This window comes from Podarcis vaucheri, assembly GCF_965113315.1.
Source record: "Podarcis vaucheri genome assembly, chromosome: 13".
Taxonomy (NCBI): Eukaryota; Metazoa; Chordata; class Lepidosauria; order Squamata; family Lacertidae; genus Podarcis; species Podarcis vaucheri.
This window is the reverse complement of record NC_138751.1, coordinates 15157749-15301634: the sequence shown is the minus strand read 5'-3', so window position 1 is coordinate 15301634 and position 143886 is coordinate 15157749. Positions and strand designations below refer to the sequence as shown.

Here is a 143886-nt window from a genome sequence, read left to right as displayed (position 1 = left end):
ACCGTGAATTACCATTTTACATTAGGGTGGGCTTTTTCTTGCAAGAGTTTTGAACGTTGCCTAACATGGGGCTTGAACCCACAACTCTGAGATTAGCAGTCTCAGGGCTATCTCTGAGGAATGAATCTTGTGAGTAACTGAGCTTCTCCACCACTGTTTAGAACCATGAACCATGGCCTTTGCTCTCATACTCTTCCTACTGTTTGTTGTTCTTATTCCTTTGCCTTATAAGAACACCTGGACTAGCCACTGAGTTTGTATCTTTAGAATGCTATAATAAAAGTTCATTTCTTTACTAACAAGTAAATACCCCTGTGGTTTGGTCTTGGGCAGGAGCCAGAAAAATGATCCAGAATGCCTTGCGAGTCAAACCTTTTGGCTCCCGAACAATCGAAAACTGGGAGTGAGTGTACCAGTTTGCGAATGTTCTTTGGAACCTGAATGTCCAACATGGCTTCTGCAGCTTCCTGCAGCCAATCAGAAGCCGTGCCTTGGTTTCCAAACATTTTGGAAGTCGAACGGACTTCCGGAATGGATTCCGTTCAACTTCTGAGGTACCACTGCATTAATGAGGAGAAAAGAGTTGCACTTCAATGGCACAAGAGAACAAATTTCAGGGAAGCCACACCCTGAATTTCCCAGCATGTGCCTCGATTCATGTCCTTTCATTTTCCGATCTAGCTTCACTCCTTCCTAAAACACATCCGTTTTAACAACAATGCTGGGGAAGAAATATTTTTTGATGCAAATGGAGAATTGGCAACTGGATATGATGTCATTAACACCATCACATTCCCCAATGAGTCCATCCATAAAGTCCGTGTGGGAAGGCTGAACCCACAGGCTACTGAAGCAAAACAATTTACCATCAATGGAAGTGCTGTTGTGTGGCATCACAAGTTTAAGCAGGTGGGAATAGCAATTACCTTCCTCAGTATAGGTTTAGGGATGGGCTGAAGACCAAATTCTTTCTGGTTCAGGTTTCACATATGTGTAAAACAAAACATGCCCTGTTCTGATACCATTCAAATATTTTAGGGGAAATCTGCCTGGGTCCTAATGAATGCACAAAATTTTGTTAAGAGGTATTTTTTAAAAATATATACAAAAAATGAAACAAATATGAGGTAGTCTGAGGGCCTTCTATTATTTGATTTTGAAAAGATGCTTATAAGTTACCAGGTAGCACACTGGGCTTCTGCTGCCATGGACTGTGAAAGCAAAGCAAGAAGCTCTCATAAACTAAAAGTATCTAAAGAGCAGAGCTCAAATGACCTTTTTAAATACGCGGTATGGTTTTATTTATTATACAATTATTGAGGCACATGCTCACTCATCAGTATACGCAAATGTCTGGCTCTTTTAAGACTATACAGAATCATTATTCTAAATAGTGATGGAATTCACAGGTGAAGAATAAAAAAAATAAATCTTATTTCTAAAGGGAATCTTTGTATGAGTGAGTACTTTATAATCCCTTTTCATCTTTGTACTTCTGTCCTTCCAGGCTGTAACGCTTTTGGTTATTTTTGATTTATTTTTGTTTTCTTTCTTTTAGTTGACTTTGCATTTTAACAAATCAATAAAATAAGATAGAAACTGGAATGTTATTGAGTGTACTTGAAGATTCTAGGAAATGAGTCAAGGACTAGTGATTATGGATGGAATTCATTATAGAAACTAAGTGGTCTGTGTTAGAATTCCTGATCCATGATTGCAGTCATGGGATTTTTGTCTATCACATGACGGTATATGTTTTAACTCCACAGAGTAGGAAGTGACGGAGACAGGATGTTTGTATTACTGTGTTCTGTGAAGTGGGACTATTGTCCTTTGTTCCTTTTCTCTTTGCTGTCTGATACTAGAGAAAGGGGGAGCCATGTTGCAGTGCTCCGTGTGTGTTTATATGTAAATAGATTAGCCAAAATGCTGAGTTGCTGAGGTCTGTCACGCAAGTTGCACAAACTCTCCGGATCCCTAAGTGTGCCGGTGTCGGTTGGCATAGGTCGCTGTGATGTTTGGGCTGAAGAAAGCTTATGAAGCTCCTGAACGATTGACCAGGAGGGAGGGAACATGCCAGTCGGGCATGTGTCTCTGCCAGAGTCCTACTCAAGTATAGGCTGAACTCCTGACAGTCTGCACCAAAGGGGGGGCAACAGGAGCAAGCTCATGGGCCAGTCTCCTTTCGTTTGCAGGCCACTCTGTGCAGTTGGCCAGGTTGCCCACCTGTCAATCACTGATACCGCGATGACAACAGGTGAACCATTTTTCCTTTGCAGCACTTCTTAAACTGAAGCCATGCTGCAAGCAAAGAACCAAAAAGATTGAAGCCCCATGTGAACTAACTACTGTCTGCAGTTCCTGATACTCCAGAGTTTAGCAAGATCAGTTGGGCTTGAAATCAAAGCCCATCAGCTGATCATCAGTGATTTCAAGCCCCCATTTCAGCAGGGATCAGCTCCTTGGAGCTTCTGTGTGGAACCAAACATTCACTGGGCACCAAATTTATCAGGTACTAAATGCATGCCCTGTACAGAGATGAGGGAGAAATTCAATTCAGCTCACGTTTATAGGTGACCTATTTTGTAGCAGTACAGGCAGCAAAATATATATTTTGTATTTTTTCTCTCTGTGTCTGTCTCCACTGTGTCGGTAAGGGATGTTTCCAGTTGTCAGGGGTCTTTAACACTCTGGTCCATGTATGGAGAATTTTGACCACTCGGTGGCCCACTGGGAACAATTTCCTCAGCACTGTGCTGACAAACTCACTCAGATCCATTCTGACTTGGACACTTTAGTTGACACAGCTTCAGTGGATGTAGCTGGCCTCTGCTTGTCCAGTGTTAAGTTGTCCAAGTTTTCAACTTGGAAATGTGAGAGCCACCACATTCTTGCCCTTCCTGGCTCATCAAAAAGGCTAGCGGGGGACTGGCTGGGTGGCCAATACCTCCTTACAACAAGGCAGGGTTCCCATATCCTTAAAAGAAGCAGTTACAAGACCTCTACTGAAAAAGCTCTCCTTGAATCTCACTGTATTGGGTAATATCAACCCGTTTCAAATATCTCATTATGGAGCATGTGGTATCATCTCAGATTCTGGTGGAGACAGATTATCTAGATCCATTTCAATCTGGTTTCAGGCCTGGTTATGGGACAGAGATGGCTTTGGTTACCTTGGTGGGTGACTTATCCTGGGATTTGGACAGGGGGAGTGTGTCCCTGTTGGTTTGGTAGGACCTCTCGGTGGCTTTCCATACCACCAGCCTTGGTATCCTTCATGGTCATCTTCCTGGGATGGGACTTGGAGTTTTACGTCTATCAATGTTTATTTGCTTTTTAATGGTTTTCCTATGTTTTTAGCTGTTCTTTTTATAGGTAAGCCATCTCAAGTCTCATCAGGGGAAAGATAGGGTGTAAATATATGATGATAATGATACTGTGAAAATTAGGCCCACAGGCCAGAAGTTCCCAACTAGTGGTCGTTGCTCTAAATTCTTTGTTTCTTAGATCCAACCCCAATCCAGATGTGTTGAAAGTTGCCGTCTTGGACACAGCAAGATCGTGAGACAGGGAGAACAGATTTGTTGTTATGATTGTGCTCAGTGCTCAGAAGGAATGGTTTCAAACCTGGAGGGTAAGTAAAGATTTCAGAATTGCATGCAGATGAAAGTCCAGATGTTGGTAAAATAAATTTGCTCAAAATGCTGGTTTGCATGTGCATGTTCATCACTTAATATGCGAACATAATTTTAAGACTCTGTAAATGGACCGTTTAAGATATAAGAACTAATGATGATGATGAAATAATAATAATGATGATGTGCTTTTGTATCTCTTCACTTGTAACTCTTCACAGCTTTTTTCCACACATTAAGCTATTTATATTTTACTATTTCATGAGGTAACTTCTCATGAAACCTCCTGAATTTAACAGAAAAAATATTTGCAATAAAGGCATGCAACTGGTTTTTTTTTGGGGGGGATCAAAGAGTTATAAGTTAAGTCAGAATGATCGAAATTGGGAATTTTTAAAATGTTTTATGGTTCTTTTTCCTTTTAAGAATCAAGAATTGAATTAACCAATATAAAATCTTAGTTAAGAAAGTACATGTACTTCTTTTTACTATTAAACCTTAAAACTTTCAGATGCAGACCACTGCAACAAGTGCCCTGAGGATCAACATCCAAACAAGAACCACGACCACTGCATTCCTAAGCATATTGTCTATTTAGCTTATGGAGAATCCTTGGGAATAATTCTGGCTTCATTTGCTCTGTTCCTTTCTCTGATCACACTAGTGGTGATGTGGATCTTCATTCAAAACCAGGAGACTCCCATCGTCAAGGCCAACAACTGGAACATCACCTGCACCCTCCTCATTTCCCTCTTGCTTTGCTTTCTCTGCTCCTTCCTATTCATTGGGCAGCCTGGGAAGGTGACCTGCCTTCTCCGTCAAACAGTGTTTGGGATTGTCTTCTCCCTGGCAGTTTCTTGTGTGCTGGCAAAAACCATCACTGTGGTTCTTGCCTTCATGGCCACCAAGCCAGGAAACAGGATGAGGAAATGGGTGGGGAAGAGGCTGGCAGTGTCAGTCATCATCCTTTGCACTCTTATTCAAACTGGCATCTGTGCACTGTGGTTGGCAACCTCTCCTCCCTTCCCAGAGTTTGACATGCATTCACAGACTACCCAAATCATTGTGCAGTGCAATGAAGGATCAGCCGCCATGTTTTATACTGTCCTGGGCTACATGGGTCTTCTGGCCATCATCAGCTTCACTGTGGCTTTCTTGGCCAGGAAGCTGCCTGATACTTTCAATGAAGCCAAGCTCATCACCTTCAGCATGCTGGTCTTCTGCAGTGTTTGGCTGTCCTTTGTCCCCACCTACTTGAGCACCAAAGGAAAATATATGGTGGCTGTGGAGATCTTCTCTATCTTGACTTCTAGCTCTGGGTTGCTGGGTTGCATCTTCCTCCCCAAATTCTATATTATTATTCTGAGGCCTGAGCTGAACACCAGGGATCAGTTTGTGAGGAAACAATATTATGCTACCTGACTGATAATTCCAGTTTTCTTCATTTTCATGTGATGGTTATTTTTATATTAAGAATGTTAACTTATAGACCAGGTTGTGTCTCCTTTTTTGTTTTTGAAGCACTTTGTGAAGTGTTAAATTTCCCCCTTCCCCCCTTTACTTTGTTGCCTCATCTGCTTCCACTTAGCATCTAAAGTGTATGTGGGGATGGGGAAGACAAATTCGATCATGCTGTTTGAGTACTACTGTTTCTAATCCATAAGAAGCACACCTTTGCCTTTCTTATACATCCTAGGACATCCATATTAATAATCTGCAAACTTTCCTGAGCTTGATTAACAATTGGATTCAGCTAATTGAACCTGTCAATGAATAAAAGAAAGCAAAAGAACTTGTTTCTTTCATAGACCAAATCACATAGAAGATATATTCCATGTTTCACAATACTAGACCAATAGTTTTTTTAAGTTATAGAAATTTTATGCTTCTTATTACAGAATCTGGGTTTTATTACTCTACTTAGCTATAGGAGCATTCCTACCCTACTAAAAACCTAGCCTGCCCTCAGTTTCAGCACTGAACATTTCATTAGCAGACATGAATATGAGGAAGTGAAAGATGTTTTTCTTAACTTTGCTGAGAGGTGAGAATCTTGGAAAAGGTACTTACCTACCCTATAATTATCATAATCACAGTCCTCATGTAATTGTAGTGTGAGCCCAAAACAATCAGAAAGAGAACAATAGATGTATCCACCTTAAATATTGGTGGAATGCTACTCCACATCTATAAAGGCGAGTCTAAAAACAACTTTTCACCCTCAGCTCTTTGAAGCATTCTGTCAAATATGTTTGAAAATTAACTCTGATGAGGCTTTGAAGCATTCTTCTCCCTTGCCGCCCACCAAATACTCATGTTCTGTTTTTCTGTCACAATGAATATGACCAGCTGGGGGCAAGATTTTCTGGTAGCCAGATGGACATCATTCCTGCTGCTCATTTTGCTGATGCACCTGCCTCAGGTTGTCAACAAGAATGTGCACAATGCAATGGGGCAGCAGCCAAAGGTTCGAAATGGGTTCAACATCCCAGAGAATATTGTCATTGGTGAATTTGCTTCATTTCTAATTCATAGCTTTGAGGAGATTCCATTTAATACGACTCCAGATGAGAAAGTACATTCCACGTAAGTAAGACATCCAACTAAATAGCATAGTGTGAATATGGAATCAGAAGAGGATTGATGAAAAGAATTCCTTATTGTGAAAGAACTATTGCTCTCCACCAGTAAAAATGATTCTAAATGTTCTTGTAGAAATCCCAACCCTTAATACAATTCTTTATCCAGAAAGGATGTGTGATAGATAGATTGATAGATGATAGATAGATACAAACTCTATAGAAAGGACAGTGAAGGACCTACTAGAGATATTGTCACACTGTGTAAAAGAGGACAAAGCACAACAATCTAGAAGTCCCAAAAGGGGCAGACTCCTTCACAGGATTTTTGGGAATAGTGATATTGGACCACAACTGTAATTTAATACAATGAACATGCTATCACCCCTTTTTCCTTTACATTTACATGCATAATCTACTTATTCTATACATGTTCATATCCTCTGTATAATAGTTGACTTCCCCCTACCTCTTAACAGCTTCTCTCTTTATTTCATTTTCTTTTGTACTGTGTTCTAGTATACTTTTGACCTTCTATTTATATAGGATATCTTCTCTAATTGTCTTTTATTTTGTGAAATTTACTCTGGACACATCCAAGTTTTGATTTGGGAACCATGTTTACACATATAATTTTATAAACAATCCTATTCATTTTTAACCCTCAAGTTTGAGTGATTTCTTATTGCTTCTGTCATTTTGGCTAGCTCAACATATTCACACAATTTCATTTGCCACTCTTCCTTAGTTGGTATCAAATCCCCTTTCCAGCATTTGGCAATTAATACTCTAGCCGCAGTTGTTGCGTATAGAAATACTCTTTTGCTTCTCTTGGGGTGTTTATTGTCATAATGCCCAGTAAAAAGGTCTCTGAGCTCTTAGAGAATGTTTGTCTGAGCATTTTCTTTAATTCTTCATAGACAGTGTCCCAGAATTTTTAAATTTGGGGACAGGCCACCACATATGAAATAGGATTCCTTTCCCCTGCTTACACGTCCAACATGTATTCTTGTTGTTTTTATATATTTTAGCCAATTTACTAGGAGTCATGTACCACCTATAAATCATTTTCATAAAATTTTCTTTTATCAGATAACACGCAGTAAATTTTAAATCTATTTTTCATAATTTTCGCCAGTTTCATTAAAACAGGATATCGCTTCTCGGCCTTTTGGCTAAGATCAAGTGTAGAAAATAAAAGTCTTGTCCAAATGAGAATGAACAAGAGCACAATTTTTGACAAAAGAAATGCAATAATTCAATAAAGGATTCTTCAAAAGAATTTGAAGAGCGCATTTTATTAAATACATTATTTGGTAGAGACTGGCTAGAGTGGGTGAATGATTCATTGGATAATAAGTTAGTCAATGGTATGCAAAAGCAGCATAAGGAGCTGAATGAATTATTTGCATCTTTCTTCCCAGTAGAATATATATATATATTTTTATAAATATTTTTATTGTTTTTTTCCAGATAAAAAATTATTCATCAGTTTATACAGAAAAGTATCAGTTACAGAAAGAGGATAAACAAAGAGAAAAGACAAATTGGTCATTTCATGCTTGTTCCAGTCTTATCGGACTTCCCCACATCTCCCTCACAATGCATTCTTAACAATAAACATTTCAGCAAATTATAACCTTGTTTCATGTGTTTCTTTTATACCTTCAAAACTTACGTTTTAGTTTAAATTACTTATTGCCAAATTACTTTAAACATCCAATATAATAACATTTCAAACATTTAAACGTTAATCCTTTCATTAATTTATTATTTGATTTCAATGTCCTCTACCCTCTTTGCTGGAGCTAATCTTTCCAATTCGTGCGAATTCTTATAGTTCATATAATTTATAAAACTTTTGCAAATAGTCTTTAAATTTTTTCCAGTCCTCCTCCATTGCTTCTTCACCCAAGTCACGGATCCTGGCAGTCATCTCGGCCAGTTCCATATAGTCCATCAGCTGCGTTTGCCATTCTTCCAGTGTGGGCAAATCTTGAGTCTTCCAATATTTTGCGATGAGAATCCTTGCTGCTGTAGTTGCATACATAAAAAACGTTCTATCCTTCTTTGACACCTTTTGGCCGACGATGCCCAAGAGGAAGGCCTCTGGTTTCTTAGGAAAGGTGTATTTAAACACCTTTTTAAACTCATTATATATCATTTCCCAGAAGGCCTTCACTTTAGGGCACGTCCACCATAGGTGAAAGAATGTCCCTTCAGCCTCTTTACACTTCCAACATCTATTGTCGGTCAAATGATATATCTTTGCTAGCTTGACTGGGGTCATGTACCACCTGTATATCATTTTCATAATGTTTTCTTTCAAGGCATTACATGCCGTAAATTTCATACCGGTGGTCCATAACCTTTCCCAGTCTTCAAACATGATGTTGTGCCCAATGTCTTGAGCCCACTTTATCATGGCCGATTTAACTGTCTCATCCTGAGTATTCCATTTAAGCAGCAAGTTATACATTCTTGATAATAGCTTAGTCCTTGGTTCTAACAATTCTGTCTCTAGTTTCGATTTTTCCACCTGGAAGCCTGTTTTCTTTTTGTCCATCTTAAACACCTCCTGAATTTGGGCATAATGAAACCAATCTTGCACCTTATCCTTTAGTTTTTCATAACTCTGTAACTTCCAGTTGTCTCCAATTTTTTCTATTATTTCCCCATATGTCGGCCAACCGGCCTCCATATTGGGTCTTTTCCGAGCCTTGGCCTCCACTGGTGATAACCACCTCGGGGTCTTACCTTCCCAGTAGAATATATAGGGCACAAGGGGCACCGGCTCCTAGGGACTGAGCCCTTTTGCGTCCCCCTATATTTTGGGGGTAAGGGCTGAGGCCCTGCTATGCCCCAAAAGCATGGTGTGCCAAACATTGGTGCCAAGCACGGCGTGCCTCCAGCAGCCAGCTCCTTCTCTTTCCCCTCCTACTACAGAAGTGAGGAGTGACTGAAGCAGCCTCCCACCAGTGGCCCCACTCAGAGGAGAAATGAGCCACACGGCCACCACATTGGGGTCTGTCCCTGGATCCTCCCGTTGTCCTCACACCACAAACATGGCATTGGCCCTGCCTCAATTGCCTTCGCAAACTGGTGCCTCTGATAGGGCAGATGTTGATTCCTGAACTAACTTTTGCAGGGAGTCTGGGAAGCCAAGGCAAGTGAAAGATGGTATTCTAGGCCTTGCTGACAAAATTTGTGGAGAATAAGATTATTGATGGCTACTAGATATGACGCCTACATTCTACCTCTGTTGTAGGGCAAATGTGCTGTCTCACTAGTGCCATTAACTACTTGTGAGCTGGTTTGAAGAAAGAGTCCAAAAATTATTTACTACAGTAAATAGTTTCAGCACTGTCACTTCCACAAAGGCTGAACAGTGTGTGTGTGTGTGTGTGTGTGTGTGTGTGTGTGTGTGTTACCCCCCTGAACCTTTTATAGGGTTTACAGGCAAATAATTCATATAAAATCCAATCAAAACGCTGCAGACATTTGCAGAGGGTAGCTGGCAGAACACTCATTGGATACAACTCTCTGAGGGGTCCAGTCTGCACCTTGACGTGGCAGCTCTTTGAGGGCCCCTCGCTTTGCTGCTGCTTCTTACTAAAGTTCTGAAGCCTACATACTAAAAGGGAGAATTGTAGTCTATGCTTACATAGGTAACGAGCCTAGGGACGCAGGTGGCGCTGTGGGTTAAACCACAGAGCCTAGGACTTGCTGATCAGAAGTTCGGCGGTTCAAATCCCCACAGCGGTGTGAGCTTCCGTTGCTCGGTCCCTTCTCCTGTCAACCTAACAGTTTGAAAGCACAAAGTACAAGTAGATAAATAGGTACCGCTCTGGCGGGAAGGTAAACAGCGTTTCCATGCACTGCTCTGGTTCACCAGAGGCAACTTAGTCATGCTGGCCACATGACCACGCCAGCTCCCTTGGCCAGTAAAGTGAGATGAGCACCGCAACCCCAGAGTCATCCACGACTGGACCTAATGGTCAGGTGTCCCTTTACCTTTAGGGCTGCCATACATCTGGGGCACAACAACTTTTGTGTCTGGATTTTCACTCTTTGAAATATGGCAACCCTAACTTATAGAGATAATTTCCACAGAACCACCCTGTGCCTGGTACAGTGGTACCTCAGGTTACATACGCTTCAGGTTACAGACTCCGCTAACCCAGAAATAGTACCTCAGGTTAAGAATTTTGCTTCAGGATGAGAACAGAAATCGTGCTCCGGCGGCGTGGTAGCAGCAGGAGGCCCCATTAGCTAAAGTGGTATCTCAGGTTAAGAACAGTTTCAGGTTAAGAACGGACCTCCGGAACGAATTAAGTACTTAACCTGAGGTACCACTGTAGTTCAGGAACAGCTTCCGATGGTCAATAAGTCCACTCTGTACATTAAATCATTGGATATGCAACAGCCCTAAGTCTATATTGAAATATCATTGCAGTATAATACACAATTACTACCATCAAGTCCTTGCCTTCATTTTGGCCATGAATGAGATCAACAATAACGACCACCTCTTGCCTAACACAACATTATCATCCATCATCACTCATACTGTTCTCAATGAAGTGGGATCCTGTTCTGGGACCATGGAACTCCTTTTCCAAAATCAGGGGAACCCCATTAACTACATCTGTGACAAGACATACAAACTAATGGCCATCATTGGAGGGCTCACCTCTCGTAACTCCAAGCAGATGCCCCACATCTTAAATATCTATAAGATGCCGCAGGTGTGTACTGTATACATAGGTGCAACCAGTAGGAGTATTTAGTGGAACAAGCACATTTGTGCACCCATGACCTTCCTTGTGTTTAACACAGGGACTAACTTGACCCTATGGGAAAATGCATGCAATAGAAGCTGGGTTCCAGAAGGCCTCACTATCAACCCACGTGAATGAACAGGAGGAAATGTACACTGTGACATCAGAAGCCATTTTGAGTGGTTTGGCCAGCGCCATCTCATTAAAGGCCAGAACAACCCTGGATTTAATCAGTCCAGTTAATCTGCCCTCATTTTCTTCCTTCTCCATTCCCCCTCCAGTTTAACATTTTCTCCCTAAGTTATAATAATGAATAGTAAGTTGTAATAAGAAATATTCTGAATTTTTATATAAAAGAAGTCAGGTTCACAATGCTCTTCTCACATATGGGGCAAGACAGCTTGAGCATATAACACCAATTCTAGCCCAACTGCACTGGCTGCAAATTAGTCTCCAGGCCGAACTCAAAGTGCTGGTTTTGACCTATAAAGCCTTAAATGGCTCAGAACCGCAATACCTCAAGGACTGCCTCTCTGAACCGACACAAACCCTGAGCTCATCATCTGAGGGCCTTTGTAATGTGCCTCCCCAGGATACGTTTGACAGGTGGCAACACGAGAATGGGCCTTTTCTGTGGTGGCTCCCTTCTTGTGAAATGTTCTCCCCAAGGAGTCTTGCCTGATGCCTTCATTACATATCTTTAGGCACCAGGCGAAAACATTCCTCTTCTCCCAGGCATTTAGCTAATTAAACAACCTACAGCCTTTAAAACGGGGGTGGGTATTGTTTTTGTTTGTCGTCATGGTACATATTTTGGTGTTTTTATCTTGTAAACCACCCTGTCCTTTTTGGATGGAGTGTAGTATAAAAAATTAATAAATAACAAGGAATAGAACTGGAAGCCTTTTGTTAACTTTTCTTTTTAAAATATGCCCGGTGTAAAAGTGTCGGCATGTATATATGCTCTCCCTCTCTCCCTCTCCCCCCGGCCCACCTAATTTATGTGTTTTTCATCTTTAATCAGCTCAGTAATCATGTGTAGTTTGTGGTATTGGAGAGTTTATAGTCTCTGCAGTATTTGTATCAAATATAAAATGACCTCAACGTTCTTGCCTGCCAGATCACCAAAGGAAAAATCTAAATTTTTGGTTAGGTCTAAGAAAAATGTGTTGCTCCTGTTTTTTAGCTCAGCTATAAATCCTTTGACCCTGCACTGAGCGATAAAACACAGTTCCCTTTTGTCTATCGGATGATGCCAAATGAACGTCCTCAGTATGTTGGGATTGTTCAGCTGCTTCAGCATTTTGGATGGACTTGGATTGGCCTTATTATTTCAGATGACGACATTGGAGAAATACTGTTGAGGACTCTCATGCCTTGGCTGCACCAGAGCAATATTTGTGTGGCTTTTAAGGAAATTATTCCAACACCGAAGGAGGTCTTTGATAAAGCACTGCTGACAAATAAGAACTTGGCCAGAATAAGCAGAGTTCTCTTTTCGGCTGTGACCAATGTGATTCTCGTTCACGGCGAGTCACGGACTATGGAGAGCTTACGAATGGTTCTATATGTGCATGAATTTCTTGAAAGGAAGCCAGAAGAGAGGGTTTGGATCATAACAGCTCAGTGGGATTTCACAACTGTGCCGGTTACGTACGCATTCACACCAAAAACCTTCAATGGCACCTTGTCCTTCACACGCCACACAAATTACATGGCAAAATATGAAGAGTTCCTTGAGACTGTACATCCTAATCAATCTACACTTTATTACATCCATCATTTCTGGTCTGTCTCATTTATGTGTGCATTTCCCTCACTGGGCATTGTTGCAGAAGACATAAAAAACTGTACTGGAAAAGAAACCTTGAAGAGCCTCTCTGGATTGGTTTTTGAAATGGGAATGCCTGGTCAGAGCTACAGTATTTACAATGCAGTTTATGCTGTTGCACATGCTCTCCATGCCATGTTTTCATCAAGATCTAGGCAGAAGGCAACACTCAATGGTGCCACAAGAAATGGCTCAAATGTTTACCCATGGCAGGTAGGAAATTCATGCCCACCTCTACTTAATAAATGACCATGAATGCTGGATTCAGGTTTATTACTTAGCAGTTGACTGAATTTGATTCAGCAACAACACACATACATATACAAATACTGAGCTTGCCCTGATGAACCATGATGATTTAAGATGCTGTGTTTCTTCACAGAATTTTGAAATGTTCTCTGCTAGCTTTCCCCAACCTGGTATTCCCCAAATGTTGTTGACTACAGTTTCCTTTTTGCACCAGCCAAAATGACCAACGGTCAGGAATGATGTGACCCGAAGTCCAAGGCATCTGGAACTGACAAAGTTGAGGGAGCTTATAAAGGTTATGAACGAAGCATATTCAACATGGGTCTCATATCTTGTTATGGCAACCATGAAAATTGAGAAAATATTTTATTCCATTGACTCTATATCCCCCCCACAATAGTAAGATGGAGCTAGCTGAGTATGATATTAGAGTGACAAAGTGATTTCCCACACTTCTTCTTGACCCGCTGCTGTTCTGCTGCTTTCCCCGGGGGAAAACCCTTCCTTTGCACTCAACTGGAGCACAAGAGGAGAATGGCTCAGATCTGTGCCTAGGAAGTGTAAGGTAAAGGTAAAGGACCCCAGGATGGTTAAGTCCGGTCAAAAGCGACTATGGGTCCACAGCGCTCATCTCGCTTTCAGGCCAAGGGAGCCGGTGTTTGTCCACAGGCAGCTTTCCAGGCCATGTGGCTAGCATGACTAAACTGCTTCTGGTGCAAAGGAATACCATGACAAAAACCAGAGCGCATGGAAACACCATTTACCTTCCTGCCAGAGCGGTACCTATTTATCTACTTGAACTGGTGTGTTTTCGAACTGCTAGGTTGGTAGGAGCTGGGACAGAGTGACAGGAGCTCACCCCATCACTCAGATTCAAACTGCCGACCTTCTGATCAGCAAGCCCAAGAGGCTCCATGGTTTAGACCACAGCACCACCCACGTCCCTTGCCTAGGAAGTGTAGGTCAAGTGGAAACACACAGACCCACACTTTCAAGGAATGGGACAAGTGGAAGTGTCTACAAGCCCCAAACAAGAAAGTAAATTTCAGGTAAATCACAGTAACTGTTACTGCAATTGGCTTCTGTTCATGTCCTTTTCTTCTCCAATCTACGTAGCTTCACTCCTTCCTGAAACACATCCATTTCAACAACAGTGCTGGAGAAGAGGTTTTTTTGGATGAAAATGGAGACTGGGCAACAGGATATGATATCGTCAATACTGTCACATTCCCCAACTTGTCCATACACAGAGTTCGCGTTGGAAGACTTGATCCAAAGGCTCCTGAAGGAAAGAAGTTCACCATCAATGGAAGTGCTGTTGTGTGGAATCACAAGTTTAACCAGGTGGGAAACACAGATATTCTCCAGAACAATAGATTCTGAACAAATCCTGCCTGCCCCTCGTTTCACACAGAATAGTGTAAAGTCCAACCTGTTCTGGTTCCATGCAGGTATTTCAGGAGGAATCTGCAGAAATCCAGGAGAGAGGATGAGGAGGTGTAAGGACTGGGTAATCTTTATACATTCATGTTGGGCCTTCAGTAGCCCTGTGGGCTGGCAGTTCAATACCAATTGTTTATACTTTAAATTCTTTCTTTCTGGACTTCCGGTCGGCGCCAGCGCTAATGGCGGTCCTTTCTCCGAGCTCCGGAGAAGGACGGCTCTGCGAGTTCGGGTCTGCCCTGCTACGGCAAGCGGGGGACCCCTAAAATCGCGGGTGCGGAAGCCCGTGAACAAGGAGATTCGGTGGGCACCTGAAGCGCCCCTCTTTACCGCAGAAAGAGCCTTTTTAAAGGCTCCGGAACGACAACGGGGGAGCGCGGTGCTGAGAATCGCTACCCAGCCCGCAGGGTGAAGCCGCGTCGCCATTAGTGGAGAGCGCCGATTCCTTCCTGTAAATTTTGGACTGAGAAAACCCGTGAGTAAAATTGAACCTCTATTTGAAACAAAGATACCTGCAATTTGATTGAAAACGGGGAAGGAGCAAATTAAGGAAGTCTGCCTTCCCCCGACTGCATGATAACTAAAGCAACGACGTTTAAAAACTGCATCCGCAAGAGACACTGTTCTTTGAATGCTTAAATCTGACATTTGGACTTTGGATACCCCCCCTAGCTTGCAGGGCAGAGGGGAGTAAAAAAGGGACTTTATGAACTGCATGACCAATTTAAAAGGAAAATGATAATCTCCTGCAGCTTCTAACCTGAAACGGACTGCCTATAAGACAATAGGACACTGAACTGACTTTAAACTCCTGTGAAAGTTACATAGTGGAAGTTTTACTTGTTACAAAGTTTTTGGACTTTGCTGTTACAATATATTAGAGAAGGCTGAGACACTATCTGTTGGAAAAGTGTTGCAATATACATTTAGAAGCCTCTTGATATATTTGTTTTTTAAATCTACTTTGTCTTCGTACATGGACATATTGATTTGCTCCCTCTAGAGGGTAAAGTAAAAGTCGCCGCAGTCTGGGACGGTGGAATTTTCCTTTAGGAGACGGCTCCCGTGAGAAACGACCTTGGGATATGAGTGGCCCAGCAGAGGAGATAAGCACAAGAGCCAAGACAAGACAACAACAACAACAGCAACAGCAACAAAAGAAAAGAGGCTCGATTTCAGGTACAACTCTTACAGGAATAACAGGACAAGAAAAAGGGTCAGCCGCCTCCATGGATGCAGTGTCACAAGCCTTGCTTAAGATAAACCAATCTCTGGAAAACTTAACAAAGCAGACTGCAGAAAATTCTAAGAAATTGACAGAAAATTCACAGAAACTGACAGAACTAACAACAAGATTGGACTTGAATACAGAATCTATAAATAGGCTTGCGCAAGAAAATTTTGCAACTCGTAAAATCGCAGAAGAAGCTAGAACCATCGCCGGAGAGACTCAAGGAAAATTAGAACCGATCGCCAAAAAGGTGTATGACCACGATGCAACTCTGGCTTTGTGGGAACTACAAAGAAAAGAGAGGAATTTGAAACTACGATCAATTCCAGAGAACGAAGGAGACAATCTTGTGGACTTTTTAACGCAAGAGTTTGCTGACTGCTGGGAAGATTTAGAGGAGGACGAATTTAAGATTACAACAGCGTTCAGACTGGGTAAAAGACAGAATAGAAAGACACCGAGGGACTGTCTGATTACCCTTAGATCGAAGGAAGAAAGAGATAAAATATTAAGACTACACTTTGAAAAGGCCTTGCAAATTGAGAATTCATCTATACAGATCTTTAAAGATATTCCTAAACATATTTTGGACTTGAGAGCTTTCTACAAGGATCTGGTTTATCTGTTGAAGAAGAACACCATCCTCTTCAGGTGGGAATTCCCACAGGGACTGTCTTTTGACTACAAGGGAAAGAAGGTGAAAATAAAGACGATACAGGACAAAGAGAGGTTCCTGGAAAGAAATCGAGAGGACTTACAGAAGGGAACTGTGGATCCAATTGCAGAACAGAGGAGAGCATTAGACATTCTGAACCTATCGTTTGGACAGAACCTACCACCAACAGAGGAAGAACAACAATTGGGAGCTGTTGGAGGAATATCTGAAAAATAACAAGATGGCCCTGCAATTCCTGAGTTGGAATTGTAATGGGCTGAACATGCCTTTGAAGAGACGACAAGTCTTCCATATTTTGAAAAAAGAACAACTGGATTTGATATGCTTACAAGAAACTCATATAACTAGAGCCCACAGGAGATTACTTACAAATAAAAGATTGGGACAAGAATTTATCTCGTCGGACAAAGTCAAAAAAAGAGGAGTCGTGATTTATGTAAAAGAGAAGTGGGCCCCAAAAATGATGTTTAAAGACGAACAAGGAAGATATTTGGCAGTTGAGATACAAGCACAAGGAGAAAAATTTTTGATAGTTGGGATTTATGCACCAAATGAAGGCAAAGCAGAATTCTTCAAGAAACTCCACGAAACTTTGATGGACTACTTGGATTATAACATGATAATTATGGGAGACATGAATGGTGTGGTCTCTACAAACATGGACAAGACACAAAGACTGACAGTTACCAAGGAAGGGAGATTGCCGAAGACCTTCTTTGAAATGACGGAAAACATGGATCTAATAGACATATGGAGAACAAGGAACCCTCTTGAGAGAGAGGGAACCTTTTTCTCCCAAGCAAAGATGACCTGGACCAGAATTGACCAAATTTGGGTTACTAGTGGAATGGCTCCAAAGATTAAGAAGGTAGAAATCTGCCCAAAAACTTGCTCCGACCATAACGCCGTGAAGATGGAAATGAAACTTACAGTAACTGGTCAGTTTAGATGGAGGATGAATGACACCCTGTTTCGAGACAAGGAGATCCACATGAAGGCCCAAAAAACCTTAAAGGACTATTTTGAAATAAATCTAAAGGGCGATGTGGAAAAGAGAGTGATCTGGGACGCAAGTAAAGCTGTGATGTGAGGTTTTTTGATTCAACAAAATTCAATAAGGAAGAGAAAGCAGAATGAGAAAAAGGAAAAGATTTTGGAAAAGATAAAGGAAGGAGAGAAAAAATTAAGATCAAAACCAAAGTCCCAGGAGATATTGAGAGAGATTAAGTTATATCAAACACAATACATGGAATTGATGAACCAAGAGATAGAATGGAAGATAAAGCAAATGAAACAAAAGACATTTGAATCGGCAGATAAATGTGGCAAACTTTTGGCATGGCAACTGAAGAAAAGGCAGAAATTAAATACAGTTACAAGCCTAGAAGTGGACGGAAAGAGCATATCTAAACCTAATGAGATTAGAAATTGCTTTTTGAGCTATTTTAAAAAACTTTATTCTCAAGGACTACAAAATGAAGAAGATATAGACAAATTCCTTAACAAATATGGATTACAAAAGATCTCTCATCAAAGTAAGGTGGACCTGAACCAGAGAATAACAGAACAAGAGATAGAGGGTGCCATTCAGAACATGCAATTGGGCAAATCTCCAGGACCAGATGGACTGACTTCCAGATATTATAAATCCTTGAAGGAGTGGTTGATTCAACCGTTAAAGGAAGTCTGTAATGAGATTTTAGAGGGGGAAAAGGCACCTGAATCGTGGAAAGAAGCGTATATTTCACTCATACCAAAGACAGAGACTGGAAAGACTCAACTGAAGAACTACCGCCCAATATCATTACTTAATGTGGATTATAAATTTTTTGCAGACATTTTGGCAAAAAGATTTAAAAAAGTGTTGATGGAGAAGATTCATGGGGACCAAGCAGGCTTTCTCCCAAAAAGACACCTATCAGACAATGTTAGGAATATAATAGACATTTTGGAAAAGTTAGAGGTGAACATAAATACCAAAGCAGTTTTGATATTTGTGGACGCGGAGAAAGCCTTTGACAATATTTCTTGGAGTTTTATGAAAAAGAATCTTCATGGGATGGGGGTAGGACAAGGATTTGAGAATGGTATAGGTGCAATATACTCTGAACAAAAAGCTAAGTTGATTGTAAATAATGTAATAACTGAGGAACTTAAGATAGAAAAAGGAACACGACAGGGGTGCCCAATTTCCCCACTGCTTTTTATTTCAGTTCTGGAGGTGTTGCTGAACATGATTAGAGAGGACCAGCAGGTTAAAGGTGTACAGGTCGGAGTTAAACAACATAAGTTAAGAGCATTTCCAGATGACCTTGTATTGACTTTGCAAGAGCCAAACACTAGTACGAAAAGGGTGTTAGAAATAATTCAACATTTTGGACAGGTAGCTGGATTTAAATTGAATAAACAAAAAACCAAAGTCTTAGGGAAAAACTTAACAGACATGGAGAAGGACAAGTTTCAAGAAGAGACAGGTTTGATGGTGGTTAAGAAGGTGAAATACCTAGGGGTATATTTGACATCTAAAAATCTGAACTTGTATAAAGATAACTATGAAAAATGCTGGTCAGAAATTAAAAAAGATTTAGAAATATGGTCAAATTTGAAATTGTCAATGTTAGGCCGAATTGCAGTTATTAAGATGAATGTATTGCCTAGAATGTTATTTATGTTTCAGACCTTGCAGATTATTGATAAGATGGACTGTTTCAAGAGGTGGCAGAAAGATATTGCGAAATTTGTCTGGCAGGGCAAAAAGCCCAGAATAAAATTTAAAATACTTACAGATGCAAAAGAAAGAGGGGGATTTGCCCTGCCGGACTTAAAACTGTACTATGAAGCAGCAGCGTTTTGCTGGCTGAAAGAGTGGATGCTCCTCGAGAATACGGATGTCTTGGATCTGGAAGGTTTCAATAATGCATTTGGTTGGCATGCGTATTTATGGTATGACAAAATCAAAGTGCATAGTGCCTTCAAAAATCATATTGTCAGAAAAGCGTTGTTTAATGTCTGGATAAGATATAAGGATTTGTTGGAGAACAAAACCCCTAGATGGGTATCACCCTTGGAGGCTAAGGCATTTAAGAAAGTCAATATGGAGGCCGGATGGCCAAAGTATTGTGAGATTCTAGAACAGGATGGAGACAAACTGAAATTACAGAGTCATGAAAAACTGAAACCTAAAGTACAAGATTGGCTCCATTATTACCAAATAATGGAGGTTTATAAACAAGACAGGAAAATTGGCTTCCAGGTGGAAAAATCAAAATTAGAGACTGAATTGTTAGAACCCAATACTAAGAATTTATTAAGAATGCATAACTTGCTGTTGAAATGGAATACACAAGATGAAACAGTTAAGTCAGCTATGATCAAGTGGGCACAGGATATTGGTCATAACATTATGTTTGCTGACTGGGAAAGGTTGTGGAACACCGGGATTAAATTCACGGCATGTAATGCCTTGAGAGAAAACATTATGAAAATGATTTATAGGTGGTACATGACCCCAGTCAAGCTTGCAAAAATTTACCACTTGCCTGACAATAAATGTTGGAAATGCAAAGAAACTGAAGGTACTTTCTACCACCTTTGGTGGACGTGCCCGAAGATTAAGGCTTTCTGGGAAATGATATATAATGAAATGAAAAAGGTACTTAAGTGTACTTTTCTTAAGAAACCAGAGGCCTTTCTCTTGGGCATTGTCGGCCAATTGGTGTCAAAAAAAGATAGAACTTTCTTTATGTACGCAACAACAGCAGCAAGAATACTTATCGCAAAGTATTGGAAGACACAAGATCTACCCACCTTGGAAGAATGGCAGATGAAAGTGATGGACTATATGACACTGGCTGAGATGATGGGCAGAATCCGTGATCAGGAAAGGGAGACTGCAGAAGAAGATTGGAAGAAATTTAAAATCTATCTAAAGGACTATTACAAACTTGATGAGTGTTAAAATGTCAAGATTTTTAGAAAGAAAGGGTTACAGTGATATAAGATTAGAGTAAGGAGAAGATTAAGATGACAGAGGTTTGAAAGAAATATTTATAAGTTGCTAAAAAAACCTTGGACATTGGGATGCAGAAAGGGGAGGTATGGGGGAGTCCGAGAAAAGAGGTTTTTGGAGAAAATGTTTATGAAATACTATATGTGTTTGTATGTCTTTTTATGTGTTTGTTTGTTATAAAAATTCTGTAAAACCAATAATTTTTTTTTTAAAAAAAAAAATTCTTTCTTTCTGGATATTCTTAGATCACACCACAATCCACATGTGTTGAGAGTTGCCACCCTGGACAAAGCAAGATGGCACGGCAGGGGGAACAGATTTGTTGTTATGATTGTCCTCAGTGCTCTGAAGGCATGATTTCAGCCTTGACAGGTAAGTAGAGATTGCAAAGTTACATGGGGAATGCTAATCCAGGTGTCTGTAAAATAAATGTTCTCAAAGGCCCATGACTCTGATGTGTGAATGGGCCATTGCAGATAGAAGTCCTTAGAAAGGGGATTACTTAGAAAGGGGATTCCTTTGTTTTATCACATTATCATCAAAAAAGGGGAAGGGATTCTGTTCTTCTTGTCCAAGAGAAATGTTGCCGAGGCCATATTTCATGCCACACCATGAAACAGTTGTTGCTGAAGAAGATCCATGCACATTTTCAACGATTAAGATTTATAATCTTAAGCCCTTCACGGCCTAGGACCCTCGTACCTACGGGACCGCCTCTCCTGGTATGCCTCACGGAGAGCCTCAAGGTCCATAAATAGCAAAACCCTAGTGGTCCCAGGCCCTAAGTAAGTCAGATTAATCTCAACCAGAGCCAGGGCCTTTTCAACACTGGCTCCGGCCTGGTGGAACGCTCTGCCTCATGAAACCAGGGCCCTGCAGGATCTGATTTCTTTCCGCAGGGCCTGTAAGGCAGAGTTGTTCCACCTGGCCTTTGGCTTGGAGCCAATTTGATTCCCTCCCCTCCCCTTCCCCCTCTTTCTTTTTCCTTTTTCCTTTCTCCTCCTGTGATGAGGCTGCATTTTAATATTTTAATGTTTCAATATTTTAATGTTGTATTTTAATCTTGTTTTTAAGTTGTATTCATTCAACTTGTTTTTATTATTGCTTGTTAGCCGCCCTGAGCCCGGCCTTGGCTGGGAAGGGCAGGGTATAAATAAAAATTATTATTATTATTATTATTATTATTATTATTATTATTATTATTATTATAACTTTCAGATGCAGACCACTGTAACACGTGCCCTGAGGATCAACATCCAAATAGAAATCAGGATGGCTGTATCGCTAAAACTATAAGTTTTCTATCATATGGAGAGACCTTGGGAATAATTCTGGCTTCATTTGCACTTTCCCTTTTTCTAATCACACTTGTGATAATATGGATCTTCATTCAACACCAGGAGACTCCCATTGTCAAGGCCAACAACTGGAACATCACCTGCACCCTCCTCATTTCCCTCTTGCTTTGCTTTCTCTGCTCCCTCTTATTCATTGGGGAGCCTGCAAAGGTGACCTGCCTTCTCCGTCAAACCATGTTTGGAATCATCTTCTCCCTGGCTGTTTCTTGTGTGTTGGCGAAAACCTTCACTGTAGTTCTGGCCTTCATGGCCACCAAGCCAGGAAACAGGATGAGGAAATGGATGGGGAAGAGGCTGGCAGTGTCAGTCATCATCCTTTGCACTCTTATTCAAACTGGCATCTGTGCACTGTGGTTGGCAACCTCTCCTCCCTTCCCAGAGTTTGACATGCATTCACAGACTACCCAAATCATTGTGCAGTGCAATGAAGGATCAGGCCCCATGTTTTATACTGTCCTGGGCTACATGGGGCTTCTGGCCATCATCAGCTTCACTGTGGCTTTTTTGGCCAGGAAGCTACCTGATACTTTCAATGAAGCCAAGCTCATCACCTTCAGCATGCTGGTCTTCTGCAGTGTTTGGCTGTCCTTTGTCCCCACCTACCTGAGCACCAAAGGGAAATATATGGTGGCTGTGGAGATCTTCTCTATCTTGACTTCTAGCTCTGGGTTGCTGGGTTGCATCTTCCTCCCCAAATTCTATATTATTGTTCTGAGGCCTGAGCTGAACACCAGGGATCAGCTTGTGCGAAAAAAGAACTGTGAAATCTGATAGGTTTCCTCCTTGCTTTTTGTAGCTTCTTTTCCACTCACTTTTCTGGTTGTTTTGTCTTTTTAAAACAACCTTAACCGAAATACATGCAATGTAGTTTGTTTATAAGCCACTTTTTTGAAAATGTGCTTATTTATTTATTAAAGTATTTATATTTCCCTGTATCATAAATAAATATCAAAGTTACTTACAACAATGCAATAAAACTACCGGTATGTAGAAATTTAAGATCTCAGATGATAAACTAATCATTATGGAAATATAATTTCTTAATTGCATGCAAGAGCCTAGTGGCATAAAAAGTTTTCAGCAGGCATATAAAGGATGAAACAGAAGGTGCCTGCTGAATCTGTATCACCAGAGCTTTCCACAAGTTTGGGATGATAACACTAAAGACTCTGTCACATGTACCCATAATAATAGTAAAGGTAAAGGGACCCCTAACCATTAGGTCCAGTTGTGGCTGACTCTGGGGTTGCGGTGCTCATCTCGCTTTATTGGCCGAGGGAGCCGGTGTACAGCTTCCGGGTCATGTGGCCAGCATGAATAAGCCGCTTCTGGCGAATCAGAGCAGTGCAGGGAAATGCTGTTTACCTTCCCGCCGGAGCGGTACCTATTTATCTACTTGCACTTTGACGTGCTTTTGAACTGCTAGGTTGGCAGGAGCAGGGACCGAGCGACGGGAGCTCACCCCGTCGCGGGGATTCGAACCACCGACAGTCTGATTGGCAAGTCCTAGACTCTGTGGTTTAACCCACAGCACCACCCGCGTCCCATAATAATACTAATATACCCATAATAATACTAATGCCTAATATCAGCACATAATTAGCTATCAGCCAGCCAGACCCCAGTACAAAAAGCCCCCACTTATAACGGCAGTTTATATTAGCCATTACAAGCCGGAGAGGGGTGCTTTTGAAATTGTTAAGTTCTGCCTAATTGACATGAGAAATGGAGCCTTTTCAGTCTCAGAAGGAATTGAGTTCTATAGCTGCAAAGCCACAATTTAGAAGACCCTGTTATGAATGCCCACCAGCCTGATTGTTTCTACTGGTAGGCACCTATGCAGGATGTGTGATGTAAATCTTACAAGGCTAATAAGGGCTGCCTTCAGATGTAATCTAAAGTTTATATAGCTACTCATCTCCTTGACAGCTGGCGGGAGGGCGTTCCACAGGGCAGGTGCCACTACCAAGAAGACCCTTCCTGGTTCCCTGTAGCTTCACTTCTCACAGTGAGGGAACCGCCAGAAGGCTCTCAGTGCTGGGTCTCAAGTGACTGGGATGAATGATGGGGGTGGAGATGCTCCTTCAGGTATACAGAAGTTTTAGTCTTAAGCCATTTATTTTCTTGATTAAGCTGTATTGATAAGCTCCTTCTTTTTCTTCATTGTCATCATTATTGCTATTACTACCCACGCTTAACTAAAGACTCTCCTCCCTGCAAGGGAGGGGAGGGGTTGTGGTTGGAGCCCGAGCCCCGGCTAGCAGGGGGCGTGGCCCCCTGCTGCCCACTCACCTGGCTGGCGCTCACGCCCCCTCGGTGGCCTTCCAACCAGGGGCCACGGAGGGGGCGTGTTCAGCAGCATTTTGCTGCAGCCCCAGCCTTCCCCGGCCTCATTCTTCCTTCTTTCGCCCCTCGCGAGTCACCCACCCTCCACTCGCTTTAGTTAGGGCTCAGGTTTTTTGGCCTTGCTATGGACCTTAGGTTGGTCGCCCTGGTTGGCTGGGGGGCCTGGTAGGAGTTTTTCCAATTGGCACTAGGCTTTTTGGTTTTTTCGCCTACCTCGTAACAATCGTCACAACTTTTGCGGTATTGGTGGGTAGGTTAGGCATTGGAATAATGTGTTGCGCTGTGTGGAAGTGCTAGGTGTGGCCATCGCCTATGCCTTCAATTTTTAGGGGTATTCCGTTAAAGGAATCTGGGGGTCGTGTATTCCGTCCGATGCCTGCTTGGCGGGAGGCCTTGGCACGACCCTCGGTGACAGCAGGGGTGAGCCTATAGTTGGATTAGCATCAACAGGCTCCACCTACTGGTGAAGAACCCACTTGTTTCGATCCAATGCCTAAGCCAATACCTTTTCAATTGCTGTAACCAATAAAGTTGTGGCCTTTTCTAGCCCATTAACCTTATATCACGTGTCCATGTGTCTTCATTTCACTTCACCGGGGTCGGGCCCTCGAACCACAACACGTCACTGGGCAGGTGACAGCAAGTTAATGCAAATCAAGGCAAACACTAGCCTGCGCTCTGCAGACTTACTTATGTATACACATGGAGCTAAACACTCACCACCCTCTCATGCAATCTTTGAGTATGTGAAAGTGGGGCATCCAAACTTCCTACAGTAGAAGTAGGTTGGGATCCCACTGGTAGCTCTATTAATGGTTGGCTGTAGATCATGGATGTCCAACAGATCCCCACACGGTTTTGGTAGATCGCGGGTCGACCTCTGGCTCCTTTTCCTCAATGTCATTGAAACGGACTCCTGCCCCACCCCCTCGGCCCACCCTGCACTGTTGTGTGATCAGTGGAAGAAAACGCAGAGCTTTCTCTCTGTGGCTGTTTTCATTCAAAGTGATATTATTGTGAGAGACTTTCTCCCTTAGACCCTTGGCTTTAACCCCCCGCCCCCCAAAAAAAACCAGAACTTCCCTCCTAATAAAGTATTTGCATGTCCTCCTCCCTAAAAAAAGCTCATTGCCAGATTTTAATTCTGAAAGCATATTGCAGTCTCTCGGGAATTGGCCGCCCCTGCTGTAGATCAATAGGTTTCTTGCCTCACAACTGTTTAAAAAGTTCACTCAGCAGAATGAACAAGAGAGCCCCCAATCACTGCAGGGCTGGATTAAGACATTTTGAAGTGGAATTGTATCACTGGGAGAGACCTCAAAGGCCTAGTCCATCCCCCTGCTCATTCAAATAATGCACATGGCAGTCTTAAGAAGGGTGCCCCTGGTAGATCATTAAGGCCAAAGTATACAGTTGCTGAGCTACATAGCTGACTGACTTGAGCAACTAGAAGACCGTCTGTCTGTTGCTTTTGCCTCACCCCCACCCTCAGCTGCACAGGGCCTGGATCTATCCCGCATATAGCCCACTACCCAGTTAAGGACGTTATCTACTTTAGAGTGGTGTAGTGATTTGAAGGAAGGAAGGAATAGACACTAGTTTCCTTCTGGGTTTTGTCTCCACCTTTCTTACACACACACACACACACACACACACACACACACACACACAGGGATACCCTGTCTGTCATGAGACATGGAGAGGGTAGTTGGGTGCTGAGGAGGAATGGGTGAAGAGTTGAGTGATCCCATAGAAGCTCCTAGCAAGCTGGAACAGTTGAAATCAGGACAACAAGAGGAGTCTGATCCAGAAGAGGGATGCAGCGGGCTGGAAGATGGAGATCTGGATTCTGTGGAAGGGCCTGGCCAGAGCTGGCCCAGGACATTTTGCCACTCCAGTCAAAATTGAAAATGGCCACACACACATCGCCTCCTCTACACCTGCTGCCTGGAGGCTGCACGGGGAGCAAAAGGAGGCTGGAGAGGAGCAGACGGTAGGGGATGGGGGTGTGTGCAGCGGTGGCAGTACCCCTCCCAGCTGACTGCCTTACTGAGCCTCATAGGCAGGTGGGGTAGGGGGCTGTTGGGCTGTTAGAAAAGCACCCTGCCCCCAAAACATTGACTATCCCAAGTTTAAAGCCTTTAAAGCCAAGTTTAAATTCCCTGCTGGGAATAAGTTGGATGCCAAGCAGACTCTTGAGTCCACCCCCATCTCAAAGGATGCGGTGCTGTCAGCAGCAGCAAAAGCATGCCTGGCATAATCATTTGGATGAGGGCTCATTTGAAAGTCAAGTTCCAAGATTTGGGACAACTGCCACACCAATAGCACCTTCAAAAGTAGAGCACAGAGGGCATGTCACTTGTGCTTAGCCATTATTTCTAACCTCTTATGCACCCACTGGTTTCTATGACTCGAAAACTGACCTACATAACATTCTGATCTAAACATTTAAGCCTTTGGTAGAAACTAAGATGGAAGTTTGAGTTCTTCATCTAGCAGTGAGAGCCAGGACACCATCAAACACACACACACACACACACCACATGGGATACTCCCTCCCTCACACACACTCTTCCTCACACATGTAGGAACATCCTTTGCACACATACCTTCCCCAAAGACAGGCAAAAGGGTAACACAACACAACACAACAACACTGAGTGTATATTTCCATCCACATCCACAAAACATATATCTAGCAGTGAGAACCAAGACACCATCACACACACACACACACACACCTCACATGGGATACTTCCCCTTCTCTCCCTCTCTCTCTCTCTCTCTCTCTCACACACACACACACACACACATCTTCCTCACACATGTAGGAACATCCTTCGCACACATACATTCCCCGAAGACAGACAAAAGGGTAACAAAACAAAACAACACAACTCAGTATATATTTCCATCCACATACACAAAACCCAACAGCCTGTTTTAAAATGTCCCATTTACCCCTTAGCCAATATCCTACTTGTTCCGGAGTTCCTTGCAGGTAGACCCTACATACTGTACATTTAGTCTTTCACGGCGATTGAAAGAAGAGATGCCATTGCTTGTGTTAAGTCTCCTGGCTGCATTAATTATCATTGCCACTAGGATATTGTGCTGATGATTGTGGGTTTCCAATAGTTCATGGAGCAAAGCTAAAAATGATGTATTTGTCGCTAAAGCTCCATTGCTTCACATATCTTGCATTTTCATCCATGTGGGTTGCTGGTTATTTCCCTTCACTTAGTACATATGTGTATATATAGCACCACCCGAGGTGAGGGCCCTCATGGCTGATAAGAGGAGGTTCTGGAAAGAGAGGAGTCTATGAGTGCCGTTGTGATGGGCTTTCATGGAGAACATAGAAGAGCCATTCTTTCATGCCCAAATGGCAATGATGGCCATGATGGAGAAGCCCAGTCCAATGAAGAAGAACTTGGTCAGGGGGCTTTCGTGCGAGCGCAGCTCGTAGGGGAGGATCTCCAGGAAGGTGACGTAGAGAAAGGTCCCTGCAGCCACCCCTTCCAACAAAGCCTGAGCCAGGCTGGTCCCGTCACTGTTAGAAAGGGAGACACCAATGCCCACACCGATGCCAGCGGGAGACATCAGAGCAAACACCACCAAGTACAGCAACCTCCACCGGGCTGGCGTGCCGCTCTGCACCAACTTCAAAGCCAGGCTGAAGACCACAATGGCCTTGTGGATCAGCACCGCCAGGCAAAGCTGAATGGCGGCCGTCTCCTGCTTTTGGACGCCGATGGCGAGGCCCTCAAAGACCGAGTGGAAGGAGAGCGACAGGAAGAGCACGAACGCCCGGAAAGAGCTGTGGGATTCCGGCGGGTCCTTGTGATCCTCTTCGGTGTTGTGGTCGCCGTGGGAATGCACAGCCCTGGGGCAACAATGGAGCACCACACTCTCAATGAGGAACACCAGGAAGAAGCCAGCTGAGATGACGAGCTCCCCAAATGGGTACATCTGCCATGGGAGGAGAGAAAGAGTTGGACATGAGTTAAGGCCCCATCTGCAGTGTCCATTTCAAGCAGTATCATACCCCTTTAAATAATCATGGCTTCCCTCAAATAATCCTAGGAAGTGTAGTTTATTATGGGTGCTGAGAGTTGTTAGGAGACCCCTATTCCCCGCTGCCACAGAGCTATAGCTGTCAACGTTTCCCCTTTTTAAAGGGAAATTCCCTTATTCCGAATTGTATTCCTTGCAAGAAAAGGGAAAAGTTGACAGCTATGCACAGAGCTACAGTAAACGGCTCAGTGCTGCAATACCTTAAGGACCGCCTCTTTCCATATGAACGTACTTGGACCCTGAGATCGTCTTCTGAGGCCTTTCTTCATGTGCCTCCTCCTTGAGAGGTCTGGAGGGTGGCAACACGAGAACGGGCCTTTTCTGAAGTGGCTCCCCGTCTGTGGAATGCTCTCCCCAGGGAAGTTTGCCTGACGCCTTCATTATACACCTTTAGGCGCCAGGCAAAAACATTCCTTTTTAACCAGGCCTTTGGTTGATCTGATTTACATCCTAAGCCCTTTAAAAATGTGTTTGTGTTTTTGTGGCGGCGAGGGGGAGGGAAGGGCTATTGGGTTGTTCTTTTTATTTTCATTATGTATTTTGTGGTTTTATATCTTGATTTTATTCTGTGAACTGCTGCGAGACCCCTGGGTATAGGGCGGTATAGAAATAAAATAAAATAAAATAAAATAAAATAAAATAATAAATAAAAATACTATGTGAATACTTTTTTTTGTCTATTCTGAATCTTCCAACATTCAGCTTCACTGGATGTACCAGATGAGGGTGTAAAAACCTCTCCCCATCTTCATTATACACCTTTAGGCACCAGGCAAATACGTTCCTTTTTAACCAGGCCATTGGTTGATCTGATTGACCGCCTATACCATTTTAAAATGTTTTTGGGGGGCGCTATTTATGGTGCAGTTTCTGCACATGTGTGATTCATAAAACCAGGTGTTGTTTATTGCTCTTCTATTCATTTACCCAGGGACTTTATCTAAACCTAAGAGGTGCTCAAGTCTTCAAAGAGCTTTCCATGGTTCCTGGTTTTTTTTTTTTTTATTAAAGTTGCACCACCAGGTGGCAATCAAGGGCCACCGTAGGATTTCTCAACTGGAACAAGGTTGTCTTGGCAGGGTTCTTAGTCTTCGATTGCAACAGCACCTCCCTGAAGGGAGGAAAAAAAGGTGCTCACAATACTTGAGTTTGGAAAGAGAGGTGTGAAAAATAGAAGCAGGGTGGTGCAGGCTGCACCTGGGACCTGGGAGACCAGGGTTCAAATCCACACCTGGGCAAAAAGTCTAGAGATAGTCTTTCAGCCTAATCAACCTCACAGAGTTCTTGCAATGATAAAATGGAGAGCTGGGGGGGGGGAGGGAATAAAAACGTACACCACTCTAGGCTCTTTGGAAGAAAAATTGGATATAAATGCAAATAAATAACAAAGTAAAATACAATACAATAAAATGTGTTTCAGCTCACCGTTTGGTAATGTATCAGAACTGGCTGTGTTCCCACAATCAGGTACACGACGACACCCCCCTTTTAAATTTGTTTTTCATATTTGTATCCATTCCTTCCCTCAAAGAGTTCAAGGTGGCATACTCTCCTCCCTTTCCATATTACCCTAATAATATGTTGCATACCACCTTGTGATCTTTGGATGAATGAAGGGCAGTATACAAATGACAGATGATAGATAGATAGATAGATAGATAGATAGATAGATAGATAGATAGATGATAGATAGATAGATGATAGATAGATAGATGATAGATAGATAGATAGATGATAGATAGATAGATAGATAGATAGATAGATAGATAGATGATAGATAGATAGATATAGCAACAACCCTGTGAGCCAGGCTGAACTGAGAGCTAGTGACTTGCCTAGTAAGCTGGCAGGTCAAAAAATAAAAAGAAAGGGTAAAAAGGTAAAGGACCCCTGGACGGTTAAGTCCAGGCAAAGGTGACGATGGGGTGTGGCGCTCATCTTACTTTCAGGCCAAGGGAACAGTTTCAGGTTAAGAACGTTAAGAACAAGGACTCGATGGCCCTTGTGGTCTCTTCCAACTCTATGATTCTATGAACAGTTTCAGGTTAATAACAGACCTCCAGAATGAATTAAGTTCGTAACTAGAGGTACCACTGTATCTGCAAGATGGGAACTATTTTATTCCATTGACTCTATATCCAACCCCCATTAATAAGAAGGAGCTAGTTGAGTATGACATTGGAGTGACAAAGTGATTTTCCACACTTCTTCTTGTCCCGCTGCTGCTCTGCTGCTTTCCTTTGCATTCAGCTGGAGCAAAACAAATAGTGGGTTTTCCCTAGGAAAAAAGTGAGGCAAGAGGAGAATGGCTCAGATCTGTGCCTAGGAAGTGTAAGGTAAAGGTAAAGGACCCCAGGATGGTTAAGTTTGGTCACAAGCAACTATGGGCCTATGGCGCTCATCTTGCTTTCAGGCCGAGGGAGTTGGCGTTTGTCCACAGACAGCTTTCCAGGCCACGTGGCTAGCATGACTAAACTGCTCTCCAAATCGCCCCGGTTCCCAGGGGGGGTTGCCTTTTCCTCTCACCCTCTTCTCCTCCAGCACAATTCTTGTAGTTTCCCATCGTGGAGTTAATAGTTTTGTCATCAATAAACTTCTGGATCGATCTTGGTTTCCCAGTCCTTGTTTTAGCATGTTTACAATCGGGGGGGGGGGGGACTGACTTCCTTTTTAGATTTCCCCCCCGCTCGTGCCGAATCCGAAAAAAATTCCTTTTTTTTCTCCTTTTGTACCCGGTTACCCAATTACTCACGGGTTGTCGCCAATTGTCCAAATTTACAAAGGAAGAAGCCAGCGCTCTCCGTCGAATGGCATGCGGCTGCGCTCGGCAGGGGAAGCAGAGGACTCACAGCACCACGCCGCTCCCCGGCACCCGATCCGTAGCCTTTAAAAAGGCTCCTTCACAAGTCGGGAGGGCGCTAACGGTGCCAGCCGAGTCACCATGTCCACGGGCTCCGTGCCCGTGGTTTTTAAGGGTCCCCGCGTCGCCGGCGCGGTAGGACCCAGCCCCTGCCGAGCCGACTCCCTCCGGAGCTCGGAGGGAGTCCGCCATTAGGCGATGGCGCTAACCCGGAAGTCCCCAAGGGAACAGTTTCAGGTTAAGAACGTTAAGAACAAGGACTCAATGGCCCTTGTGGTCTCTTTCCAGGCCACGTGGCTAGCATGACTAAACTGCTTCTGGTGCAAAGAAATACCATGACAAAACCCAGAGCGCATGGAAATGCCATTTACCTTCCCACCGGAGCGGTACCTATTTATCTACTTGCACTGGCTTGCTTTCAAACTGCTAGGTTGGCAGGAGCTGGGACAGAGCAACAGGAGCTCACCCCATTGCATGGATTTGAACTGGCGACCTTCTGATCAGCAAGTCCAAGAGGCTCCATGGTTTAGACCACAGCGCCACCTGCATCCCCATTCTATTTTCTTCATAGATGGTTAGACAGACAGACAGACAGATATGCCTTTGTATCTTGCTCTCCAGATTTAATAATAATAATAATAATAATAATAATAATAATAATAATAATAATAATAATTTATTTATACCCTGCCCATCTGGCTGAGTTTCCCCAGCCACTCTGGGCGGCTTCCAATCAAGTGTTAGAAACAATACAGCATTAAATATTAAAAACTTTTCTAAACAGGGCTGCCTTCAGGTGTCTCCTCACAGAAACTCCTCACAGCAGGAAGAAACTCCTCACCGCAGGAGGCAAATAATGCAAACACAACTACAACCATAACAAAATTTTACAAGAGAGTGTACCAGTCAAGGTAGATGTTTTAAAAGGTTTGTTATGGTTCTGTTCACAGATCCTTAAATAAGTAACCAAAACCAAGACCTGAGCCAAGCAAGATTAGAACAGTCATTAAAAGATTGTGAAATATGCAGAGGCCAAGCCTGAGATCTTAATCAACCATCTCACCCCCATACACTCTTGCAAAATTTGAGAGCCTTTTGCAGCTGACTAGAAAACAAAATCCTTGACTGTGTGGATCCTGCACACAGCCCCATTCCCTGGAGGAGAGTCAGAAGATGGATAAAAAGCTTTTTCAACTCCCCTGCCAATACCCAAGGTACCAAAATAAATAATCCATAATTGATCACAATGGCAGCTCGTGCCTATCCAAAGCTAACCTGATCAGCAATCTCAAAGGTGGGGGAACAACAGTGTTCAAACAAGGGGAAACATACCTCAGAATCCTCATCACCTTCAGAGGTGCCGTTCTGCTTATGCATAGAAGCTCCCTGGGGGAAAAGAAACAAACAAACAGCTGAGTTGGAAACATTCTAAGGACAAGAATGGTTCACAGTCATTGGCTATCATGGTGGTGGAATCAAGTTTCCTCCCTATTCAAGCAGTGGGAGCTCAGATATTGAAGATCTGTCAAATTTTGGAACCATGAACTTCTTTTGCATGCCACAAACTTTATCTATCTATCATCTATCTATCTATCTATCTATCTATCTATCTATCTATCTATCTATCTATCTATCTATCATCTATCTCTATCTATCATCTATCTATCTATTATTCATTCATTCATTCATTCATTCATTCATTCATTCATTCTAAGGCCTCTTGTTGCTGCTTTCCCAATCCCAGTGCAACAGTACCCCTAATTATTAGAACAATTTCCAAAGGGGTGGCTGTGTTAATCTCTTGTAGCAAAATGAGTGAGTCTTAAATTTATCATGGCATAAGCTTGTGGTTCCCAAACTTCCCCCTCCTTGGACCACTTGAAAATTGCTGGTGGTCTTGATGGACCACTTAATGATTTTTCTGCCTGTTGTAGCAGTTATGCTGTGCTGTGATTTCTGATTGTATTTATACATACACACCACGGAGCACCTGAATGAAGCTCGTGGACCATGGGTGGTCCTTGGATCACAGTTTAGGAACCCCTGGCATAAGCGTTTATGGACAGTAGTTCACTTCATAGTGTGCAGGCACTTTTAGAAGAAGGGACTCTATTCATGACCTTATGATAAAAGGAGGTACATCTAGGAAGATGTGATCTTTTAGGTCTTAAGCCAGCTTTATAGGTTAGAAAAAAACCCAGTATTTTGAATTGGACAAGTCAGATGAAGCAGTGAAAGCAAACAAACAAACAAACCAAACCCCCCCCCCCACACAACCCAAACAAAACTTGTGCAATATGTTTATAATGGCCAGTTCCATTCAGATTTTTGGTACCATGTTCTGTGTCGACATTTCCATGCCATCTTCAAAGGCTGCACCATGTACAGTGGGTTACATTGGTCCAAACAGTTATTTACTAAAACATGGAACACTGAAGTCCAGTTGTACAATTCAGCCAAGGTCAGAGCCGGGACACTGGTTTAAGCTTGTCCAGTACTGTCTCCCCCAACAACGTATAGGGACTCAAGGTTGAAGAACACCGGTCTGCTCTGACTGGCAGTGACCCTCCAGGGTCTCAGACAGTGGTATCTCCCATGATCTTGTTTTAACTGAAGCTGCTATGGACTGAAGCTCAGACTTTCTGCATATAAAGCAGACGTTGTTCCACCAAGCTGTGGCCCATCCAAATTCAATGCAGTGGAATTCAGATTTAAGAGACTGCTGCGATGGCACTCACCTGCTGCCGTCTCTTTTTGAGTTCCTCCTGGATGTCTCCCAGTGCGTCGGCCACCATGTGCATAATGCAGGCCCCAAGGAACACTCCAGCAGCAAAACAGCCTATGAAACTGAGGATGCGCCGATGCTTCCCTAGAAGAGATGCAGGGCGGAATAGGAAGGATTATGTCAGATGTAGAGTTTGTCAAACAGAGACGAGGCTGCCAATCCATGTCTTTAAAATATATATCTTAATGTAAGCCACCTTGCATAGAGGCAGGATACTAATCAATACTTTTTTTAAAAAAGATATTTATTGAGAAATTGTTTTGAATATAATAAAAAATAAAAAATAAACATACAAAATAATAAGAAGTTAAAAACACACATTAATTTTCAATAACATAACTTCCATACCCTTATTTCCTCCGACCTCCTCATACTTCCCTTCTTTGTATTCCAGTTCAGTTTGTTAGTTCAGCAAATCCTTACCATTAAACTTTTACCCATTTATAATCCTTTTTTCATATCTCCTAAAGCATTACAGCTGGAAACCGCTTAGTTTCTATCCAACATCTTTCTAACATTCATTAATTTTACAATATTTCTTTAAGTAGTCTTTAAATTTCTTCCAGTCTTCTTTCACCGACTCTTCTCCCTGGTCTCGGATTCTGCCAGAGGATACTAATCAATACTAATACTACTAATAAAGGAGAGTAACACCTGCATGCTCAGAATTCAGTGCATGCTCAAGAGTTCAAGGCCCACCAGCATCAAAAAATTAATCTGGAGGTGTAAAGCACCCTTTCAGTTCCAGCACCATGGAGAGAGCTTTTTTGCCCAATGAAATGTAGTGTTTTTTAACAGAGCCAATTTGCTTGTTCAGCTTGCTTAAGCCCTGTTTACTTATTCTGGGTGTGGAAGTAGAAGGAACGCTAATCTGTAAAAGGAACATGTGAGCATTGATTCACCAGAAAGATCAAGAGTGGTAAAGAGGGACCCACCTCAATATATGGCCACCTAGAGAGTTAACAACAAAGCTGAGGTCTCAAGACTTCCTGGTGTTGCACAGCACAGTATTTGGACTCCTGCACAAGTTCTAATAGTCACATTGCATCAAGCCCCTCTGAAGATCAGGCCATACCCACTCCAATCCCTTCCACCAACGGCTCACCTCTGGCCATGTTGCTCTGGAACCATCTAACCTGCGCCGGGATGAGGCCACAAATGAGTGTGACCACCAGCAGACCTGCCAGGCAGCCGATCTTGACCTCCAACAATTGATCCATCTCTGCAGCGTAGGGTAGGGAAAATCACACCGGGAGGAGAGGCAAAGGCTTATCCGTCGTATCTCTGGACACTTTTCGGGCCAGTCTGATTCCAAAACGTCTTATGAGCGTTAGTAACTAGACCCAAACAGAGATGTCCACCTCTCTTCACACTCTTCTGGTGCAGTAAAGCTCTCCCCTTTGGAAGTATGAGTGGGGGAAAGAGTAGGAAGAGAGCCTCACACTATGGAGTCTTCATGAACTGAGCATCCATATATAGCAAGATCAAAAGCAACTAGATGTTCCAGCAGCAGTCGGGTGTATGGTGCTGCCTTCAGCCTCTGCCTTCTAGATATATTTCATGGAGCCTTCTACTCCCCACTTTGTTCTCTTGTTCCTTACCTTCTGCTATTTCCCTCATTGATCTAGCTTGCTGGTCTCTTGTCCTGCAGATGTTCTCTCTTGCATTCCACCTTCCTTCCTTCTCTTTTCTACCTCCCTCATCAGGTTCCTGCTTCCATCCAACCTCGGTCTAATCCTAGCCGCCTTCTAGGGAGTGAGTAATCACCCCGATACTCCAGAAAGCCGCCCGCCCACTTTGGTGTTGTCCCATCCCATCCCCTCCCCTTCATTATGCAAACGCGTAATTTCATTTACAATAAACAATCTACAAGCGATCGTTTCGTCATTAATTTTAAGGTCACTGGGCCATAGCAGCCACAGTCGAGGGCTCCACCTCGAATTCTCGATAAGAAATGCTCATTAAAAAACGGGAGTCTATTGATCTAGCTGAAGATTGTTTTCCAGCTGGCAGGTCAAGGCTAACAAGTGCGTGGGTCTCAATAGCTGCACCTTTCACGTTTTGCTTCAGATGTGGATAAGGGGGAAGAGAGGGGAAAACAAGCACAAAACATTGCAAAAAACCTCAAGGCACAATCTTATGAGCCTTGGCAGGGTAGCCCAGGGGCCACAGGATACAGCAGATCTCCCTCTCTGCTAAGCAAGACACTTGACCATCTGCCTCTGCCAATGAATTCATGTAGGTTGTTCATTTTTATTTTATTTATTATTTTATTTTGACCAAGTCATAATCATAAATCAATAAGAATAAAAATGTGCACCTCACCACTGAAACCACTCCATTGTTAACTATCCACTCTCCCAAAATTTCAACACCTCTTGCGATGGTTTGGCTCCTTTCTGTTTTAACAGTACAAATTCTACAAACACCCTCCATATCTCCTCAAAATCATTTCTCCTGTGTATTCCCTGTCTTACCTTAATGGCACATGTTAATTTATCATTAATAGCTTTTTCCCACACACCTTTAAATCATTCTTCCATTTTGTATTATGCTTACCCCTTCCACTTCCTAACTATAATACTTCGTGCAGCTGTCAATAAATTTGTGAGCAAGTCCTTCATAGCCTGTGAACCTTCCACCCCATCATAAATTGATAATAATGCTACCTCTGGACTTTCGGTCAGCTTTACTCATGTAGATTGTGCTGGACAGATGCTCTTGGGCCCTTCTGAATACTGATCAGTTGGGGGGGGTGAATTCTGGGCTTTTGGTTTTATTATTCCCCGCTGCTGCTGGGCAGCTGTCTCCTATGGTGTTGAGCACCTGCACTGGGGGCAGGGGGTAGAAAGAAACAGGGGCCCACTTCTGCCCACTCAAGGAGACCCACCCTCAGAGGCCCCCTTATTCTGGCTCCAAGACCATCCCTTCTCCTCCCCCACTGCTCTGATGGCACAAAGGAGAGGCAGAAAGGGGCACACCTTGGAACAGATTGAGGGAGGCTTACAAAACTCCCTCCCTGAGAAGAAACCAGAGACTAACCACACCTGTCCTGGAGCTGATATAGGAAATGTTCCTCCCCTAAAAACCCACAGGACAGAAATGGACAGTGTATCCCTCTTCTGCAAGAATGGTGTTAAGACTGGCAGGACTGTGAATTTGGTATCTGGCCCATCTTGGATTCCCCCCCCCTCTACTCTGCCTTTTGGTGGCTCTGTAAATTTGGAGCAGCAAGATTTCATGCAGGTTGAGGCTGCTGGGAGCTGGGAGTCAAGCAATAGTTGGGCTACAGAACCCCCACCCTTGTACTAAATCAGTAAGATCTATTCTGTCGAGGTTATGCAATAATTAACCAAATGAGGCAACTTTAGTCAAGGAGCCTGAGCTATTCAAGATACTGACACAGTTCAAGATAAAGACCCTTCATGCTGATTTTGACTGGAGCTAACTAGGCTATCCCACCTGCCTTTATTTTGCCTGCCAGCTCCAAGACTGGTTTGGCAGGCTGGCTGGAGCCGCACCCAAGAGCCTTCGCTTTTCAAACTTGGTTTCATTGAGAGCAAACCAACAAGTTTGGATTGCTACATTAACATTACTCCACCACAGCTAAGAAAAACGCAGGACTTTTCCTCCACTGTCTGAAGCCAAGGAAACAAATCTGCAAAAGGACTCTCAAGTGGAGACCAGAGGCTCACGTTTTTTGCACCCAAGTCCTTTGGCTCACAACAGCACCAGCAGGTGAGATTAAGGCTGGAATGAGACATGCTTGAGAGTAGGAGAGAAAAATGGGGTTCTCCCAGCACTGCTCTATTTTTCTTCGGGCAGGAACTGTGAATGTCAGAACGGACTGCAGGCATGCACACTGACCTAGCACTAAAGAAAACAGCCACGAGCCATTTGCTTGAATATTGCCCCTCCAAAAGCCTTATAGCAGAAAAGCAATTGTATCTGGAATGAAGATTTATTTATATTATTGTTTTTTGAAATACACAATCATCGGTTTCAGGACATGAAATAGGGGGGCACCCTTTGCCGATTTTAACATTGCACATGAAAAGTAGTGATTTCCTTTGACATTTGGTGTGTGTGTGCGTGTGTGTGTGTGAGAGAGAGAGAGAGAGAGAGAGAGACTGGGCTTCTTGATGTTATTGGGCTACCAACTCCCATCAGTTCCAGCCACCACAGCAAAAGGTCAGGGATGATGGGAGTTGTTGTGCAACATCTGGAGGACTGGAGGTTTCCTCCCCCCTTGTATTAAGTCACCATTCTGTCCTCCCTGCCCCCGGGATTTTCAGTTTTTCAAAAGTTCTTCCTATTCCGCAAACTGCACAACAAGGAGTAGCATAACAATGCATGGGTTTTTTTGGAAACGATTTTCCCTGCTATTGCACAACTTTGCAATAGATGGAAAAGACATTCTAAAAACAAGGGAGTGAACTGAAGTGGTAATGAAAGAAAAAACATGTAAGGGTTTCTTTGTGACGGAAATTGCTACTTCTGGGCGTCATTCTAAATTCCACAAAACCACATTTCAAATATATAGACTCAGTAAACCTGTTTGGTAAAGTTGGAAGGTCAACATCCAGGGAAGAAATTATACCCTCCTAGCATCACTGGCCCCTGGTATGCTAGGATGGAGGGAGGCCTCTCCTTTCCCCAACTACTCTGGGCGGCTCCCGACAGAGTATTATTACTACTAATAATAATATTAATAATAAAGTGATATAACATTAAAACTTCCCTAAACAGGGCTGCCTTCAGATGTCTTCTAAAAGTCAGATAGTTGTTTATTTCCTTGACATCTGATGGGAGGGTGTTCCACAGGGCGGGCGCCACTACCGAGAAGGCCCTCTGCCTAGTGCCCTGCAACCTCACTTCTTGCAGGGAGGGAACCTCAGAGCTGAACCTCAGTGTCTGGGCTGAACGATGGAGGTGGAGATGCTTATTCAGGTGTACTGGGCCAAGGCTGTTTAGGGCTTTAAAGGTCATCACTACCACAGCACTTTGAATTGTGCTCAGAGATGTACTGGGAGCCAATGCAGGTCTTTCAGGACAGGTGTAATATGGTCTTGACAGCTGCTCCTAGTCACCAGTCTAGCTGCCACATTCTGGATTACCTGTAGTTTCTGGGCCACTTTCAAAGGTAGCTCCACGTAGAGTGCATTGCCGTAGTCCATGGGTAGGCAAACTAAGGCCTGGGGGGCGGATCCGGCCCAATCCCCTTCTAAATCTGGCCCGTGGGCGGTCCGGGAATCAGCGTGTTTTTACATGAGTAGAATGTGTCCTTTTATTTAAAATGCATCTCTGGGTTATTTGTGGGGCACAGAAATTTGTTCATATATTTTTTTCCAAAATATAGTCTGGCCCCCCCACAAGGTCTGAGGGACAGTGGACCAGTCCCCTGATGAAAAAGTTTGCTGACCCCTGCAGTAGTCCAAGCGGGAAATAACTATAGTCAAATACTGAGCTAGATTGATTTTTCCCCCTTCCCTTGGCTTAGTATGAGGAATCTACCTGTGTTCCAGAGTGGGGAATGGCAGTGGGTGGTGGAATTTTTCCCATGCTCAAATCATGAGCTGAACCAGGGATGTCTGGATGGGAGGGGGTTCTGGAACTCTGTTCACATTATTGAATTTGCAAGCAGAGGTATTCTGAGTTGTCCCTCCTTTTGTAACACATCTGTGGTCTACATGATGCAGAATACAGGATGCAAACGTCTCAGTGATGCGAGTAGGTTTGAGACTAGTTGGTGCCCAGAGAACAGACCAGCAAGAAATCCTTTGTGTGGCAACTCCATATAAGAAAGATGGGATATAAAATGTAATGATTTTGGGTTGACTTCAGTGGTTGGCATGGGCTCTGCAGGGTTTTTGAAATGGTGCATTCCTAGCTCTAAACGCAGGTGCAGACTATTAGAGCTACATTCGCTCACTCTGACCTAGAGCCAGTCACAAGATCCAGAGGCCTCCCTTCATCCTGACACACAAGGGACCAGTGATACTGGGAGGGTGTCATTTTCCCACAATGCAATTCCAGGCTGCCTTAGCAGCTGGGATCCGAACACCTGGCAAGGCCCAGTACAGGTATTACAAACTGTTCTGCACTCTTCCCAACGACCAGCTGAATGAAGCTCTCTGGTCCATGCACCTTTTTCTCAGATCACTCACTCTGCAATGAGAATGAAGCCTGCCCTTATTTTAATGGGCCTTAAAAGATGAGCCTGGCCTTGTAGCCAAGCTCTTCTGATAGAATTCAGAAGCAGGATCATAGACTTCCCCCTGGTGGCGCATTAAAGCATAGCTGCCTCTTCCATCTGCTTGGCTCAGAAGTTTGGAACTCTGCAGTATGCCCTAGTGATGAGAGTTAGCGGGTTTCATAAAGGATGCCCAGGAATGCAACCTGAGTCAGTGGGGCACTTGCACATTCCAGAGTCTCGGGATCCTTCCTAAAGAAACTCCGGCACATGGGCTGTGAATCTCGAGCAAAGAACCAAGATCATCTGCTTCACCCAAGGCAGGAAGTGCTGAAAAGCTGGACTTGGCAAGCAGGAGTGAAATGTTACTTTAATACTCTGTTATAGCTCATTTTCCCCATCATGAAACCCAAAGCAGTCGTCAGCCACCCAGGCACTGACCAGACCTCCTTAGATTCAGCAGGGCAGTAGTAATCTAAGAAGCCCTGTATGGTTTGGAACCAGCTACCTGAAGGACCACCCACATTCATCTGTACCTGCCTGAACCTTAACCCTGGTGCTCTTCTCTGGTCTACTGCTGAGACCTTTAATGACAGTAAGTACCATGGACAGGGACTTCATTGTATTCACTCATACACACACACCCTCCAGCTGTGGGAGATAAGCATGAAACCTTGACGTTTACAAGAGCCTTAAAAACTGAGTTCAATTCCAGTTTGGTTTGTAATAATTTTACGATACTGTGCCTGTATCCTTTTAATTTTATCACACTACATCTGCTGCTCTTACTTTATTTTTTTAATAAAATTTATTTGGTTCTTCAAATTAAAATCTTACAGAAATGTATCATAAAAACAAGATTCCAAGGACTTCCATCCTCCTCTTTATGGACCCTGTTATTAATCCTTTCCTCCCACTTCTTTTATGATAATCCAAATACCTCTTCCATTATGTCCAGAATTCAACCTTAAACTCCAAGTGATAATTTCAATCCTACTAACAAGTTTAACTGTTTACAATGGTCCTTAAGCTAAGTTATAAATTTCCCCCATTCCTTGTTAAAGTTTTGGTCTTCCTGATTTCTGACACTTCCAGTCATTTTAGCCATTTCAGCATAGTCCATTAACTTTATCTGCCACTCTGGTGGGAACTTTGTCTTCTTTCCATATCTGGGCCAGTAACATCTGTGCAGCCTGCTGCTCTTACTTCAATGTTCTTGCTCTATATAAACTTTGTTATATTTTATTATCTGTTGCTAAGCCACTTTGGGAGCATGAACACCATAGCAGACAGGATTTATTTATTTATTAAATCACCTAATAATACATTAATTCCAGCACTCATCCTAGAGTTGTTTGCACACCTCAGGAATCCCAGCTCCCACACACTTGGCTCTTCTCCACTCTCTGCCCCGATTCCAAACCAAGGAACTGAATCCAGGATCCCTCCTAGCCCTATTTTAAACCTCTAATTCCAGAGCTGAGAATGAAACCAAGAGTCAAGATCACACCCTTCAGCCCTGGACCAAAACTAGAGATCTACCAGCTCCTCGTTTTAGGCTCCCCCCCACGAATTCCATGTAGAACCACATTCTTCCGCCCATGAGCCTGCCTTGAAAGAAAGGGAAAGGATCTCTGCTGCTTTGACATTCTTTATCCAACCTGACTGTCCACGTTCTAAAGGAGAAATTCATCTGCACTAAGCCCCAGAGGCAGCTCCTCCCAGCCTAAAGGTGGCTTGTCTAGGGCACCCCCCATCATCCCTGACCATGGGAGGCCGATGGAAGTCTAATCTCCAGAGACCCACAGGTTCCCCATGCATAGGCAAGGCTTCCCATGCAGTCCAGCTGCATTAAGCCTCCTACTAGGTTCCTATGAGAGTAACTGCACCAACAGGTTTACTCAGTCCCTTCAAACAGGGACTTTACCTAAGAACTAGGACAAACAAGCAGAAGCACTTTGCAATACTTTTCTGGAAGTTTTCTCCCGTAACATTCCCCCTACGAATACAATACCAGGGAGAAGGTTTGGAGCTATCCTGTCCCACAATAAAGGGGTCTTGAACAGATAGATTTTAGAGAAGTGAGAAGAGGGGAGGGATTTAAAGGTTCAACCCTGTACACCCTACCACCTGAAAAGGGGTAGCAGCAGAAACAGACACACCAGAGAGCTTGATGTTTTGTTTTCAGCCTGCAATCTGCACATCTCGGACAGAGACTATGGACTAGCCAAGCACCCCTGGTTAAGTAGAAAATGACTCTTTGGAGTTTATGAATAAATATGCAGCCAGGTAAGACCACAGCAAAAACAGATCTACATTAAATACATGTGCAGTGTGTCTCCAAGGAGCAGAAACAACTTCCGTATGTTTAACACTGATATAAAACTGCCTGACGCTTACTGAAACCTTCTGCTCTCTAAGATCCCACAGTTCCCCCACCAGGCCAGGAAGGCCTGGAAATGTGACTTGTGGCACCAGTTTATCCAACCAGCTCATGGATTCTGGAAAGCCATCTGGCATTTGTAAGCCAATCTGATGCAAGATGTCTCTTAGAGGATGTGGTACAGTATATGCTGGGATGAGGAGGGTGGCTGTACAGAGCTCCCATCAACTGTGATCTTCATTCGTGTCGCCTCTCTCTTCTCCCGAGTCTGGCTCGCTATCCAGGTTCAAAACAGGGAGGCGGTCGCCACATTCACAGTTCCGGGCACATCTGTAAATATCCCTGTAGGAGAGAATGATGGGTGAAGATGATCCCTACACGAGAGAGGGTGTAAAAACCTTTCCCTGTTTACATAACTCCACACCACACACAATATTACAAACCTCTATTGTGTTACACACAAACAGACACTTTACCGGCTATTTTTCTAAGCTAAAAGCCTCAAATGATATAATCTTTCTCAAAGGGAAGTTACTCCGGTGCCTTGATCATTCTTGCAGTTACTTTGTCCAGAGAATCAAAGTAGAATAGGATTATAACTGCTGAGTGACAAAGTATAACTTTGAATTTGAAATAAAATAAAAATATTAGAAGTAGGGGGAAAGTCTACACCCAATGCGCCACCAGAGAATGAATGAGAGTCTAGAAGCAAGGCCCCTCCCACCTTCGGGAGAAGAGATCCTGTACCTGCTGTGTTTCTTTGAAGTAATCACTGCGTGCTGAAGGCTGCCATCGGGACAGCACAGGTGGACGTGGACATGGCGGGTACGACAAAGGACAGGCTTTGTGATCCGAGGCCAGGGCTGCTCCAGTTCCCCCGATCCTCTGCATAGGATCAGGTATGAGAATTTCTCCTCCTTCTTTGGTGGGTTCTGGAGGAAGACACAGAAGGTTGGGAAGGGGAAAATGGATCTCTGAAGAATACAGCTTCCCGCCCTCACTAACTAATTTGCTTCCCAGCCTTTGCTTAAATATGAAGTTGGCTTCATATTTAATCAGGTGTGGATTAACTGAGCTGCCCAACTCCCTATCCGGTTCAGCGTGCCAGCATTTCCCAGCCCTGATCCTCCAGGATGTGAGAGGTGAAGGGAGAAGGACAGGGTATTTGACAGATGCTGTTAATGGAGCCTAATAACATGCCTCTTTGCCCCATATCGTTCATTCACGGGAAAAGCTTCTATGTAACAAAAACAATATGAAACACATCACCATGGACAAGTGAGCAGGTTTTTATTGGCACCCTGAGTGAGGAAACAATTTGGCCCCCTCCCCCCTCTTGCTTTCTGCTCTGTGCATGTTCTCAAGTGTGCTATGTCATAGTTTTGTGCCCCCGCTGTGCAGGGGAACTGCCTGCATGAATGGTGACAACTAATAAAAGGGCTCAGCATGCTTTTCTGCAGTCTATAGGGTAGGAAAACGTAGTTAAATTATATTGGAAATGAGGGAAGCTGAGCCAACCAGCCTATTGCTTGTAACTACACAAGCAACCCAAGCTAATTGAACACAACAGGAGGTTGATCAACATACAACGTGGAAAAGCATTGCACGTGGAATAAGCAGAAACTCACCCAACTGAAAGGCAGTGGGAAATACGTCTGGGTGAAGTTACATGGCAGGATACGGTCAGGCGACAAACGAGGGCATGGCAAATGGTGCGGACACTGAGCATAAGAGAGAAAGGGTAGAAAGTATCTGTTAGTCTCAGGTTATGGTAGGGTTATTTATCTCTCTGGGAATAGAAGACAACCAAAGTCTAATTTGCCCACAGGCCCCCCCAAATTAACAAGCCTTCGCATCCTATCTACTCCACATTGCTCGAAGTGGAAGAATTTATTAGACATGGTCCAGATGAAACAATCTCAGTCCAATAAGCGAAATGCACAGCCTGTTTCCTGCATCTCATTTCAAAACCTCTCGCGTTTCTTACACGCTTGGTACAATTTAGAAGCTGTGGTTTATGTTCCACCCACTAAAACAGACTGCAAACCACAGTATTTTTTCCAAGGTTGCAAGCGAGGCTTCAGTTAGGATGAAACAGGAAATTGTGGTTTAACAAGCCCCCCCAAATACTGAATTCAAACACACAAGAGATGGGTAGAGGGAACTTGCAGAAACAGCACTCGTTCTCAGTCTAAGAGACCTTGCTTTACCTTAGGGGTTGGTGCCCTCCAGATATTGTTGGGACTCCCAAAACACATCAGCCCAGCCAACATGGCAAATGGGCTAGGATGATGGGAGCTGTAGTTCAGCAACATCTGGGGGGGATCAAGTTGTTCATTCTTGGTTTATCATACTGAGATGGTTATAGCTGAACTACATATTAGCTTCCCACTACTCGCACGTATCTGTTTGACAGTTTTGGTACTGTTATTTATATTGCACATTTAAAACATTTCTAGACTGGCTTTCATTCAAAATAACAGGGCAGGTGTACAGCAACACCGTTAAAAATCACAGCAATAAAAAACATATACAATATAAAACAAGGAACAATTATATATTCAAACCAAAACAGATAGGTTCCAGTTGCCAGAAGATGGGGTAGAAGGTTTTCACAATGTGCCAAAGGGACATTAACCAGCTCCCTCCTTGGAGGTGGTGTCACAACAGAAAATGCCCTAACCCAATTACTGCAATGCAAAACTTGATCAACAGTACGTCACTATCTGATCTCTGTGACAGAGCAGCTCAATGTGGGAGAAAACGGTTCCTCAAGTAGTCCGGTCTAAAGTCGCTCAGGGCCCTCTATGTCAATACAAGAAGCTTACACCTGGCTCTGTTGTATACTGGCAGCCAGTGCAATTCTCAAGAGAAGCATTAGCTATGCTGCACCACATTCAGCAACCTAGCTGCAGCTTGCCAACCAGCCTCAAGGGCAGGCCCACATACAGTTCATTACAGTAGTCCAGACTTGAGGTTAACAACAGGAACGACTGTATGTGGAAAATCAGATGAAGATGGCAAAAGGTGCTCCTAAGCACTTCAGCCATGAAGACTGATTGTGGATCACTCCCAAATGAGGCACCTGTTCCTTTCGGGGGAGGGAAATACAATTCTGTCCAGAACAGGTAAATCACCTAATTCCTGGCCCTAGGAACCATCTACAAGACCTCCTTCTTCTCAGGATTCAGCAGCAGCAGCAGCAGCTCCTTTTCACTCAATCTAGCTTCAGGAAGATTTAAAACTCACCGGGGCAAAAACGGAAGGCTCTGTGGGATCACGAACCACTTCATCTGTGCCCTACAGAAGATGATGGATGGGTGTAGATAAACATAATTCATTTAAACAGTCACACATGTCATTCTCACAGTCCTTCCTCGATCGTGGGCAAGGAAGCTAAATATTGAGGAAAATACAGGGGCCAGAGGTCGAGCAGGTGCAGCCACCACAGGAACAGGCCCATCAACTTGTTTAGAAGTTCAGGCCCATTTGAAATGGAGACAAACCTAAATGCCTGCTACAATTATGGGGTGGGTGGGAATGAACTTTCCTTCTTTAATTAAAATGGGATTTTTAAGTATCTGTGCAAATAAGAGTGGCAATCTGGAGCAGTTTTGTTAATTAGCAGAGTTTGGGGTTAAAGGTCTTCAAAGGGGAAATTATGAATCTTAAACTCATTCATTACAGTCTACACCACAGAGAAAAACTTTGGGGAAGACATAAAGCAATCATCAGTCTAAGAGAAAGAGACTGACGTGCTTCCTGGCACGATATCCTTTTTTAAACAATCGTTTTATTTCAGGGGTCACCAACACAACACCCATGGGTGTAACGGCACCCTTGATGTCGTCTTCTGGTTCCCACACTCACAGCCCCCCTTGGTTATGAGGCCATCACCTTTTGTCCCATGGAGAGTACGCAGAACTGGAAGAGGAAGGTGGAAGAATGACTCTCATTCCCACTTGCTCACTCAGCACTTTTAAAGGCTGTGTGTATGCGCACGCATTTTCTATCTCTGGGGAGCAGGAAGAAGTCAGGGGTTGTACCCCCAACATTTGCTCACAGGTCTAAAAAGGCCTTCAACTCCTATTTTATAGCCTGCATGCATTTCTTTAAAGGCCACAAACACAGAGAAGTGCCTCACCTTTAATATAAGATCCCGGGCTTCCATGAGCATCTGATGACCTTCTTTGGTCCCGTTCTCTACCAGAACCTGGAAAAATGAAGGCAAGGGAGAGGCTATACACTGGGTGGTGCTGAGCAACAGGCCCCCCCCCCCCCACATTCCCAAACAAGAGCAGGCTTCTGCAGTGCATGGAATGCAAGGGAAAGTTAGCACCACCAGTGGGCAAGGCACTTTGCCAAGTACATGAGAAGAAATCCCTGTCCTGGGGAGCTTACAATGTTAAGATTTTATATAGGGGAAGCATGTGCCTCCACTTTCTGCTGCTCTCTCAGTGCCTTGACTTGGTTATCCAGGAACAGCAGTACACAGAGTTTCCTCTGAATTGCCCTAAGAATCAGGAGACCCTTTTTCATTCAACGTACAGAGGAATCCAGGTCACAGTTAAGAGAAATAAAGAGAATTGCAGATACAATAGAAATTGCATAAGTAAAGGTAAAGGGACCCCTGACCATTAGGTCCAGTCGTGACCGACTCTGGGGTTGCGGCACTTATCTCGCTTTATTGGCCGAGAGAGCCACCGTACAGCTTCCGGGTCATGTGGCCAGCATGACTAAGCCGCTTCTGGCAAACCAGAGAAGTGCATAGAAATGCTGTTTACCTTCCCGCCGGAGCGGTACCTATTTATCTACTTGCACTTTGACGTGCTTTCGAACTGCTAGGTTGGCAGGAGCAGGGACTGAGCAACGGGCGCTCACCCCGTCGCGGGCATTTGAACTGCCGACCTTCTGATCGGCAAGCCCTAGGCTCTGTGGTTTAACTCACAGCGCCACCTGTGTCCCATAGAAACTGCATATCCCCCTCCATTTACTGGAGCCAATAGGAGCTCCACACACCCTCATCTCTAATTATGGTGAGCGTGAAATATGTGTGCAGGGTCCAAAGATGTAGCTTTCTCCAAGCCTGACTACAATACAGGGAGTGAGGGCAGAGAGGAGGCAAGGATATGCTGCAGGATGGGTAGGGAGGCCGCATGGGCCACACCCAGTTATTCCCCATCCCTGGAACAGAAGAATGGAAGGCAAGGTTAACAGGGAAGGTATATGTGGTTGCTTCAGTTGCACGTACTTATGGGGAGAAACACAGTATCAGATGGGTAAGCCTGTTTGTCCACTTACCAAAAAGCCACCTGTCTTTCTCCAGAGTGTCTGCACGGTCTCCACTCTCTGAGCATAACTTTGGAGTTCGTTGAGTGAGAAAGCAGAAACCACAAGGTCAAATTTCACCTGCATGTGGAGCAACGGGAGAGAAAAAGATGGGGCTGGAATATGTAGGAACAGTGTATTCAATTACAAATCTTAGGGTCTTTTAAAAAAGAAAGGGAAAAGGCCGAAAGTTTAATTTAGAGCCGGTGTGGACAACTTCTGCAGTGTAACAGTCAAGCTCTTGGACTTAAGACCGGGAAGATCAGTCCATTCTCTGCTCTGCCATGAAGTTTCCTGGGTGACTGTGACAAAGGTACACTCTCAGCTTAACCTACTTCACAGGGCAATGATCCAACAGGTGGTGGCTGGCAGCAGTTGGGGAGGGCAGAAGAGGCCTCTGTATAATGGATATTTTTAAGGGCCCTCTGTAACAGATACGTTGTGGATTTGGTGGAAGTAGCAGAAGACGCGAAAAATTCCTCCCATGAACTTCCTTATGGCTCAAGCCATTGGTATTATTTGAGAAAATCTCTGATCATTCTTAAGTGTGGCAAAAGTTGGCCACTTGCAGGGTTTTTTAAATGGAAAATTTACACAGCATAAGAAGTATTTAAAAACAACTCAGGTGAAGACCAGTTAAATCATTAAGCCTGGGGAATGGGAGGAGGAACCTGCTTAGATGTGGCAGTTAACCAGTTCAAGTGGGAAATCCTTGTGGGATTCTGGAAAACACACAATGGTACCCAGTCAACAGAACAACAGGGGACTGTAGGCACCTGAATGCGGATTTAACGAGATCCCCTGGGACTCATCCTGCTCTGAGTGCAGCTCCCATTGGGAGGAAAATAAGATGATGAGTTATTATTACCTTTGGTGAGACGGGGAGGAACTGCCGAAAGTAGACTCCTGGGATACAGAGATTCTTCTCCTCAGAAATGCCTGGGTAGTTATTTACAAAAAAACAAACCAAAAACAAAGGTAGAAACATGGAGAGGTTTGTGGGAGCTCAAATACAACAGGTGAAGTGCTATAACTCAGTGAGTAGAATGTACGTTTTGCATGCAAAAGGTGCTAAGCTCAATCCCTGATATTCCCAGGTAGGGCTGGGAGAGACTCCTGCTGAAATCCTGGAGAGCGACTGCCAGCCAGTGTCTACAGTACTGAGAAAGCTGGACCAATGGCCTGACCCTGTATAATAATAATAATAATAATAATAATAATAATCTATTACTTATACCCCACCCATCTGGCTGGGCCTCCCCAGCCACTCTGAGTGGCTTCCAACAGGATATTAAAAACACAATAAGAAGATCAAACATGAAAAACTTCCCTAAACAGGGCTGCCTTAAGATGTCTTCTAAAAGTCAGATAGTTGTTTATTTCTTTGACATCTGGTGGGAGGACGTTCCACTACCAAAAAGGCCCTCTGCCTAGTTCCCTATAACCTCACTTCTCGCAGCGAGGGACCTGCCAGAAAGTCCTTGGAGCTGGACCTCAGTGTCCGGGCTGAACGATGGGGGTGGAGACGCTCCTTCAGGTATAAGGGGCTGAGGCCGTTTAGGGCTTTAAAGGTCAGCACCAACACCTTGAATTATGCTCGGAAACATACTGGGAGCCAATGCAGGTCTTTCAGGACCGGTGTTATGTGGTCTCAGCAGCTGCTCCCAGTCACCAGTCTAGCTGCCGCATTCTGGATTAGTTGTAGTTTCCGGGTCACTTTCAAAGGTAGCCCCACGTAGAGCACATTGCAATAGTCCAAGCGGGAGATAATCAGAGCATGCACCACTCTGGCGAGACAGCCTGCGGGTAGGTAGGGTCTCAGTCTGTGTACCAGATGGAGCAGTTTCCTATGCTCCCATGATTCTAGTGGCAATGCGTGGAAACTGCAGTACAGAAAGGGTCTGAAGCCATACGGCCGAGGCGCAGGTTTTATGCTTAAAGAGTAGGGTTACATTGAACTGCCCTGTGCAAATCACAACAGAAGGGCAAAGGGGCAGAGCTTCCCTTCATTTCAATGGTCCCTGCATATAATTTCCCCATTCATTGGGCATCTGGTGTCCTACCTATTAATCCAGGACGGGGTGGGGGGTGTATTTCACTGGCATGATAGGGCTCCTGGACAGATGTTAGGCAAAGGAGAACCCCACTCCAGCCCACATGAAGTTCTCCACATAGCACCACTCACAACTCTCACCTTTCATCAGCCTCTCAGCTAAGGCTAACATTGAAGCCGAACTGTCGATGTTCATGTACTCGTTGATACTCTTGCCCCAGATGCTGTGTGCTGCCCTAAAGTGAAGGGGAAGGAGAGGAAAGAAAGGAGCAGGGTGGCACGTCTATGAATGGTCTCTTCTAAAAAATCCGAGCTGCTGGGATGGGAAGACTCCTGGACCAGGGATAAAGAACCCGTGGCCCTCCAGATACTGGAATACAGTTACTATTATTTTGACCACTAACCTGCTGGCTGATGGGAGTTAAGAGTCCAGTAGCAGAAGGGCCACAGGTTCCCCACCCCTATTTACATCAATATTTCCCTCCCTCCCTCCCTCCCTCCCTCCCTCCCTCCATGCTGCTCAGGAATTGACATGGTTTCTCACCAGGTGACTGCGCCCGTTCCTGAGCCGAAATCCAACAGGGTGCGTGGCTCAAAGTCCGAGACTCTCTTCTGGATCTGAAGGAGGCAAAAAAGAGTAATTGCTTCATAAACCAAGGACTGCTGTCAATTGAGCATACATACGAACCTTTCCCCCCAAAACCAGGGTCCTTTTTGTTGGGGATAATTCAGAGGAAAATTCCCAAGTGTTAAAAAAGACTATTTATGTATGCTACTACTGCGGCCCGTGTTAGTCCAAAAATGGAAAATGAGAGTGGTCCCAACTAAAGAAGAATGGCAACTTAAAACAGATGGAATACGCACAGCTTGTGGATTTAATTTATAGAATAAGAGAATAAGAAGAATGCATGTTTAAAGAAGACTGGAAAACGTTTACTGAATATATGGGTGAAAATTGTGTTCATTTAAAAACACTGGTAGCATTAAGATAAATTCAACAGTGTAAGTTTTGATGAATGTAACAATAGATTACTGAATGGTTTAGTTCATGTAAAATATGCAGGGATGTATGGTGTGCAAAATGAACCACGGAAAGGGAAGAAGGGTAGCCATTGATTTAAGGTTGTTTAAATGAGTATTTTGAAATGCAATTTAGAAAATTTAATAAAAATAATGTACAAAAAAATAAAAAACATATGACCCCGTTCTCCATTTGAAAGTAGGGTACGGTATTTACAAATGAACCCTGCAGTGCGATAACAATCACTTTAAAAGCAACACCAAAGTAATTAACTATACAAAAACAAAACAGGATGGCATTCAACCAAGTTTTACTCAAGAGCAGGCCTACTAAAATTAATGGACCTAATGTATATCAATTTCTAGGGGTCTACTCTGAGGAAAGCTTAGTGGAATACCACAGACGCAGCCCAGAAAGCTTTCAAATACCCGCTAGAAATTCAAACCTTACAGGAAACACCTGCTTTGCACTGCCACAGCAGGGAGAGTGTACAAAGCAACTTTGCTCACCTAGCTGCAGCTTGTGCATGGGCTAATAGAGCGAGCAAAAGCCAGCCAGGTATAAGAGTCTCAGATTATGAATTATACTAAATAATGCTGACCTACCTTATAGGGCTGTTGTTAACCATTACAGAAACAATGCAGGTGAAGCAGCTTGGTCATTTAATGGGCGGTGTATAAATCAAGGATGGGGAATGTCAATCCTGGGGCCTCTCTCCATTTGCTCCCCAGGACTCTCACACCACATCACAAATGATACCCTCCTTGATTATTCTTAACCTGGCTGGAATGTGCCCTTGAACTCCAATAATGACTCCTGCTCACCAGGGTGGAGGACAGAGGTGTGTGCATGTGGATACGTATAGACACTAGCCTATTGAACAAAGGGAAACTTTTTGTTTCCTGATTTGCATACTTTTGCCTCTCACCCTATCCACTGTTATTTGGCCCCCAGGAGGTCACCAAGAATGAAATACTGACCACAGGCTCAGAAAGCATTTATACGAGGGGAAGGGAACCCAAGCCATATCTATTTTATTTATTTCCTGTATTTTTAATCCTGTTTGCCGTGGCAAATTACTGTTTGCTAAATTCGCTCATACCAATTGGTGGGGTGGAGCGTTTGCAAACAGCCTTACAAACCCAAAAATAAAAAGGCAAGACGTATGAGGAAGAGGTGCTGAGGGAAAATGTAGAGAGGGACGATCTGTTATTCAAGGCCAGGACAAAGTGGTGACCCATAGCAAGGCACTTATCTGCAGCTCAGGTCAGGCTGATCTTCTCTTGAAACTATTCACGGTTCCTGTTCCTTTCAGCCAATGGATGGAGACAGAATCCCTCTGGTTTTTTTTTGTTTTGCTTACATAAAGGTAGGGCTTGCCAGAAGACCGCAACAAAGCAAATCCTTTGCTCAAAGGGGATGAGAACCTGGGGTTCTCATATCTAAATAATGCTGCACTAGTCAGAAGCCTGGGACGCAGGTGGCGCTGTGGGTTAAACCACAGAGCCTAGGACTTGCTGATCAGAAGATCGGCGGTTTGAATCCCTGTGACGGGGTGAGCTCCCGTTGCTCTGTCCCAGCTCCTGCCAACCTAGCAGTTCAAAAGCATGTCAAAGTGCAAGTAGATAAATAGGAACCGCTCCGGCGGGAAGGTAAATGGCGTTTCCATGTGTTGCTCTGGTTCACCAGAAGCAGCTTAGTCATGCTGGCCACATGACCCAGAAGCTGTCTGCGGACAAACGCTGGCTCCCTCGGCCCATAGAGCGAGATGAGCGCTGCAACCCCAGAGTCGGTCATGACTGGACCTAATGGTCAGGGGTCCCTTTACCTTTTTTAGTCAGAAGCCTGAATAATCCAGAGTTTTACCAAATGAATGTTTGGTGATGTTTTAACTACTAGTAAATTAATAGCCACCAAGTTATTTTGAACATGTAGTACACAGCCATCTTCTCACCTTGCTCCACCCACTAAAAACTTGAAACGTCAACTCACTTCATGGAAAGCTCGGGTCACAGCTGCAAAAACCCCGTCCATCCGGGCTGCCATGTATATAAAGCTGAGCTCTTCAGTGTACCTAGGAAAAGACAAACCACATAACCAAGTCAGCAAGGAGCACAATTCTCACAGCCTGTGCCACTGAGAGAAAAGGGAAAGCACCGCACCACAAAAAAGGGCTGAGCGAGAGCTCCCTGCTGGTCTAAATTGTGTAATGAGTCGTATCTGCTCTACTACCGGTTGTTGCTATCGACTTATCCCTGTTACAATGAAGAGCCGGGTGTCTTCTGCAGGCTGGCCAAATTTAATTCAACCTTCTGAGAATAGACCATGGCCCATGGTCCAGCCTTCTGCTCCCATAATGGCTAACTAGATTATTGTGCAAAGCCCACAAGCAGGAAATGAGGGTGATAGCCCTATTCTGCTTGCAGCTGATATTCAGACCCACTTTATTCTCTGGCACTAGAAGAAGTAAACATCCATTTGCATAGTAGCCACCAACAGACAGTGCTACTCTCCATGAATTTATCTAAAGCCATGTAAGAATGCATGTCCAGGACCATGTAAGTTTGCTGTAGATTACTGTTTGGAATAAGTCACCATATTGATTCTCTGTATTTAGAACGGGAAACAAAAGGCTCTGCAATAAAAGAAGGACTGCCAGTCTGCATTCAGTAATATGAGACAGCATGCTATGTTCACACCAAATCTTCCCAAGAGAATCAGGTCCTTGGTTTCTGGCAAGGTCCCCAGGACACTCACTTCAGCTCCTCCCAGTGGTAAGTCGATTTTCGAAGTGCATCCAAGACCTTTTTCTGCAGCTTCGCCTCGGCTTCCTCATCCAGAGGGCCCGTGGCATCTGAGACAGAAGAAGTCGAATTATTTTATTTAACTCCACTCTTCTCCCACACTAGTATCAATCATTATTCAACCCCCTTTCTCCCACCCACCCCCATGCAACAACATGTAAGGTAAGTTAGGCTAAAAGAGTGTGACTAGCTCAAGATTGCCCAGCAGGTTACATGGCTAAGTTGGGAACAGCATCATAGCCTCACTCTCTGGGAACAGGTAGTGTCTCCTCCACAACCACCCCACAAATCTGCACTCACTTTTCTTCTCCCGAAATTTCTGCTCCAATTCATGAGCCTTCCTGCGCAGATCTGCAGCCTCCAGGGGGCGTTTGCGGCTCCACAGGTAGTTGGTGAGGGCCTTGGTTTGTTGCTCCAGATTCCGCATGGAGGATTCTGGGGGAAACGAAAAGCTAGTAAGGGTAGGGGCACCTACAGCAGCTCTCACTTGAAGACCCAAAGCACTTTCTCAGATTGTTATGATGCTATCAACATGCAGGGAACTTTCTTATCAGGGGAAGAGCAACAGGTAGTTAAGTACATCCCCCCCAAAATCTGCAGCAGATAAACAAGGGGTTTTGAATTCTAAGTATTTAATAGAAGCAGAAACAAAACAGAAGTCTTTTGCTCCCCAATCCAGTCTGTATGAATCCTTGATCTGTCACCAACTCAAAATGTAGATGTGCACAGTCATACCTCGTGTTGCGTTCCGCTCTTGTTACGGACTTTCAGCTTATGAACATGGCAAACCCAAAAGGGTTTACTTCCAGGTTTCCCACCCGTGCAAGCGCAAAAGCGATCTGTGCGCTTCACGCATGCGCAGAAGTGCTCGATTGCGCTGCACACATGTGCAGAAGTGGCACTCTAGTTGCAGACTTTTTGGGGTGCAAATGGCACCCCGAAACAGTTTAAGTCCGTAACTAGAGGTTCAACTGTACTTGCACAACAAGGGAGGGGAAGCACTTAGTTATTTATTGATTTAAGGAATGTATACCTTGCTTTTCCCAATGTGGGTCTCCAGGAAGCTTACAGTTATAAAATATACCATGTACAAAATTAAAAACATAAATGAAGGCTTCAAATTTTTAAAACGTCAATAATTTAAAATCTAAAAGGAAAAGGAAAACATCTGAGAAGCATTCATGGTGCAAAGGCCTCCTGAAACAGAAGAGTTTTGACTAAGCAACTGAAACTCAGTACGGATGGTGCCTGTCTAACTTTTTGCAAGAGGGAGTTGCACAGAGTTAGGCCCACAACACTTGAAGGCTTAACTCCTCATTGATACAAGCCCAAATCCCCACACCTCCTTGAGGAATAAGCTACAAAATATTATCTTTATCATTGTTGTTGTTTATTAATGCAGATGATTTATATCCTGCATTTCCGATACATTTGCACTGCTCAGAGGAGCAATACAATAAAAAGCAATCACTGCACATGTGTGTATATGTGTATACTCTCTCTCTCTCTCTCTAACACCAAAATAAGAAAACGAAGTCCCAAGGACTATTCCCTCTTCAAAGCTAGGAGACCTGTAGTCCTCCAGAGTTTACAGGTCTACAACTCTCATTTTTGACTATTGTCTGTGTTGATTGGGAGTTGTAGTCCAACACACCCTGAAGGGTCATGTATACTCCAGCCCCGATATACAAAATCAAGGGACCAAGAAAACAACAATAGTTTATTACAAAATCATTCTTTAACTCCGCACCTCTGGAGTTGGGAAGAGTGAATCCAGCCCACCCAACAAATCTATGAAGTGCATATGAGTCCACTACCCTTCATCCCGCCCCACATATCACAGAGTGTCATTGTTAATGGGTTTTACTTACCAGTTACTAGAAAGTGAGCTACTTCTACCAGTTCAGGAGGAAGCCTAACATTTTTGAGATGGAGGATGCCCGGGTGCTGGCGATGTGGAATTTTGCCCAAGAAATCGGAAGAATTATCTACTTGGGAGACCTTGGGTATGACAGTAGCCAGGCCCTGAGGGTAGACAAACAGGAAAAAGGGCTAGTTATGAGACCCAAAGACATGTTCACAGCCAGGCAGAACTACAGCGGTGCTACAAACTGAGATATGAAAGCCAGGAGCTAAATGGCACCTTAAAACTAGGTTATGGGCACAACAATGGAATGTCTAGGAACTTTTTAAAAACAAGAATACAAAGCTGAAAATGAATGAACGGTCTAGTCCTCACCCTGCCCACCCCCACTAATATTCCCCAGAATAGCTGGAAGTGGGAGACAGAAAAAGGTCCTCCTTTCCTTCCACTCTGCAATTTAAATCTGAAATCTCAGGCTCAGTACTAAACTCAGAAATGGCTCATGCTAATGAAATTCCCTGTCGCAAAATGCGCCTAGAACAATGGTAGTTTTGAACACTGAACTATAGGGAGTAATGCAGGTTTATGCAGCCAAGGAAAGTAGTAGGACAACATTGCTAAGCTAGAGAGGCCCAATCCAGCATGTGTTTGCCAAACAGTGACCATCCACATCCCTAAGCAGCTCAGAGAAACAAACTTGCTAGTCTTCAAAACGATTTTTAATTGTTTGCTTTTATGCATTTCACAATGTTTTCTTTTATTCATAGAAATGTATCTATGTCACCATATCATAAAGTATCAGGGCAACAATAAAAAACACTGGGGGGGGGCAGAAATACTAAAAATCATCAGAATGTCTGTCTAATTAGAGTTGCAAAGCTATGTTGGCATAAAACAATTTTGCTGCTGTCGTGAGCTGCTTTGATAATAATAGTCATAATAATTTATCTATACCCTGCCCATATCTTTGAGTGGAAAAGATACATACATTACATACACAGAGAGAAAGAGAAGATAAATGTAAACAAATAAGACTAGCATGGCATAAATAACCACCAGGTGGAAGTATGAACTTCATCATTTCCAAGTGTGGGGAGAGTGGTGGGCTAACAAACAAGTCACAGAGTCAAAGATTGGGGGTTGAACATTTGTGTCTTATCCATTTGCAAGCCGCTTTGAGATTGTATGAATTTTACATACATTTCACGAAACAAACGAACAAAACCAAACCAAGCAGAATCCAGAGCAAGTCAAACAGTGCCCCAAAAGAATAAAAATAACCACAGTTATTGATGGATTCACATTTTAGCTAAGGCTGGTCTTCATTGTCACCACTATTATTATTACAATTATTAAGGCTGCATGCAATTTCATAACATCTGCATGCTGCTGGGTTGCTTTAACCCCCCCCCCCAAATAATCACCCTCAAAGCGGCTTTTCAAAAAGAGAATGAAGAAATAAAATTATTAGTGGAACCAATTAAAAGCACGCCCCCCCCGAAAACCAGAAATAAACTAAAAAAATACACCAGCATTTTAGGTTTGTCTGGGTCGACACTGACGCGGGTTTACAACCTGAGAGCATCACATTCTCCTATAAGCCACAGTTCAGGAAACCCGCAAATTAATGGCACGGGCTACCTAATAAGCTCAAGCCTAAAGAAAGCCTGGAAATGCAAAGCTTACAGCGCCCCCAGCCCTCTCGCGGATAAACGGGGGCGAAGGGGGGGAACTCACCCTAAATGCCATAGGATAATTCCACGTTTTCCTCAAGCACCTCGCAGCCGCCATCTTCGGAGGGGAATTGGTGCTTGTCGCGCCGTCGCATCAACGCTCCTCTCCTCGGCCGAGTCGCATCGCAGCCGCCATCTTGGGAAGGGCACTGACCGAAGCTGCATCGTACAAGCGCAGGCGCGTAACTCTCCACTCCGTTCCTACAAGCTGCTCGCGGGAACGCAGAGGCGAAGGCAAGCCAGAGAGGCAGGCGCCCGTGTCCACGCCCCCTAAGCTGTTGATTGGCCCCAGAGTCACCAATTATTAGCAGCTGCTTCCCTTCAGTTATTGTATTTTTGGTCACTTTTTTAAAAAAAAGAAAAAGAAGAGCGGTGTATTTGCATACTGCTCGCTGATTCGCTCGTTTGGCGTTCTAAGGCAGGGATGTGCCCGCCCGCCTCGTTTAGCTTTCCAGGAATACGGTAGTTTGTTCTCTTTGAGGAATTCTGAGCCTGGCTGCTCGTGTGAAGCTGGCTGCGTGAGCGCGCACATTATTATTATTTTTTTTTCGCAAGTTTCGCAAGAGAGTAAAAAATAATAATGCATTTTTGGGTCTCTGAAGCTTGAACTGTTATGGAGACCCATTCGCAAGTAGCAAGCTGCTCTGGATAACCACTGTTATCTTCTTCAGTGAAGTTGTTCCACATCAGTTCACCACATTATTATTTTTAATTAGCTACTACATCTCAGATTGTGGGCAAAAGCCTCAGCGCCTAGGGCTTGCCGATCGAAAGGTCGGTGGTTTGAATCCCCGCGGCGGGGTGAGCTCCCGTCGTTCGGTCCCAGCGCAAGTAGATAAATAGGGACCGCTTACTGGCGGGAAGGTAAACGGCGTTTCCATGTGCTGCGCTGGCTCGCCAGATGCAGCTTTGTCATGCTGGCCACGTGACCCAGAAGTGTCTCCGGACAGCGCTGGCCCCCAGCCTCTTAAGTGAGATGGGCGCACAACCCTAGAGTCTGTCAAGACTGGCCCATACGGGCAGGGGTACCTTTACCTTTTTACATCTTAGATGTATGTGATGTATGGAAGTGAAAGTTGGACCATAAAGAAGGCTGATCGCCGAAGAATTGATGCTTTTGAATTATGGTGCTGGAGGAGACTCTTGAGAGTCCCATGGACTGCAAGAAGATCAAACCTATCCATTCTTAACGAAATCAGCCCTGAGTGCTCACTGGAAGGACAGATTGTGAAGCTGAGGCTTCAATACTTTGGCCACCTCATGAGAAGAGAAGACTCCCTGGAAAAGACCCTGATGCTGGGAAAGATGGAGGGCACAAGGAGAAGGAGATGACAGAGGACGAGATGGTTGGACAGTGTTCTCGAAGCTACAAACATGAGTTTGACCAAACTGCGGGAGGCAGTGGAAGACAGGAGTGCCTGGCGTGCTCTGGTCCATGGGGTCAAAAAGAGTCGGACACGACTAAACGACTAAACAACAACATCTCAGACTTTGATTAAAATGACTGTACTGGATTATTTCACATTTCAGAGTCACTGATGTGAATAAAAATTTCCTGTGCCGTACAGTTTTCAAGCAATTTTACGGGGAGGATGAAAATTAAGGAATATTAGATACATGAACCATGTATCGTAGAATGGTGAAGTAAAACAAAGAAAAGACCCCAGTCAATATAATCTTTTATTTTAGACACCTCTGGGAATAAATACTACATTAAGCATAGATGTATATAACAAATCTCTATAGCAGAAATCTCTCCCAGAAAGCTGAGATCCTCCCTCCAGAGCTCAGTTTCTTTTGCACCTTTGAAATTATAAGTACTGAATGCACACTGGCCAATAGATTATGCAGCCTGTGGAAAAAAACAGGGTGGAACAGCAATGGGCTAACTACATTGGGAAAGGACCAAACGTAGGTGGTCACATAAACCATGAAATCCCACACATTACGCCCATGGTCATTTATGTGAATAAAGATCAGCTTGTGCGTAAGTTGTATATTTGTATATTTGTGCATATATCACATTATGTATTTTATTTTATTTTTAAACATAATTCCTGGACTTTTTTTGAAAAAAACACAACTATATTAGAGTAACAGAAACAAGTGAGCACTTGGGTGTACATGGTGTTCTGACACAGGACAAAGCTTGAGTGCATCCGTATCCACAATTCTGTATTGAACCTGTATTCCTTGAGCATCCCTCTCTCAAATGTTGAACGAGGCTGAGATTATCATCATACACAATATGTTCTATTATCATCCAAGGGGGAAAAAATCACAGGAAAACATATTGAAATGCAAATGTTCAAAAATGTTGCCAACTTTCAAATGCAGGGTTACATTTCATTTTCACTCTAACCAGAAACCCTTGAATCCAAAATGAGAACAGTTTAATAGTTTCCTCAGCTGTTGGGCAGGTAGCCTAATGCAGAGGCTGTCCACCTTTTGGGCCTCAAGGTCACGTTTGCAAATGTGTGTGTTGTGGGCACCACAAATGAACTGCAACCAAGCAAAAGCTGTAGCCTATTGTACTGACTACAAAAGAATGTTTCTTTCTAGCCTCATTTCAGTAGGTGGAGTGGGGGAACTTAATAATAATAATAATAATAATATCTTTATTGTCATTGCCCCCTCTCGGGGACAACGAAATTACTTGAAGGCATCTGGAAAGACATCTGTGGTGACCCTGACCTGATGCCACTAACCCTATGATTTTCTAACATAGAAACGGTGTGTGTTTGTAAAGCAGTGGGAAATGCAGCTTTAATTTTTGTAATGATGGGGGTCAGGGAGGGAAAGATGTATGTAGAACAGGACAAGTTTTTTCTTATACAGTGGAACCTTGCTTCTCGAATGGCTTAGTTGACGAACAAATCGGCTCCCGAACGCTGAAAACCCAGAAGTGTTCCGGTTTTCAAACGTTTTTCAGAAGCCGAACGTCTGATGTGGCTGTCAGCTATTGTTTCTGGAGCGCCTGCACCAATCGGAAGCTGCGCCTTGGTTTTCCAAAGTTTTGGGAGTTGAACGGATTTCCGGAACGGATTAAGTTCGAGAACCAAGGTTCCACTGTGCTAATGGCTGGAGAAAGAGGAGGAATATCAGTGGGCCAGATTAGATCGATACCTATCTCCAATATGTCCCACATGTGTGGAGGAGAGACGGCTCTGGAAAGAATCAGGTAATCAACCATGCAGATTGACCCTATGTGTCTTGGATCTTGTAGGTTTACAGCATATGCAAATGAACCTCAGCATGGACACCTGACAGTAGTATCAGAGACAGGGCAGGGAAACAGCTGCTCTCTTTTGACCATTCATGTATATCAGTTGAATTTGGGAAACACATTGTTTGATGTGGTATGAAATCTCTGGATGATTCAGTCCCGCAGTTTTGGATCTGATAATGGAGTCCAGCAATATTTGGGGGGCCACATGTTCCCCACCCTTGTATTATGTGGCCTGACAGGTATCTGACAACACCTTAATCTGAATTTTAATGTCCCAGGCAAGTGGCCAAATAGAACTTCTGGCTTAATGGGTTATATAGTGAGCAACCCTGCATTAATCCAAGGCAAGGGCAATGTTATGTTTTGTTAAACTGATGAGCCCCTGTAAAGAAATAATAGATAGGTGTTATGTACTGAAGTTCTCACCCTGGGCCAGCAGGGGGATATTGTAGATAGTTATGCAAATGAAGGATCAAAAGTGACGTTCAGTGATTGGATAGTTTGTATGCAAATGAAGGATCGAAAGTGACATTCAGTGATTGGATAGTTTTAGAAAGTTGCAATAGTTACATTGTTCTGAAGCTCTATATAAGCAGGCTGACTGAGCTCCTCAGTTCAGTTCTGTTCCAGCTTACAAATAAAGAGCTGCTTTGGAAGAATCGCTGTGTCATCTGATATGTTCGCCCACAACTTAACAATAAATTCTTTTTTTTTTTTGTATATAATTATTATTAAATTTTCTGTTTTACAGTTGAAAATACTCATTTTTACATCCTTATAATATCAATGACTTTCCTTCTTCTCTTTCCATGGTTCATTTTACATATCATAAATCCCTGCATATTTTACAAAACCTAAACCATTCAGCATTCCATTATTACATCTATCCAGTGCTTTTTTTCTAAAAAAAATGTTTAGGGCTGCTCTCATTTTCCTATTCATATTGAAATACTGCCTCTCAATGAGGCCAAACTTAGATTCACAAAATGTTTAGGGGTATGCGTACCCCAGAAAAAAGCACTGCATCCATCAAAACTTATTTACACTGTTAAATTCATCTTAATGCTGTCAACGTTTTCAGCTGTACACAATTATTTCCCAAGAAATAATAGGCGAATTCTTACGACATTATACATACGTTAACTGAGAACTTTGGGTAAGTGAGATTCAAGTGACAATTCTGTTGTGAGTGAGCTCCGTAGAATGCCTGCTTTCAAAGATTTTTACAGCTGTTTAGTGCTCTTCCTGCAGGTGGAAAAGGCAAGCCTGCCCTACATGAAATTGCTTTCTTCAAAATGGACAGGCCACCCTGATGCATCACAACCTATGAGAATATGCCTTTGTCCCGTGTGGGCCCAGTAGCGGCACTGGCCCCGCGAAGTTACCTGCAGCTTGCAGGTGGTGACGGACAACTGTGCCCTACTGAGCCTCAGGGCCCGGCGGTAATGGGTTCCGCCTCTGTTGCAGATGTCCTTTATGTTGCTCCTGGGTGCATGGACAAAGCTGTTGGTATCTTTGCAAGGCCTCGTCATCCCCCGGCGCAGCATCATGGCCCCGCAGTAATCCTGCCCGGCCACATTGGTCCGGGGGAAGTCGCTGTGCTGCCTCAGGAACTTCTCGTGCCGAGGATTCTGTGAGGAGACGCGGCTTACAATCAGGCAGGAGGCCAACAGGAGCAGCAATAGCGCTTCGTTTCCTCTCAGGGAGATCATTGTTGCTGCTGATTTCCGACGAACCTGTAGCCATCAAAAGGAAGCAGGTGAAATGTTTATTTCGCATCACGTTACATTTTTAAAAAATGGGTTGCAGTGTGCCATAAAACAAATACGCATTGCAAATGAAGGTCAAGATAAAAAATAGCATTTAAAGAAGCGTGATTGACAGGAAAACAAAACAGGAAAAAAATCGAAAAATTGAAACTCCACATGGAGTTTTCTTTACTTGTTATATTTGATTTTTACTTGCATCGTTGGTGATGCAGTGAACAATACAAGTGGTTTTATTCTGGGGACGACGCAGGGATATGCATATCCCTAAACATTTTGTGAATCTTTGTACTTTTGTCCGTTTACTGTATTTATCTTTCCTGATCTGAACTATAAAATGGGGATTTTCTTGAGTTAAAATGAGAGTACCCCTAAACATTTTTTAATAAAAAAGCACTGAACAATACCATAAGAAGTATTGTTCACCATCAAACACAGACCATTGGTCCATCTAAATCAATGTTGTCCACACTGACTGGCAGCTGCTCTGTGGGGTTTAAGTCAAACGGTTGCATCTAGCTGTACAGTACCAATGTGAGAGAGCTGCTTTGCCCCTGTCTCAAGACACCCACCACAAAGGTAGGCTAGGTCAATGCAGTTGACACTAGATGGCAACAGAGAACAATAGCTAGCCTGTCATGAAGCAGAAACTGTGTGTGAGAGAGACTGCGATAGCCTTCAATTTCTGTTCAGGAATGTTTTTAGTGCACCCATATGCAAAAGAGGGCAAAGTCTCTCATATGTTTTAAGGGTTCTCTATCAAAGCAGGGTGTGTATCAGGCACAGCTTGGTGGCAGGGAAAAGCAAAGTCAAACACGGCGGAATTCCCACTTTTTGAAAGGCACAAGGACTGTGTTTTCATTATTACACCAAGCGATCATCTTAAAAGTGCTCTTTTGGCAATTTCTTATTCTCTCTCTCTCTCTCTCTCTCTCTCTCTCTCTCTCACACACACACACACACACCAAAAAAAAAAAAAAAATCTTGCTCTGCATGGACTAGAACAAACCCATGGGTGGGTTTCATTGGCAAGACTCAGCTCTGGGACGTAACAGGTAATTTTAAGAAAGAAAGAAAGAAAGAAAGAAAGAAAGAAAGAAAGAAAGAAAGAAAGAAAGAAAGGAAACAGTCCCTGAGAACAAAAGGGTTTACCATTATTTATTTATTTACCATTTTGTAACAGAAGAAGCACTAAACGTTGAACGGGAAATAGCTTCTCTCAAACAAGTAAAAAACAGAAACAAAAGCCGGGTACAGTGGTACCTCAGGTTACATACGCTTCAGGTTACAGACTCTGCTAACCCAGAAATAGTACCTCAGGTTAAGAACTTTGCTTCAGGTTGATAACAGAAATCATGCAGCAGCGGCGTAGTGGCAGCAGGAGGCCCCATCAGCTAAAGTGGTGCTTCAGGTTAAGAACAGACCTCCAGAAGGAATTAAGTACTTAACCCGAAGTACCACCGTATTGTTACCATTTTAACAAGGAACTAGTCCCTCAGGGGTCTCACACATCCCTTACCCTTTTGCTCAGTCAGAGGCTCAGCAATAGAGATGTACTTTCTGGGTGATTCTGCTGTGTGGAAGGGAATCAGTGCCACATGAGACCCTCCTTTCCTCTGAGGGACAGTTGTGGATACATGCAACAGGGTGCCTTATTCTCTCTCTCTCTCTCTCTCTCTCTCTCTCTCTCTCTCTCTCTCTCTCTCTCTCATACACATACACACAACCCACAGTCACACACTTCAGACCTTCTTGTGTGTCGTGACTGCAAAGCACATACTGTTAGGATCTTTTTTCTTTTAGTCTGGGGGGGAGCACAGAGACTGGGTATCATGTCTCTAGATGCTTTTCAGCGCCAACTACCATAAGCCCCAGCCAGCATAACAGGTGTTCAGTGATAGGAAAGGATGATCTCTGCTTCTAGTCAATGAATATTCGTCACATTTACAAAGCTGAGAAAGGGGTTTTTATATTAATAGACAGGATTGTAAATTGCTTTTGTATGCCACAACCGCAGCAAGAATATTATTGGCACAGAAATGGAAACAAGAAGGATTACCGACGAAAGAAGAGTGGCAGATGAAATTAATGGACTATGCAGAATTAGACAAACTGACAGGAAGGATTCGAAACCTGCGGCACCAGAGATTCTTAGAGGACTGGAGTAAATATTTGAACTATTTGAAAAGCAATGGTAATAAACAGATTACGCTAGTAGGACTGCAAGAAGTTTTGTAAGGAGGACTATGCGGAATATTGCAAGGAAGACTATGAAGAGATTTATCAGTTAAGGACAATCAAAAGTAATAGAGAAATTAAGAAATGCAGATTAAGTGATAAAGAATGGAAAATCTTCAGGGGTAGGTAGTTGACCCAAGTCTAAAATATTGCATAAGAATTTATGTTAAATGATTGTTGGAAATGATATGTTAAAAAATTAATAAAAATGTATTTTAAAAGGGAGAAAGGTGCTTTTAAGGCCAAATAACACACATGCAGCTGAAGGGAACTAAGCCTTCCCACTCTCCCCTTCTTTACAGCCTAGTTGATACTGGAGCTGGGATGGGGGAGAAAGCAGGCACTGGCCCATAGGGAGGTGATACTGGGAAGGGTCCCTGCAAATGTTCATGTTTATTTTTATGCCAAACACAAAATCTCTCCTCTGCATCTTCTGCGTCACAAATGTGCACAAGGAAATGAACAGGGCTGCTGCCGCCTCACACAGTTTGACCTGTAAATTGTCACTGCGAGGGACCCTCCATTCTCTCTTCGCAGCAAGAAGAGCGAACCTGTGGCCCTTCAGATGTTGTGGACTACAAATCCCATCATCCCTGACTACTCGGCATGTTAGCTGGCACTGATGGGGTTTGAAGTCCAATAGTATCCATAAGTTGGCAGCTTCCCCACCCCTAGCCTACATGGTGTAAGTCTAGCTAGGTTGCAACCAATGTTTCCTTTGGCGACAAACTCAGCCTCCCTCCCTGACACAAGCTAAGGACCACAATTTTATCACCCAGAACGATTTCTGCAACAACTTACGCGATCTTCTCAGCCAGAACTACTCAGAAATGCCTCCAAATCACCCAGGGGGCTGTCAGAGTGGTGAATTCGGTTTCCTGTAGAACTGAACATTTCCCCTTGGGCTCTTTATACCCAGCCTAGCCAGCTGCTGGTAAAAGGTTAGTACAGATCACATGCAGCTGGATTGAACAGGCAGACAATGTGTGGATCACTGAGATGGAGGGTAGGGATTAAGAAGAACAAATGCACTGGGGATCAAGACACAGTTGACCTCATCATGGTTTGAAGTCTCTCTGTTAACCAGTAAAGATAACACTACTTCCTGAATCCTTCTGAATATTTCTCCTGGGTGTGTGAATCCTGCAAATCATCATCTTCATCACTTCTTGATTGATTTAAACAATACTGTTACTGGGAATGGGGAAGAAATTTGATTCAATTCGCACTTAATGGTCAACATACTTAATTCACACTTTCTGGAACATTCTGCCTATTGAAAAATGGCCAACCTTAAAATTCACACTTCGGTGAATTTTTCAGTGCAGTTCTGCTGCCAGGCAATGTGTGCAAGAATGCATGTGCTGGAGTAAAGTGTGCTTATAAATGCATAGCATATGTAAAAAAATAAATGCACATATGATTGAGAATCACATTAAACTGGCATTAAAGAAGGGCAAATTGCTTTGCAAAAAAAAGTATGCGTTGGGCAAAATGGCATAAAACATGTATGTATTAGGAGAAATTCACACAAAATGCTGATGAATTTTCATGGAGACTTTTTAAAAAATGAAACTGCTGTGGAGGTGAATTTAAGATTGGATTTAAAAATGAGAACTGGAGAGAAAATGAAACTGACAGATTTGCTTACCCCCTAATTAGTCCCTGTTTGGGTGGATGCTAGAACTGTTTTTTTTTTTTTTTAAAAACTATTCGAAATTTTCAACATAACACAAATTAAAGCTAATTAATTATTTACCACTTCTTGACTCCCCCCCCCCCGGTTGCCAATGTCTCCCCTTTGTTTTGTTTTCCATTCAATCTCAAATCCATTAATCACCTTAATACAGTGGTACCTCTGGTCCAAACAGGATCCGCTACGGAGCTCTGGCCGGATCCTGAGGTTTTGCAACTGGAAGTGCCACTTCTGCGCGCACACATGGCTGCGGCACAGAGATAGTTTCTGCTCCTGCGCAAGCAGCAAAACCCGGAAGCAGGTTTGCTGCTTTCGCAACCCGAAGTTTACGTTACCTGAGGGTAGCATAAGCTGAGGTTCTACTGTACACGGTACTTCATAGATGCTGTATCAATCCTCCTAAAGTTTTTAACTCTTCACAGTGAACTTTAAGGTATTCTATAATTTTTTTTCCAGTCTTGTACAAACTTTTCTTCATCTTGCTCGCAGATCTTCCCAGCCATCTTTTCCATTTCAGCATAGTCTATCCTCTTTGTTATCCATTCTTTCAGCAGTGGTACTTTCTCTTCCTTCCGTCTTTGGGTAAATAGCATCCTTGCTGCTGTGGTTGCATACATAAATAATCTTTTAACATTTCTTGGTAAGTCTTCACTTGTTATTCCTAATAAAAATGCCTCTGGTTTTTTTTAACAAAAGTTATCTTAAACTTTTTTTTCAGTTTGTTATAAATCATTTCCCAGAAGCCTACTGCCTTTTTACATGACCACCACATATGATAAAATGTACCTATTTTATCTTTACACTTCCAGCACACATTAGATAAATTCTTATGGATTTGGATTTTTGGATTTTGGATTTGATATCTTGCTTTATCACTACCCTAAGGAGTCTCAAAGCGGCTCACAACCTCCTTTCCCTTCCTCCCCCACAATAAACACTCTTATACATTTTAGCTAACTTTACTGGAGATAAATACCATCAATACATCCTTTTCATATAATTTTCTTTTAAAGCACTACAAGCCGTAAATTTTAAATCTTTAAATTTTAAATAAAGTTATTTGCTAGAAACTACTTCTCAAAATTAGATACAGCTTCTCATAATGTCAAAATGAACATCGTGACACAACATATTAAAATGTAGCTTATTCAGTTGACCGTCGAGTCCAGGATGTACAAAATGCAATTCCTATTTTGTCAGTCCTGTAGTCCATTCATATTCTAATTTCTAATATATCAGCTGTACAAATTCCAAAGAAACATACAAAGATATAATAAATGTACATAACATAACATGGAACTCATTCGTGATAGATTTTCAGTCATGGTAAACCTGTAAGCCTGAGTACTGTATAAGGGGGCAACACTAGCTAAGGCGACAGGTGCAGATAATTCGTATTAATTCACTCTTAAAGGAAGAGTACTTAGGCTTACAGGTTTACCACGACTGAAAATCTATCATGAATAAGTTCCATGTAGCTGTTATATACAGTAACGGTATGTACACTTATTATATGCTTGTATATTTCTTTGTAATGCGTACAGCTGATATATTACAAAGTGTCTATGTTTATATGATTTAGAACCACGCACAGCTGTTGAAGCCCCTTGGGGCGAAACAGGGGAATATCTAGGAACCCTCGTCTTGTTTGCCTGTGCCAGCATCTACCAGTGCCAGTGTTCAAATGATTTAATGTTGTACTCTTCTAAGGAATACATCAGATAGAAAAAGACAAGAGAAGATGAAGAAATTAGAATACGAATGTGCTACGGGACTGACAAAATAGGATTTGCATTTTGTACATACTGGACTCGGTGAGTTTTACAAAGCAGACAGCACTTTTATGTTGGACCCGGCAAGTCATCCACTGCATGCTGCTGGTTGCAATGCATGCATTTTACTATGCATACGTATCCAGATTGAGAAACTGCAGTTCACCCTGGCTTCACCCTGCAGTTCACAGGTTACATATGCATGCAGTGAAACACTCACTCATCAAACATGCATATTAATTCTTACAACGAACCATTTGTAGCTCTGAAACTGTGTTTACTGTCAACAGGTCTTGAGAAACGCCACTTGAGGAATAAAAGATTTCAGGGCTTATAAATGAATTTGTGCCAAGCTGCAAGAGAGTCAAGGGTGATTTTAACTGGGGCCCTCTTTCCAATATTATCACATTTATAAAGTGTGTATATATATATGTAGAGAAAGAGAGAAAAAACCTTCCATAAAGCTGTACAAGACACACCTCTAAGATTAAAGCGATCATGCGCATTGTGAACAGACATCCCAGAAACTAAGACACCTCTGTATTTCTTCATCTTGCAAGGGAGGAAGCTAAGTAGGATGAGGTTGGTGGAAATGAAGAAACCTGTTAGTAGCATGGAGCAAACATACATCAATGCTTTTTTTCTCCTGCAGTGGCAAAAAGAAGTGCAGTCGTACCTTGGTTTTTGAACGCCTTGCAACTCGAATGTTTTGGCTCCCGAACTCAGAAGCAGGGCTGTAGCTAGGGAGTGGTGAGGAGGGCCTGTGCCAGGGGTGCAGGCGAGGGGGGGTGCGTGCAAAATTGGCTAAAAATATGTCCATAAATATGTCTAGAAATAAAAATGTTGATTATTGCCTCTTAAGAAAAGGTTTTAAATAGAGGGTGAATTGAATGGGGGTAGGGTTGGAGGAGAGGCGGAAAGAAGAGCTAATTTGTCAGTGGCTGGGGGTGCAAACAGGACAGTTCTGCCAGGGGCACAAGATCACCTAGCTACGGCTCTGCCCGGAAGTGAGTGTTCCGGTTTGCGAACGTTTTTGGGAAGCTGAACATCCAACACGGCTTCCGTGGCTTCTGATTGACTGCAGGAAACTCCTGCAGTCAATCGGAAGCTGCGCCTTGGTTTTTGAACATTTTCAGAAGTTGAACGGACTTCCGGAACAGCTTCCATTCGAGAACCAAGGTGCGACTGTACCTCAATATTGCCCTCACTGATTTTTGATAGACGTTCCCTTCTTACGAGGCACAACAGCTGCGTCCAGCTCTATGACTCCCTATTCTCTACACTCCAACTGTATAATTATTAGAGCAACAGAACTCCATGAAACACAAAGGACAGTCCAGTTTCACAGAGGGTTGCACTTCTGTTGAACTCTGAAGTGTAAACGCTAGATTTCTTCAGCAACATTCTGGACATTCTTAGCTCTGATCCTAGGCCTTGTCTTGAGATGGGAACACCATTGTCTCCTGAGTCGGTCAATATTTGGCCACTAATAAAGGAGTAGCAAACAGGAACAATCCATTGTAGGCAGGAGGATTTTCTGAATTCAACATAAGCTATTGTTCACCAGCCTTTTGGAGCCACTCTCTTGCTTATCTCTTACCCAGTCTCCCATTTCTTATCCCAAAGGTGATGGCTGGGGCAAACCCATCTAGATAAAGCCAAAAGCCTTTTCACTGCCTAAGATTTTTTCCAGGCGAAACAGGTTGTAGCTGGCCTGCCTCACTAGGAGGGGCTGCCCCATTTCCAGGAGTCACTTCAAAGAAACAAATGGACAATTAGTGATTTTTAATCTCCCTGCAATACTCAGTTTGGTCCAGCAGGGCTATTATTACATTACGTTCCTTACGTTCATTTTAACTACTTTGGTGTTTTTCTTCCCTGTACTCATTTGGGGCTCTGATTCAGTTGTGTTTTCGGTGTTTGGTTGATTTTGCTTGGTTGATTTTGTCATTTCTGTTTTCTTTAGTGGAACAAACAAGACTGTTCAATCTTGGCAGATACGTTGCCCCACGAGGCATGTCAACTGCTGTGTTGCAACTTCCTACCTCCCCTTTGAAAAACGTTTAGAAACATATCAATCATTTGGTCGTTGGCCTGTTTCCAAACACCCCTACCAACTTCTGTGGTCAAATGGAGGCCTCTCTTCTGGGGGAAAGTGTGCAAACACTTGAGATTACAAAAGGTGACTTCCACAAGCCAATTTAGCTTGTTCAGAGTAATGGCGTCATTGAACAGGTTTGCTGTTGCCATCACTGAGAGCCACTTAAAAGGGGGTGAAACCACACCTCTTGATACTGGTAGGTAAAGGTAAAGGGACCCCTGACCATTAGGTCCAGACTCTGGGGTTGCGGCGCTCATATCGCTTTATTGACCGAGGGAGCCGGCGTACAGCTTCCGGGTCATGTGGCCAACATGACTAAGCCGCTTCTGGCGAACCAGAGTAGTGCACGGAAACGCCGTTTACCTTCCCGCCGGAGTGGTACCTGTTTATCTACGTGCACTTTGACGTGCTTTTGAACTGCTAGGTTGACAGGAGCAGGGACCAAGCAACAGGAGCTCACCCTGTCGCAGAGATTCGAACCGCCGACCTTCTGATCGGCAAATCCTAGGCTCTGTGGTTTAACCCACAGCGCCAGCCGCATCCCATTTTGATACTGGTAATAAACTGCTAAAAGAAAATTTGTGTGGTGCAGACTAGATAACATCACAAAAAATCAGCCACCAGAACCCATGTTTTCATAGGTTCCTGTGCATTCATGGCTCATCTTATTCATGTTACTATAATTTGTTTTAACAACTTTCAATACTGAATTCTAAGTTGCTGCTTTTGAGCCTGTTAGAATGGAACATGTTGCCTTCTAGCAGGTCACCTACTTAGTTCAATATTGCATTCTCTGACTTCCTTAAGGTCTTAGGCAGAGGCCATTCAAACTACCGGATAACTTTAAAAACAAAGCAAAATCTGTAGATGCCAGGGACTGAACTGGGGACATTATTGTGCTCTTAACAATGAGCTATAACTTGTTCTCCAAATTGACTACTCCCCAGGAACCAGAATCAACACCTGACGTCCCTGAAAGAGATGCGGGAGAAATTCGGCTCTTTGTTTGGATACAATCACACTACATCATCATGCAACAAAATGGTAGACTGAAGCTTTTCAAGACTGGATTTGTTTGTTTGTATTCCTGAGCAATGCCCTTTATGAGGCTACTGGTATATATAGCAAACACATTCAAACTCCATAGTCAAACAAACACTATCCACACACAAAAGGAGAGGTCCTGGGAAATCCCAAAGTTTACTAAGGCATCCAAGTGGGGAGATCTTAAGTTTTGAGGACCTTTAAGAAGTTCAAAGAGGGATGGAATGGAGTGTCCTGGAGTAGGGCATATTTAGCTGGCTACCACTTCACTGCCGTCTTTTATTGCAAATAACAACACAGTTCTACATATGTAAAGGAATATTTTATTACATGAAACTGCAAGAGAAGACCATTCAGTCACAGGTGTTCTCAGATCTCAGCCTTAATCTTTAGCAAGTGTTAAAATGCAAGGATAGGAAAATGCATTCATATTGTTTTATGACCACTAGATGGCATGCATTTTATTAAAATACAAAAGCAGGAGGGAAAGACTGGAGGGACTGCGCCTCAGAGAAAGCAAAAGGCAGCATTTGAAAAGGCAAATTGCAGTTGAGATACACAAACAGAAACAGATTTTTTTCAAAATTCTACCCGATTCTAAAAAGGGATTTAAAGCACTGTGATTCAATACAAGTAAACAGAGACATCTAAAGAGGCATTTTGAAGTGAACCGGCACCCCGTTAGTGCAGCCCACCCGAATGCGCTGGGAGGTGGACCTGCCTCTGTAGTTACAGGGGGGTCTCTGGGATCCTCCCCCAATAATGCGGCAAGCTGTGAGGTCAAAGGGTGTGTTGCTGTCATAGTAATTCTCGCTGGCGTAGGTCCCCCCGTCACCGCAGGTGGCATCTACTGCCATGGGGTCCCCATGGATGAAGGTGTTGGAAGGTTTGCAAACACCGTCGGTCATCCCCCTTCTCTGCATCATGAGGTTGTAATAGCGCCGGGCATCCAAGTCGCTTCTGGTCTTTGGGAAGTCGATGTGCTGCCGGCGGAATTTCTCGTAACGGGATTCCCTCTGGGTAAGCGCTGGCAGGACCATCAGGAATAGCAGCAGCCAGCAGGCAGTCGTCTGAGCCATGGTGTCAGCTGCACTTAGGAATGGAGAAGGGAATTATTATTTGTTTCTTTAAAAAAAATGTAAGGCAATTTGCACACAAAACTAAATGATTTTGTGTAACTATATACAGTGGTACTTCAGGTTACAGACACTTCAGGTTACAGACTCCGCTAACCCAGAAATAATACCTCAGGTTAAGAACTTTGCTTCAGGATGAGAGCAGAAATTGTTCAGCAGTGGCGCGGTGGCAGCGGGAGGCCCCATTAGCTAAAGTGGTACCTTAGGTTAAGAACAGTTTCAGGTTAAAAACAGACCTCCAGAACGAATTAAGTTCTTAACCCGAGGTAGCACTGTACAGTAAAAGCCGAAGAGCGGCCACTGCTTTGATTGGCTAGGTTGAATATCAACACAGATCCTCCGCAGGCATTGGCTGGCCTTCTGTGATGTCATTCCTGAGTGTTCTAACCTCTGAGTGGGAAAGAGGTGCTCATGGAATGTTAACAAAATGCGGCTTCTACAAAGAAAGCGAAAGGTCGCTTGAGCAGCATGTAAGGGCCACCAATATCTGGGAAGAGAAGGAGCTGAAAGCTCTTTGCAGGAAGGAGGAAGTGTCACAGAAAGGATGGCTCAGCTCACCAAAGCCGATTGCAAAAAGCTCAGTGTAGAACATGTTAAAAAGCAGGGAGGTTGAGTTGATTCTTTAGTCTTCTGCTTTAGTCTTCTGCCAGGATAACAAATGAGTACAATCTAGAAAGCTGTTTATGAGGTCACAAGCTTTTTCATCTGTGTTGAACACATAGTTTAGATAGTTGGGGTTTTTCCTCATCTCCTGTCATAGCTCCAGGTAGAGAAGCAGGGGCCATAGCATAGATTGAGAGATCGATCGATCAGTGATAAACACCAGTGGAGGCTGGTGCAGCAGAGCAAATGGGAACTCATGCTCAGTGCACAGACAGCCCCCACCTCCCTAACTGTCCCCATATACATGTCATTCAAAATATAAACAACAATAAACCATAAAATAAAATTTTATTTTTTTAAATGAAACAAAACCTACAGTAAGATGGAAAATAATGATTATTTTTTATACTTCTGATTGGCCCAAGAGGCTCAGTGGTTTAGACCACAGCACCACCCACGTCTTCATGCAGAATGTAGGCACCCTATATATAGAAATGAGCAAACCAGTGATATTTTAGGGAGCAGGCTAGCAGGCGGGGCCCATGACTTACATCATAGGAGCCTACACAACACAAAACACTGGTTTTATTTTATTTGTTTTTTATCTTATATTTTGGAAATGTACATCCAGTTGTTTTTTTCCTTTAATTTTTTTGGGGGCCCCCAAGAGAGTGGGGCTATAAGCTATAGCTTGTTTAGCGTATATGTAAATCTGGCAATGTTCACATGCAGCGGAAGTCCCTAACTCACTGAGGGTTTGAGGCCGATCGGCTGCCCTCACCTGCCAATCAAAACTGTTCTGGGGTGTGGCTGCTGTCACATGCTGACAGCTTCTGAGAGCCACAGGTGAGAGCTGAGTGCAGGGTGGGGACCAAAGGCAGGGGGAGAAGAAGGAGCATGACACGTCCCTCACCACAGATACTACCCCCTCCCCTAACACCCCATACACTCCAGAACATTTACTTATAGCAACTCATTTGAATGCTTGGGCCCTAATCCCCTCACTTTTTTCAGCAGATCCTACCTGCCTTGCAGAGCAAAATGGTCCCCTTCTGAGCTGTGTTTTTCCCTTCTCGAGATCTTGTTTTACCAAGATGGCGAAACAGATCAAGTTCCCAGAAAACCCTTTTTTTTTTTTTAATGGCATATTTTGCAATCCTCTGGACTGTGTGGGAAAGTGGGAGGCTCCATTGCAAAGCTGTTTGAGGCAAAGTGGCTGGTTCTAAACCACTCGTTGCTTATTAACAAATGGATCTGGTTCAATATTTATTTTTTTTTTAAAAAAATCAGCAGCAGCATCTCACCCTTGAAAAGTGTGTCAGGGCCTCAGTGTTGACAAAGCCAGGACAAGGCTGAAAACCGCACCCTGCTGATCAAGGGCGGCAGGAGGGGGGAGAGACTTTTGTTTCATGTTTCTAAGGAAAGAAAAGATGCAGAGCATCTGGAACTGATAATATTTGGAAAGGAAAACATCACTAGCCACTTTCTTCTGTTACACGTCAACCAAGTGAAGGAGGACCCAGGGAGGAGTAAATAACTGCTGCTGAGAAAATTAGACTGAAGAAGACGACTGCACTTTGGAGCTAAAGAAGAGCAGTTCAGATCAGCCTCCTCTCCCTCTGAAAGGGAAATGTCACAGATCTTGTCCGTCTTCCCTCGCTGTAACCTGAATCTTGTGGCATGGGCCTGTGCTATTGATAGTCTTGCATTCTCTGCCTTATACTGAGTGAGGCCATCGGTTCTCCAGGATTTCAGGCACAGGACATTCCCCGTCCTACCTTGAGATTTTAGGGACTGAACATAGGATTTTCTGTTTGCAAAGCAGAGCCACTGCCAGTCAGTGTAGACTGAGCTAGGTGGGCCAGTGACCTGACTCAGTATAAAACACCTTCCGTTGTTCCTTTGGCCTGATCTAGTTGGGCACTTAAGTTATCTTAAGTGAAGAATGTGCAAGGGCGACCAGTGACATCAATATGAGCATGTGCACGCAGGGCCGGATTTAGGTTTGATGAGGCCCTAAGCTACTGAAGGTAATGGGGCCCCTTATAGGTCCAGCTGTCCTTTGTCAACAACAAATTGTTTCTGTTTTTTTGTGTTGAATATATGCTATATGGTAATTTATGGACCTAGTAGGTATCTTAAGCCATTTGCACACAACAAATAGGAGCCTACACAACACAAAACACACTTGCTGTATGTAGGTTTTATTTTATTTGGTTTTATCTTATATTTTGGAAATGTACATCCAGTTTTTTCCCTTTAATTTTTTTTGGGGCCCCAAAAGAGTGGGGCCCTAAGCTATAGCTTGTTTAGCTTATACGTAAATCCTTCACTGTGTGCACTAATGAACTCTGCTCAATGGTTCACTGTCACTGGTCCTCCTTGCAAATTATCTTCAACTCTCTGGGGAAGGAAAGAGAGAGAGAGAGAGAGAGAGAGAGCCCTTTCTTTGTTCAAAACAAACCTTCTCTGTAACTTTCACATGCTGCTGTGAATTATTAACTTACTTATAGCTTTAGTAATTTATTAACTTGCTGTAAAAGTTGAAGTTTTACACATTTTTCATTCCTCTATAATGGTGTGTGTGTGCTCCATGAGGCAATACCCGAAGGACCTCCTCTTTCCATATCAACCCACCTGGACCCTGAGATCACCTCCTGAGGCCCTCCTTCGTGTGCCTCCTCCTCAAGAGGTCAAGAGAGTGGCAACATGAGAACGGGCCTTCTCTGCAGTGGCTCCCCATCTGTGGAACGCTCTCCCCAGGCAGGTTCTCCTCACGCCTTCATTATACACCTTTAGGCGCCAGACAAAAACATTCCTTTTTAACCAGGCCTTTGGCTGACCTGAGGGACGCGGGTGGCACTGTGGTCTAAACCACTGAGCCTCTTGGGCTTGCCGACCGGAAGGTCGGCGGTTCGAATTCCCGCGATGGGGTGAGCTCCCTTTTCTCGGTCCCAGCTCCTGCCAACCTAGCAGTTCAAAAGCACGCCAAAAAGTGCAAGTAGATAAATAAGTAGATAAATAGGTAGATAAATAAGCACCACAATTCCAGAGTCGTTCGTGACTGGACTTAACTGCCAGGGGTCCTTTACCTTTACCTTGGCTGACCTGATCAACACCCTATACCCTTTAAAATGTGGATCTTTTGGGGTGGGGGCGTTATTGTTTTGATTTTATATATTGCAATCTTTTTTGTGAACCACCCTGAGACCTCTGGACATAGGGCGGCATATAAATTCAATAAATGAAATGAAATGGCTTGTTAGAAGGGGGTCCAGGAGGGCAAAATAGCTGGTGGGTAAAGGTTCAGTATCTCCTCTTCCCCGCTTCTTCCACTTCGAAAACACTGTCTCAAAAAATGGTCACGGGGATACCTCCTGCAGAGACACATCTGACCTTTGGGTTGATGCTCTGTTGCTAACAATACCACCTGAAGATTTATCTTTCTCTCGGTTTCCAACAGATTTCCAAGCTGACTTGGAAGCTAGATTCCCATGTGGGTCTGAATATCCCCAGACACTTTCAAGGGGAACATTTGTCTTCCAAAGAAGGGAGTTTACATTGTCCATTATATTTACTCCCAACCTCAAAGCACCCACAGAGCCACAAACGGCAAGATGACTATTTATTAGGCATCCTGTGGAATGTGCTCAGAAGCAGCCCTGGGGCTGTGGTGCCTGATCACATGATGACAACTGGCTGTGTCTATAAACATGAACTCTGCACACTGGGACAGAACTGAGTGGGGAACCAGAGTTGCGAAAGTGTTGGGGGAAGCATTCCAAGCTGCCAGACATTAATGCTGACTTTTATATATATATACTTTCTGTTTTAACTGCTTTTTTTAAAAAAACCAAACCAAAACCAAAACGTTTTTAGACTTTAAATGCTTGTAACCTTCCCTCCTTATGCTGGTCTATGACCGTAATAAAGATTTGATTTGATTTGGTTGCAGCCTACCACCCATGTGGGCAGAAACACGAAAGAAAATCTCAGACAGTGCAGTACTGCATTCCACATTCCCTCCCTTGGATGCAATAAGAAAAAGAAAAGGAAATGAAATTAAACACACATCAAATGCTATGCAACTTTAATAGTGACAGACATTGCTGGTTTAACAGAATCAAAGCAGGTTTCTTTGCCACTATGGTTTAAGAGTGTTTTCTTTGTTTGTTTTTTTAATTGCAGTAAAGCAGAGCTGGACAGAATGGCAGCAAAGGGGGGGGGGGTTCAGTGGAGTTGCAAGGGATGGCATAATTGTTAAAAAGCTGAATATTTGGGATCTGGGCGTTGGAAATCTTACACTGTGACAATGATACTTTCGTCGAAGTGCACAGGCTCATTATTCTCATTACAGGCAATGACAATGTATCTGGACGACTTGTTATCAGAGTACTTGCAAGGTGGGCGAGTTGAGCCGCCTTTGTGCTTGCAGGTGGTGACAGTGAAGGGGCGGAGAGCGATCCTCAGCCCGTTTCCGTAATCCTTCCCTCCAGTATCAGTGCACACAGATTTGATGTTATTCTTGGTGCCGTGGATGAAGGTGTTCACTTCCTTGCATGGTCTGTCCAGTCCGCGTCTTTTCATCATGACGTCACAATACTGCTTTCCAACATTGCTCTTGGGATTATCGTAGTGCTGCCTTAGGAACTTCTCATAGGGGGTTTCACAATAGGCTCCCAGCGCCAGAACAGACACCAGAAAGGTGAGGAGCACAAGGCCAGATCCCTTGAAAGGCATCATCGTGGGCCACCGCTGCCTGAAAGAGATACCTGGGGGGAAAGTAAAGTGGGTGTGTAAATGCTTTCTTTCTGTTTGCCACCAGAGGGTGCTTTGTGAAACAGCTTGGAGTTCAAATGAACGCTGTACTGTATATCCTTGCAAATTCTTATCTGCAAATGTTGTGGTGGATGTTATCTAGTCATGATCACATAACCATGTGAATATTGATACAAACCAGTCACATTGCAGCTTATGCATCTTATAGCAGAAGTTTAAGACACAATTTAAATATTTTTAAAAACCACTCTAAGTAGAATAATGAAGCATAACCACCCACCCTACCCACTCGCCACTCCCAGTCTTCCCCTCCCCCTCTTCTTCTTCCTAATTGTTTAAACCAATTCATAAACCAATAATTTATGCATTCACCACTAATAATGAAACACATATTGTAGATATTTTTCAACAATTATTATGCTATTTTTGTGATATACAAATGACATGAGAAAACTTGGTATACTTATTTATATAATATCATTCTTGTTTGTAAAACCCAATAAAAAAACCAATATAAAAGAAGAAGCTTGGACCATTGTTGAGGGTCAGGGAGAAGGAGGCAAACAAGATAGGATATTTGTACAAGCTCAGTTAAGTTTGCGTGGCAAGTCCTCTCCCCCATGTGAAATAAAGACACGGGACACATTATTTAAGGTTAATGGGCATAGAAAGGCCACAACTTTATTGATTACAGAATTGAAAGGTATTGGCCTTAGGCATTGGCTCCTATCGACTACCCGGCATGGAGACCGGTAAGGGTTATCCACAAGCCGTGGGGGGTCCTGTTGAAGTACGCCAACTAGGATCCCACGCGTGTCACCGCCCGGGGGTGTGCCGGAGGCCCTTACCTCCCTAGGTTTCGGACCAGGCAACGCCCCCCAGAGTCCTCTACCGGACTACCCCTTTTCATTGAGGGAAGGTGATGGCGCTTCCTTCCCCCCTCATTTGCATACCAATTACCCCTGCCAATGCCTAACCGCCAATACCGAGGAAGTTGTGACGTTTGCTACGAGGTAGGCGAAAAAACCAAAAGGCTGGAAGTGCGCCAAGTTGGAAAAATTCCTACCAGGCCCCTTGCGGCGACCAACCGGAGTCCATTGCAAGGTCATACCTAGCTAAGCCTAAAGGGTGGGCGGGATGGGAAAACCAGTCAGCAGGAACGGGACAAAGAGGGCGGTCCCCAGTCGCGCCTGGCCTTAAATGGGCTAGGCCACGCCTCCCCGGCCCTGCTGATTGGCGGGCTGGGTTGCAGGCACGCCCGGGGATTCCCCTGTTCTCACGGGGGCAAAGGCCAGCCCCCGCGAGTGGAGTGTGGGAGGGGTTAGCCCGCAACCCCCTCTCCTCTCCAGCTCGGAAATGGCTTTCTGGCTGAAGTGAGATCTGAGCAAAGGACTTACTGATATGAATCTGAGCTCCAGACCAGCACTGAGAGACCAGGGTTCAAATCCTCACTCAGCCATGAAGCTCATTGGGAAACCCTGGGTCAGTCTCAGTCTCTGCCTCACAGGATTGATGAGAGGACTGACTGAAGGAGGAGAATGATGGATGCTGCCTTGAGCTCCTTGGTGGAAAGGTGGGGTATAAATCAATCAATCAATCAATCAATCAATCAATCAATCAATCTCCCTTTTGTATAAACTCCCTTAAAATCCTTCTGAAAGTCTTCACCAAGTGCCACCAGTAGCTCAACAAGAGAACGAGATATAAGATTTATTTCTTAACCTTTAGGTTAAAGTGCTGTACACCTGGGAACATCATGAGCTTTAAGTAGCTGGGTTGGTGTTGCAGCATCAGTAGATTTAAACAATTGTTCCAATTGTTGCTATATTTTGCCTGCTATAAGCTTTTCGCATAGACTTTTACATAAATACATCTTAAGCCCCCCCCCTTTTCTAGTAGGATTTAGTAAGAGCTAAATTGGAGTCACTTTTGCATGTTGCAGTTTGTGCACACAACAGCTCCCTCATCTTGTGGTTTAACATTGTATGTTCACCCCTCTTAAAAATATATTCCCCTAATAATAACTGCATGCTTTATATTCTGCTTATGCTTCCCAGGCACGTAATGTTCTCTGACATTTCCCTTTTTCTAAGATTCCTTTGTGTGGAATGTGCTTTGAATTTCCTTAGTGTAGATTATTACTCCCATCCAGGCCCATGAGAGGGTGGGGGGCAGCCAAGTACTGCAACTATGAGTTGGGCCATAGGGAAAGCCCCATGGAGGCCATGCTTTCCACAAAGTCCCAAGTGCCCCTTGTAAGGTCGTGTCAGCAGGATGTTAAAATCCCCTTGGACAACCAAACTAGGTGTCTCCAGGAGAACATCCACCATGATCTGAAGCAGCTCGGGCAGGGAATCCTTGGTGCAGCAGGGAGGTCAGTATACCAAAAGGAATCCTGTACTGTCCCTATTGCCCAACCTCCAGAACATGCACTCAGAGAACTGGGTCTTACCAATAGGATGCCTGGTGCAAACTAATGACTTCCTAAAAGTCACTGCAACCCCACCTCCCCGCCCACATGACCTGGGTTGCTGTGTGTAAGAGAAACCTGGTGGACAAGCAGCGGCAAGAACAGGCCCATCTGCTTCATCCAACCAAGTCTCTGTTACACATGCCAGGTCAAGTCCTCCATCCACAATCAAGGCGTGGATGACAGCCGTCTTGTGAATCATTGACCTGGCATTGCACATCAGCACCTTAAAGTCATGTGGGTCTCCCTTGCTGAATCCAGTATCTTTGCGGACAAGACCAGACCCGGAGGCAGGGATAGTCTTCAAACAACGACTAAACCTGCCTCCTCGGTAATGACATGGTCATAAATCCACCATTACTCTGACCTTTCAATAACTGTTACGCTCTTAGGCATCAACCACCAGACCCAATAACTTACTATTTCTTCTCTTTAGCCTCCTGCCTTCTCTCTTAGCCTCTCTTCTGTTTTGCTCAGCTCCAGATGATACCCTGTCAATGCTTTGTCCAACCTTTTATCCTCTAGCGGCCACAGCTTCTGGCCAATAGCACACGGCCAGGTTGCAAGGCAGTCTTCTATTGGACCTCAGCCAAGGTTCAATAGGAATCCTTTAGTGACCCTCAGAACACCAATTGGATTGGTCCTTTAGGATGAATGGAATAATGCCCCCAACAATAACAGCGTGATTCTAGCCACTTCCTCCAGCCAGCCCAGAGCATGCCCCTAGCTGTCAACTTCCTCTTCCTCATTATCAGATCATGCCAGTCATGAATGGAGAATTAAATGCAATTTTGCAAAGCAGCTCAGATATGCCGAAATGTGTTTTCGAAAGCCAAAGCTGGCGAAAAGCCTTCACAATGTTTCTGGAAAATGGCCAGCGTTGCAACTGTAATCACTAGGAACCCCTTTTTATTCACTGCCGAGAAATCCACACTCAAAAAGGGCAAAGTCATAAGATACAACTCAATTAATACTTCAAAAACAACAACAACACAAAAACCTGAAAATGCAACTGATTGCCCACAAGGCAACCAACTGAAAGATGAACTTGCTGCGAAACAAGGATAGCTCAATAGCAACCTTCAGGAAATGGGGATGCCAGTCCTCTGAATTTGAGGCAGAAATGAGGCCCAGACCTTTTCTATTAATCTGTAGAAGACTACACTGATAGCATAGGCCAGGGGTCGGCAAGGCTTACTAGGCATGGGCAGGATCACTCCCGCAGAGATCCCCGTGGGAAGGGCAGGCGCAGCACGATACCGGAAATCTCTTCTGCGCATGCCCAGATGCCAAAAATCACACCTGCGCAGAAGGATTTTGGCATCTGGGCATGCGCAGGAGCGATTTCTGGAGCCGCGGAAGAGAGTCCCTGCACTGCGCTGGTTTAGTGCAGCACGTGGGGACTCGCCAAGCAGGTGGTTGGGTTCGGGGGCAGCTCATGGGCCGGTTAAGCGACCCTCATGGGCCTCCTCTGGCCCATGGGCCTTAGGTTGTCGACCTCTGGCATAGGCCAAGGATGGGGAGCTGGGTTCAGCTGTTGGGGGGGGGGTCAGGTCCTTGGTTTTCCCCACCCTTGGTATGCCATTTTAACAAGTGTCCATCACGTGACATCACTATGATGCCAAAATATCAATTCTTCCTTGCTAGTGTTGTAAGCTGCGCTAGAAAGGAAAATGCAAAGCCAGCTAAGCAAGGCTGGAAATTTCTGCCATGGAAACATGGGAAGTTAGCTGACCAGTGCTGCCTTCACTTTCTGATCCCAGGGAACCTAAAGTCCAGCTTAGTCTGGAAGCTACGCAACTGGAATTATTATTTTAAAAAACCAAACATAGCTCTATCACCTTGCCTTGAAATAAAACAAAAGGAGCTTATTATTTTGAATTTTGCTCATTTAATCCCCCCTTTGCCTCTTCTCACTTCCATATCGCCTCTTTTTATGTGTATCTATGTCCTGCCTTCTCTTTCCTGCAGGATAGTCTATAGCAGCAAAAGCCAAAGGGGTCATGCCGCACCTGATATGTTCACAAATTTAATATAGCGGTCATTCTTAAATTTCTCCCATGGCTACTTGAAAATTGCTGAGGATATTGTCAGACCACTTAATAATTTTTTTCCTGTCTGTTGTAGTATTTGTAACACATGGCAACAAGTGCCCTGTTGTTTTTAATTGTATTTCAGTGCTTGTTTTGTTTCTTATATTGTATTTTATTGCATTATAATTTGGATTGTATATAATTCAGTGGAATTCACAGACACACCAATGGACCACAGTTAGAAAACATCTGGATATTAGGATGAGAGTTCACTGCTTAGAATCCACCTCTTCAGATATATCTAAAATAGTAGCATTTTTCAAATTTATTAATACAATTTTTCCTCAAAAATACTTTCCAAGTGGGGAGGAAGGAAAATTCTGTGCCTCAAGTTAGCAGTAATCCCCAGATTACCAGTTTTCATTCTTTTTCTCCTTAAACAACAAAAACAGATTCCTAGCATTTATATAACCAAGACCTGTGAAACGCCAATTTTCTTTTCCCCTCCGTGATAAATAAACCTATTTTTCCATTTTCAGTATTTTATTCTGTCCCTTCCCTATAGAAAGAAAAAATCACTCCATCCTGTAGAATAATTGCCCAGGCCTCCAAGACTTAGAATTTCTTTCTCCTGTTTAATAGAATTCAGGTAGAAAAGTGAGGAAAGAGAATTGAAACAGCTCTCACTAAATGGCAGCAAAAAAGTTTGACATGGGAAGTGATGGATCTTTCAAAATCCATTCAAACCAGTCTAATTAATTCTTAATTTTTATTTCTTGCTCCCTCTACATCGATAGAAAGAAATAGGTGAGTATTATTACACCCAGATACTAGAGAACTTGTACCAACCATATGATTGTGAAATGTACCGTACAATTGTGACTATAAACCACTAAAAACAACATCAAAGAATGGGAACGATTATAATACAGCATTACAAAATACCACAGTTTAGGATTGTGACAGGAGCCATATTGGTTATAGCTGCTTGTGCATAGTGGAAATTTAACTGAGTTAAAACATTGCTTCTTTTCTGGGGATACGCGGGGGTATGCATACCCCTAAACTTTTTGTGAATTGAAGTTTGGCCTCATTGAGGGGCAGTATTTCAATATGTGTAGGGAAATGAGAGTACCCCTAAACATTTTTTTAAAGAAAAAAAAGCACTGGTTAAAACTATAGCAAAAGTACTGACAAGACACGTGGACAGCTACCCAGCAAGAAGCAGAAGTAAGTATTAGGCGGTTTCTGGTGAGCAAATCAGATGTTACAGAATCTGAACCACAAAAAGTAAATCGTTGGCTTCCTTGACAAATCCACAGGAGCCTAACCACAGCAACTAACCATCAGCTTGCTTGACAAATAGCAATGCTAAATTTGTAAATATTAAGACGTGATAAACAAACTTGTGTGCATGGATGGAATACACCCCCAAAAAGCATAAAAGAATTGTGCAGCGCAGGCTTCCTAACCTCACCCCCTTCAGAAGTTTTTGGCCTACAACTCCCATGGTCCCTAGCTAGCTGGACCAGTGGTCAGGGATGATGGGAACTGTAGTTTCAAAACATCTGGAGGGCCGAGTTTGAGGAAGCCTGGTGCAGAGGTTTGGATAGGGAGAGTCTGGAAGTTGCTGCAGGAATTAATAAAGATCACCTAATGGTGACCTTGCTTCATATCTTAGTCTTGGCCAGTTATGACCAGTGGTCAGGGATGATGGGAATTGTAGTCTCAAACCATCTGGAGGGCCGAGTTTGAGGAAGCCTGGTGCAGAGGTTTGGCTAGGGAGAGTCTGGAAGTTGCTGCAGAAATTAATAAAGATCACCCAATGGTGCCCTTGCTTCATATCTTAGTCTTGGCCAGTTATGTCCCACCTGGGACAGGTATTGAGGATGCTACCACAGGGTCTCAGGGACAGCTTGAGAAAAAAGGTACATCTTCAAATGAGGAACAGAGATTGATCTGCCTGTCCAATGTATGTTTCTTAGCCTCTTGACTGAGTCAGATGAACGCCTGATAGAAAAAAATTAACAAATGTATTGGTTCGTGCTGTTTTAATAAGGTATAATTTGCTTAGGGACGCGGGTGGTGCTGTGGGTAAAACCTCAGCACCTAGGGCTTGCCGATCGCATGGTCGGCGGTTTGAATCCCTGCAGTGGGGTGAGCTCCCGTCTTTTGGTCCCAGCTCCTGCCCACCTAGCAGTTCGAAAGCACCCCTAAGTGCAAGTAGATAAATAGGTACCACTTTCTAGCGGGAAGGTAAACGGCGTTTCCGTGTGCTGCGCTGGTGCTGGCTTGCCAGAGCAGCTTCGTCACGCTGGCCACGTGACCTGGAAGTGTCTCTGGACAGCGCTGGCCCCCGGCCTCTTAAGTGAGATGGGCACACAACCCTAGAGTCGGACACGACTGGCCCGTACAGGCAGTGGTACCTTTACCTTTACCTTAATTTGCTTAAAAGCATGGTTTCCTAGCTGTGTGCAGCAGCAATACAACATACAAAATCAAATCAAGTTGAAAATAAAATTTGGGAGGGGGTGTCATTTAAAACGGCTGCTGAAATTTAAAAAGTCACCGTTTTGTATGAGTTTTGTGTGTTCTGAAAGGAATCATATAAGTAGGTGGATCATGCTCACAACATTGCCTATGCCAGCCACTGAAAGGTGTAAAAGACATAAGTGAAATTGGAAAAGAAAAGAAAATGAAAGAAAAAGTGATTGATATGTGTTGTATGTGCGATATAACATTGTTTTTCTCTACCTGTTTTTGCAGTTTAAATTTACAATGCTTTAAGCTGAAACGCTTCTTCGATGGGTCTAGATCCAGCCACAGAGTCAGCTGGGTACATTAACCCAGGCATAGCCAGCCGGGGGTGGGGGGTAGGGGGAGGCTGCCAGAGACCTGAAAGACTTGTGATGTCATGACAAGAATGCCTCGTGCCTCCCTGCCAACCAGTCAGGGAAATATCTCCCACAGAGACACATCTGACCTTGGGGTTGATGTTATATTGATGCTATTTGAAGATTTCTCTCTCTCTTGTTTTCCAACAGACTTCCAAGCTGACTTGGAAGTGTGAGTCCCAAGTGTGAGGTACCACTGTATTTGCATTTTGTACTGGCAGCTAATTCCTGTCAGTGGTTTCCCAGAGCAGTCACATGACTCACGAAACTAGCTTGAGGACCTGAACGAACACCAACGTTTATCTTGCTACATCCACAATTGGATGCCAAAATGTCTGAGGTTACCGGCTTTAATTTTCAGAATTAATGCTTTTGTTTAGCCCATACTTAATGAAAAATAAGGCCACTTGTAGAACTTAGGTACGACAGCAGAAAACCTCGTGTTCTGCTGGGGAAACCAAGCAATATTTTCATTCACAGATTGTGCAAAAGCACTTCACCTGCCAAAACCCCTCCAACGCCGCCATTAAGAAGCAGGTGTTCTCCTGTTCATTAGAGCTTAATTTGGACTAAAGAACAGGCATGTGCTTGAAGTGATGAGATTACAAACTGCGGAATAGAATCAGCTGCAAGGTCATTAAGGTTTGAAATTGAGGTAAGACTTCATTCGGTGCAAAAGACGGTGTGGGAGTAGGGGAGACTACAGTTTCTTCATAATAATAATAATAATAATAATAATAATAATAATAATAATAATAATAATAATTTATTATTTGTACCCCACCCATCTGGCTGGGTTTCCCCAGCCACTCTGGGCGGCTTCCATAGAAACCAAAAAACACTAAAATATCATACATTAAAAACTTCCCTGAAGAGGGCTGCCTTAAGATGTCTTCTGAATGTCAGGTAGTTGTTTATCGTTTTGACATCTGATGGGAGGGCGTTCCACAGGGCGGGCGCCGCTACCGAAAAGGCCCTCTGCCTGGTTCCCTGTAGCTTTACTTCTCACAATGAGGGAACCACCAGAAGGCCCTCGGCGCTGGACCTCAGCGTCCGGGCAGAACGATGGGGGTGGAGACGCTCCTTCAGGTATACTGGGCCAAGGCCGTTTAGGGCTTTAAAGGTCAACACCATCACTTTGAATTGTGCTCGGAAACGTACTGGGAGCCAATGTAGGTCCTTCAAGACCGGTGTTATGTGGTCTTGGCAGCCGCCCCCAGTCACCAGTCTAGCTGCTGCATTCTGGATTAGCTGTAGTTTCCGAGTCACCTTCAAAGGTAGCCCCACGTAGAGTGCATTGCAGTAGTCCAAGCGGGAGATAACTAGAGCATGCACCACTCTGGCGAGACAGTCCGCGGGCAGGTAGGGTCTCAGCCTGCGTACCGGGTGGAGTTGGTAGACAGCTGCCCTGGATACAGAATTGACCTGCGCCTCCATGGACAGCTGTGAATCCAAAATGACTCCCAGGCTATGCACCTGGTCCTTCAGGGGCACAGTTACCCCATTCAGGACCAGGGAATCCCCCACACCTGCCCGCCCCCTGTCCCCCAAAAACAGTACTTCTGTCTTGTCAGGATTCAACTTCAATCCATTAGCCACCATCCATCCTCCAACCGCCTCCAGGCACTCACACAGGACCTTCACCGCCTTCACTGGTTCTGATTTGAAAGAGAGGTAGAGCTGGGTATCATCTGCATATTGATGGACACCCAGTCCAAACCCCCTGATGATCTCTCCCAGCGACTTCATATAGATGTTAAAAAGCATGGGGGAGAGGACGGAACCCTGAGGCACCCCACAAGTGAGGGCCCAAGGGTCTAAACACTCATCCCCCACCACCACTTTCTGAACACGGCCCAGGAAGAAGGAGCGAAACCACTGTATGACAGTGCCCCCAGCTCCCAGCCCCTCAAGACGGTCCAGAAGGATGTTATGGTCGATTGTATCAAAGGCTGCTGAGAGATCCAGCAGAACTAGGAAACAACTATCAAGTTTTCTTCTCTACGTTTATGATTCAGCAATCATAATTCAGAATTAATGTTTTCATTTAGCTACAGCACATACATAATTAAAAATGAGGCAACTTGTATTCATTCACATATTGTGCAAAAGCACTTCGCCTGCCAAAACCCCTCCAACGCCGCCATTAAGAAGCACATGTTCTCCTGTTAATTAGAGCTTAATTTGGACTAAAGTACAGGCATGTGCTTGAAGTGATGAGATTTATTTTATTTTTTATTGATGCCAATCATTATAGAGGTTGATTCTGGCATAGGGAAAGCATTCCGGTAACAGGTAGGCTGCCTTCTGGTCCATATCTCATCTTCTTCCCATTGGCCACAGGCTGGAAGGGAGTTACCAGGCATCAAGGTCCACCCTGGTACAAGCCATTTCTGCAAAGCCCATCTTGCAGCGGCCATGTTTCCCAATTGTGAATTAATACCTCTCTGTTTTCCTGGCCCTCTCTCTTGTGATTCAGATGAGCTAGCTGTGAATACTTCTGAACCCCACTTGAATGTCCCACCATTATCTCCAGCTTACACCGGATGGTACATCCTCCTCATTCATCACTTGCATGGGGCATAGCCACCAACACCTCATCAAATGAAGCCACACTAGGCTCAATCCCTGCCTTGCTTCTGTAGTTTTGTAAGGCTTGTTCACACAGGAGCGAAGTCTAGATTTCCATTGGCCGGTCTTGTGGCATCCCTACAACATCTTCCCTATCTCAGGGTTGCCCTGGACATTTCCTACTAAGAGTGTTTAAAACACACACACAGACACAAACACCTTTGCATAGTCCCTAATGGTAGGATTGGGACCCCAGGGGAAAAGGTCTGGGGCAAGGTAGAGAGGATGTCAGGTGTACCTCCCTACATTAATGGGGATGAAATGTTCATACAGATCCACATTGGGCTTTGGAGCTGACCCACAGGGTCAAAACATCAAGAGAGGAGGCCATGTCTATAATCCACATAGTACAGCTTTCAAAATCTGAAGAGACATCTCTTTAAAAAGTTAGTGTTTTGTCTTCCAGGGAGACACCTTTCATCAAGTAGGGAGCAGGAGGACCTGATACTTCTGCTGGTGCTCAAATCTGGGTTGCTATTTACCGTATTTTTTGCACCATAACACTCACTTTTTTCCTCCTAGAAAGTAAGGGGAAATGTCTGTGCGTGTTATGGAGGAAATGCCTATGGGTGGCATGCCTACGGATTTTCCTCCTCTAAAAACTACGTGCGAGTTATGGTCGGGTGCGTGTTATAGAGCGAAAAATACGGTATTCAGTAATGTTAGCCAATACAACTTGAAATCTAAAATTCTGGTACTTGGAAGGTGTAGTAAAGTTAATACATTTCAAGAAGTTGTTCTTTGGTCATGTAAAAAGCAAGGCCTTGTGGGAAACCAGCAAGCCACAAGAATTATGGGAACTAAGACCTGTTGCTTTAACCCGCAGAACAGCAGGCTCCAAGGGAGCCTATCTGGACACGGACAGCCTAACTAATATTGTCTATGCTCTGGGAACCTCTAGGTTAGATTACTGTAAGGTGTTCTACTCAGAGCTCTGAAGACAATTGAGGAACTTCAGTTAGTGCAGAACTCGGTGGCCAGGGCAAGATTCTTCGGTCATATTACACCCAGCCCAAATGCACTCCTTTCCAGGCCCAACTCAGGGGATGGGGGATTATTGATTATTCATTTATTTTTCGTTCTTATTTTCAGTATGTGTTTTTTGTTTTTATACTGTATTCTTATGCATTATTATTGTATTAAAATATTATTTCAGGAGGTAAAAGCTCTATCCACCACCCAAATCATAAGTTGTACTACCAGGCTTTCCAATTAAAACAGTTGACGGACATGATTAAGTAATCTTCAACTCTGTGGGCCAAAATGGAACTGGAACCCTCACAAATCTCTCCTAATGCTTTATCCTTCCCGAAAACTTCACGTACTTGCATTAGCAAAATAAGGTTGCAATGTACCTCGGGTTACAGACGCTTCAGGTTACATACTCTGCTAACCCAGAAATAATATTTCAGGTTAAGAACTTTGCTTCAGGATGAGAACAGAAATCGTGTGGTGGCGGTGCGGTGGCAGCGGGAGGCCCCATTAGCTAAAGTGGTACCTCAGGTTAAGAACAGCTTAAGGTTAAGAACGAACCTCTGGAACGAATTAAGTTCTTAACCCGAGGTACCACTGTATATCCTTTCAAATTCTCATGTGCAAATGTTGTGGTGGATGTTGTCTAGTCATGATCACATATCCGTGTGAATATTGACACTTGCCAGTCAGTACTTCATAAACGACAATGGGGTGACTGTCGTGCAACAACAGTCTACGGAGGACAGTATCCACACAATGTATTTTATAGAGCATGACCACTCCATTTGTGCACACCCTTCACAAGTGGGTAGAATATTGGCTATTATTATGTTTTTGACAACGGGACAAATTTCAAGTGCAGGCGGTGAAATAATTAACATCATCCACCTTACGGATGTTGGCTACTGTATTAATTACCCACCATGCCTCTGGCATTATGCTACATAACACAAGAAGCTTAGACCATTGTTGAGGGCCAGGGAGATGAGGCCAAGAGATAGGATATTTGTATAAACCGTGTAAGTTTCTTGCTGAAGCGCGATCTGAGCACGGGACTGAATGAATGAATATGAGCTCCACCTCTGACCCAAAATCATAGAGAGGGGATACAGTAATAGCAGATTTGAAGTAGGGTGACGAAAAAGAGGGTCTCTTGATTCTATCCTCCTCTGGCCAAAGCCAGAGAAAATGTACATCTATCGACATTTACAAGGAACAGTCCTCATGATATTCAAATTCCTGTGCTTAGTATTTCATTTGCATTTTTGGAAAAAAATTGTATCTGTTGGAGATTTTGTGGGGGTGAAGTAATGCCTTTGGGGGGTGTTTTCTGAAGTTGCCATATTCAGGATTGGGTGCTCCCACCTCAGTGTCCATGGAAGTTAAATCTCTGGGGGCTGGCGATTGTGTGTGTGTGGGGGGAGGGAGGCATATTCACTCTAACATGTAGGCATGCAAACTTTTACTAAATTTGCCTGCAATCATCAATTTTTTCACATAGCCTTTTCAATAAATGGAACTTTGAAACATACAGGTTAACTAATTCCCCCTTGCCTAGTAGCATTTACTGAGACCTAAATCGGAGTCACTTTTGCATGCTGCAATTCGGACACACAACAGCTTCCCATTCTAGTGGTTTAATGTGGTATCACCCCTCTTAAAAAAAAGTATTCCCCTTATAATAAGTCTGCTCACCTTTCCCACTTGGCAGCTTAAACAAAGCTTAAACAATGGTCTAAGCCAGGCATCCCCAAACTCGGCCCTCCAGAGGTTTTGGGACTACAACTCCCATCATCCCTAGCTAACAGGGCTAGTGGTCTGGGATGATGGGAATTGTAGTCCCTGAAGACCTGGAGGGCTGAGTTTGTGGTTGCCTGGTCTAAACTTTCCTTTCTGGCCATTAATAGAGCCATAAAGAAAGCAATCACCTGCCTTCCCTTTTGACAAGGAAGCCTTGTCTCGCAGTGATGGGGTACACCTTTCCGATGTCGGCAATGATAGCCTGTTGAATGACACTTCAGAGTGCGTCACGGATTGGTTGCAGGTGTGAGGGTGTTGGCGGCAAGCCCTTTGGGCTCGAGTGGCGGTTAGCCTTTGTTTGTATGGAGGGGAGGTTGTAGCCTCCGCCTGCCCCTCCTCAGTAAGGGTATCCTGTTAAAGGGATCCGGGGTTGTGAATTCTGTCCAGAGCTGGGATGTGCGCTAGGGCCATGTCACAACCCCTACGGGGACCCCTCTGGGTGTCCCTAATTGATGTAAGTCATAGGGTGCCCCCTAATGGTGGTTTACCCTTAGATGGACTCCCAGCAGACAGGCAGGAGTCACGATATAGCCTGGCTTCACCCAATGCCTAAGCCAACACGTTCACATCTGTAACCAAGAAATTTGTGGCCTATTGGAACCCATAAACCAAAACACTCATGTCCATGTGTTTATTGGCCATTAGGTGGACAATAATGGGGGCCTTGGCAAGCAACAACATGTTTTGCATTCTACTTATGCTTCCCAAGCATGAAGGCTATTTTTCTAGAAAAAGAGGTGCCAGAACTCATCATGAACCCCTCTTCTTTTTCTTCTCTTTAAATGGCAATGGTGCCCTCAGGAGTGGTGCCAGGACTGAGTTCCAGGGAGTTCTCGAAAGCCCTACAAGCATGTAATGTTCTCTGACATTTTCCTTTACCCAAGATTAGGGTCGCCATACGTCTGGAATTTCCTGGACACAGCTGGGATTTGGCAGTGTCTGAGTGGAATTTGCTGAAATGTCCAGGAAAATCTGGACACATGACAACCCATGTCAGAAATGTTGATTTAGGTGAATTTCCTTAAAAACAGCTCAAAAACTTAATTTGTAAGAAATGCCAAAAACTTTTGCTTCTGGATATGGCAGTCCTACACACGCTTCATTTATGTATAATGTGCTTAAAGTTTGCAGTGTTAATTCTGTGTAGATTTTTACTCCCACCTCCCATAAACTGAAATAGATCCATGTTGCTGTCAACTTTCAATAACTGTTACGCTCTTGTGCAACGACAATCAAACCCATTAGCTTGCAGTTTCCTTTATTTAGCCTCCAGTCTTATCTCTTGCTCCTCTCTGTCTGCCTGCAGCTCCAGATGACACCCTGTCAATGCTTTGCCTGGCCTTTTATTCTATGGGGGCCACCGCTTCTGGCCTATGGCACACGGCCAGCTTGCAGGACCCCATTCTATTTGACTATTCTCCAAGGTCCAAATGGAATTCTCAGGACACCAATCAGATTAGTCCCTGACGGTGCTAGTAGAAACCAGAACCAGTAGAGGCTGGTCCTTTAGAATCAAAGGAGCACTGCCCCAACAAATGCAACCTGACCCCAGTCAGCCATCACCTGCCTCCTTTCTTATGCAACAGCCAGCCCAGGGGGTTTCCCTGGTTGTCAACTTCCTTCTCAGATTCAGGGTTGGCCTTGTAGAATTCAGGGCGGGGAGTAAGTGCATGGGAAATGAGACAAAGCTAGTTGGTTCTACTGTATTTCGCTCCAGTTCCACAAACTGTTTTGCCTAAGTTTTACAAAATGCCTTATTTTTAAGTATGGGCTGTAGGTAAACAACAACAAAAAAACACACCTTTCATCAAGTAGTGTAATGCTCTCAGGCAGGCAAGCAAGCTAGCCACAATAAGAATTAATAAGTCTCTGGCAGTTTTATCACATGTTTATTTACAATTAACATACAGAGAGCGGCTCCGAGCCTGTCGCTCTTAGCTACGAGTTGGTCACTCTGATTCCCTGCCCCTTTCACAGCACAAAGGGTGCCAAAGACCTGTCCTTCCTCTCTTATATATCTATTGCATTTTAACCCTCTCAGCTCTTCTGGTTTGGCGAGACGGTGGGTGAACTATCAAACGAAGAGCCCTCTAAACGCTGCCTCCCTCCTGGTTGCAGAGCAACCCTCTCAATGTCATCCATCTCCCTCCCCTCCCTTCTCCTGCGAGCTTTCTGAGTCTGCTGCTCTATCTGAGTCTGGGAACTCTTGATGAAGGGGGGATGAACTAACCCACTCCTGCTCTGTCTGTGGCTGCAGTCTCTCCTCGCCAGAGTCAGACTCTGGCTCCCTCAGTACTGGCATTCCTTCATCTCCAGAGTCAGACTCTTCCCACGTGTTCTATCCAGCCACATCCCTGACATTATTTTGGTGAGTGAGAAAAGCAAAGAACTGACATTGCTGCGAGAAAGACAAATGGAAGTGGACCAGAAAGTCACAGATAGTTTCAGGGATTTTTAATGTTCATATTTTATTGAAATAATTTCAGTTATAAAGAAACAGAGTGATACAGAGAAAAAAGGGAGAAGGAAATAAGAGGAATTAAACTCGGAGCGAAAGAATATAAATTAAAGGCATATGCCGATGATTTAGTGATATCATTAGAAGAGCCATTAAAAAGTGTGGAAAAAGTCTTGGAAGTGCTTGAGGAGTTTGGGAAGTTATCTGGGTTTAAGTTAAACAAAACTAAGACAAAAATACTGACTAAGAATTTGGCGGAAGACTTAAGAAATCAATTAGAACAACAAACAGGAATTAAGGTAGTGAAAAAGGTGAAGTATTTGGGTATTTGGGTAACTACAAAAAACATAAATTTAGTGGAAAATAATTACAAAAAAACCTGGAGTGAGATTAAAAAAGACTTAGACATCTGGAGTAGACTAACACTCTCTTGGGAGGGACGAATGGTGGCCATAAAAATGAACAGCCTTTCAAAAATACTATTTCTATTTCAGAATATTCCAGTAATCAGAGGAACGACAATGTTCAAGGAATGGCAGAGGACCCTGTCCAGGTTTATCTGGCTGGGGAAGAGAGCAAGAATTAAGTTTAAACTGCTCACAGACAGGAGAGAAAGAGGTGGGTTTGCTGTCCCGAATCTGCAATTATATTATGAGGCCGCATGCCTATGTTGGGTTAAAGACTGGATAGTTTTGGAAAATCTAGATGTGTTAGACCTGGAAGGATTCGATGTTAGATTTGGCTGGCACGCCTATTTATGGCAGGATAAAGAAAGGGTTCATAAGGGATTCTCCCACCACATTGTTAGAGGAGCGTTGTTAGAGGTATGGAATAGAACTAAAAGACTGTTGGAAAAGGGCATACCTTGGTGGTTATCACCAGTTAATATCTCATCACTTAAAAATTTAAACACGGGAACCCAAAGATGGACCTACGAAGATCTCCTGACTAAATCGGATAAAGGGTGGAGAATTAAATCATATGAAGAACTAAAGGATAAGTCAATAGGGTGGCTACAGGTTCACCAAATTAATGCCCTATGGAATGAACACAAAAAAATAGGGATGAGTGAGAAAAAATCAAAATTCCAGGTAGAAAGATTAGAAGGAAAGAGTAAGCTTTTATCCAAAATGTACAATCAATTACTGGAATGGGATACTAAAGACGAGGAGGTGAAGGAGATCATGATAAAGTGGGCCATAGATTTGGGATACAGTCTAGAATATGAGAGATGGGTGAAACTTTGGACTAAGGATATAAAATTTACAGCATGCGTTAGCCTCCGAGAAAATATCGAAAAAATGATGTATCGTTGGCATATTACTCCTGTTAAGCTGGGAAAAATGTACAAGACTGGAGACAAAAGATGTTGGAAATGTAAAAAAAAAGAGGGTGACTTCCATCATATGTGGTGGTCATGTGAAGAAGTGAAGAGGTTCTGGGGTTCTATTTACGACGAATTGAAAAAAATAATGAAATACACATTTCCAAAAAAACCAGAAGCATTTCTTCTGGGAATGGTCGGTGAGGAGATTAGGAAAGAAGATCAAACCATGTTCCAGTATGCAATGGCAGCAGCCAGAATATTGTTGGCACAGAACTGGAAATCATCTAAAATCCCAACTATTAGTGAATGGCAAAACAAGCTATTTGAGTACTCTGAGTTGGCAAAAATGACTCAGAAGATTAGGCACCAGAGTAATAAAAACTTTATTAATGATTGGAATAAATTTATATCATACATGGAAAAAACTTAGGTAATATTAAAATAACAGTAGGTGAACTATAGAATCTGTGAAGTAAAGACAAAAGTTGAAAGAAGGAACTGCAAGAAGGTTATTAATGTGATATAGCTTAAATCGTGGTGGAGGGAAGTCAGAATGACGATATGATAATTAGTACTTTTGGAGAAATGTATTTACGTCTTGATGTTTTACTGTCTATATTTGCTTATTTTTTGTGTTTTCTCTTTTTGGTAAGTTTGTGATTTTAAAAGAGTGTATATCGGAAATAAAATTTATTTTTAAAATTAAAAAAAAGAAAAAGAAAAAGCTTCAGGCCCAAAGGGGGGGAGTGGCAACGTTTACTAGAGGCCTCTCGAAGGAAAGACTCAGCCCCTTTTTGGGAAATAGTCGCGAAAAGTTGGCAAGACTCCCCGATTGAAATTGATTATACTATACCAGTTGGGATCTGGGAGGCTTACTTTCTATCTTTATATACATCAAATCAACATCTGCAGGCCCTGCCCCCAGCTCCGAGTGATAGTGGCGCCGAATGGCCCCCAGTAGCAACTGAAGAGATCTATAGGCTTATCCAATCCCTTAAACCTGGAAAAGCCCCCGGCGTAGACAACATTACACCGGAACTCCTCAAGGCCAATGTTGAATGGTGGGCCCTTGTGTTAGCTGCCCTATTTACCAGCATAGATCAATCGGCCACTATCCCTGAGGACTGGGGACTAGCAATCATCATCCCTTTATTCAAGAAAGGGAGCCGTTCAGACCCGGCTAATTACAGGCCAATCAGCCTCCTAAGTATCATTAGCAAATTGTACGCTGCCCACCTATGCGACAAATTAGTGGACTGGCTGGAACAAGACCACATTCTTCCAGAAGCACAGGCTGGTTTTAGGGCAAATCGGTCAACCTTAGACCAGAGCCTTGTTCTCCAACATCTTGCGGAGAAATATACATCAAGAAAAGGAGGTTCCCTATACGTGGCCTTCATAGATTTCAAATCTGCTTTTGATCTAATACCGAGGGACAGGCTTTGGGGAAAGTTAAGCGCTGCAAATATAAACAAACGCCTATTGTATCTCATCCACAGTCTATATGAAAATACACGGATCCGGGTAAGGTGTGACCGACATGGCCACCTATCCAAGGAAATCCAAATCCATCAGGGGGTCAGGCAAGGGTGTGTCCTTGCGCCTACTTTATTTAACTTCTATATCAACTCGTTAGTAGGAAATATGGAGAAATAAAATGCCCATCCCCCCAAATTGGCTGGTACGCCCCTCCCGGTCCTTTTATATGCGGACGACACAGTTTTAATTTCTTTTTCTTGTGTTGGATTGAGAAAACTTCTGAGATCTTTTACCAATTACTGCAGCTCCGAACAACTAACAATTAACTACAACAAATCCAAAGTCATGGTGTTCTCTAAAAAAAGGAGGCACAAATGGAGAATAGACAATCGCTCAATAGAACAGGTAGCAACCTTTAAATACCTGGGTGTAACCTTCCAGGAAAGGGGCTCCTGGCGCTTTCAGATTAATAATACTATTGCAAATGCAGAAAGATCTACCAAAGCGTTAATAAGATTCTTCTATGGGAAAGGGGGCCAATACATACCGGCAGCCTCCCAGGTCTTTGCTGCCAAAATACTATCACAATTGTTATATGGATCCCAGATCTGCAGCTTTAAAAACCTTACTCTCCTAGAGGCATTCCAAACTAAGTTTTTCTGCTTCCTGTTGGGGATACCCTCTTGCGTATCCAACATAGCGGTCCGTCTGGAGGTTGGGCAAATTCCTATCAGTACTTGGATATGGATATTGAAGATTCATTATTGGCTAAAGCTTATTTTCTTCCCGGTTGGGCTGGCACCTTTAACCCTATTAGATAACTACCAATCCAAATGGAAAGCTACACTGCTGGAAAAGCTCAAAGGCTTGGGGATCCCACTACAGACCCTGATAGCGACAGGCTTCGAGAAAGCTAGGATTACAATTCGCCAGCGTATCTGGGACGTAGAATTACAATGCCACATGAGCGAAATGATCAAACACCCAGCAATAAGGGACCATGGGAGAGGTTTCTCTCCAGCTAACTATCTGTCAGGCCTTCAGGTACCCAAATACAGACGGTCTTTTACTCTCGCCAGATTCATCGTTCTCCCTTCTACCTTACTTCAGGGCAGATTTGAGGGTAAACCATATACAGCACAGGTCTGCCCTTGTGGCTCGTTGGAAGTTGAAACTGCTCTACATGTACTATTACGTTGTCGTCTTTATGAGGATATACGTTTGACTTTTATTACACCTGTTTTGCAAAAGTCCAGGAAAGAATCAGAACTCCATAGTTTAAAACCACTGCTAAAAGGTAAAGGTAAAGGTACCCCTGCCCGAACGGGCCAGTCTTGACAGACTCTGGGGTTTGTGCGCCCATCTCACTCAAGAGGCCGGGGGCCAGCGCTGTCCGGAGACACTTCCGGGTCACGTGGCCAGCGTGACAAGCTGCATCTGGCGGGCCAGCGCAGCACACGGAACGCCGTTTACCTTCCCGCTGGTAAGCGGTCCCTATTTATCTACTTGCACCCGGGGGTGCTTTCGAACTGCTAGGTTGGCAGGCGCTGGGACCGAGCAGCGGGAGCGCACCCCGCTGCGGGGATTTGAACCGCCGACCTTTCGATCGGCAAGCCCTAGGCGCTGAGGCTTTAACCCACAGCGCCACCCGCGTCCTTTAAAAACCACTGCTAGAGGATAAGAATCCCAAGACTACATTAAATGTAGCCAAATTCTGTGCGTCTTCAATCAATCGCAGGAAGCAAGTGGTATCCCATAATGACCAAACCCCCAAATGTTAACTACAGGGAGCACGCTAATAATTAATTTTAATTTTTATATTTAAATCCTTGTTATGCTCATATTGTTCTTTGTATTTCTGATATTTTTATGATCTGTGATATTGTGTGTGTTGACGCTGGTCTGCGACCGTATTAATAAATTCATTCATTCATGCAATCGCATGTAAACCCAGGGTGCAGCAGTCAAAAGAGCGGGGTTCCATGTTATAGGTAAAGGCTACTTCTATCTCTGGAAATACTCATGTTTGGACTTACCAATCAATGTACTGAGTTCCAAAACATGGATATGAACCAATAAAAAACAACAGCAACCATACTTACCTGAAGGAAATCTATTTGCATTTTGTACTGGGAGCTAATTCCTGTCAGTGGTTTCCCAGAACACTCACATGACTCACGAAACAAGCTTGAAGACCTGAACAGACACCAGTGTTTATCTTGCTACATCCACACTGGATGCCGAAATGTCTTAGGTTACAGGCTTTAATTTTCAGAATTAATGCTTTTGTTTAGCCCATACTTAATTAAAAATAAGGCCACTTGTAGAACTTAGGTAAGACAGCAGAAAACCTCGTGTTCTGCTGGGAAAATCCTGCAATATTTTCATTCACATATTGTGCAAAAGCACATTGCCTGCCAAAACCCCTCCAACGCCGCCATTAAGAAGCACATATTCTCCTGTTAATTTGAGCTTAATTTGGATTAGCGTGCTGGAAGTGAAGAGATCACAAACTGCGGAACAGAACCAGCTGCAGGTCATCAAGGTTTGAACTTGAGGTAACACTTCATTCGGTGCAAAAGACGATGTGGGAGTAGGGGAGCCTACTGTTTCTTTATATAAAGTTTTCCTCTCTACATTTATGATTCAACAATCATAGTTCAGAATTAATGTTTTCATTTAGCTACAGCCCATACATAATTAAAAATGAGGCAAATTGTAGAACTTAGCTAAGACCGCAGAAAAACCTAGTTTATGGGCTGGCAGCCAGTAATATTTTCATTCATAGATTGCTGCCGACATGCTATTAAAGCAAATGTTGTTACTGTCTGCTACATTAATGTATTTACTATGTGTGACCCATAGTGGGTAAAACATAGCCACATTTATTTTATTTTTTATTGATGCCAGTCATTATAGAGGTTGATTCTGGCATAGGGAAAGCATTCCGGTAACAGGTAGGCTGCCTTCTGGTCAATATCTCATCTTCTTCCCATTGGCCACAGGTTGGAAGGGAGTTACCAGGCATCAAGGTCCACCCTGGTACAAGCCATTACCGCAAAGCCCATCTTGCAGCGGCCATGTTTCTCAGTTGTGAATTAATACCTTTCTGTGTTCCTGGCCCTCTCTCTTGTGATTCAGAGAAGCTAGCTGTGAATACATCTGAACCCCACTTGATTGTCCCACCATTATCTCCAGCTTACACTGGATGGCACATCCTCCTCATTCATCATTTGCAGGGAGCCTAGCCACCAACGCTCCATCAAATGAAGCCACACTAGGCTCAATCCCTGCCTTCCTTCTGTAGTTTTGTAAGGCTTGTTCACACAGGAGCGAAGTCTAGATTTCCATTGGCCGGTCTTGTGGCATCCCTACAACATCTTCCCTATCTCAGGGTTGCCCTGGACATTTCCTACTAAGAGTGTTTAAAACACACACACAGACACAAACACCTTTGCATAGTCCCTAATGGTAGGATTGGGACCCCAGGGGAAAAGGTCTGGGGCAAGGTAGAGAGGATGTCAGGTGTATCTCCCTACATTAGTAAAGGTAAAGGTACCCCTGCCCGTACGGGCCAGTCTTGACAGACTCTAGGGTTGTGCGCTCATCTCACTCTAGAGGCCTGGAGCCAGCGCTGTCCGCAGACACTTCCGGGTCACGTGGCCAGCGTGACAAGCTGCATCTGGCGAGCCAGCGCAGCACACGGAACGCTGTTTACCTTCCCGCTAGAAAGCGGTCCCTATTTATCTACTTGCACCTGGGGGTGCTTTCGAACTGCTAGGTAGGCAGGCGCTGGGACCGAGCGACGGGAGCGCACCCCGCCGCGGGGATTCGAACCGCCGACCTTTCGATCGGCAAGTCCTAGGCGCTGAGGCTTTTACCCACAGCGCCACCCGGGTCTCCCTACATTAGTGGGGATGAAATGTTCATACAGATCCACTTTGGGCTTTGGAGCTGAACCACAGGGTCAAAACATCAAGAGAGGAGGCCATGTCTATAATCCACATAGTACAGCTTTCAAAATCTGAACAGACATCTCTTTAAAAAGTTAGTGTTTTGTCTTCCAGGGAGACACCTTTCATCAAGTAGGGAGCAGGAGGACCTGATACTTCTGCTGGTGCTCAAATCTGGGTTGCTATTTTATAAATAACTGCTTGACCCCACAGCAGCAAGAATCATGAGAAAAGGAATGAGATCATACTTTTATATTATGAAAAGCGAGGCAGGAGATGAGCGGTGGGACAAAGTGGAGGCCCAAAGTGATCAGAGTGGCCTTTTCACCCTCAAGAAGGAAGGAATCCTGGTGGCAATCCAATGGTGACTGTGAGCAGGTAAAATACATATTTGCTTCTCTAAAAGGACATCTCCAACTCCTCCTTCTTGCAATCCTCTTGCCTTTGCCCAGACGTGCCCTGGAAGATTGGGGGACCACCTTGAGAGGTTTCTTGAGAGGGATGGAGTGCAGGAGGGGGAAAGTGTAGGGGGCTGCTGAGTGTCAGAGATGGTGATAGCGGAGGTTTGTTGCCTGAGCAGAAGTCTGCTTGTGCAACCTTGGCATTCATTATCTTAATTCAATTGGGTATCCATTCTTACATGAAAGGGAAATTTTCCTAGTAAATTCATAAGTGTAGAAGCTGAATATATTTTTTCTTGCACAGTCGGTGACTGGAACTGGAGATGAGCTCTTCATGGGACCAGTTACTGGTAAGCCATAAAAAGTGCAGATGTCTTTAAGATCTTGGTCGGAGACATGAATGAAAGTGCGTACGGCGTGCTGAACCAGGCCTCTTTTCTTGATTATATAGTTGCAGTAATGTGCGACATCAGTCTTGGGGTAATCGACATACTCGTGTTTGAAGGATTGGAAATCCCAGGAGGCTTCAGTCCCCAGCACCATCCAGGAGAGCAAAACCAAGAACAGCCATAAAGGACAGGGCCCCTTGGCAGCCATGGCTCGCTGTGGCTCTTGGTGTTTGGTCTGTGCAGAAAACACAGAAAATGAAGCAAAGTTCAACAGAGCATTTCATGCTTTCCCCTTTTCCATCACATTTATTATATAACCCACTTCCCAGGAAAAAGCAAGGGAAAATCTGAAAAGGGCTATGACAGCCTTGCTCAAGTTGTAATCCTAATTCCCTCATTAGGTAGTTATGAGGCTGTCTAATACTGCCGTCAGACACTGCCCCACCTACTTCAGTACTGCTGTACCTCAGAAGTCAAACGGAATCCCTTCCGGAACTCCATTTGACTTCCAAAATGTTCAGAATCCAAGGCACAGCTTCTGATTGGTTGCAGGAAGCTCCTGCATCTAATCGGAAGGCGGGAAGTTGCATCAGAAGTTTGGGTTCAAAAGAACGTTCGACAACTGAAACACTCACTTCCAGGTTTACAGCATTCAGTTGGCAAAGTGTTTGACTCGCAAGGCGTTGGGATCCAAGGTACGCCTTTATTGTCTAGCATTAAGTTGTGGCCCTTCCCCATTCCCATCTCTCTTCCTCCACCCCATTACAACTATGAAACTATAGTTTAGTTAACAGGCAGATTGAAGAAATGAATAAAACTAAGTTTCAGAGACTAATAAGCACCTCAAAAATCACAGAAAAATTAGCCTCTGCAAAGACAATGAATGACACCATTATTCTTCATGTCACCACAGCAGCAATAAACAGGCGTGAGTTCCACAAATTAGCATACTGAGATTCCCTAAGTGCCAAACTGTTAACCTGAGTCAGAGTGTGGTTGTCTCCTGAGGTAGCTAATTCAGGTTGCCATGAAATAATAGCAATTTATTGATTATTGCCAGTGTATTTTTATTGCCAGAAAGAAGGAACAGTGTTTGACTCCCAGGGCAGCATAAGTACAACCAACTGAAAAAAAGGTAGTCCCTACTCGTGGCTGCAGATTGTAATGATACAAAAGGACAAAGGGATGAGAGAAGAAGTAAAAGACAGATCTTTGTGCCCATCCGTAAAGTCAAACAGACGGACTAAGAAATTGATAAAATTTATTCATGTCAAACCCTGCTTTCTCTTTGAGACATCCCAATGATGACTTGGCATCTACTTTCATTTCTAGAGAAATGTAAACAACTTTGAAATGGGCACCTTTCATGACTGTAAAATTATCCTAAATCTAGGAATGTAGATTTTTCCAATGAAGCTACATTTCCCTGTACGTAGAGCTTTACTTCCTACTTTCTGCTGTTCATACCTTCTCAAAATGTACATTTGTATATAAGCATACTGGGCTTCCTTGTATCGGTGTGGTGGTACTTACATGACTTAATCTTCCTCCAAAAATTAAACAAATCCTGCATATAGAAATATTTAAATTCCGGAGAAAGCATTGTAACCTAAATTTCAGCATGGCTGTTACATACAGTCATCTCATCAGCCTTCTGTACTCTGAATTGATGCAGCCAGTCCACAGCTCAGCCACCACATCTACTGTCAGAGAGCTTGTGGTCAAAGATGATTGGCAGCCAGTGAAATGCAGGTAAAGAATATGATTGCCATGACTAGAACTTAGGAGAAGGAGACACACAAAGGTTAAATATTTATTCACAAAAATGAATATCTTAATCCAGAAATAAAATTCCAGGGAGGCAGGAATACAAGGAGAAAAGTGTTGTTAAACATGGAAAATGTTTATTCTATCAAAGACGGGGGGAAATTGAAATCAAGTATGGAAGAAAAGAAATGACAGGCAAAGTTTAGCTGTTCAAAAGCTGGCTGATTTAAAACATGCCTTCTAGGCCACCTTTCCCACTCCTGAACAAAACAATGAACATAGCTTCGCAGATGAGCATGTCAAGGTCATTTTCTTACCTAGTGCAATAGAAATTGGTCTCCCAAAGAGTGGATCGAAATATCTTCTTTCACTCGTATGCGCCTCTGAGCATCCTCCAGGAAGAGACACCTTATATAGAGAGAATTCAGGTATGGTGGATGATGATACGTGGAAAATTGTTACTGGATGTACTGGAAGAAACACTGGACGCCTATTTACTCCCTGTGGGAGAAGGAATTGAAGCATCATTAGTAGAAAAACATGAAGGTCTACTTGCTAATTGGCCTTGAATGTTATTGTAGTTCCCATATATTGTTTTACTGGAAGGATGCATTCTGTACCCAACAAGTTGATGGCATAGCTGATGTCTATATTCTCACATGAATATTTTTACTCACTCCTGATAGGCATAATACATCATGCAATGCATGGAAAAGTGTTCATCCACCATTATTTATCAGGGCTAATCCTGATTCTCTACAGTGGATACAGTGCTTATAGCATGAATGTTCCCCCTTGTTATTAAAGACTCACTGGAAGACCAAGAGGCAGATATCTTCTACGTAGGGGTGCGTATGGATGCTTTGCTGTCGCTTGAGACTAAGGTGGCATCAGTGGCACAGAGTACCTTCCATCGACTTCAGCTGATGGCCTAGCTCTATGACTATCTGGACACAGACAGCCTAACTACTATTGTCTATGCTCTGGGAACCTCTAGGTTAGATTACTGTCAGGTGTTCTACTCAGAGCTCTGAAGACAATTGAGGAACTTCAGTTAGTGCAGAATTCGGTGGCCAGGGCAAGATTCTTCGGTCATATTACACCCAGCCCAACTGCACTGATTTCCAGGCCCAACTCATGGGATGGGGGATTATTGATTATTCATTTATTTTTGGCTCTTATTTTCAGTATGTGTTTTTTTATATACTGTATTCTTATGCATTATTATTGTATTAAAATATTATTTCTGGAGGTAAAAGCTCTATCCACCACCCAAATCATAAGTTGTACTACAAGGCTTTCCAATTAAAACAGTTGACGGACATGATTAAATCATCTTCAACTCTGTGGGCCAAAATGGAACTGGAACCCTCACAAATCTCTCCTAATGCTTTATCCTTCCTGAAAACTTCACGTACTTGCATTAGCAAAATAACGTTGCAATGTACCTCGGGTTACAGACGCTTCAGGTTACAGACTCTGCTAACCCAGAAATAATATTTCAGGTTAAGAACTTTGCTTCAGGATGAGAACAGAAATCGTGTGGTGGCGGTGCGGCAGCAGCGGGAGGCCCCATTAGCTAAAGTGGTACCTCAGGTTAAGAACAGTTTCAGGTTAAGAACGGACCTCTGGAACGAATTAAGTTCTTAACCCGAGGGACCACTGTATATCCTTTGAAATTCTCGTGTGCAAATGTTGTGGTGGATGTTGTCTAGTCATGATCACATATGCGTGTGAATATTGACACTTGCCAGTCAGTACTTGATAAACGACAATGTGGTGACTTTCGTGCAACAACAGTCTACGGAGGACAGTATCCACACAATGTATTTTAGAGCATGACCACTCCATTTGTGCACACCCTTCACAAGTGGGTAGAATTTTGGCTATTATTATGTTTTTGACAACGGGACAAATTTCAAGTGCAGGCGGTGAAATAATTAACATCATTCACCTTTCGGATGTTGGCTACTGTATTAATTACCCACCATGCCTCTGGCATTGTGCTACATAACACAAGAAGCTTAGACCATTGTTGAGGGCCAGGGAGATGAGGCCAAGAGATAGGATATTTTTATAAACCGTGTAAGTTTCTTGTTGAAGCGCGATCTGAGCACGGGACTGAATGAATGAATCTGAGCTCCACCTCTGACCCAAAATCATAGAGAGGGGATACAGGAATAGCAAATTTTAAGTAGGGTGACGAAAAAGAGGGTCTCTTGATTCTATCCTCCTCTGGCCAAAGCCAGAGAAAATGTACACCTATCGACATTTACAAGGAACAGTCCTCATGATATTCAAATTCCTGTGCTTAGTATTTCATTTGCATTTTGGGAAAAAAATTGTATCTGTTGGAGATTTTGTGGGGGTGAAGTAATGCCTTTGGGGGGTGTTTTCTGAAGTTGCCATATTCAGGATTGGGTGCTCCCACCTCAGTGTCCATGGAAGTTAAATCTCTGGGGGCTGGTGATTGTGGGGGGAGGGAGGCATATTCACTCTAACATGTAGGCATGCAAACTTTTACTAAATTTGCCTGCAATCATCAATTTTTTCACATAGCCTTTTCAATAAACGGAACTTTGAAACATACAGTTTAACAAATTTCCCCTTGCCTAGTAGCATTTACTGAGACCTAAATCAGAGTCACTTTTGCTTGCTGCAATTCGGACACACAACAGCTTCCCCATCTAGTGGTTTAATGCTGTATGTTCACCCCTCTTTAAAAAAAGTATTCCCCTTATAATAAGTCTGCTCACCTTTCCCGCTTGGCAGCTTAAACAAAGCTTAAACAATGGTCTAAGCCAGGCATCCCCAAACCCGGCCCTCCAGATGTTTTGGGACTACAACTCCCATCATACCTAGCTAACAGGACCAGTGGTCTGGGATGATGGGAATTGTAGTCCCTAAACATATGGAGGGCCAAATTTGGGGAGGCCTGGTCTTAGCTTTCCTTTCTGGCCATTAATAGAGCCAGAAAGAAAGCAATCACCTGCCTTCCCCTTCAACAAGGAAGTCTTGTCTTGCAATAATGGGGTACACCTTTCCGATGTCGGCAATGATAGCCTGTTGAATGACACTTCAGAGTGCGTCACGGATTGGTTGCAGGTGTGAGGGTGTTGGCGGCAAGCCCTTTGGGCTCGAGTGGCGGTTAGCCTTTGTTTGTATGGAGGGGAGGTTGTAGCCTCCGCCTGCCCCTCCTCAGTAAGGGTATTCTGTTAAAGGGATCCGGGGTTGTGAATTCTGTCCAGAGCTGGGATGTGCGCTAGGGCCATGTCACAACCCCAATGGGGAACCCCTCTGGGTGTCCCTAATTGATGTAAGTCATAGGGTGCCCCCTAATGGTGGTTTACCCTTAGATGGGCTCCCAGCAGACAGGCAGGAGTCAAGATATAGCCTGGCTTCACCCAATGCCTAAGCCAACACGTTCACATCTGTAACCAAGAAATTTGTGGCCTATTGGAACCCATAAACCAAAACACTCATGTCCATGTGTTTATTGGCCATTAGGTGGACAATAATGGGGGCCTTGGCAAGCAACAACATGTTTTGCATTCTACTTATGTTTCCCAAGCATGAAGGCTATTTTTCTAGAAAAAGAGGTGCCAGAACTCATCATGAACCCCTCTTCTTTTTCTTCTCTTTAAATGGCAATGGTGCCCTCAGGAGTGGTGCCAGGACTGAGTTCCAGGGAGTTCTCGAAAGCCCTACAAGCATGTAATGTTCTCTCACATTTTCCTTTACCCAAGATTAGGGTCGCCATACGTCTGGAATTTCCTGGACACAGCTGGGATTTGGCAGTGTCTGAGTGGAATTTGCTGAAATGTCCAGGAAAAGACTTCCGGGGTTGGCGCGATCTGGAAATGGCGGATTCCCTCCGAGCTCCGGAGGGAATCGGCTCAGCGGTGGATGGGTCTTTGCCGTGCCGGCGACACGGGGACCCTTAAAAACTGAAGACTCGGTGGGTACCTTAAGCACCCCCCTGATTCGCGAAGAGCCTTTTTAAAGGCTGCGGAGGGGATACGGGGGACGGCGCGGTGCTGAGAGTCGATCGTTACCGCCGCTGAGTGAAGCCGCGAGCCATGACTGGAGAGCGCTGACTTCCTTCCTTGAAATTCGGACTGAAAAGAAGAACCCGTGAGTAAATTGGAATTGGACTTTAAGAATTTTACCTTCTGAATTTGAGACGATCGGGGGGTGTGCTAAAAGGAAGTCCGCACCCCCCCTTGCAGACGATCTAGAGCAACGATATAAGAACTAAGCTGGAGTGCCTACCCTGTAAAGGGTGAGTTTAAAAAGACAGTAACTTCCAAGATTTGGAAAAGTAATTTTGAGCAGGAGAGTGGAGTGTTGGAAGTTGTTTGTTTTGCTGTAAACAACCCTCCCTCTCGGGCCCGGGAGCGTCCTGTTTTGGAGCTTGCGTAAGAGGTGCAGAGTTTGACAGCTGTCAAAGCTGTCAAACGGACTGTCAATAGTGAAAATTTTTTTTTTTATAATAATTTTTATTGCATTTTTTCCAAATTACAGAAAGAACAAAAGAATGAACAAAATAGAAAAAAGAAAGAAAGAAAAGAACAGAAAATCACGACCATTTCAGGAACTTATTTCATTTTTTTTTTTTTTTTATTAAATTTTTTATTTAAGAAAAATACACATTTTACATCGCTGTACAAGTGTATACATACAAAAAAGAAAGGTTCCATCATAGAGAAAAAAACAAGATATAAAAAGAATTAAAAGAAGAAAATAAGAAAAAGAAGAAAAAAAAGAAAAAAAAGAAAAGAACTAAAAAGACTAAGAAAAAAAAAGGAAACATACAAAATACACTTAACAAAACTTCCGTCCGACTCGATTTTGGAGTTGTCTATTCTTACATTAATTCTGCAGTATTGCTAACCGATTCTACATTGATGATTTTAATTATCGTCTATTGATAGATTATTTATTCCCTGGCTGGCCTCAAAATAAACTAGAAATTTAATCCATTCATCTTTAAGTTTAACTGTGTTGTTTTGTCTTATTTTTTGAGTTAATCTCGCTAATTCAGTATATTGATAAAGCCTCATTTGCCACTCTCCGACCGTGGGTAAGACAGGGGTTTTCCATTTTTGTGCAATTTGAATCCTCGCCGCAGCCATGGCATATTGAACAAAGGTTTGATCTATTTTCTTTATTTCTTTGCCAATCATGCCTAAAAGAAACAACTCAGGGGTTTTGGGGAAGTCATACTTCAGAATTTTTTTCAGTTCATCATATATTTGTTTCCAGAATTCCTTTACTGGCTCACAGGTCCACCAAATATGAAAAAAGGACCCGACCTTGTCCCTACACCTCCAGCAGATGTTATCAGCAGTTTTATACATCTTTCTTAACTTTACTGGGGTCAAATACCAGCGATATATCATTTTCTCTAAATTTTCTCGGAGGGCTACACATGCTGTAAATTTCACCCCTTTCGTCCACAGTATCTGCCATTTATTATAATCTATATTATGACCAAGGTCTTTTTCCCATTTTACCATCACACCCTTCACCAGCTCTTCTTTGGTGTCCCATTCCAATAATTGTTTATACATTTTGGACAGGAGTTTGTCATTACTCTCCAAAATTTCAACCTGAAACCTTGATTTTTTTTCATTCATCCCCACTTTCTTATGTTCACCCCATAAAGCATTGATCTGGTGGAAGTGCAGCCACTCTTTTATTCTACCTTTCAATTGCTCATAGGGCTTCACCTTCCATCCCGATTCTGTCTTCACCAAGAGGTCCTCATATGTACATCTTTCATCAGTCATATTTATTCTTTTAATTTTAACAATATCAGTTGGTGATAGCCACCATGGGGTGCCTCTTTCCATCAGTTTTTTATATCTCTTCCACACCTCTAATAATGGGCCTCTAATTATATGATTAGAAAATCCTCTGTGGACCTCCCCTTTCTCTTGCCAAAGATAAGCATGCCACCCAAATCTAATATTAAAACCCTCCAGATCCAAAAGATCTGTATTTCTGAGGGTGGCCCACTCCTTTAGCCAGCACAAACAGGCTGCTTCGTAGTAAAGTCTGATATTCGGGACTGCAAAACCACACCTCTCTCTTGAATCTGTTAAATATTTAAACTTTATTCTGGCTCTCTTCCCCAGCCAAATAAAATTGGTCAGGGTTTTCTGCCATTTCTTAAAGAGGGAGGTACCTCTAATAATCGGAATACTTTGGAACAGGAATAATAGTCTCGGAAGGATGCACATCTTAATAGCGGACATCCTCCCTGTCCATGATAACTTCAATCTATGCCAGGTATCTAGATCTTTTTTGATATCCTGCCAAACCTTACTATAATTGTCCTCAACCAAATTTATGTTTTTAGATGAAAGCCAAATTCCCAAATATTTCACTTTATTCACAGTTTTAATACCGGTCTTTTCTTCCAGTTTAATTTTATCCTGTTCTGTCATATTCTTTATTAGAATTTTTGTTTTCCTCCTATTTAATCTAAAGCCCGACAATCTACCGAAATCATCCAAAAGTTCTATAACCCTGGTTGCACTGTCCACTGGGTTCTCCACAGACAGGACCAGGTCATCAGCGTAGGCCTTAAGCTTGAATTCTTTCTTCCCAATTTTTATCCCCCTCACATTTACTGCCTCTCTTATTCTATTTGCAATTACTTCCAATACCATTATAAATAGCAAGGGGGACAGAGGGCAGCCCTGCCTTGTACCTTTCTTAATCATAAAAGGTTTAGTCAAATTATCATTTATAATCAACCTGGCCTGTTGTTCTAAATATATTGACCTGATGCCTTTCATGTAGGGGCCTTCGATACCTGCTTTTTCCAGACATTGTAACAAAAATTCCCATGAAACATTATCGAAAGCCTTTTCGGCATCGATAAAGATCAATGCTGCGGGGACGTCTATTCTCATATCTAGATATTCGATGATGTTTAATATATGACGAACATTATCTTTCTGGTGTCTGTTAGGAAGGAATCCTGCTTGGTCTCTGTGTATGTGTTTTGTTAAGAGCCTCTTAAGTCTACCAGCCATGATATCAGCAAAGATCTTATAGTCGTTGTTAAGTAAAGAAATTGGTCTATAATTTTTTATATCTGTTTTTTCTTTCTCTGATTTTGGGATCAGGGTTATATAAGCCGTTTTCCACGAATCTGGGATCTTTCCTCCCTGGAGAATGTTATTAAACACATCTTTGAGTACTGGGGCTAAGTATTCCCCTAACGTTTTATAATATTTTGCAGACAAGCCGTCTGGTCCTGGGGACTTCCCCATCTTCATCCTACTGATAGCTTCCTTGATCTCGTTTACTGAGATCTCCTTATTCAGTTGTACCCTGTCCTCCTCCGTTATATATTTTCCCTCATTTTGGTCCAGATAATTCTTAATTTCTACGGTATTTTCTCTTCCTCTAGCATACAGCTTTTCAAAAAATTGAGTAAACCTATTTTCTATCTCCTCTGGGTCTTCTATAATATTATCCTCTGCTGTTATTTTATTTATCACATTTTGTTTTTTCCTTTTTCTTAACTGCCAAGCGAGTAGCTTCCCCATTTTATTTGCTGATTCGAAATATCTTTGCTTTGTAAATTTAATTTTCTCTTCTATCTCCTGATTTAGTATTGCCGAATACTGAGATTGAAGCACCTTAGAGGCTCGTATAGAGTTTTCATCTGTTGGGTTAATTACCAGTTTTCTTTCGTAGTTTCTCAGTTGAGCAAGGATATCCTCTTTTCTACGTTCCCTTACCTTTCTCCTATAGCTTTTTTGTTGTATTAGGAGACCCCTCAGAACCGCCTTACTGGCGTCCCAGACCACATCTATGGGGGTTTCTTTGCCCAAATTAAAGTCTAGATATTCTTTTAGAGTGTCTTTAATTTTTCCCCTCACCTCTTCATTGTCAAATAAGTTTTCACACATCCTCCATCTGTATTGGCCCTTCAGTTCATTTTTTAATTCCATATCTAAGGCACAATGGTCGGATATTGTCCTAGGATGAATTTTACAACTCTTCACCCTCAACGAAAGTATTTTTGTCATCCAAATCTGGTCAATTCTCCCCCAGCTCTGATGGGGTTCAGAGTAATGAGTAAACTGTTTAAGAGAGGGGTTTTTATATCTCCAAATGTCAACTAGATCCAAGTTTTCTTCCATGTCACTAAATGATTTTGGTAATTTCCCCCTTGCCAATCTCCCCTTTTTTTCACTCCTGTCCAAATCCGGCATTGGAACACCATTCATGTCCCCAAGCAGGACTAGTTTATGGCCATCCAATTCTAATATCATACTTTCTAATTTCTCAAAAAACTCTGCTCTGTTTGAATTTGGTGCGTATACCGTCACCACGTTAATTTTCTCCCCCCGAACATTTAATTGCACCCCTAGGATTCTTCCTTCTTCATCTTTGCAGATCAGGGTCGGTTCCCACTTCTCTTTAACATATATTACTACTCCTCTTTTTTTTTTTACATCTGAATTAATAAAGTCTATTCCTAACCTTTTATTCACCAGGATATGTTTGTGTTTCTTAGCGATATGCGTTTCCTGAAAGCAGATTACATCATACTTTTTATTTTTCGCAACTTTCTCAATTTTATTCCTTTTAACCTTATCATTCAGCCCATTTACATTCCAGGATAAAAATTTTAGTGTATGTGTTATTGTTTACCTTTGTCTGCTTCTAAAACCTCTAACCGGACTTACAAGCTATAATCTATCGCCTTTGTTCCCTGAGGACTCCCCCTCTTCTGCCGTCTCCGCTCCCACTACGGCCTCATCATCATCTTCCTCTGAATCCACTACCCCCTCCCCTGTTCCCCTTTCCTCCTCCCGTTCGCCTCTTATCTCTCCTTCCTCTTCCTCCTCCCTGTTCCTTGGTCTATTCTCTGCCTTTCCCAGGTCTTTTTCATATCTTCTCAGAAACTTGTCCGCCTCTTGTATATCCAACAATCTGAACTTTTTTCCTTTATAAAAAAAACTAATCCCTTCCGGGAACTCCCATCGAAATGGTACTCCATTTCTTTTCAGAGCTGCTGCCACCTGTTTATACCCTTCTCTTTTGCGAAGTAGCCTCACTGGTATTTCTTTGTAGATAATAATAGGCCTTCCATCAATTCTTAATCTATTGTTATAGCTCTTTCTCAAAATTAGGTTTTTCATTTCCAAAGAGTTAAAAATCACCAAGCAATCCCCCAGGAATTTACTTGCTTTTATGTGTTTAGGCTTAGTCATTCTAAATACATTATCTACAGTGGAAGCCATCTCATCCTCCCTCAAACCCAGCCAGTTAGAGAGTTCTTTGATCATCTTCCCTCTTATATCCTCATTTCTATCCTCTGCTACTCCCCTAAATTTGAGGTGAAGCTGTTTTAATCTCATATCTGCCATGGCTAGGTTGTCCCAGATCTTATCTTGAGAATTACTCAACTCCCCCAGCTCTTCTTTTATCTTCATTGTCTCCTTTTTTTGTTCCCTCACCTCTTTCTGCAACTTTTTATTAGATTCCTCAATCATTTTAGACTTAGCGGAGAGATCTTGAATTTTAGTTGAGAGTTCACCAACTGCTCCTTCTATTTTTTTATCAATCATCTCCTGAACCTCTCCTAGTTTGCTTTCCATATATAATGCATTTTGTTTAAATTCCTCCTTTATTCTAGTCCACAGATTGTCTAAATCTCTAATTTCCTCCTGTCGTGACAGCTTTCTTTCTCCCGGGGTCCCACCCCCTTTCTTCCAGTCTTTTCCATCCTTTCCCGTCATTTCCTGCTGTCACCCCCTACCCTCCAATTAACAAGAATTAAACAAAAATTTGAACAGAAATTGTCGGTGGTAAACCACTCTAACCCACTATAATAAACCGGGGGATAGGACAAAAACCTATTTCCAGACAGGGTTGAACCGCTCCTTCGGGGCAGCCTCCAGACATAAACTTCACAGGGCCCGGAGCGAAAGTCCTTTTAACAATCCATCAGGAGAGGTTGAGCAGTCCAGTGAAAAGGCCTTGAGAGAGAACGCAAGGTGAGGCCTTCCCAACTCTCGGCAATCTCTTTCTTCGTCCTTAACCAAACCACTTCGTCAGTCCACCCCGCGTCACAAGGGCAGGAGATCAAGAGTCCAAGAGTCAGGCCTTAGAAAGGTATAGTCCAGAGTAATCCACTTTTATCCTATATTATCAGAATCCAGGTTAAATTTTTAGATGTAGTTCCAGTTGTACTTGTAATCCCAATTATAATCGAAGCCCCGATTCCAGGTACCACCGTCAGGGTCCAACTCAAGGTGTAGCGTACCAATCTCTTTAAACTGTGTAAAACTAAATAAAATGTCACTCTACCTCCTCTGTTTGAGGACCCCCTGTCCAAAACCAGCCATTCAGATGTGTCCTCCCTTGGTCGGGTGGCGAAGCAGGAGGAGGGGAGGGAGCAGGCGAAGGAGAGAGAAGAACGCAGAAACAGAATATGACGGCAGGGTGTGGTGACAAAACACAGCGGCTTTAAAGTCCTCACCCTGTATCTACTACCGTCCTTCCCCTAAAATAATCCTCAGACTCCTTCCAGAAGTGGTTTAAGCACTTAGCCACTCCTGGTCTTGACTATAGAATAATACACTCTAAGCGTCAAAAGCGCTTGTCCTTTCAAAGCAGCATTAGCGTCCCCAAAAGAGAGAGAAAAAAAGAAAAAAAACAAACAACCACATAAACTTTCTCATAAAATAGACTGTAGAACTCTCCAGGGCCTGTTAGTTCTTAGTATCCAGTACAGTCCTTTCTTAAATCTTCCCAACAAATTGTTCTTACTCAAACAGACTCTCCAAACTCTCCTTATATCATCGACTTTCCGCCTGCGCCATTTTATATCCTCCACCGAGCGGGCTCCCAAAAGCCGTTCAGAGTCCACCAGGCACCACCCAGCTTAGCTAATAGCTTTGCGCTTTGCACAGTGTTTTGAATAAAAAGAAAAAACACCTTAAAAGACGCTGGGGGTTTCCATTCCTCTCTTAAGGCGGTCCGACGCCTCCTCCAGCTGAAGCTCGGGACGTCGCCCCGCGGAGTCGTTGCCGCCCAAATCGCGCTCGCGGTCCTCGTTCAAAGGAACAGTACGGACGCTTCCACGCTGCTGGGTACTTCTCCCAAGGGGGCCCCCCTTAGGGATTTGGGGGAGCGCTGCGCCCTGGCGTCTCCCCAAACCTCCGCAGAGCTCGGAAAACCGGGAACGAGGTTTTCCGCGCTTCCTCGCTGGCCGCGACCGGAACCGGAAGTCCCCTCAGGAACTTATTTCAAATTTCCATTGGACTTCCCCACATCTCCCGCATAATGCATTCTTAATAATAAAGTTATCAGCAAATTATACCCTTATTTCGTGTGTTTCTTTATATTTTCAATTGCAATTTAAGTTTAAATCTCTTATTCTCTATTTGCTCTAAAAATATAACATAATAACGTTTTTACTCATTTAAACTTTGATTCTTTCATAAATATTGTCCAATTTCATAAATAATTAAATTTCGTTGCTGGGGCTAACGTTCCAAATCATACGGCATCTTATGATTCATACAACTTATAATACTTTTGCAGATAGTCCTTAAATTTTTTCCAGTCCTCCTCCATTGCCTCTTCTCCCTGGTCTCGGATCCTTGCAGTCATCTCGGCCAGTTCCATGTAGTTCATCAATTGCGTCTGCCAATCCTCCAGTGTGGGCAAATCTTGAGTTTTCCAATGCTTGGCGATAAGAATTCTTGCTGCTGTTGTGGCATACATAAAAAAGTTCTATCTTTTTTTAACACCTTCTGGCCGACTATGCCCAGAAGGAAGGCCTCTGGTTTCTTGGGAAAGGTGTACTTAAACACCTTTTTTAACTCGTTATAGATCATTTCCCAGAAGGCCTTCAATCTTGGACAAGTCCACCAGAGGTGAAAGAATGTCCCCTCAGCTTCCTTACATTTCCAACATTTATTATCGGACAAATGGTATATCTTAGCCAGTTTGACCGGGGTCATGTACCACCTGTATACCATTTTCATAATATTTTCTTTCAGAGCATTACATGCAGTAAATTTCATACCGGTGGTCCATAACCTCTCCCAATCTTCAGACATGATATTATAACCAATGTCCTGAGCCCATTTTATCATTGCTGATTTAACTATCTCATCCTGGGTGTTCCATTTAAGCAGCAAGTTGTACATTCTCGATAATAACTTGGTCTTTGGTTCTAACAACTCTGTCTCAAGTTTCGATTTTTCCACCTGGAATCCTGTTTTTTTATCTAACTTAAAAACCTCATTAATTTGGGCATAGTGTAGCCAATTTTGCACCTTATCCTTTAATTTTTCAAAGCTCTGCAACCTCCAATTACCTCCAATGTTTTCTATTATTTCCCAATATTTCGGCCAGTATGCCTCCATATTGGGTGTTTTCCGAGCTTTGGCCTCTATTGGTGAAATCCACCTCGGAGTTTTGCTTTCCAATAAGTCTTTATATTTTTTCCAGACCATATATATTGCTTTTCTGACAATATGGTTTTTAAACATTCCATGTGTTTTCCCCTTGTCATACCACAAATACGCATGCCAACCTAACGAATTGTTGAAGCCTTCCAGATCTAGGACATCAGTATTTTCTAATAAAATCCAATCTTTCATCCAGCAGAAGGCCGCAGCTTCATAATATAACCTTAAGTCTGGCAGGGCAAACCCCCCTCTCTCCTTTGCATCAGTTAGTATTTTAAACTTTATTCGGGGCTTTTTGCCCTGCCAGACAAACCTAGAAATGTCCTTCTGCCACTTTCCAAAACATTCCACTCTGTCCACAACCTGCAAGGCTTGAAACAAAAACAACATCTTTGGCAAAACGTTCATTTTTATAGCTGCAATTCGGCCTAACAAGGATAGTTTCAATCTTGACCAAATTTCTAGATCTTTTTTAACTTCTGACCAACATTTCTCATAGTTATCTTTAAATAAATTCAAATTCTTAGAAGACAGATTGACCCCCAGATATTTCACTTTTTTAACAATGTTTAGTTCTGTTTCCTTCTGAAACCCCTCTGTTTCAGTAACTGTCAAGTTTTTCCCTAACACCTTAGTTTTTTGTTTGTTCAACTTAAAACCCGCCACCCGACCAAATTTCTGAATCAATTCCAAAACTCTTTTTGTACTAGGTTCTGGCTCCTGTAGTGTTAAAACCAAGTCATCTGCAAATGCTTTCAGTTTATATTGTTTCGCTCCGACCCGTATTCCTTGTACCTGCCGATCCTCCCTTATCATATTCAGCAAAACCTCCAGAACTGAAATAAACAATAAAGGGGATAGGGGGCACCCCTGGCGTGTTCCTTTTTCAATATGAAGTTCTTCTGTCACCACATTGTTCACTATCAACTTAGCTTTTTGTTCTGAATAGATTGCTTCTATTCCATTCTCAAACCCCCTTCCCACTCCCATCCCTTCCAAGTTTTTCTTCATAAATTTCCAAGAAATGTTGTCAAAGGCCTTCTCCGCATCAATAAAAATTAACACTGCTTTAGTGTTAATATTTGTTTGTAAAAGTTCCAGAATATCGATAATGTTCCTGGTGTTATCAAACAAGTGTCTGCCTGGGAGAAAGCCTGCTTGGTCCTTATGGATTACTTCATTTAATACTTTTTTAAATCTGTTAGCCAAAATATCTGCAAATATTTTGTAATCCACATTTAGGAGTGAGATGGGACGGTAGTTCTTCAGTTGAGTCTTTTCAGTTTCCACTTTGGGTATCAGTGTGATGAATGCTTCTTTCCACGTGTCCGGTGCCCTCCCTCCCCCCATAATCTGGTTGCAAACCTCCATTAATGGTTGTATCAAATAGTCTTTTAGCATCCTGTAGTACTTGGAGGTGAGTCCATCAGGGCCTGGAGATTTGCCTAGTTGCATATTCTGGATGGCATCCTCGATTTCCTGTTGTGTTATTTTGCAGTTCAAGATTGATCTTTTCTCTTGAGATAGTTTTGGTAGGCCATTGTCTTTCAAAAATTGTTCTATCTCAGTTGCTTCCTCGGACCCTTGTGTATACAGTTTTTTAAAATATTTCTGGAAACACTTTCTAATTTCTCCCGGTTTCTGAATGTTTTTCCCTTCAACTTCTAAGTTGGTAACATAATTTAATTTTTGTCTCTTTTTCAACTGCCAAGCTAGCAGTTTCCCACATTTATTCGCAGATTCAAAAGATCTTTGTTTCATTTGTTTGATTTTCCATTCCACTTCTTGGTTAATCAATTTCGCATATTGTGACTGGTGAAATTTGATTTCTCTTAAAGTCTCTTTTGATTTTGGATTCAATCTTAATTTTTTCTCTCCATCTCTTATCTTCTCCAATATCTTGTCTTTTTTACCATTCCAAAATTTTTTCTTGATCGTATTCTGTTGTATCAGAAACCCTCTCATGACAGCTTTGCTTGCGTCCCAGATTATTCTTTTTTCCACCGAGGTATTCAAGTTAATTTCAAAATAGTCCTTTAAAGCTTTTTGGGCCTTCTTTACAATCTCTTGATCTCTTAGCAGGTTGTCATTCATTTTCCATCTGAAGGAGTCATCAGTAGTAAATCTCATTTCCATTTTCAAAGCGTTATGGTCGGAGCAAGTCTTTGGGCAGATTTCTATTTTTGTAGTCTTAGGTGCCAGCCCTCTAGTTGCCCAGATTTGGTCGATTCTTGTCCATGACAGGTGGGCCTCAGAAAAGAAAGTTCCTTCTTTGCCTAGGGGGTTTCTCGTCCTCCATAAATCAATTAGGTCCATATTGTCAGTTAGTTCAAAGAAAGTTTTTGGTAGTCTTCCATCTTTGGTCAGATTCTGATTCTGTGACTTATCCATAAAAGTAGAGACGACCCCATTCATATCTCCCATCATAATGATGTTGGAATAGTCCAGATAGTCCAGTAGTGTCTCATGCAGCTTCTTATAAAATTCTGATTTCCCCTCATTTGGTGCATAAATTCCTAATATCAAAACTTTCTCTCCTTGAGTCGAAATTTCAATAGCCAGGATTCTTCCTTGTTCATCTTTAAACAAAAATTTTGGTGATAAATTCTCCTTGGCGTAGATCACCACGCCTCTCTTCTTAACTCTATCTGATGAGATGAATTCTTGGCCTAATCTTTTATTTATTAACACCTTCCTGTGTAACCTGGTCACATGGGTTTCTTGCAAGCAAATTATGTCCAAATTCTCTTTCTTTAGAATATGGAAGATCCTTTTGCGTTTTTCTGGGGAATTCGCGCCATTAATGTTCCAACTATACAACTGCAGAGACATCCTGTATCAATCTGTTGTTACTCTTATTGGGCGTCTTCTTTTTTGTCCAGATCCGAGGGTGGTAACTCTTTTCCAGACTCTGGTGGTGGCCAAATAGCTGCCACTCCTTTCTGCAAGTCTTCTCCGTGGTCGTGTAGGAACTTCTGGCTGTCCTCTTTCGTTTTGATTTTTATCTTCTTTCCTTTGTATTTGAATGAGAGGCCTTGTGGAAACTCCCACCTGTATGGTATTCCGTTACCTCTCAAAAGTCCAGCTAGGTCAGTGTAGTTAGATCTGAGATCCAGTAATTGTTTAGGAATATCCTTGTAGATTTGTGCTCTTCTGTCCTGGATCTCAAGTGCTTTGTTAAAATGTAGGTCAAGTAGCTTGTCTCTCTCCTGCTTAGTCCTTAAGATAATCAAACAGTCTCTGGGTCTGTCCTTCCCAGCAGCCCTTCCCAATCTGAATGCAGTTGTTATTTTAAAGTCTGTATCTTCGTTTATACCCCAGAATTTAGAAAATTCTGCTGTTAAGAAGCCAATCAAGTCCTCTTTCTCAATCTCTGGGATAGAGCGTAATCTCAAATTATTTTCCCTGTTTCGCAGTTCCACCAAAGACAGATAGGCCTGCTGGTCAGTAATATGTTTATGGAGCGGCCTTACCTCTCCTTTCAGTTCCTCCACTTCTTTAGTTGCTGCTTCTGCTTTTTCATTCGCAGCCTCGGCCAATTTTCGATTTTCAGATGCAGCGTCCTTTAGATTTCCAATATCTTGTGAATGCTTAGCCACCTGCTCAGAGAGTTTGGTAATTGAAGATGTGGCTAAGTCAATTTTTGCAGTTTGATCATCCACTTTTTTGTTCAAAATTGCAAATTGTTGTAACATTTCCTCTAGGAGAGTGTTGGATCCCCCAGCTGCCATATCTTCACTTGTTAACTGTTCAGGTTCTTCAGCTGGGGTTGTTGGTGATGGTACAGCCTGTAGAACCGCAGGGACTGAAGATCTGCGAGCCTGGGAAACCAAAGTTGTTTGTACCAATTTGCCTTTCCCTGCTTTCGACGCAGCTCTTGTTTTTACTCGGTCGCTCATTCCACACCTGTCTTTGGATTCAAGGTCAAACTGTCAAAAGTTCCATGGGAAAGACAGGCCTCAAAGTGAATAACCAAACCACAGAGAGACAAAACAAAGTTGGTTCTCAGGAAATTGTAAATCCCAAACTCCACTAGAGGGAGTATTGTTCAGTTCATGAAAGAAGAAACAAAGTTTCAGTCGCCATTAAAGTTCCTGCAGTTAAATAAATTAACCATAGTCTTTAGAGAAGACCTTTACCCTCTGGCAGAGCCCTCTCAATATTGCCACAATAGTTTCTTAAAAGGTGCAAAATACAGTTGCTTAATTGTATCCACCAGTAATGCCTCTAAGTATCCGTTTCAGCTTTGTAAGTGTATCCGCAAAACAACCTTTTGCCCGCTGCAAGTCCGGGACTAGGGGTTTTCAAGTCTTTAAAATTTTTAAAAGTCTAGCAGAGGAGAAAATCCCCAAACAGAGTAGACACAATAGCAAGAAAATAAAGATAACTTGCCTTTCCCTTCAGTTTCCGACTTCTCAAACGTATGCTGTCTCTCATTTAAAAACCCTTTTGTACTGCTTCCAGCTTGTCAGTTCCTTTGCCTTTGATCACTAAGCACCACCGGGAGACGGACTTCCTTTTTCTCGTCTCCCGCTTTCAGCCGAATTCATGAATTTGTAATCCAATCTCAAATAAATCTTACTCATGAGTAGTTAATTTGTAATCCAATGTAAAGGAAGAAAGGTCGGCGCTCATCCGTAACAGCCGCGCGGCTTCACTCCCGCAGAAAGAGCGATGAATCCACAGCACCGCTTCCCCTCCGCGCTTCCGGAGCCCCTTACGGGGTCCCTTCTTCGTTTTGGGGGTCGCTCTCGGTGCCCGCCGGATCCCACGGCCACGAGCTCACTCTGCTCATGGTTTAACTTAATGGGTCGTCGCTTTGCCGTAGCGAACGACCCTTTTCTGCGGAGCCCCTCTTCGCTGCGCAAAGAGGACCGCCATTACTCGTTTCGCGCCGCCTCCAGAAGTCCCGTCAATAGTGAAAAATTGTAACTTAAGATCCCTCTGGATTAAAAGGAGTTACAATTGAACTAAAATTGTTGGATACAAAGAAACAATAACAAGATAGAGGATTGTTGGAGAAAAGAACACTAAGTAACCAGATTCCCTCTAGGGGGAATTCTGTGGAATTACAATGGCTGTGGATGGAAAGATACTGGGGGAAATCGAAAGGATGTTCTATTTGGTGGGAATCTTACAAGAGCAGACTACGGCTATGAGCAAACAATTGATGACCTTGACTTCTGAAACAAGCAGTTCTGCTGAATGTAACGAGGACCTGAATGAGAAAGAATCCACAGCTGAATCCGAAATGATAACCAAAGAAGAGGAGAAGACAAAACAAGAAAGAGAAAAAGTGAAGTGGGAAAACACTAACCAGAAGCTGACACCTGGAGAATATAAGCAAGGAGACTATTGGATTAAATCTACTACAAGTCTACGAAAGATGCAGAAGATGAAAGTGGAGGCCCTGGGAGCTTATGAAATTCAGGACTTTGGAATAAAGAAATATAATTGGGGCCTCCACATAGACTCTGACTTTGATTACCTTCAAGATTCATGCCTTGTGGAAACTCTTCAGCAGTTGTTTTTAAATATGGGAAGAGACTATGGACTGATTGTGAAAGAACTCTTTCGAGATTCGATGACCGACATAAAGGATTACCAACAAGACCGGCGGAGAGGGACTGAAAGAGACTTGAGAGCCTCGGACGTGCGGAACCCAGGCTAAGAACTGTTATTTTGGACATGTTTCGGGAAGGGACGCAAATCGGGGATGGGAGGGAGGGAAGGATCTAATTTTTAACAACACTCAAGACCAGGGGGTTTAGAAAATAAGATTATTATTCAAGACAAAATGGGAAATCGATGGAAGGGAACTGGGGTCCAACTTAGAAAAAATTTATTTTTGCTTTTCTCTATAAAAGGACTAATATTAAGATGGATAAGAGGAGAAATGCCAATTTGCTGACATAAATTTGGGAATAGGGATGCAAGGGAGGGGGTGGGGGGAAGTCAAGGACCAGGGTTAGAAAATAAGTTTTTCGGAAATTATACATGTTTGTTGTTTTTTGTGTTTGTTTTTGTGTTTTGTTGTTGTCTATAAAAAATGTGAAAACCTAATAATTTTTTTTTTAAAAAAATGAAATGTCCAGGAAAATCTGGACACATGACAACCCATGTCAGAAATGTTGATTTAGGTGAATTTCCTTCAAAACAGCTCAAAAACTTAATTTGTAAAAAATGCCAAAAACTTTTGTTTCTGGATATGGCAGTCCTACACACGCTTCATTTATGTATAATGTGCTTAAAGTTTGCAGTGTTAATTCTGTATAGATTTTTACTCCCACCTCCCATAAACTGAAATAGATCCATGTTGCTGTCAACTTTCAATAACTGTTACGCTCTTGTGCAACGACAATCAAACCCATTAACTTGCAGTTTCCTTTATTTAGCCTCCAGTCTTCTCTCTTGCTCCTCTCTGTCTGCCTGCAGCTCCAGATGACACCCTGTCAATGCTTTGCCTGGCCTTTTATTCTATGGGGGCCACCGCTTCTGGCCTATGGCACACGGCCAGCTTGCAGGACCCCATTCTATTTGACTATTCTCCAAGGTCCAAATGGAATTCTCAGGACACCAATCAGATTAGTCCCTGATGGTGCTAGGAGAAACCAGTGGAGGCTGGTCCTTTAGAATCAAAGGAGCACTACCCCAACAAATGCAACCTGACCCCAGTCAGCCATCACCTGCCTCCTTTCTTATGCAACAGCCAGCCCAGGGGGTTTCCCTGGTTGTCAACTTCCTTCTCAGATTCAGGGTTGGCCTTGTAGAATTCAGGGCGGGGAGTGAGTGCATGGGAAATGAGACAAAACTAGTTGATTCTACTGTGTTTGGCTCCAGTTCCACAAACTGTTTTGCCTAAGTTTTACAAAATGCCTTATTTTTAAGTATGGGCTGTAGGTAAACAACAACAACAAAACACACCTTTCATCAAGTAGTGCAATGCTCTCAGGCAGGCAAGCAAGCTAGCCACAATAAGAATTAATAAGTCTCTGGCAGTTTTATCACATGTTTATTTACAATTAACATACAGAGAGCGGCTCCGAGCCTGTCGCTCTTAGCTACGAGTTGGTCACTCTGATTGCCTGCCCCTTTCGCAGCACAAAGGGTGCCAAAGACCTGTCCTTCCTCTCTTATATATCTATTGCATTTTAACCCTTTCAGCTCTTCTGGTTTGGCGAGAAGGTGGGTGAACTCCCCCCCCCCCGGCTATCAAACGAAGAGCCCTCTAAACGCTGCCTCCCTCCTGGTTGCATAGCAACCCCCTCAATGTCATCCATCTCCCTCCCCTCCCTTCTCCTGCGAGCTTTCCGAGTCTGCTGCTCTATCTGAGTCTGGGAACTCTTGATGAAGGGGGGATGAACTAACCCACTCCTGCTCTGTCTGTGGCTGCAGTCTCTCCTCTCCAGAGTCAGAATCTGGCTCCCTCTGTACTGGTATTCCTTCATCTCCAGAGTCAGACTCTTCCCAGGTGTTCTATCCAGCCACATCCCTGACATTATTTTGGTGAGTGAGAAAAGCACAGAACTGATAAAAGGTAGTCCCTACTCGCAGGCTGAAGATTGTAATGATACAAAAGGACCAAGGGATGAGTGAAGAAGAAAAAGACAGACCTCTGTGCCCATACTTAAAGTCAAACAGACGAACTAAGAATTCATAAAATTTATTCAAGTCAGACCCTGCTTTCTCTTTGAGACATCCCAATGATGACTTGGCAACTACTTTCTAGATTTATAGATAAATAATGTGTAAACACCTTTGACATGGGCACCTTTCATGACTGTAAAATTATCCTAAATCTAGGAATGTAGCTTTTCCCAATGAAGCTTCATTTCCTTGTACGTAGAGCTTTACTTCCTACGTTCTGCTGTTCATACCTTCTCAAAATGTACATTTGTATATAAGCATACTGGGCTTCCTTGTACAGGGGTAGTGGTACTTACATGACTTAATCTTTCTCCAAAAATTAAACAATTCCTGCACATAGCAATATTTGAATTCGGGAGAAAGCATTGTAACCTAAATTTCAGCATGGCTGTTACATACAGTCATCCCATCAGCCTTCTGTACTCTGAATTGATGCAGCCAGTCCACAGCTCAGCCACCACATCTATTGTCAGAGAGCTTGTGCTCAAAGATGATTGGCTGCCAGTGAAATGCAGGTAAAGAATAGGGCTGCCATGATTAATACTTAGGAGAAGGAGTCACACAGAGGTTAAATATTTATTCACAAAAATGAATATATGCATACAGAAATAAAATTCTGGGGGGGGGGATACAAGGAGAAAAGTGTTGTTAAACATGGAAAAGGTTTATTCTATCAAAGACGGGGGGGGGGACTGAAATCAAGTATGGAAGAAAAGAAATGACAGACAAAGTTTAGCTATTCAAAAGCTGGCTGATTTAAAACCCGCCTGCAGTGTGCCTTCTAGGCCACCTTTCCCACTCCTGAACAAAACAATGAGCAAAGCTTTGTAGATGAGCATGTTGAGGTCTTTTTCTTACCTAGTGTAATAGAAATTGGTCTCCCAAAGAGTGGATCGAAATATCTTCTTTCACTCGTATGCGCCTCTGAGCATCCTTCAGGAAGAGACACCTTATATAGAGAGAATTCTGCTATGGTGGATGATGATACGTGGAAAATTGTTACTGGATGTCCTGGGACAAAGGCTGGAAGCCTATTTTTCCCCCAATAGGAGATGGAAATGAAGCATCATTAGTAGAAAAACATGTAGGTCTAATTTAATTGAGCTTGAATGTTCTGGTAGGATGCATTCTGTACCCAACAGGTTGATGGTACAGCTGATGTCTATATTCTCACATGAATATTTTTACTCACTCCAGACAGGCATATTACATCATGTAATGCATGGGAAAGTGTTCATCCACCCATATTGATCAGGGCTAATCCTGATTCTCTACAGTGGATACAGTGCTTATAGCATGAATGTTCCCCCTTGTTAGTAAAGACTCACTGGAAGACCCAAGAGGCAGATATCTTCTACTTAGGGTTACGTCTGGATGCTTTGCTGTCGCTTGAGGCTAAGGTGGCATCAGTGGCACAGAGTACCTTCCATCGACTTCAGCTGATGGCCTAGCTCTATGCCTATCTGGACACAGACAGCCTAACTACTATTGTCTATACTCTGGGAACCTCTACGTTAGATTACTGTCAGGTGTTCTACTCAGAGCTCTGAAGACAATTCAGAAACTTCAGTTAGTGCAGAACTCGGTGGCCAGTGCAAGATTGTTCAGTCATATTGCACCCAGCCCAACTGCACTCATTTCCAGGCCCAACTCATGGGATGGGGGATTATAGATTATTCAATTAGTTTTAGTTCATATATTCAGTATGCGTTTTTTGTTTTTTATACTGTATTCTTATGCATTATTATTGTATTAAAATATTATTTCTAGAGGTAAAAGCTGTATCCACCACCCAAATCAAAAGTTGTACTACAAGGCTTTCCAATTAAAACAGTTGACGCACATGATTAACTCATCTTCAACTCTGTGGGCCAAAATGGAACTGGAACCCTCACAAATCTCTCCTAATGCTTTATCCTTCCTGAAAACTTCACGTACTTGCATTAGCAAAATAAGGTTGCAATGTACCTCGGGTTACAGACGCTTCAGGTTACATACTCTGCTAACCCAGAAATAATATTTCAGGTTAAGAACTTTGCTTCAGGATGAGAACAGAAATCGTGTGGTGGCGGTGCGGCGGCAGCGGGAGGTCCCATTAGCTAAAGTGGTACCTCAGGTTAAGAACAGCTTAAGGTTAAGAACGAACCTCTGGAACGAATTAAGTTCTTAACCCAAGGTACCACTGTATATCCTTCCAAATTCTCATGTGCAAATGTGGTGGATGGTGTCTAGTCATGATCACATATCCGCGTGAATATTGACACTTGCCAGTCATTACTTGATAAACGACAATATGGAGAGTCAGCATTTGACAGTATGTGACCACAGTCATGCAACAATAGTCTATGGAGGATAGTATCCACACAATGCATTTTATAAAGCATGACCACTCCAATAAGCTGGAGGAGTGGAAATTGTGGATAGCAACGGAGAAAACTGTGAGTGAATGCTGTCTTCTGCTGCTTACAGAAACTTGGCTGACACCAATTATTCCTGACTCAGCCATAGAACTAACAGGCTATACAGTGTTCCACCATGATAGAACAGAGGACTCTGGTAAAAGAAGGGGGGAGGTTTGTGTGCATACGTGAATAACAACTGGTGCACAAACCACGCTGTGATAGCCAGTCATTGCTCCCCAACTGTGGAATTTATGACGCTTAAATGCAGACCTATATATCTCCCCCAAGAATTTACAGCAGTACTGATAACTATAGTATACATTGCACCTGATGCGAACATCAATGAGGCAATGGGTCTTCTGCATGATGCCATCAGCAGACAACAAGGCAAGTATCCTGAGGCTGCATTTCTTGTATGCGGGGATTTCAACCAGGCAGATTTGAAAGTGGTCCTACCTAAATTCTATCAACACATAAAGTGTGCAACCAGGGGAGAAAGGACTCTGGACAGGCTGTATACAAATGTCAAACAGGCCTATAAGGCCGAACCACTGGCACATCTAGGCCAATCTGATCATGTGTCCCTGCTCCTGACTCCTGAATATATTCCATTGGGGAAACGGACTCCAGCTATAAAGAGGGATATTACAATATGGCCAGCTGAAGCATCCCAACAACTACAAGACTGTTTTCATGACACCGATTGGGAGGTATTCGCCCAACAGGATGTAGAGACTCATACTGAGCAAGTGTTGGACTATATTAGGTTCTGCACTGACAATGTAACACAGAGGTGCCGGATAAAGATCTACCCAAACACGAAGCCCTGGATGACAAGGGAGGTTCAGGGGTTGCTAAAGGCAAGAAATACTGCTTTCAGAAGTGGAAATAAGTCGTTGTACAGCTTAGCTAGAGCGGATTTAAAGAGAGGTATCCGTGTAGCAAAGGAGGCGTATAGACAGCGGCTGGAGAATCAACACCAGGCAGGTGTGGCAAGGTGTACAAGAATTAACAGGGTATAAATCCAAGGATTCCCTGGCAGACGAGGGAGGGGCATCACTCGCAGAGGATTTGAATGCCTTTTTTGCCCGTTTTGAAGTAACATCTGCAGCAACACCTGTTAAGGCTTTACCAACACCACTCCCGGTGAAGGCTTTGCCGTCATCACCACCATTACCATCATCAGTACAAAGGAATGTAGTAGTCTCTGTGGAAAAAGAAGAGATGAGGAAGGTGTTGAAGGGAATCAACCCAAGGAAGGCCACAGGTCCAGATGGGATAGCTGGAAGGGTATTGAGAGACTGTGCAGATCAACTAGCAGGAGTTTTCACTGGGATCTTAAATCGATCCCTAGCCCAGGCTATTGTTCCATCCTGCCTAAAGTCCTCTACTATCGTTCCAATAGCAAAAAAATCTAACCCGGAAGATCTGAATGACTTTCGTCCAGTAGCACTCACACCTATAATCATGAAGTGCTTTGAAAAGCTGGTACGAAATTATGTCATTGCCTGCCTACCAGAGGGACTGGACACATTCCGATTTGCTTATAAAATGAAAAGATCGACAGAGGGCGCTGTGGCGATTGCCCTCCATGCCGTTCTTTCACATTTGGAGCAGCGGGGGGGGGGGGGGGTTATGCCAGACTGCTTTTTTTAGATTTCAGCTCGGCATTTAATACCATTCTACCACAACGTCTGATGTCTAAACTGGAAGATCTGGGGCTTCCGTTATCACTTTGTTTTTTAAAATATTTTTTATTACATTTTTTCCAGATAAAGATACAAAGTCGGATATACAAAGAAATAATAGGAAAGAAAAAAGAAAGAAAAAGAAAATCATCCTTTCAAAACATTTTTCCATAACCAACCGGACTTCCCCACGTCTCCCTCACCATGCATTCTTTACAATAAAAATATCAGCAAATTATAACCTTGTTTCGTGCGTTCTTTTGTTCTTTCAAATAATTATATTTTAAGTTTAAAATACTTATTATCAATTTACTCTAAAGACAGATGTAATGTTATTTTAAACATTAGTCCTTTCATTAATATAACTTAATTTCCCATACCCTCAAATCTTACTGCTGGAGCTAAATTTTCCAAATCATGTGAATTCTTAACATTCATATAACTTATAATTTTTTTGTAAATAATCCTTAAATTTTTTCCAATCCTCCTCCATTGTTTCTTCTCCCAAATCTCGGATCCTGCCAGTCATTTCGGCCAGTTCCATATAATCCATCAATTGCGTCTGCCACTCTTCCAGTGTGGGTAAATCTTGTGTCTTCCAGTGTTTTGCGATGAGAATTCTTGCTGCTGTAGTTGCGTACATTAAAAAAGTTCTATCCTTCTTTAACACCTTCTGGCCGACAATGCCCAGGAGGAAGGCCTCTGGTTTCTTAGGGAAGGTGTACTTAAACACCTTTTTTAACTCATTATAGATCATTTCCCAGAAGGCCTTCACTTTTGGACAAGTCCACCAGAGGTGAAAGAATGTCCCTTCAGCCTCCTTACATTTCCAACATTTATTATCAGACAGATGATATATCTTAGCAAGCTTGACTGGGGTCATGTACCACCTGTATATCATTTTCATAATATTTTCTTTCAAGGCATTACATGCCGTGAATTTCATACCAGTGGTCCATAACCTTTCCCAGTCTTCAAACATAATGTTGTACCCAATGTCTTGAGCCCATTTTATCATGGCTGATTTGACTGTCTCATCCTGAGTGTTCCATTTAAGCAGCAAGTTATACATTCTCGAAAGTACCTTAGTCTTTGGTTCTAACAGTTCTGTCTCTAGTATCGATTTTTCCACCTGGAATCCTGTTTTTTTATCCAACTTAAAAACCTCTTGAATTTGAGCATAATAAAACCAATCTTGCACCTTATTCTTTAGTTTTTCATAGCTCTGTAACCTCCAATTGTCTCCAGTTTTTTCTATTATTTCCCCATATTTCAGCCAGCCGGCCTCCATATTGGGTTTTTTTCGGGCCTTGGCCTCCACTGGTGATAACCACCTCGGGGTCTTACCTTCTAATAAGTCTTTGTATTTTGTCCAGACCATAAATATTGCTTTTCTGACAATATGGTTTTTAAACATTTTGTGAGTCCTTACCTTGTCGTACCACAAATATGCATGCCATCCTAAAGAGTTATTAAACCCTTCCAGATCTAGGACATCAGTGTTCTCTAAAAGTAACCAATCTTTCATCCAGCAGAAGGCTGCAGCTTCGTAATATAACCTTAAGTCTGGCAGGGCAAACCCCCCTCTTTCTTTTGCATCAGTTAGTATTTTAAATTTTATTCGGGGGGTTTTGCCCTGCCAAACAAACTTTGAGATATCCTTCTGCCATTTACCAAAATATTCCACTCTGTCCACAATCTGTAGGGTTTGAAACAAAAACAACATCTTTGGCAATACATTCATCTTTATAGCTGCAATTCGACCCAACAAGGAAAGTTTCAATCTTGACCAAGTTTCTAAATCCTTTTTAACTTCTGACCAACATTTTTCATAGTTATCTTTAAATAAATTCAAATTTTTGGAAGTCAAATTGACCCCTAGGTATTTCACTTTTTTAACCACATTTAATTCTGTTTCCTTCTGAAACCCATCTGTTTCTGAAAATGTCAAGTTTTCCCCCAAAACTTTACTTTTTTGCTTGTTCAACTTAAATCCCGCCACCCGACCAAACTCATGAATCAGTTCTAAAACTCTTTTTGTACTGGGTTCTGGCTCCTGTAGTGTTAAAACCAAGTCATCTGCAAAAGCTTTCAGTTTATATTGTTTCACTCTGACCTGTACTCCTTGCACCAACCGGTCCTCCCTAATCATATTCAAAAGCACCTCCAGGACTGAGATAAATAAAAGGGGGGAAAGAGGGCACCCCTGTCGTGTTCCTTTTTCAATTTTAAACTCTTCTGTCACCACATTGTTCACTATCATTTTAGCTTTTTGTTCTGAATAGATTGCTTCTATGCCATTTTCAAACCCCCGTCCCACTCCCATCCCTTCCAAATTTTTCTTCATAAACTTCCAGGAAATGTTGTCGAAGGCCTTCTCCGCATCAATAAAAATTAACACTGCTTTAGTATTAATGTTAGTTTGCAAAAGTTCCAAGATGTCAATAATGTTCCTGGTATTATCAAACAAATGTCTACCTGGGAGAAGGCCTGCCTGATCCTTATGAATTACTTCATTTAGCACTTTTTTAAGTCTACTTGCCAAAATATCTGCAAAAATTTTGTAATACACATTTAGGAGTGAGATGGGACGGTAGTTCTTAAGCTGGGTCTTTTCAGTTTCCAGTTTAGGTATCAATGTGATGAAAGCTTCTTTCCACGTTTCCGGTGCCCTCCTCCCCTCCATAATCTGGTTACAAACCTCCATTAGTGGTTGTATCAAATAGTCTTTTAATGTCTTATAGTACTTGGAGGTAAGTCCATCTGGGCCTGGAGATTTACCTAGTTGCATATTCTGAATGGCACCCTCGATTTCCTGTTGTGTTATTCTGTAATTCCAGATTGTTCTCTTCTCCTGAGATAGTTTTGGTAGTCCATTAACTTTTAAAAATTGGTCTATCTCAGACACTTCCTGAGGCCCTTGCGTATAAAGTTTTTGGAAATATTTCTGGAAACACTTTCTAATTTCTTCTGGTTTCTGGATGTTTCTCCCTTCAACCTCTAGATTGGTAACAAAGTTCAATTTTTGTCTCTTTTTCAACTGCCATGCTAGCAGTTTTCCACATTTATTCGCCGATTCAAATGATCTTTGTTTCATTTGTTTAATTTTCCATTCCACTTCTTGGTTTATCAATTTCGCATATTGTGCTTGGTGGAATTTGATTTCTCTTAGAACCTCTTTTGATTTTGGTTTTAGTCTCAGTTTTTTCTCTCCATCTCTTATCTTCTCTAATATCCTATCCTTTTTTCCATTCCAAAGTTTTTTCTTGATCGTATTCTGTTGTATCAGAAACCCTCTCATTACTGCTTTGCTTGCGTCCCAGATTGTTCTCTTTTCCACCGAGGTGTTCAAATTAATTTCAAAGTAATCCTTTAAAGTTTTTTGGGCCTTCTTCACGATCTCCTGATCTCTTAGTAGGGTGTCATTCATTTTCCATCTGAAGGAACCGGTTGGAGTAAATCTCAATTCCACTTTCAAGGCGTTATGGTCGGAGCAAGTCTTTGGGCAGATTTCCACTTTTCTAGTCTTAGGTGCCAGCCCTCTAGTTGTCCATATTTGGTCGATTCTTGTCCATGACAGGTGGGCCTCAGAAAAGAATGTTCCTTCTTTACCTAAGGGGTTCCTTGTCCTCCAGATGTCAATCAAGTCCATATTGTCAGTTAGTTCAAAAAAAGTTTTAGGTAGTCTGCCGTCTTTGGTTAAATTTTGATTTTGTGACTTATCCATGTGAGTAGAAACCACCCCATTCATGTCGCCCATCATTATGATGTTGGTATAGTCCAGATAGTCCAGCATTATCTCATGCACTTCTTGTAGAATTCCGATTTCCCCTCATTTGGTGCATAAATTCCTAATATCAAAAATTTTTCTCCCTGTGTTTGTATTTCAATTGCCAAAATTCTTCCTTGCTCATCTTTAAACAAAAATTTCGGTGACAAGTTCTCCTTTGCATAGATCACCACGCCTCTTTTTTAAACTCTATCTGATGAAATAAATTCTTGGCCTAGTCTTTTGTTGATTAGCACTTTCCTGTGGAGTCTAGTCACATGCGTTTCCTGCAAGCAGATAATGTCCAATTGTTCTTTTTTCAAAATATGAAAGATCCTTCTTCTTTTTTCCGGGGAATTTCCGCCATTTATGTTCCAACTGTACAGCTGCAGAGACATCCTGAATCAATCTGTTGTTCCTATGGTGAGGTGTCTTCCTTTTCTTCTGAACCCGAGGGTGTAGGTATCGGTACTATTCCCGGCGTTGGCGTTGGCCAAAAAGCTGCTGCTCCCTTCTGAAGGTCTTCTCCGTGGTTGTGCAGGAACTTCTGGTTGTCTTCTGTTGTTTTGATTTTAACTTTCTTTCCTTTGAAGTTGAAAGATAAGCCTTGAGAGAACTCCCACCTATAAGGAATCGCGTTACCTCTCAGTAGTCTTGCTAGGTCTGTGTATGTAACTCTGAGGTCCAAAACTTTGGGTATATCTCTGTAAATTTCTGCTCTTTTGCCTTGAATATCAAGTGATTTCTTGAAATGGAGTCCTAATATTTTGTCTCTCTCTTGCTTGGATCTCAAAATAATCAAACAGTCGCTGGGCCTGTCCCTCCTCACGACTCTTCCCAATCTAAACGCAGTTGTAATTTTAAAATCTTTGTCTTTTTCTATACCCCAGAACTTAGAAAATTCTACTGTCAGGTAACCAATCCAATCTTCCTGTTCAAGCTCTGGGATAGCTCTTAATCTCAAATTATTTTCCCGGTTTCTCAGTTCCACCATAGACAGGTAGGCCTGCTGGTCACTGATGTGCTTGTGTAGCGGCCTTACCTCCCCTTTTATAGCCTCAACTTTCTGATTTGCTTGTTCTGCTTTTTGATTGGCTGCCTCATCCAATTTCCGGTTTTCCACAGTTGCTTCCTTAAGATTCCCAATTACTTGTGTATGTTGTGCAACTTGGTCAGACAATTTAGTGATAGAGGATGTGGCTTGGTCAATTTTTGCCGATTGGTCATCCACCTTCTTGTTCAGTATTGCAAATTGGTCTAACATTTGTTTTAGGAAGGTATCAGATCCTCCTTCAGCCATATCCTCTGATGCTGGCTGCGCAGCTTCCTTTTCTTGTACTCCCAAAACAGCTGGGACAGATGATCTATGTGACTGAGTAGTCAAAGTTGTTTGCACAAGTTGGGCTTGTCTTGCTTTCGTTTTTGCAGATCTTGTTTTCGCTTGGCCACTCATTCCACACCTGTCTATGAGTCAAGGTCAAATTGTATGCTGTCCCATGGGAAAGACAATTCCAAAGTGTAAATAACAAGGCCGCAGAGAGTCAAAATAAAGTTTGTTCCCAGGCACTTATAAATCCAAAATCCACTAGGGGGAGTACTACTGTAGTTCATAGAAAGGAAAGAAATTTATCCGCCATTAAAGTCCCTGCAGTCCCAAACAGTTTACCAAAAGTCCTTCAAAAACTTTTTTTTAACTTACAGAGCACTTCCCAAGTTACAACAAAGTCTCACAAAGAAGGTGCCAGTAACAGTTTCCTTAATTGTATCTTGCCAGTAACACTCAAATGTAACAGTTTCTATTTTAAATACAGTTTCCGCAATGACAGCTCTCTTTTCTCCTGGCGGTCCGAGGTTTGGTATCTTAATTCTTTGTAATCCATAAAAGGGAGGAAAGTCCCGTTTAAAATCCAATGCGTTTAAAAATAAAAGTCTTTTTCTTTTCCCCTTTGTAAGCCAATTCCATCAACACACGATAGTCCCAATTTTGTAATCCTTTTAAACCGCTTCCCGCTTGTCAAATTCTTTGCCTTTGATCTTTAAAGCACTGCCGGAAGACGGACTTCCTGTTTAACGTCTCCCGTTTTCAGCCAAATTTTAAATTTTTTAGTCCCGAAAAGATTAATCCTTACTCACGAGTATGTAGTTTGAAGTCTGATGTTTCAAGAAGAAAGGTCAGCGCTCATCAGCAGCAGCCGCGCGGCTTCGCTTCCGCAGAAAGAGCGATGAACTCACAGCACCACTCCCCCTTCCATGTTTCCGGAGCCCCTTACGGGGTTCCTTCTTCACTTTTGGGGTCGCTCCTGGTGCCCGCCGAGTCCCACGGCCACGGGCTCGCTCTGCCCGTCGTTTTTCTTGGTGGGTCACCGCTGTGCTGCAGCGGACGACCCTTTTCTGCGGAGCCCCTCTTCAGAGCAGAAACTGCTGCTTGCCTTCTATCACTGTGCTATTGAGAGCATGCTCACTTATGGCTTATGTGTGTGGTACGGAAGCTGTCGTACCCGGGACAGGTTGGGGTTGTGCAGAGTTGTTAAGGCAGCAGAGAGCATTGTTGGCTGCCCACTCTCCACCTTAGAGCAGATTTATGCCACAAGGTGCCATAGGAAGGCACTGGACATAGTAAAAGATCCATTGCATCCTGGTCACTGTCTCTTCGAGCTCCTGCCGTCGGGACGGAGATACAGGACGATGAAGACAAGAACGAGCCGTCTTAAGAACAGCTTCTTCCCCAGAGCGATCTCGGCCCTGAATGGGAAGCCTGGACTTTGAAAGTCATCTAATCTTCCTTGCTGTATTATACTGTATTGTTTTAATTAGTGTTTTTATAGTTGTTTTGATTTTGTGTGGAGTGCCCTACCTGGGTGGATGGAGCAGCCAAGTAATTTCATTGTCCCTGAGAGGGGGCAATGACAATAAAGATATTATTATTATTATTATTATTATTATTATTTGTGCACACCCTTTACAAGTGGGTAGAATTTTGCCTATTATTATGTTTTTGACAACGGGACAAATTTCAAGTGCTGGCGGTGAAATAATTAGCATCATCAACTTACAGTTGTTGGCTATTGTATTAATTACCCATCATGCCTCTGGCATTATTCTACATAAGACAAGAAGCTTATACCATTGTTGAGGGTCAGGGAGATGAGGCCAAGAGAAAGGATATTTGTATAAACCGTGTAAGTTTCTTGCTGAAGCGAGATCTGAGCAAGGGTCTGAATGAATGAATCTGAGCTCCACCTCTGACCCAAAAGCATGCTGTATGTCCACCCCTCTTTTTAAAAAAACATTCCCCTTATAATAAGTCTGCTCACCTTTCCTGATGGGCAGCTTAAACAAAGCTTCAACAATGGTCTAAGCCAGGCACCCCCAAACTTGGTCCTCCAGGTGTTTTGGGACTACAACTCCCTTCATCCCTAGCTACCAGGACCAGTGGTCTGGGATGATGGAAATTGTAGTCCCTAAACATATGGAGGGCCAAGTTTGGGGGTGCCTGGTCTTAGCTTTCCTTTCTGGCCATAGAGCCAGGAAGAAAGCAATCACCTGTCTTCACCTTCGACAAGGAAGCCTTGTCTCGCAGTGACGCCGTACACCTTTCCGATGTCGGCAATGATAGCCTGTTGAATGACACTTCAGAGTGCGTCAGGGATTGGTTGCAGGTGTGAGGGTGTTGGCGGCAAGCCCTTTGGGCTCGAGTGGCGGTTAGCCTTTGATTGTATGGAGGGGAAGTTGTAGCCTCCGCCTGCCCCTCCTCAGTAAGGGTATCCTGTTAAAGGGATCTGGGGTTGTGAATTCTGTGCAAAGCTGGGATGTGGGCTAGGGCCATGTCACAACCCCTACGGGGACCCCTCTGGGTTTCTCTAATTGATGTCATAGGGCACCCCCTAATGATGGTTTACCCTTAGATGGACTCCCAGCAGACAGGCAGGAGTCAAGATATAGCCTGGCTTCACCCAATGCCTAAGCCAAACCACTGACATCTGTAACCAATAAAGTTGTGGCCTATTTGAACCCATAAACCAAAACACACCATTAGGTGGACAATAATGGGGGCCTTGGCACGCAACAACATGTTTTACATTCTACTTATGCTTCCCAAGCATGGAGCCTATTTTTCTAGAAAAAGAGGTGCCAGAACTCATCATAAACCCCTCTTCTACTTGATTCTGGCTCCCTCTGTGCTGGAAATCCTTCATCTCCAGAGTCAGACTCTTCCCAGGTGTTCTATCCAGCCACATCCCTGACATTATAATGGTGAGTGAGAAAAGCACAGAACTGGCAGTGCTGCGAGAAAGACAAATAGAAGTGGACCAGAAAGTCACAGACAGTTTCAGGGATTTTTAATGTTCATATTTTATTGACATAATTTCAGTTTTAAAAGAAATAGAGTGATACAGAGAAAAAAAGGGGGGAAAGAACAAAGCTGTATATCAGAAATGTATACACCATGTCTGCTTATCTGGAAGAGTTAGAAAAGAGGCTGGGTTTAAACAGGCAACCAGGGATACCACAAATAACTGCTTGATCCCACAGCAGCAAGAATCATGAGAAAAGGAATGAGATCATACTTTTATATGATGAAAAGTGAGGTAGGAGATGAGTGGTGAGACAAAGTGGAGGCCCAAAGTGATCAGAGTGGCCTTTTTACCCTCAAGAAGGAAGAAATCCTGCTGGGAATCCAGTGGTGACTTCTGAGCAGGTAAAATGGATATTTGCTTATGTAAAAGGACCTAGGAGTCTTGGATGACCACAAACTTGACATGAGCCAACAGTGTGACGCGGCAGCTAAAAAAGCCAATGCAATTCTGGGGCTGCATCAATAGGAGTATAGCATCTAGATCAAGGGAAGTAATAGTGCCACTGTATTCTGCTCTGGTCAGACCTCACCTGGAGTACTGTGTCCAGTTCTGGGCACCACAATTCAAGAAGGACACTGACAAACTGGAACGTGTCCAGAGGAGGGCAACCAAAATGGTCAAAGGCCTGGAAACGATGCCTTATGAGGAACGGCTAAGGGAGCTGGGCATGTTTAGCCTGGAGAAGAGGAGGTTAAGGGGTGATATGATAGCCATGTTCAAATATATAAAAGGATGTCACATAGAGGAGGGAGAAAAGTTGTTTTCTGCTGCTCCAGAGAAGCGGACACGGAGCAATGGATCCAAACTACAAGAAAGAAGATTCCACCTAAACATTAGGAAGAACTTCCTGACAGTAAGAGCTCTTCGACAGTGGAATTTGCTCCCAAGGAGTGTGGTGGAGTCTCCTACTTTGGAGGTCTTTAAGCAGAGGCTTGACAACCATATGTCAGGAGTGCTCTGATGGTGTTTCCTGCTTGGCAGGGGGTTGGACTCAATGGCCCTTGTGGTCTCTTCCAACTCTATGATTCTATGATTCTAAAAGAACTTCTCCAACTCCTTCTTGCAATCCTCTTGCCTTTGCCCAGACCTGCCCTGGAAGTTTGGGGGAATACCTTGAGAAGTTTCTTGAGAGGGATGGAGTGCAGGAGGGGGAAAGTGTAGGGGGCTGCTGAGTGTCGGAGAGGATGGTAGCAGACTTTTGTTGCCTGAGCAGAAGTCTGCGTGTGCAACAATTCAATATCTAAATTCAGTTGGGTATCTGTTCTCACATACTTATTTAAAAATCAGGCCACTTGTAGAACTTAGGTAAGACCACAGAAAACCTCGTGTTCTCCTGGGGAAACCAAGCAATATTTTCATTCACATATTGTGCAAAAGCACTTTGCCTGCCAAAACCCCTCCAACGCCGCCATTAAGAAGCACATGTTCTCCTGTTAATTAGATCTTAATTTGGATTAATGTGCTGGAAGTGATGAGATCACAAACTGCGGAACAGAACCAGCTGCAAGGTCATTAATGTTTGAAATTGAGGTAAGACTTCATTCGGTGCAAAAGACGGTGTGGGAGTAGGGGAGCCTACTGTTTCTTTATATGAAGTTTACTTCTCTACGTTTATGATTCAGCAATCATTATTCAGAATTAATGTTTTCATTTAGCTACAGCCCATACATAATGAAAGATGAAACAACTTGTAGAACTTAGGTAAGATCGCAGAATATCCTAGTTTATGGGCTGGCAGCCAGTATTAGTTTCATTCATAGATTGTTGCCGACATGCTATTAAAGCAAATGTTGTTACGGTCTGCTACATTAATGTGTTTACTATGTGTGATCCATAGTGGGTAAAACATAGCCATCTTTATTTTTCATTATTATTGATGCCAATCATTATAGAGGTTGATTCTGGCATAGGGAAAGCATTCCGGTAACAGGTAGGCTGCCTTCTGGTCAATATCTCATCTTCTTCCCATTGGCCACAGTCTGGAAGGGAGTTACCAGGCATCAAGGTACACCCTGGTACAAGCCATTTCTGCAAAGCCCATCTTGCAGCGGCCATGTTTCTCAGTTGTGAATTAATACCTTTCTGTGTTCCTAGCCCTCTCACTTGTGATTCAGAGAAGCTAGCTGTGAATACTTCTGAACCCCACTTGATTGTCCCACCATTATCTCCAGCTTACACTGGATGGCACATTCTCCTCATTCATCATTTGCATGTGGCATAGCCAAAAACACCCCATCAAATGAAGCCACACTAGGCTCAATCCCTGCTTTCCTTCTGTAGTTTTGTAAGGCTTGTTCACACAGGAGCAAAGTCTAGATTTCCATTGGCCGGTCTTGTGGCATCCCTATGACATCTTCCCTATCTCAGGGTTGCCCTGGACATTTCCTACTAGGAGTGTTTAAAACACACACACAGACACAAACACCTTTGCATAGTCCCTAATGGTAGGATTGGGACCCCAGGGGAAAAGGTCTGGGGCAAGGTAGAGAGGATGTCAGGTGTATCTCCCTACATTAGTGGGGATGAAATGTTCATGCAGATCCACATTGGGCTTTGGAGCTGAACCACAGGGTCAAAACATCAAGAGAGGAGGCCATGTCTATAATCCACATAGTACAGCTTTCAAAATCTGAACAGACATCTCTTTAAAAAGTTAGTGTTTTGTCTTCCAGGGAGACACCTTTCATCAAGTAGGGAGCAGGAGGACCTGATACTTCTGCTGGTGCTCAAATCTGGGTTGCTATTTTTTTAGTAACGGTAGCCAATACAACTAGAAATCTAAAATTCTGGTACTTGGAAGGAATTTGGAAACATTATTTTGGTGAGTGAGAAAAGCACAGAACTGGCAGTGCTGTGAGAAAGACAAATGGAAGTGAACCAGAAAGCCAGAGATAGTTTCAGGGATTTTTAATGTTCATATTTTATTGAAATAATTTCAGTTATAAAGAAATAGAATGATACAGAGGAAAATAGGGAGAAAGAACAAAGCTGTATAAAAGAAATATATATTTCATGTCTGCTTATTTGAGTCACAAGGTGGAAGAGTGAGAAAAGAGGCCAGGTTTTAATAAGCAACAAGGGATACTACAAATAACTGCTTGATCCCACAGCAGCAAGAATCACGAGAAAAGGAATGAGATCATACTTTTATATTATGAAAAGCGAGGTAGGAGATGAGCGGTGGGAGAAAGTGGAGGCCCAAAGTGATCAGAGTGGCCTTTTCACCCTCAAGAAGGAAGGAATCCTGGTGGAAATCCAATGGTGACTCTGAGCAGGTAAAACAGATATTTGCTTATGTAAAAGGACTTCTTCAACTCCTTCTTGCAATCCTCTTGCCTTTTCCCAGACCTGTCATGGAAGATTGGGGGACTACCTTGAGAGGTTTCTTGAGAGGAATGGAGTGCAGGAGGGGGAAAGTGTAGGGGCTGCTGATTGTTGGAGAGGATGGTAGCGGACGTTTGTTGCCTGAGCAGCAGTCTGCTTGTGCAACAATGGCATTCAATATCTAAATTCAATTGGGTATAGGTTTTCACATGAAAGGGAAATTTTCCTAGTTGCTTCAAAAGTGTGGTAGCTGAATTTATATTTTATACGGTTGGTGACTCGAACAGGAGATGAGATCGACTTGCACCCTATAAAGTGCAGATTTCTTTAAGATCTTGGTCAGAGACCTGAACAAAAATGTTTGCCATTGTGTAATACAAGCCTCTTTTCCTGAGTAAATAGTTGCAGCAATCTTCGACTTCAGTCTTCGGGTAATCAACATACTCATGTTTGAAGGATTGAATATCCCAGGAGGCTTCAGTCCCCAGCACCATCCAGGAGAGCAAAACCAAGAGCAGCCATAAAGGACAGGGCCCCTTGGCAGCCATGGCTCGCTGTGGCTCTTGGTGGTTGTTCTGCGCAGAAAAAAACAGGAAATGGTGTAAAGTTCAACAGGGCATTATCATGCTTTCCCTTTTCCCATCAAATTTATTATATAACCCACATCCCAGGAAATATCAAGGAAAAATCTGAAAAGGGCTATGACAACCTTGCTCAAACTATAATCTTAATTCCCTCATTAGGTAGTTATGAGGCTGCAGTGAGGCATTGGCCCATCTACTTCAGAACAGTGGTACATCAGAAGTCAAAGGGAATCTGTTCCGGAACTCCGTTCAAATTCCAAAACGTTTGGAAACCAAGGCATTGCCTCTGTTTGGCTGCCCTGTGCCTCCCTGCTAACCTGTCAGGGAAACATCTCCCACAGAGACACCTCTGACCTTGGGGTTGGTGTTATATTGATGCCATTTGAAGATTTCTCTCTCTCTTCGTTTCCAAGCTGACTTGGAAGTGTGAGTCCCATGTGGGTCTGAATATCCCCACACACTTTCAAGGGGAAACATTTGTCTCCCAAAGAAGGGAGTTTACATTCTCCATTATATTTATTTCCAGGCCTCCAGGCTCCCACAGAGACAAAAATGGCAATTTAAAGATACAGTATCCAAAAAACAGCACAGTAAATGCAAACAGAAGCCATGTGTCAGAAACCTTCAATGAAACAGCTGAAATCTAATTGCGTGTTCAAACCCCCTGGGGGTAGAGATTTCAATCAATCAATCCATCTAGTTTCTTGTTGGTGGAATAATCTAATATGATTTTTCCTCATCCCAAGTTTTCTCTGATTAACCCCAAGTGAGATCTGAGGACGGGACTCAATGCTATGATTCCGAGCCCCCTACTAGCACTGATAGTGGGTTCAAATCCCCACTCAGCCATCATGCTCATTGGGAAACTAATTTCTTCCCTCCTCTCTTGTATAAATAAGATTTGAACTAGCATTCAAAGGAGGATTGCTGAATCCTAAATGTAGAGAAGAAAATTCTACATTAAGAAACTGTAGGATCCCCTCTGCCCACACCGTCTTTTTGCACCGAATGAAGTGTTACCTCAAGATCAAAGCTTAATGACCTTGCAGCTGGTTCTGCTCCAGGCTTTGTGATCTCAACATTTGTATCACACGCCTGTACTTTAGTTCAAATTAAGTTCTAATTAACAGGAGAACATGTGCTTCTTAATGGCAGCGTTGGAGGGTTTTTTGGCAGGCAGGGTGCTTTTGCACAATCTATGAATGAAAATATTGCTGGGTTGTTTTTTTTTGCGTGGACATGCAGAGTCCCCCAAACCCCGGGCGGCATCCCAAGTAGAATAACGACTCAAGACAAGGTGCTATGGGATTAAAATTGGCCACAACTTTATTATGTTTCAGATGAAGGTAGACTTTGGCTTAGGCATTGGGCATTATCCCTCCCAGTCTGCAGATCTGGGGAACATCAGGGTTATCCAGAGTGTGTGGGGGATGGGCTGGCTCTAGAGAACATATGTTCAAGAAGAGAGCCCACCCCACACCCAGGTTACACCACTGTCGCAGGGGAGAGCAATGAGAACCTGTAAGCGTATGGCCAATCCCTCCCCTCAAACAACCCCTTTAACGGGGATCCCTGTCATCGCCGTCTCAAAGAGGAAGGGGCTTTCTTTAGGAAGACCCCTTTTTTTCCCCAAAAGCACCATTTTTTGATTGACTATCAATCTGTTTTTGAACACATTTTTAAAAGAAAAGCCTGACTACTCTTTCAGATGCCTTTTAATTGAATAACTTTCTAAAGAGATGCCTGCAGCAACTGATATTATATTTGAGAAGTCTTGTTTATTTGTTATATTTCACTCCAATAAGACCCCTTTATCCTAACTAGAACCCAGTACAATGTATGTCCCTGGTTGCTTATTAAAATCCAGCCTCATTTCTAACTCTTCCACCTTTTGACTCAGATAAGCAGACATGGAATACAGTGGAACCTCAGTTTTCAACCGTATTCTATTCCGGAAAACCGTTCGACTTCCAAAACATTTGAAAATCAAGGCGCAAAGATTTAATTGAAAAATTGAGAAACACTCAGTGGAAGCCTTTTGACTTCCAAAGTGCATGAGAAAACAGAGGAGGGCTGGACCACACGGTTGGTTTCCCTGATTGCCAAATTCTTAGGGGTGCAAAAAATTTAAAGAAAGTAAAGAAAACAGTAATAATAAATAATAAATAGTAATCAGCTTGATAATAAGAAAGCCCTTGGGGGCACTCAAGTGTGTCACCAAGTGGGTGGGGCAGGAAGTGGGGAAAGAGAATTAAGCACAACTCTAGGAGCAAAATAACAACAAATGAAAAGAGTTCTTAGGGGTGCAAAAAATTTAAAGAAAGGAAAGAAAACAGTAATAATAAATAGTCACCAGCTTGATCATGACCGCTCCTCGCATAAAACGGGGGGCGCCCTTTGCGTGGATGCGCGCAGCCCCTGGATCTCAGCGGCTCCATCAGCATAGACTTGGCTTTGCCTTCCCTCAGGTGGGATACCTGGAGGTCTCCGCCTACCTCAGTCAGTTGTCCAATCCCACCTGGGGGAAGCGTTGCCAAGGAGATCAGGCCAGGTAGGGGAGGGATTACCTGCCCACACAATAGAGGAAGGATCTTACCTGGGAATCCTCACTTGGCTCCAGAGCTTCTCCCACCCTACCCACCCTCAGTTAATGTCTTAATTTGCAGGTTAACTTTTCTTCACAGGTATGCGGGCGCTGCTACGTTAAGGTCGCTGTTAAAGGACCGGAAAGGAATTTCCCTGCATTGGCAGGTTTCGCCTTTCCCGTAGCAAAATGTCACAACTTTGGCGGTATCAGGCCTTGGGCTGAATCCTTTAGTCCATCTTCCTCTTTGCGGCGGCGATACCAGGGTTCCCCGTTAAAGGGGTTTCTGAAGGGAGGCTTTGACCGTACGCTGAAAGGTCGTCATTGCTCTCCCCTGCGGCGGCAGCATAACAGGGGCGGCTATCTCTGCTTGAACATATGTTCTCCAGAGCCGCCCCCCCCCACTGGATAACCCTGATGCTCCCTAGGTCCCCGGCTGGGGACTGGAGAGGGAGAACGCCAAATGCCTGAGCCAAGTTCTACCCAGATTTGAAATTTAATAAGGTTGTGGCCAATTTAATCCCATAGCACGTTGTCTTGAGTCATTATTCCACATGACGGGGGGGGGTGGTGGAACCGCTCGGGATCTGGGGACTCCGCCTGTCAATGCAATAAGAAACCCCTTGGGGGGCACTCAAGGGTGTCACCAAGTGAGTGGGGCAGGAAGTGGGGAAAGAGAATTAAGCACAACTCTAGGAGCAAAATAGCAACAAAAGAGAAGAATGGAGATGTAATATGCCATCGAGAGTGCATATTAAAAGAAAAGAGGAGGCATTTCCCTGCCAGACCTACAAATGTAGCCTGTTTGTATTGGTTAAAAGAATGGATTACATGGGGGATTATAATGGTGTCACCTCAATAGAATTACACAGAACAGAAAGAGGGGAAGAATCAATGATTTTTTCAGATGGCAGAGATTTTAAACTTAAAAGATGCATGGAGGTATAAATACCCGAGTGAGAAACAATATATGTATTATTCAGTCCAAGCAATCAGCAGGAAGAATTTATAGGATTTGGATTTCAAATAATTTAACTTTGAAAATTAGAAAAGTAGAAATACAAGCTAAATCAATATCATATCACATTATGTTAGAATTAACTATTAACAGGAAAATAAATGAGAGATGGAGAATGAATGAAAAGTTACTAAACAATGAAAAGATATTAAATAAAGGTCAAGACCTCTTAAAAGAGTTCTTTGAAATAAATATGGCTCAGGAAACAGATATTAGCGTAACATGGGATGCAAGTAAGGCCTTTATAAGAGGTCATTAGATACAGCAAAATGCCATACAAAAAAGAAACAGAGAAGGAAAAGTGGGACAAATTAAAAAGAAAATATGCATGAATGAAAAATGAAGAATGAAGAAATGCTAGCTAAATACCATTGCTCAACAATGATTACAAAATATACGTAGAAATCATGGCCTATAGATTAAAAGTAGTACTGAAGCATATCATCAATGAAGATCAGGCCAGATTTTTGCCAGGTAGGCAAATGAATAAGACAAATGGAAGATCCAGAATAAAGTATCTTTAAAATCCTTGGAAAAATGTTAGATTTTGGCAAAGTCTCCAGTTTTAAACTTAATAAATCTAAAACCAAATTAATGCTTAAAAATATACGGCATCAGGAGAAAAAGTAATTACAAGAAAAAAATGGGCTTACAAATAGTAAAGAAATATTTAGGAATTTATGTCGCAATGAATAATTTTAATTTATTCGAAGATAATTACAACAACATTTGGAAAGATTTTTTTAAAAAATATGGAAATTTGGTCTAGATTAAAATTGACCCCATGCGGAAGAATTTCGGCCATAAAAATGAATATTCTTCTAAAATTGTTATTCCTCTTCTAGATGATCCCTATCATAGGAAAAATGGAATGCTTCAGTATATGGAAAAACGACCTAACCAAGTTGATATGGCAGGGGAATTAGCCACAAATTAAATATACATTGTTAACAGATAAAAAGGAAAGCAGGAAGGAGTAAATGTCCCAGTCCCTGAATGACATAGAGGGAATGGAAAAGCTGCTTTTCGAGAAAAGAAGAGGCACCTGATGTGGCAAGACTTTGCCAAGATTCGAGCTACTGATTTCTTAGCTACGGAGGGAGGAAATTCCTCAGTGCTGCGTAAAAGCAGACAAGGCAATCAGCCTGAAAAGAAAGGGGAATGGGGGAGCAGAGGTTTATGTTCCCGAAGCTGCAAAAAGCAGTTTGAGACACAGGCTGTGTCTGATGCCAACAGGCAGTGTGTGTGTGTGTGTGTGTGTGTGTGTGTGTGTGTGTGTTCGGCAGCAATTAAAGCTGCGTCACACTTGGAGACTTCAAGATGGCGGGGGAAGCTGATGCAGTATCCCAGACGGCCGTGCTAAGCTCTGGAGGCGTCTTGGGTGTGAAGACGCAGAGCTGTTTTCCTGACACCAAGAGCTCCCCATGCGGTGGGAGGCATTTGGAGGGGAAATGCACAAGGGCGATGTTTCCTGTTCCGGGAGAGGAATCTCCAGCACAGGAGCAGCAAGGGGGGTTGACTGCCAAGGCATCCCAACCATCATTGCACCCACCAGGTGGTGGCGCTGAGTTCGAAGCAGTGGAAAGTTTTTCCTGTGGGAAGTTTGGACAAAATCCAAAGGCCAGGAAGATCTGCAGGGTTTTCCAAAGGCGACATGAAGCAAGGCTAGAGATGCTAGACTTCAGCAAGGATATGTTTACACCACAGAAGGGTCTGATCCACCAGTTGGGTGGAGATTTCTTGGAGGTGCAAGATTTTTAATCTCCCAAATGACCTACCAGGAGGGAAAGAACATGCCAGTGAGGCATGTGTCTCTGCCAGACTCCTACTTGTGTGTAGGACCTCCTGACAGGCTTTGCTCTCCCGGACCTAATATT

At 43.1% G+C, this 143886-nt stretch overlaps 4 protein-coding genes and 2 pseudogenes across 11 annotated transcripts; 1 reads left to right on the top strand and 5 right to left on the bottom strand.

Moving 5' to 3' along the window:
* Positions 1–12763: 12763 nt before the first annotated feature.
* Positions 12764–22647, top strand: LOC309515921 (vomeronasal type-2 receptor 26-like). The gene is made up of 4 exons (XM_082194235.1): positions 12764–13039; positions 14192–14419; positions 20680–20806; positions 21653–22647. The coding sequence occupies exons 1-4, from the start codon at positions 12797–12799 to the stop codon at positions 22561–22563; spliced, it is 1509 nt and encodes a 502-aa protein (XP_082050361.1). The 5' UTR covers positions 12764–12796; the 3' UTR covers positions 22564–22647.
* A 4373-nt stretch (positions 22648–27020) lies between these two features.
* Positions 27021–35633, bottom strand: SLC39A2 (solute carrier family 39 member 2). The gene is made up of 4 exons (XM_082195714.1): positions 34966–35633; positions 33814–33944; positions 32408–32461; positions 27021–28110 (listed from the first exon to the last, which is right to left on the bottom strand). Exons 1-4 carry the CDS (start codon positions 35078–35080, stop codon positions 27514–27516), a joined length of 897 nt encoding a protein of 298 aa, XP_082051840.1. The 5' UTR covers positions 35081–35633; the 3' UTR covers positions 27021–27513.
* A 6657-nt stretch (positions 35634–42290) lies between these two features.
* Positions 42291–57441, bottom strand: METTL17 (methyltransferase like 17). The gene is made up of 14 exons (XM_082196198.1): positions 57244–57441; positions 55514–55667; positions 53943–54077; positions 53596–53692; positions 52831–52912; positions 50362–50435; positions 49959–50053; positions 48633–48703; positions 47738–47845; positions 46581–46649; positions 45686–45736; positions 44065–44157; positions 43184–43368; positions 42291–42778 (listed from the first exon to the last, which is right to left on the bottom strand). Exons 1-14 carry the CDS (start codon positions 57295–57297, stop codon positions 42661–42663), a joined length of 1386 nt encoding a protein of 461 aa, XP_082052324.1. The 5' UTR covers positions 57298–57441; the 3' UTR covers positions 42291–42660.
* A 3764-nt stretch (positions 57442–61205) lies between these two features.
* LOC309517165 (ribonuclease pseudogene) lies at positions 61206–66791 on the bottom strand (annotated as a pseudogene). Of its 4 annotated transcripts, none has more exons than XR_014224602.1 (2): positions 66637–66791; positions 61206–62204 (listed from the first exon to the last, which is right to left on the bottom strand). The product of XR_014224602.1 is annotated as a ribonuclease pseudogene (transcript). The 4 variants fall into 4 exon arrangements; XR_014224603.1 differs by lacking the exon at positions 66637–66791 and adding an exon at positions 66329–66478; XR_014224604.1 differs by lacking the exon at positions 66637–66791 and adding an exon at positions 66313–66477.
* A 4594-nt stretch (positions 66792–71385) lies between these two features.
* Positions 71386–73986, bottom strand: LOC309516971 (ribonuclease-like; annotated as a pseudogene). The gene is made up of 2 exons (XR_014224601.1): positions 73849–73986; positions 71386–72172 (listed from the first exon to the last, which is right to left on the bottom strand). The product of XR_014224601.1 is annotated as a ribonuclease-like (transcript).
* A 2666-nt stretch (positions 73987–76652) lies between these two features.
* On the bottom strand, positions 76653–121260 carry LOC309517152 (angiogenin-2-like). Of its 3 annotated transcripts, none has more exons than XM_082196244.1 (2): positions 121015–121260; positions 76653–77596 (listed from the first exon to the last, which is right to left on the bottom strand). In XM_082196244.1, exon 2 carries the CDS (start codon positions 77565–77567, stop codon positions 77124–77126), a length of 444 nt encoding a protein of 147 aa, XP_082052370.1. In that variant the 5' UTR covers positions 77568–77596; positions 121015–121260; the 3' UTR covers positions 76653–77123. The 3 variants fall into 3 exon arrangements, with proteins under 3 accessions (XP_082052370.1, XP_082052368.1, XP_082052369.1); XM_082196242.1 differs by lacking the exon at positions 121015–121260 and adding an exon at positions 79531–79589; XM_082196243.1 differs by lacking the exon at positions 121015–121260 and adding an exon at positions 80494–80710 and having other exon boundaries at positions 76654–77596.
* Between the last annotated feature and the right edge of the window lie 22626 nt (positions 121261–143886).

Excerpts from the sequence above, each read along its gene's own strand:
- LOC309515921 (XM_082194235.1), top strand. The coding sequence starts at position 12,797 with ATGTGTGCATTTCCCTCACTGGGCATTGTTGCAGAAGACATAAAAAAC. Across the intron at positions 13,040-14,191 it reads CAAATGTTTACCCATGGCAG|CTTCACTCCTTCCTGAAACA; the intron begins GTAGGAAATTCA and ends CAATCTACGTAG. Across the intron at positions 20,807-21,652 it reads CATGATTTCAGCCTTGACAG|ATGCAGACCACTGTAACACG; the intron begins GTAAGTAGAGAT and ends TATAACTTTCAG.
- METTL17 (XM_082196198.1), bottom strand. The coding sequence starts at position 57,297 with ATGGCGGCTGCGAGGTGCTTGAGGAAAACGTGGAATTATCCTATGGCA. Across the intron at positions 50,054-50,361 it reads GGAACGGGCGCAGTCACCTG|GGCAGCACACAGCATCTGGG; the intron begins GTGAGAAACCAT and ends CCTTCACTTTAG. Across the intron at positions 46,650-47,737 it reads GAAAGACAGGTGGCTTTTTG|GTTCTGGTAGAGAACGGGAC; the intron begins GTAAGTGGACAA and ends TCATTTTTCCAG.
- LOC309517152 (XM_082196242.1), bottom strand. The coding sequence starts at position 79,585 with ATGTTAAACCACAAGATGAGGGAGCTGTTGTGTGCACAAACTGCAACA. Across the intron at positions 77,597-79,530 it reads ACAAACTGCAACATGCAAAA|GTATCTCTTTCAGGCAGCGG; the intron begins GTGACTCCAATT and ends CTTTCCCCCCAG.
- SLC39A2 (XM_082195714.1), bottom strand. The coding sequence starts at position 35,080 with ATGGATCAATTGTTGGAGGTCAAGATCGGCTGCCTGGCAGGTCTGCTG. Across the intron at positions 32,462-33,813 it reads TCAAAAAGAGACGGCAGCAG|GGAGCTTCTATGCATAAGCA; the intron begins GTGAGTGCCATC and ends CTTTTCCCCCAG. Across the intron at positions 28,111-32,407 it reads AAGGTGATGAGGATTCTGAG|ATGTACCCATTTGGGGAGCT; the intron begins GTATGTTTCCCC and ends CTCCCATGGCAG.